General features: G+C 42.1%; 9 protein-coding genes across 22 annotated transcripts in view; 5 read left to right on the top strand and 4 right to left on the bottom strand.

Annotated features, from left to right (window-relative positions):
- The window catches only part of LOC124001651 (zinc finger protein 497-like), a 17423-nt gene extending 15835 nt beyond the window's left edge, over positions 1 to 1588 (bottom strand). For 2 of the 4 annotated variants that reach the window (XM_046308632.1, XM_046308631.1), the window contains exons 1-3: positions 987 to 1585; positions 655 to 785; positions 1 to 505 (exon numbers count right to left, since the gene is read on the bottom strand). The exon at positions 1 to 505 is cut by the window's left edge. In XM_046308632.1, the coding sequence (XP_046164588.1) occupies positions 1 to 505; positions 655 to 785; positions 987 to 1245 (895 nt within the window). In that variant the 5' untranslated portion in view covers positions 1246 to 1585. Of the gene's footprint in view, positions 506 to 654; positions 786 to 986 lie in introns of all 4 variants that reach the window. The other 2 variants (XM_046308634.1, XM_046308633.1) reach the window with 2 other exon arrangements.
- Positions 1589 to 8742: 7154 nt separating this feature from the next.
- Positions 8743 to 24293, top strand: LOC124001654 (zinc finger protein 227-like). Of its 2 annotated transcripts, XM_046308639.1 has the most exons (5): positions 8745 to 9256; positions 9617 to 9744; positions 12981 to 13160; positions 22052 to 22151; positions 23217 to 24293. In XM_046308639.1, the coding sequence occupies exons 1-5, from the start codon at positions 8974 to 8976 to the stop codon at positions 24080 to 24082; spliced, it is 1557 nt and encodes a 518-aa protein (XP_046164595.1). In that variant the 5' UTR covers positions 8745 to 8973; the 3' UTR covers positions 24083 to 24293. The 2 variants fall into 2 exon arrangements, with proteins under 2 accessions (XP_046164594.1, XP_046164595.1); XM_046308638.1 differs by lacking the exons at positions 22052 to 22151; positions 23217 to 24293 and having other exon boundaries at positions 8743 to 9256; positions 12981 to 15133.
- Positions 24294 to 32604: 8311 nt separating this feature from the next.
- Positions 32605 to 37918, top strand: LOC124001630 (C2H2 finger domain transcription factor crzA-like). Its single transcript, XM_046308596.1, has 6 exons — positions 32605 to 33123; positions 33496 to 33626; positions 33845 to 34021; positions 35845 to 35997; positions 36301 to 36412; positions 36542 to 37918. The coding sequence occupies exons 1-6, from the start codon at positions 32841 to 32843 to the stop codon at positions 37504 to 37506; spliced, it is 1821 nt and encodes a 606-aa protein (XP_046164552.1). The 5' UTR covers positions 32605 to 32840; the 3' UTR covers positions 37507 to 37918.
- A 2282-nt stretch (positions 37919 to 40200) lies between these two features.
- On the top strand, positions 40201 to 50040 carry LOC124001622. The gene is made up of 7 exons (XM_046308580.1): positions 40201 to 40706; positions 41045 to 41175; positions 41373 to 41537; positions 44028 to 44189; positions 44565 to 44676; positions 45045 to 45166; positions 48596 to 50040. The coding sequence occupies exons 1-7, from the start codon at positions 40451 to 40453 to the stop codon at positions 49517 to 49519; spliced, it is 1872 nt and encodes a 623-aa protein (XP_046164536.1). The 5' UTR covers positions 40201 to 40450; the 3' UTR covers positions 49520 to 50040.
- Positions 50041 to 54040: 4000 nt separating this feature from the next.
- On the top strand, positions 54041 to 69939 carry LOC124001612. The gene is made up of 8 exons (XM_046308556.1): positions 54041 to 54502; positions 54955 to 55079; positions 55242 to 55415; positions 61853 to 62017; positions 62401 to 62512; positions 62732 to 62859; positions 68371 to 68482; positions 68711 to 69939. Exons 1-8 carry the CDS (start codon positions 54244 to 54246, stop codon positions 69598 to 69600), a joined length of 1965 nt encoding a protein of 654 aa, XP_046164512.1. The 5' UTR covers positions 54041 to 54243; the 3' UTR covers positions 69601 to 69939.
- Positions 69940 to 74544: 4605 nt separating this feature from the next.
- Positions 74545 to 98530, bottom strand: LOC124001625 (zinc finger protein 271-like). 4 transcript variants are annotated; one of them, XM_046308587.1, is made up of 6 exons: positions 98408 to 98530; positions 87003 to 87133; positions 86665 to 86823; positions 84375 to 84518; positions 83863 to 83974; positions 74545 to 79111 (listed from the first exon to the last, which is right to left on the bottom strand). In XM_046308587.1, the coding sequence occupies exons 3-6, from the start codon at positions 86713 to 86715 to the stop codon at positions 78066 to 78068; spliced, it is 1353 nt and encodes a 450-aa protein (XP_046164543.1). In that variant the 5' UTR covers positions 86716 to 86823; positions 87003 to 87133; positions 98408 to 98530; the 3' UTR covers positions 74545 to 78065. The 4 variants fall into 4 exon arrangements, with proteins under 4 accessions (XP_046164543.1, XP_046164539.1, XP_046164540.1 ...); XM_046308583.1 differs by lacking the exon at positions 98408 to 98530 and adding an exon at positions 87471 to 87954; XM_046308584.1 differs by lacking the exon at positions 98408 to 98530 and adding an exon at positions 87471 to 87954 and having other exon boundaries at positions 84375 to 84515.
- On the bottom strand, positions 96988 to 99664 carry LOC124001658 (zinc finger protein 14 homolog). The gene is made up of 3 exons (XM_046308649.1): positions 99177 to 99664; positions 98789 to 98919; positions 96988 to 98590 (listed from the first exon to the last, which is right to left on the bottom strand). The coding sequence occupies exons 1-3, from the start codon at positions 99457 to 99459 to the stop codon at positions 97400 to 97402; spliced, it is 1605 nt and encodes a 534-aa protein (XP_046164605.1). The 5' UTR covers positions 99460 to 99664; the 3' UTR covers positions 96988 to 97399.
- Positions 99665 to 110713: 11049 nt separating this feature from the next.
- LOC124001667 (zinc finger protein 23-like) lies at positions 110714 to 116333 on the bottom strand. Of its 2 annotated transcripts, XM_046308663.1 has the most exons (5): positions 114641 to 115443; positions 113850 to 113980; positions 113498 to 113644; positions 111553 to 111718; positions 110714 to 111011 (listed from the first exon to the last, which is right to left on the bottom strand). In XM_046308663.1, the coding sequence occupies exons 1-4, from the start codon at positions 114897 to 114899 to the stop codon at positions 111584 to 111586; spliced, it is 672 nt and encodes a 223-aa protein (XP_046164619.1). In that variant the 5' UTR covers positions 114900 to 115443; the 3' UTR covers positions 110714 to 111011; positions 111553 to 111583. The 2 variants fall into 2 exon arrangements, with proteins under 2 accessions (XP_046164619.1, XP_046164618.1); XM_046308662.1 differs by lacking the exons at positions 110714 to 111011; positions 111553 to 111718 and having other exon boundaries at positions 112125 to 113644; positions 114641 to 116333.
- LOC124001671 (zinc finger protein 184-like) lies at positions 116234 to 124121 on the top strand. 6 transcript variants are annotated; one of them, XM_046308670.1, is made up of 8 exons: positions 116277 to 116795; positions 117234 to 117364; positions 117564 to 117737; positions 119444 to 119575; positions 119836 to 119947; positions 120172 to 120293; positions 121855 to 121977; positions 122960 to 123090. In XM_046308670.1, exons 1-7 carry the CDS (start codon positions 116537 to 116539, stop codon positions 121960 to 121962), a joined length of 1038 nt encoding a protein of 345 aa, XP_046164626.1. In that variant the 5' UTR covers positions 116277 to 116536; the 3' UTR covers positions 121963 to 121977; positions 122960 to 123090. The 6 variants fall into 6 exon arrangements, 5 of the variants coding, with proteins under 5 accessions (XP_046164622.1, XP_046164623.1, XP_046164626.1 ...); XM_046308669.1 differs by lacking the exon at positions 122960 to 123090 and adding an exon at positions 122385 to 122704; XM_046308667.1 differs by lacking the exon at positions 121855 to 121977 and having other exon boundaries at positions 116271 to 116795; positions 122960 to 124121.
- The last annotated feature ends 19257 nt before the right edge of the window (positions 124122 to 143378 follow it).

Raw genomic sequence — 143378 nt, 5'->3', positions numbered from 1 at the left:
TACTATACCGGTTCCAGTCCCCTCTAGACAGATCAGTCTGTGTCTCTAAACCCAAGGATATGTTGCCAGGGTCAATCTCTGTAGTGTAAGAACAAGACGGATCATCACCACCAGTGTCTAATGTTACACCATCCCCACGGGAATGAACAGGCCTCTGGCTCTGGTTAAATACCGGTAAATACTCTGAGCTGGGAGCAGGGGGACAGTTCAGTGGCCCCAGTCTCTCTGGATCTGATAATTGGTCAGATCCTGTGTGTAAGAGCCTTTGTGTTACAATTATATTCTTAGTGTCTGTCTCTGACTTGAGTACGGTGTCCGGCCTTCCACTGACCTCCGTGATGCTGCACCGGTTCCTTGGCTCGTGAGCAGCGGCAGCGGGGTCCTCTGTGGCTTCATAGGGCACTCCAGCTGCTCCAGTCTGGATGTCTCTGATGTGCCGTGGGTTCTCCTCTCCTTCAGATCTCTCCTGCTCGGCCTCAGAACCTGCAGCCTCTGCATCTCCAGACTGACACAAGAAGGAATTTGATAACAATGTCATAGGGAAGTCTCCCCTATGGCAGATAAATTAGGATGTACATGTAAGCAAGTGAATAGCGAAGGGAAGCATTTCTGAAACTGGTCACTTTGATGTACGGTAATTTTAATGACACATACCTCTATTACGATAACGTGCTGGGTTGATGTTCCACTCCCTTCATCTACAGCTACGGGTTGGTCATTTCTCCATGTATTGTGGCCCACTGGCTTCACAATGTTCCTGTGACCTCCAGTGAGATGTCCTTCACCTGAGAGAGTGATTGGGTATAAAGAGGTGGTTAGCTTGGGTGCTCAACGCTATATTGACTATTGTACACTATTGACATTTTTGACACAGTCTAGAATTCGCAAGGATGTAAGCAACACTTCTCATAACTCCTTGCAAGACAACTAAGCAATTATTGCATACTATCCAAACACATGTGGGAAGGGAACGTGGCAAAATGTACCTCTTGCCATTTCTCTGTATCGGTCGAGGACCTTTACACTACTGGGACGACTGGGGAGGGCGCGCTCCCGTGCCACCTTCAGTTCCAGTAGCTGTAGTTTCCTCCGCAATGTCCCGTTTTCTTTCTGACTTTGAGAAATTTCCAAACGAAACACTGCATAGTCGTCGTCTACGAGTTTACAGATCTCTGACACGGCTGCATTCGCTAGCACCTCCATAATGGAGGCTATTTGAGTGTGAAAAACCATACAGTTAGCCATTGTTAGCAGCTTGCTAGCGTCAGCTAGATAACGTCTATCAACCAAGTCCTGTCTCCAACGCGAACTAAAGACTACTTGGGGGAACGTATCTGATGCTTAGGAGTTCAATTAGTCATATATGTAGTTCCATTATATTAATAAATGTCTAAATAAAAACACTAACGTGAAAGTTGTTCTCGGTCACTGTTTACTTCCCTTTTACAGTGAAGAGAAAGGATTTCATTGGTTGGCGTCATGGGGCGTGATTAAATGAAAAAAAGGAGTGCTCTGAGCTGCACGCTTTGAAATATGCTATTGCTAGCTACGTTACAATTTTTTTTTTTAAAATCACAGCCATATTGTATTCCCCACTGAAATATACATAAATACAAATTAAACACAAATCACGACGTTTCATGATCAGTATCCGTTACAATCAATATATATATATATATATATATATATATATATATATATATATATATATATATATATATATATATATATATAGTGAACACATCAAAACTATGAAATAACACATATGGAATAATTTAGTAACCAAAGAAGTGTTGAACAAATCAAAATAGATTTTACATTTGAGATTCTTCAAAGTTGCCACGCTTTGCCTTGATGACAGCTTTGTTCACTATTATTCTACAATGGTAGAAAATTACAACAAATTAAGAAAACCCCTTGAATGAGTAGGTGTGTCCAAACTTTTGACCGGTACTAAACTTAGAAAGAAAAAAAACTGTCAACTGTGTTTATTTTCAGCAAACATAACATGTGTAAATATTTTTATGAACATAAGATTCAAGAACTGAGACATAAACTGAACAAGTTCCACAGACATGTGACTAACAGAAATTGAATAATGTGTCCCTGAACAAAGGGGGGTTAAAAGTAACAGTCAGTATCTGGTGTGGCCACCACCTGCATTAAGTATTGCAGTGCATCTCCTCCTCATGGACTGTACCAGATTTGCCAGTTCTTGCTGTGAGATGTTACCCCACTCTTCCACCAAGGCACCTGCAAGTTCCCTGACATTTCTTGGGGGAATGGCCCTAGCCCTCACGCTCAGATCAAACAAGTCCCAGACGTGCTCAATGGGATTGAGATCAAGGGCTCTCCGCTGGCCATGGCAGAACACTGACATTCCTGTCTTGCAGGAAATCACGCCAGAACAAGTAGTATAGCTGGTGGCTTTGTCATGCTGGAGGGTCATGTCAGGATGAGCCTGCAGGAAGGGTACCACATGAGGGAGGAGGATGTCTTCCCTGTAACGCACATTGTTGAGATTGCCTGCAATGACAACAAGCTCAGTCTGATGATGCTGTGACACATCGCCCCAGACCATGACGGATCCTCTACCTCCAAATCAATCCCGCTCCAGAGTACAGGCCTCGGTGTAACGCTCATTCCTTCGACGATAAACGAGAATCTGACCATCACCCCTGGTGAGACAAAACCTTGACTCGTCAGTGAAGAGCACTTGCCGCCAGTCCTGTCTGGGCCAGCGAACGTGGGTTTGTGCCCATAGGCGACGTTGTTGCTGGTGAGGACCTGCCTTACAACAGGCCTACAAGTCCTCAGTCCAGCCTCTCTAAAGCCTATAACGGACAGTCTGAGCACTGTCAAGTCTTTGGCTATGCCGGATTCAGTGATGTGACATGCTATTCTATAAAATAATTTATCCGTAATTAATATCACCTGATTCAGCTAATCATGTAAATGTAATTAACTAGAGAGTCAGGCACCACAAAATAATATTTATAGAGCTGTTATCTTCCCGAATAAACTCTGAACGACCTAGTAATATTTTACATCAATAGCCGTCAATATCAATTATCGTCTTAATTCAGTCTCAACTGAAAGTTGTCAATTCTTTTATCTGCACGAACCCTGGCTAACAAGTTGAATCAGCAATAGATAATTGGGTTTAATTATTGATTTACTAAATACCGAACTAATCACACAGAATCACACATACACACAATGAATCATAACTTGATTACAAATTGCGTCATAAAGGAAAACGTCCCTAGCGGGCGGAACAGATATGACAGCTTGTTACACAAAGGAAAAGGGGCTGGGTTGAGTGAAAGAGCGGGAAGACAGGAACAAAGGCGAAGCTGTGCTATCGTAAATACAGTATCTTATGCATTCTAAATTACCGCCCATTTGGAAAAGGAAAATACAATAAATATGTACTCTGAGCTGCGCTTCAGTTGGTTGGTGGTAGATGGAAGGCCGTTTTGCCAAACTGAGTCCTTTGAAGAATGTCTCTGGTGGTCAATTGGATGCGTTGTAGTAACGTCGTTGTGAGGTAGACGGGATACTCTGTCTGTTCCTTCCAAACATGCGTTTGCAGCTGCGGTTGCTAACTCAATGGCTCGGAGGTATCACTTCTGTAGTGAATAAGAGTTCAAAGTTCATACCATTCGCAACCAAAGCTCACGCTGATGTTGGCTTCGTTCTGTAGTTATTATCTGAACCATTCTGACATAGGACCGTCGTCCTCATATCCTCGGAACAGCAAGTTATGTTGTCGTCAAGGCTTTATATAGGATGTGTTTGAAAAGTTTTATAGCCCTTTTCCCTTCACAGGGGAGGGGCACTGATTGAGCAGCCCTATCTTATGAAAAGCCAAATGTCAAATTTTAGGAGCTAAAATCACATTTCATCCCATCACAAATAATTTCATATTCAAACATTTAAATTGAACAACAATTCCATGTGAATCCGATAACTCTAATGTGAAGACTTTCCACTGTAGAGTTTATGTCATCTTATATGACATCATATTCATTAAGTACCATCGCATATGTTAAATTGTTCGTTCGGATGACCAGAATATAGTTAATTTCCCCCCCACCTTCTGATGTTCCCTGAATCTCTATGTTAACCAAGGGTTTTGCAAATGTTACCTCAGTAGGGTAGAGAGAGGAAAAGGGGGGGAAGAGGTATTTATGACTGTCATAAACCTACCCACCAGGCCAACGTCATGACAGCACTGATTGAGGGATTGTGCGTTCCTGGTGTTAGTCGGCAATTGTTGTTGCCATCCTGTACCTGTCTCGCAGACTTTTGGGGAACACAACCAGAGACTTCTGACAAATTACTCTCCACAGAAAATGGACCGAGCAACTTCAACAGAGAAAGACGAAGACATACAAGCGTAAATATGTACATTGCAATTATTTTCGAATGAGCGGCCGTTCATGTGCAAAGTATTAGCATTTCCAAGAGCATAGTTATCAACTGTATGTAGTGGGTCCATTCGCCGCAGCCCGTCTGGTGTTCAACCTTCCCAAGTTCTCTCACGTCACCCCGCTCCTCCGCTCTCTCCACTGGCTTCCAGTTGAAGCTCGCATCCGAGACAAGACCATGGTGCTTGCCTACGGAGCTGTGAGGGGAACGGCACCTCAGTATCTCCAGGCTCCGATCAGGCCCTACACCCAAACAAGGGCACTGCGTTCATCCACCTCTGGCCTGCTCGCCTCCCTACCACTGAGGAAGTACAGTTCCCGCTCAGCCCAGTCAAAACTGTTCGCTGCTCTGGCCCCCCAATGATGGAACAAACTCCCTCACGACGCCAGGACAGCGGAGTCAATCACCACCTTCCGGAGACACCTGAAACCCCACCTCTTTAAAGAATACCTAGGATAGGATAAGTAATCCTTCTCACCCCCCCCCCTTTAAGATTTAGATGCACTATTGTAAAGTTACTGTTCCACTGGATGTCATAAGGTGAATGCACCAATTTGTAAGTCGCTCTGGATAGGAGAGTCTGCTAAATGACTTAAATGTAAATGTAAATGTAAAGGTAACAATAGGTAGTAATGAATGACTGATTGATGACTGAAATGTAAGAGATCTTTATATCTTTAAGAGTTCATTCGTAAAACGATTACTTGTTAAAAACTTTTTCCGTGGTGGCCCAAGATTCCTAATGAGTTAACTGTTACAGGATTAATGCAATCATCATAATAATTTAACATAGTTCATCAATTTGATAAAATAATCGTCATCACATTAATGATAAAGGCATGACAGCAGTCAAGCATCGATTATCATGTAACGAGAATAAGACCTATTCATTGGACAGGAGCATCAAGCTCATACCGTGCATTTTTACCACCCTGTGAAGTTCATCATCATTTATTTTATCTGTAGCCTAATAAACTGCATGTTTTCCCAAGTCGTAGTGGGAGGGCCACACACCATATCATCGCGTGACTCCAAGTTTACTTCGATATGATGGTTATTATATCAATATGTGCTCATAAATGCGTTTCCACCGCAATTTCTCGCATCTTTAATTTTACAGACACAAAAAGATCCCATCATGTCGAAAGAACAAATTATCTGTAGGCATTTATAAAATTGTATCAAAACATCCTGTTTCCATCACAGCTGTCGTAACCTTTTTTTAAATATTGTATGACTTTACTTGCATAAAAACTGTGGTTGGAAACGTTGTTACTGATGAAAAGTGACAGCCTTGTCCTGTTGTTTCACGCATGTGTTTTATAATGATGAAATTAAGATGTCTGTAATGTTATGTTGAACCTTTTCCAAAGTATTCTAAAATAAATGTTACAATAGTGAGGGTTCCAGATTTATAGAATAGCTGAAGGGTTACCATAGTAATCAAAGTTATTCTACTTGTAAAATGTAATGTTTTGTGCAATAAAATTGCTGTACTTTACGTTATGAAATTAAATACACAAAATCGACTCTGTGCTGACTGACTTGGTTATTTTTTATTCATTGCAGGGACTGAGCTTCCCTTATCTCAGTCGAACCATACAACTCTACGCACAAAAATGTTGACCAAAACTAATTTACTTGAAGAACAATGTTCATCAAGTAAATGTGTTTTTGGTCAAATTTTCTGTGTCAATTGTTAAACGTAGTCCTTGTATAGAGTTATCTTTTTTTTAACTTGGCATACATTCTAAAGTGAAAAGTCTGAGTCTCAGCGTTATTATGTTACTGTGGAATTGCCCTTTACAGTCTGCATTCTGAGGACCTGGTAATATCAGGGCTGCGTTCAGCACATTTGAACGTTCTGGAATGTTCAATTGAACAGATGGTGCTGTACTCAACCAGTTACAAAACGGGGAGGGCTCGTTGGTTGGGGAATGCTGTCAGCATGGCAGTATGCCACTAATTGTTTCAAACCACACCCACCAAATGGGAGCAAAGTACCTCAAAGTCTATTCAAGAACTTACAAGAATGTTTTGAGGAAACGTGTTGTTCAGTACAAACCGTTCTGCAACGTAGCAAATGTTCAAGCGAACTGAACGCACCTCAGGAATTGCTGGAGCGAGAGACTGAACCTCTGAAACAGCTGGCCCCGGATCAGGACCCTGAATCAGGAGCCGTCGCTGTTCCTTCCCGAGTCGGAAACAGGAATGATCCACTAGGGATGGAGACTCCACCACAACCACCAAACAGAACACAACCAGTGGACAGGTGGACTGAACAACAGTCCTGGTGGTCATCAGAGAGACAGAGGCTCCAGTCAGGGATCCAGTCGGCAGCCCAGACCCTTCTCTTCACAGTCTCAGTGCAGGGATGGAGCAGGGCCTGGGGATGATAGAGATAGACCCTGCTGTTCCTATGATACAACCACCACAGTATCCATGATCACCCTGGGCTTCAGCCTTCACAGGGAGTGACAGAAGACAACCCTGGTGGTAATCTGTTTTCTCCTTCATGGTCTCATCTAGTGCCTGGTGACTGGGTTCATAGAAGGCCTGGACCTGGGTGTAGCCTTCCTCAGTTTCCTCATGGTTACCCAACCGAAAACAGAAATGGTCACAATGGGGGTTCACCATGAGAGGTACCTAACCTATAAAAAAAAATAAAGGAGAGCCGCACACTCTAGTAGCTCAGATGCAAAAATATTTGTATCCAATGTTTCGACAGGCAAGCTGTCTTCATCAGGGTATCTAGCCTTTAACACAGCACACAATCCCAACAACACCCAAACAATGGCTATAGGTCAAAGAGGGAGCTCAAAGACTAACCACCTGAGGGTTGTCGCTCCTGCTGCTACCACCTCTGTCATTGGGTCACAATGTGGGAGGCTGAGCATTAGGGCTCCTCCCAGAGCGCCAAGAACCTTGGCGTGATCCTGGACAACACCCTGTCGTTCTCAACTAACATCAAGGCGGTGGCCCGTTCCTGTAGGTTCATGCTCTACAACATCCGCAGAGTACGACCCTGCCTCACACAGGAAGCGGCGCAGGTCCTAATCCAGGCACTTGTCATCTCCCGTCTGGATTACTGCAACTCGCTGTTGGCTGGGCTCCCTGCCTGTGCCATTAAACCCCTTCAACTCATCCAGAACGCCGCAGCCCGTCTGGTGTTCAACCTTCCCAAGTTCTCTCACGTCACCCCGCTCCTCCGTTCTCTCCACTGGCTTCCAGTTGAAGCTCGCATCCGCTACAAGACCATGGTGCTTGCCTACGGAGCTGTGAGGGGAACGGCACCTCAGTACCTCCAGGCTCTGATCAGGCCCTACACCCAAACAAGGGCACTGCGTTCATCCACCTCTGGCCTGCTCGCCTCCCTACCACTGAGGAAGTACAGCTCCCGCTCAGCCCAGTCAAAACTGTTCGCTGCCCTGGCCCCCCAATGGTGGAACAAACTCCCTCACGACGCCAGGACAGCGGAGTCAATCACCACCTTCCGGAGACACCTGAAACCCCACCTCTTTAAGGAATACCTAGGATAGGTTAAGTAATCCCTCTCACCCCACCCCCCTAAGTTTTAGATGCACTATTGTTAAGTGACTGTCCCACTGGATGTCATAAGGTGAATGCACCAATTTGTAAGTCGCTCTGGATAAGAGCGTCTGCTAAATGACTTAAATGTAAATGTTAAATGGCTGACGCTGACAAGCCGTACGCCTGCCCTACATGTGGGAAGTGTTTCGCTGAAGCGAACTATGTGAAGGAGCACTAGACCGTTCACACCAAGGAGAGGCCCTTCAAATGTAAACTATGTTACAAGAGCCATTCTGCAATGTAGAACGGCTCTTGTAACAAGCGGTAGATGCAGGAGCCACAACCCTCAGGTGGTTGGTCTTTGAGTTCCATCCTTGACCTCTAGCCATTGTTTGGGTGTTGTTGGGATTGTGTGCTGTGTTATGGGCTTTAAAAGGGTATTTAAAAATATATTTAATTGATATTCATGCTCCACGAGGTGGGGCCAAGAACCCAAATGCCAGCATTTACATGCCCGCCAAAGAAAGTTGGTGGACCAAGATTCAAGGGTCTGATTATGAAGGAAGAGGTGGTGGTTGCGTTTAGGTGAAACAGTAATGCATGTGTTGATGGATTGTTGTAAGTACAGGGCTCTTTTTTATTTTCTTAGTAATACAGGATTCGATAGGAAGGTTTAGTTTCTCTTAATGTTTGTTTCTTTATTCGTTTAGTCTATTCATTTAGCTGTGCTTGACTACACACTCCAGTACAGTAGAGGCGGCATGCACCTCTAACGTTTGAGGACCGACATAATATTATAGAAGAAGTAAACGGAAGTCAAGCGCCCAAATAACAAATTCCACGTTAGCGTTATTGTTTAGACGTGTTACAACACCCTAGACTGAAAAAAAAACGAATTCAACTACACCGCATTAAATACTTACCTCGGATAGTGTTTAATTCGCGTTGGAGACGGGACTTGGTTGATAGATGTTATCTAGGTAACGCTAGCTAGCTGCTTAGCTAACAATGGCTAACTGTATGGTTTTTCACACTCAAATAGCCTCCGTCATGGAGGTGCTAGCGAATGCAGCAGTGGCAGAGATCTGTAAACTCGTAGACGACGACTATGCAGTGTTTCGTTTGGAAATAACTCAAAGCCAGAAAGAAAACGGGGCCTTGCGGAGGAAACTACAGCTACTGGAACTAAAGGTGGCACGGGAGCGCGCAGAGAGGACAATACGAGAGCGCGTCCTCGCCAGTCGTCCCAGTAGTGTCAAGGTCCTCGACCGATACAAAGGAATGACAAGAGGTATATTTTGCATAAGGCTGAGGATGCGCGGCCTGTCGACGTTCATATCTCAGTGCCTGTCGCCCTGTTCCCTTCTGCTCGTGTGTTAGAATTGGGTCTTGTTAAGCAGGATAGTAAACACTTGCGCGAAGACACTATCATATTCTAACAAGATTCTTGATTTACTGCATTTCCTATTATCTACTCAATGAAAGCAATGTGATGCATGTTACATAATAATACATCGATCAGTAAATAGTATATCAAGAATTTGATTATTTATCTTACATCCTTGTAAATCCTAGACCGTGTTTGATATATATACCGTTGAGCATTGACAGTAGCTAACCTACGCCTATTTTCTCCCAATCTCACACTCAGGTGGACATCTCACTGGAGGCCACAGGAGCTTTGTGAAGCCAGCGGGTCACAATACATGGAGCGATGACCAACCAATCACTGTTGACGAGGGCACTCGAACCTCAATTCAGAACATTATTGTGATAGAGGTTAGTGTAATAGAGAGCAATATTAAAGGCGTCTTTTTGTAGGCACTAACGGAGGCTTATAACGCCATGCATGGCTCGTTGGCCAAAGCTTATGGGGAAATTATTATTTGTTTTTTTATAAATGCCGAAAATAAGGTCTGATAAACACAGGCTTAGATCTTATACGTTGTGTAATATGAAAATCATCAGATAACATAACTGTGAATTTTGAAGCATTTATGTAATCAAAACAAGTGAAAAGATGTGCTATCACAAAAATTAAAACTACATCTGCCATTGAAGTCTCGCTAACAGATTTAGCTTACCTTATCAAACGGACCCAAAGTTTATTGATTACAACATCGTTCTCAAAACGGTAACCTTCCCGCTGTAGAGATATGGTTGCAGCCGGAAGCAAGACAATATACCATCCTTGCGTTTTCGTTCGATCTGGTAAAGGCCTCCACAGACTGTATGATTTTAGCCGTCTTATGTGGGCAAATTCTTAGGTCGTAAACGATTTATAGGAAGCCTTGGCTTGTTCAGTGTGTACCACTACGTGCGTTCGTAGACTCTGACTTTGTCAGGTTTAGAAATGTTTAGCCTTTATCGTAGAGTGGCTGGTGTTAAGAGCTGATCCGGTGGACTGGCCCATAAGAACACAATATAATAGTTTGATTTAAACGGTTACATGCTTTGCAAGAATAACTATTTCCCTAATAATCTTTTTCATGACACATCTGAAATCAGGCGATAATGTGCATTTATCAAAATCCCCAATCAAAATAAACATTCTACCACAGCATCCATGTTATTTTGGGTAAAGCCTATTTGATTCTGAGCTCAGACATATAAAGTTTGTATGTGAAAACTATTTCTAAGATGCATAGTTTTCAGTTTTTCCGAACTCACTTCACTTGTACATAAGCATAGAGTGAGACTTGCGCTGCTGGTGCTGGCACATGCGAATATCAGATACACCACGGCAGTCGCAGAATGTGACGACAGAAATGATCCCTATTATACAATCTGGCCATGTTGATAAATATTTTTGTAACATGTAGGTCCGTTTTTGAGTTGCATTCAACAAATTCAACCGCACAGATGTAAGTAGAGCTACGTAGAAAGCTAAAAAAAAAGAAAAAAAAGAAGCTAACTAGAATGTTGGCGGACTGTAGTTTAGACTAGATTACGTAGTCGGCGTAGAGATGTAAAGAAAAAAAAAGAAGCTAACTAGAATGTTGGCGGACTGTAGTTTAGACTAGATTACGTAGTCGGCGTAGAGATGTAAAGAAAAAAAACGGATTTATGTTGTAGTTCAATTAGTATGACCGTTTAGGACTCGTTAGCAACTTACATATTTTGAGCACATAAAGGCGTCATAATATCAGTCAGTTAACATTACATTTATCTCATAGAACAAAACCTATAAGATCTCCGAAGCCTTGTGTGTTAACCTCGGGTCTTACTTTTGGTTTATACCCCTACCTGATGATTCCCCCCCAGAGGAATGCCCAACGAACCAGAGGTAAAGAATGCTAACTCAATTTTTATTTTTGGACTACAAGCTGGCGAGCTCAATAGTATTGCATAAAAAACAGTCTCTAAAGTCACTCTTTAAACAATAATGTTTACTCTCTCGCCCTTACTTTCATGTAGGCTATTTTTGCTTTGATTTCATCAGCAGCTCTATTTTCCCATGTGTGCTGTTATTCATGAATCTGTGTTGGATGCAGTCTCTCACGATCTGCAAATGTGAGTTGCGGTTTCTTGATTATTGTGAGTTGCTATTTGTTGATTATTAGGAGTACAGTAATACTTCTGGCATTTCTGGAAAGCTCATTCTCCCCTTTTTAAGGAGAACACGTATTTATCCTCTTGACAGTTATGATGGGGAGAAAAAATCAGAGCTATAAATTGTTTAACCTGTAGCCAAGGCTTTATAGTATATGGTTAAGTATGGCTGGCATTGGTTACAATCTGCCACAATATCAATGTTGCCAGCTAAGGTATAAGAGGGGATAGTAGAACTAGATGTACAAGGCTATCTGAATGGGCACACGATGGAAGTTAGAGGTCGCCTAAATATTTTATTATTTAATAGAAAATAATGCACTGACTTACGTGACTAAAATACCTGTGAATAAGGAAGTGGAAGCTATTATGTGCATGATGGAAGTTAAGTTGGAGGTTTGTATGAACTCTTCAGTAAAACAAAAATAACTACAATGATTAAAATGATTGTGACTATAACTAGACAAAAATTGTCCAGAGTTGTAGTCAACTGATAATAACTAAAACTAAGAAGGATGAAATTACTAAAATGGGTATTTTAGTCATAAAAACTCAATATAAAATAGGTGAGAAAATGAACACTGCAGCCATCGATCTCTGTGCTCCCCAAAGAGTCACCCTCCAGGCATGTAGGTTAGCCTGGATGTTTGACGAAATCACCATTTCAGTACTTCATCAAAGTAGATAAGCCATACTTTTAAGACTGCTAAATAAAAACATTAAATCAATTAATGTATTGTCATGTAGAGATACCTAAGCAACTGCATCTCTCTATCGCTCTTCCTCTCCATGTCTGTCTGCCAGCCCCACTGGCAAGAACCAATGAGAACAGGCAGATGAAGATGCAATTGATTCTGGTCATTGTAGTTAATTACCACATGTTCTGTGCTTAACTATGATGAGTTGGGCAACATATCCCAGAGAGAGATCTCTCTTGAAAAACGGTGCAAACAACGCGTTGAGAGCAACAACAAACCAACAACAAACTAAATGGAATTCAAATAATTGAGTCCATCAATTAGTTATTTACAAACCAACATTTCGGGTAAATAACTCAGCATCACAACAAGCTCTTATTTAATCTGAATAAATGATGAACAAACTATAACTGAGATTTACCAATTAGAAACCATTTGAATATCAAACTCACAAAAATGATAATTATACAATTACTAATTGTGATGGTAATTGTGATTGTAGCCATTTGGAGAACCAGGAAGAAGGTGTTACCATCACACATAATATAATTGAAAGCCCAGATTGTCTTCTCAAAGGTACAACAGGACCTGACACAGTGGCATGTATGGCTTTAATTAGAGATACGGATCATAAAGGAATGTCCATTAGAGAGGGCAAATGAATTGCTGAGTCTCAGGAGGATACGGGAGCTTGTGAGACTTCTCCACGGCGTTGTTATCCAATTCAAGTCATGTACCAATAATAAGCTCCTCTCTTCTTGTCAGTCTGTAGATGCAGATGCTGGAGGATCGCCTCTGGTCAAGCAGGAGAAGTCTGAAGGAGAGGAGGACCCACGGCACAACCGAGACATCCAAACTGGAGCAGCGGCTGGAGTGCCCCCTATAGCCACAGAGGACAACACCACCGCTCCAGCGCAGCCCAGGACCCAACGCAGCATCACGGAGGTCAGTGGAACGCTGAACGCCGTCCTCAAGTCCGAGACAGACACAAAGACTTTAACTGTAACACGCAGGCTCTTACACACAGGATTTGAGCACAGATCAGACCCAGAGAGACTGGGGCTGGGGAGACTGGGCTGTCCTCCTGCTCCCAGCTCAGAGTACTTACCAGTATTTCACCAGACCCAGAGGACGGTTCATTCCCGTGGAGATGGTGAAGGTGACACATTAGACACTGGCAGTGATGATCTCTCTTCCTCTTACGCTACAGAGATGGAACCTGGCAACATATCCTTGGGTTTAGAGACACAGACTGATCTGTCTAGAGGGTACTGGAACCAGTACAGTAGTAGTGTATACTCTGAAGGGTGTCTAGATAAGAAAAGGGAGGGTCTGGTCATAGATGTGAAAGTGGAGGGCGATGCTCCTCCCACATGGAATGCAGATAGTCACCTAGGAGACCGACACTCACAGGGCAGAGAATTCTTAGATTACAGAGGAAGCTTAGAGACTAATCCAAATGTCGCAACCCACTCCCCTTTACACGCGTTCAGGGATCGCGACCCAGTGTCCGCGTCGATGGGGCTTTCTGATTCACAGGGCCCCGTCCTTTTCGATCAGGTCTTGAACTCAAACGACCAAAGGGCAAAGGCTCGGGGAGGTGGAGAAACATCAGGCAATACTAAAGAGAAACGGTTCCTCTGCATGTTCTGTAACAAAGGCTTCAGCTGCCCCCAAAAGGTGGAGAGGCACCAGAGGATCCACACAGGTGAGAAACCCTACAGCTGCCACCAGTGTGAGAAAAGGTTCTCCCGCCAGGACCACTTGAAGTTGCACCAGAAGGTCCACACAGGGGAGAAACCCTACAGCTGCCCCCAGTGTCACATGCGCTTTACCCAGGCTGGCAACCTGAAGATGCACCTGAAGGTCCACACGGGAGAGAGGCCATTCGCCTGTACGCACTGCGGGAAGAAGTTCTCAGAGAGGAGATACCTCAGGATACACCAGCAGAAAAACCATTCCACTCAATAGCTTCTGGCATTTAGATCAAACCCTGCATTATAGACAAAGACTCATTTACATTGTTGTCAACAGAAATTATGCTTTTGGAATAACAGAGTAACAGATTTCAGTGTTGAATATTCCTGGGCAGAATATTGCATCCAGACATTGTGATATAAAACATTAGGAACACCTTCTCTTTCTATGACATACTGACCAGGTGAATCCAGGTGAAAGCTATGATCCCTTATTGATGTCACCTGTTAAATCAACTTCAGTCTGTAAATGAAGGAGAGGAAGCAGGTTAAAGAAGGATTTTAAAGCCTTGTGACATGGATAGTATGTGTGTGCCATTTAGAGGGTGACTGGACAAGACAGACTAAAGTGCCTTTAAATGGGGTATGATTGTAGGTGCCAGGCGTACTGGTTTGAGTGTGTCAAGAACCGCAATGCTGCTGGGTGTTTTACTCAACATTTTCCTGTGTTTATCAAGAATGGTCCACCACCCAAAGGACATCCAGCCAACTTAACACAACTTTGGAAGCATTGGAGTCAACATGGGCCAGCATCTCTGTGGAACGCTTTCGACATCTTGTTGAGTCCATGTCCTGACGAATTAAGGCTGTTCTGAGGGCAAAGGGGGGTACAACTCAGTATTAGGAAGGTGTTCCTTATGTTTTGTACACTCAGTGTATAAGGCACATTCACACCTGAGAAATCTGTTTCATATTGTGTTTGTGCTGTGTAGGATATATGATGTTCACAAATGAACCCAAAACACTTTTAATGAGAAAATGAATAGTTTATGAAGATCATGCAGATTTCTTTGATGTGTATGTGTGGTTTTCATATGGTATATTTAACACTTGTTTATGTTTAGCCCCTTCCACTTGTGGAAATTGGTCAATATGGATTGAGCCAAATTGAAATTTCTAACAGATTAACTATTAAAAGCATATGCATTACCATGGTAGAAATTGAAGGAGAACACTTTAGAGTTGATGGGGAAATTATTTGACCAAAGGTGAAGACAACAGTTCACCTGACACAAGACTGAATCCAAACATTACACGGTTGATTTTATGTGCATTGGACATTTACTGTACTTTTCATGGCATTTGTCAATAACAAAATCTGAAAATACTCTGGAAACATTCAGTAACAAAATATGAATATTCATTGTAATTTTGGAGTGGGAGCAAGATAGGTAAAAAATGGTTTGAGTCAAATTTATTTATATAGCCCTTCTTACATCAGCTGATATATCAAAGTGCTGTATAGAAACCCAGCCTAAAACCCCAAACAGCAAGCAATGCAGGTGTAGAAGCACGGTGGCAGGAAAAACTCCCTAGGAAGAAACCTAGAGAGGAACCAAGCTATGAGGGGTGGCCAGTCCTCTTCTGGCTGTGCTGGGTGGAGATTATAACAGAACATGGCAAAGATGTTCAAATGTTCATAAATGACCAGCATGGTCAAATAATAATAATCACAGTAGTTGTTGAGGGTGCAACAAGTCAGCACCTCAGGAGTAAATGTCAGTTGGCTTTTCATAGACGATCATTAAGAGTATCTCTACCGCTCCTGCTGTCTCTAGAGAGTTGAAAACAGCAGGTCTGGGACAGGTAGCACGTCCAGCTCAGGGTTCCATAGCCACAGGCAGAACAGTTGAAACTGGAGCAGCAGCACGGCCAGGTGGACTGGGGACAGCAAGGAGTCATCATGCCAGGTAGTCCTGAGGCATGGTCCTAGGGCTCAGGTCCTCAGAGAGAATTAGAGAGAGAGCATACTTAAATTCACACAGGACATGGGATAAGACAGAAGGAATACTCCAGATATAACAGACTGACCCTAGCCCCCCGACACAAACTACTGCAGCATAAATACTGGAGGCTGAGACAGGAGCGGTCAGGAGACACTGCTGCCCCATCCAATGACACCCCCGGACAGGGCCAAACAGGCAGGATATAACCCCACCCACTTTTCCAAAGCACAGTCCCCACACCACTAGAGGGATATCTTCAACCACCAACTTACCATCCCGAGACAAGGCTGAGTATAGCCCACAAAGATCTCCGCCACGGCACAACCCAATGGGGGGCGCCAACCCAGTGAGAGGTCTAACTGGTTAAAGAAGTGTTCATTATTTCGAAGTAATTTCAGTGCACTTTTATGACTTTATGGCTTATTTGAGCTCTGCTTGCATTGCCATTGAGGAACTGAAGCAAGCACACTTGCAGTTTTTTGTTTGGAACACAAACCTGCGTCCCCACCATCACACAATTCGAGCCCTTGGGACGATAAAGGCTCTCACATTTTGGTAAAAAAAATGTGTTATTCACATAGTTGCTCTTTAGTTGGTACTCCACATGTGTGATGTCAGATTTGTGATAAAGACAACGTACGATGGTAGAAGAAAGTGATATCTTCGCAAACATCTTTGAAACCCAGGTTGACATTTCAGAGCCATAAGCCTCTATCTGTGAATGACCCCCCCCCCAAAAAAAAAACTGATTTGCAAATGTCGCAAGATTTTTATACCCTGCACTTCAGGTACCTTTTAAAGTGAGGACCTTATTGGGTTATGAAAGAAGAATTCATTACAAAACAGTTCTGAGATCTGGGATGAGAACTTTGATGCTCAATATGTCAGAACTATGCTTTGCGCAGATAGAACTTTAAACTCCCAAGGTCACAAATTACTGTTGCTGTTTACGTAATCTCACATTTTTCTATTGGAAATCGCAATCTGGGTCAGGTGGCAGCGTATCCATTTGACAGCGTATCCTATTGTCAACATGACTAGCTAATACAGTGGTAGGCTTTCAAAAGCTACTTCAGACAAAGACTGTAATTTTGGTGCACATAGAATGGAGTCATGAGTGTATTCAAGTGCGTGTTCCGCGGCTAAGGTTCTACACAATACGACAAACACAGGCTCATTGTGTTCAGGACAACCCAGGGTTTAACGCATGTCATCCTTGTAACTGTGGATCAAACATAGCGATCATAAACGTTGATACCCTAAATTACATGTTTTCCAATATGGAAATGTGAAGTGCACATTTGGACTCAAAGGTGTGTGGTTTGCTTGTATGACATCAGTGGTAGTTATTATAATCCTCAACATGTCATCTTTCAGAACGCATTGACTCAATTTCCAGCATTCCCCTCACTCAGACAACAACAAATGTGCTAAAGTAACCCAATTAACAGGTGGGATGGGGACATCTTGTTCCGCAGTGCTCAAGTTTATAACGGCTGTCAGTCAAATCTCATACAGTGATGTACAGCCACTGCTTTCCAATTTGGGCGCTTATCAATGACAAAATCTTGTATTTTCAACCCGTACACGGAATGACGGGGTGTGAGTGGAAAGGGTTAATATACACAAAATGGGACTTTTCATTCTAAGACTTTCATTGAGACTCTCTTTAGTATACATCACATCTGATCTCACCCTATTCTGCATAAACCCAAGAGCACTTTATAACCAATATACACTTACTAAATAAACCTACACATACCCACACACTAACAAACACCTACTGTACACATCATTATAGTTTAGTCAGGTATGTCTGATTTTTATTTTATTTTTACTTATCATAACTGACTTGTTTTTACCCACATATTTATGTCCACCATGATGGGTTTAACAACAATGAAGTCATTATATAACTACAGTAGGGATGGGTAAACACACCACGTTGAAAGTCCATGCCTTTCAATCATCAAACCATCAATGCTGCATTATGTACCTTTTTGGGCGACCCCACCAAATTCACATAGAAATGACAGTTGTAGATCTGTCATTCTTATTGAAAGCAAGTCTAATAAGCGGTAGATCTGTTCTATGTGCACTATTTTTATGCTTCGCGTTCGTAAGTTTAATTTTTGCGTCTTTAACTTCCGGTTTTGTACACCAGCTGGAAATACTTTTTGGTTATCGACAAGATATTTCACAGCGGTTTAGATGGTACAACGATTCTCTACACTTAGATAGGGTTGGGCGGTATCCAGATTGTCATACTGTCCTCTCAACCCAGGAAACAAACAAATAAAAGCCCATTGGGTGTCTATTACCAGAATTCTCTCACAAAATTGTCACAATTAATAGCGAATTTCCATGGAGGCTGATAGCTAAATATGTTAACAAGTGCAAACGAAAATAAACAAATTGCAAAGACAGGCAATCCAGCTCATGAAGTTAAACATACAATGGGGCAAAAAAGTATTCAGTCAGCCACCAATTGTGCAAATTCTCCCAGTTAAAAAGATGAGGCCTGTCATTTTCATCATAGGTACACTTCAACTATGACAGACAAAATGAGGAAAAAAACATCCAGAAAATCACATTGTAGGATTTTTAATGAATTTATTTGCAAATTATGGTGGAAAATAAGTATTTGGTCACCTACAAACAAGCAAGTTCTGGCTCTCACAGACCTGTAACTTCTTCTTTAAGAGGCTCCTCTGTCCTCCACTCATTACCTGTATTAATGGCACCTGTTTGAACTTGTTATCAGTATAAAAGACACTTGTCCACAACCTCAAACAGTCACACTCCAAACTCCACTATGGCCAAGACCAAAGATCTGTCAAAGGACACCAGAAACAAAATTGTAGACCTGCACCAGGCTGGGAAGACTGAATCTGCAATAGGTAAGCAGCTTGGTTTGAAGAAATCAACTGTGGGAGCAATTATTAGGAAATGGAAGACATACAAGACCACTGATAATCTCCCTCGATCTGGGGCTCCACGCAAGATCTCACCCCGTGGGGTCAAAATGATCACAAGAACGGTGAGCAAAAATCCCTGCAGAGAGCTGGGACCAAAGTAACAAAGCCTACCATCAGCAAGGGCATTGAAGATGAAACGTGGCTGGGTCTTTCACATGACAATGATCCCAAACACACCGCCGGGGCAACGAAAGAGTGGCTTCGTAAGAAGCATTTCAAGGTCTTGGAGTGGCCTAGCCAGTCTCCAGATCTCAACCCCATAGAAAATCTTTGGAGGGAGTTGAAAGTCTGTGTTGCCCAGCAAACAGCCCCAAAACATCACTGCTCTAGAGGAGATCTGCATGGAAGAATGGGCCAAAATACCAGCAACAGTGTGTGAAGACTTACAGAAAACGTTTGACCTCTGCCATGGTCACCAAAGGGTATATAACAAAGTATTGAAATAAACTTTTGTTATTGACCAAATACTTATTTTCCACCATAATTTGCAAATAGATTCATTAAACATCCTACAATGTGATTTTCTGGATTTTGATTCCTTTTCATTTTGTCTGTCATAGTTGAAGTGTACCTATGATGAAAATTACAGGCCTCTATCATCCTTTTAAGTGGGAGAACTTGCACAATTGGTGGCTGACTAAATACTTTTTTGCCCCACTGTATACATAGGTAGGAGCTACCGAATGTAATATTTTGGTGAGTTTGGACATTTACAAACAAATGTGAATGACAGACATTGTGCAAATGAACAAAGTTTTGATACATACAGTACTGGCTCTCAAGCAGCATGTCTACAACTGTGTATGTGTGGAGTCTGTAGTCGCTAGTGCAACGGGCCTACCTGCTACGAGAAGAGAGAAATACAAGGAAATCAAGATGAGTGGCAGCTGTTCAAATAACTAATCCAAATTGCTTTGACTTCTCAAACACGACAGAAAGTTGACACAATATGATGCCCCACCACCTTATTAAAACAGACACTGAATTAGCAAGTTCAACTAGGGTTCGTGTTAACGCAAAAAATGATTTTATCTTGCTGCGTTTTGTAAACGCAGATCCAAAATGCTTCTTATTGTAAATTCTGCTCGGCATCAGAGCAATTTTGTACTTCAGTTGCAACTCATCTTGAATGAGAATTCACGAACAGGCAGACAGTACTCTGAGTGATGTGTAGCTTTTTTTCTCCGGTACATTTCTTGGTGTAGCCAGCCTATTTTCGATGGTAAAGTGCTAGATTCACTTTAAGCAAAATATTAGGACAAGTAGCCAGCTACCTTCTTTCTATGATAGGTCTAAACATTAGAAAGATATTGGCCATCCATCGTTTTTGGTAGAAAAAAAGACAGCTTTTTCATTGTAAGTTAATTTACTTGTGTGGCTGCCAGCCAAATTGCGTTGCACTTCTGTTGTCATCTTATGACAATTAAGCTATTTTCTGCCTGTGAAGAAAAACTATAATTGCACGTCCTTGATCACTCTATTGAAGAACAAAAACTCCCACTTGACTTTAAATATAAAATGCGACCCCTGTCAATACACAGCTGGATTTAACTGCTCCCGCTTTCCCCTGTAGTGCTATTTACAAACAAACACGTGACTGGCTCAACTGTGCTGGGGACCTAAGTAACCTTCGTGTTGATGCCATGTTTCATGAGCTGAAATAAAAGATCCCTGAAATTGTCCATATGCACAACAAAACGTAATTCTCTCAAATGTTGTCCATACATTTCTTTACATCCCTGTTAGTGAGCATTTCTCCCTTGCCAAGATAATCCATCCACCTAACAGGTGTGGCATATCAAGAAAATGATTAAACAGCATGCTCATTACACAGGTGCACCTTGTGCTGGGGACAAAAGGCCACTCTTAAATGTGATTGCAGGATAGTCCATTAGAGCTGTTGCCAGATAATTGAATGTTCATTCATTCACTATCAGCCACCTCCATTTTAGAAAATTTGGCATTATGTCCAACTGGCCTCACAACCGCAGACCATGTGTAACCACGCCAGCCAAGGACCTACACATCTGTCTTCTTCACCTGAGGGATCGTCTGAGACCAGCCACCTGGACAACTGATGAAACTGGGTTTGCATCAGTGTTTCTGCAAAAACTGTCAAACTGTTTTAGGGAAGCTCATCTGCATGCTCATCGTCCTCACCAGGGTCTTGACCTGACTGCAGTTCGGCATCATAACCAACTTCAGTGGGCAAATACTCAACTTTGATGGCCACTGGCACGCTGGAGAAGTTTGCTCTTCATGCAAGAATCCCGGTTTCCAATGTACTGGGCAGATGGCGTCGTGTGGGCGAGCGGTTTGCTGATGTCAACGTTCTGAACGGAGTGCCTCATGATGGCGATGGGGTTATGGTATGGGCAGGCATAAGCTACATACAATGAACACAATTGCATTTTATCAATGGCAATTTGAATGCACAGAGTTGCCGTGACGAGATCCTGAGGACCATTGTCGTGCCATTCATCCACCTACATCACCTCATGTTTCAGCATGATAATGCACGGCCCCAGGTCTCAAGGATTTGTACACAGTTCCTGTTCTTTCCCAGTTCTTCCATGGCCTGCATACTTACCAGACATGTCACCCATAGAGCATGTTTGTGATGCTCTGGATCGTCGTGTACGAAAGTGTTCCAGTTCCCGCCAATATCCAACAACTTTGCACAGCCATTGAAGAAGAGTGGGACAACATTCCACAGGCCAGTCAACAGCCTGATCAACTCTATGTGAAGGAGATGTGTCGCATTGCACGAGGCAAATGGTGGTCACACCAGATACTGACTGGTTTTCTGATCCACTCCCCTACTTGTTTTTAAGGTATATGTGACCAACAGATGCATATCTGTATTCCCAGTCATGTGAAATCCATAGATTAGGGCCAAATTAATTTATTTCAATTGACTGATTTCCTTATATGAACTGTAACAATGTAAAATCTTTGAAATTGCTCCATGTAGCATTTTTATGTTTTTGTTCAGTGTACATTTGTTATAGTATCAAATCAACTAACATGTTTGCATAGTGTCATATCAACTAGCATGTTTGTATAGTGCTCATAGCAATCCCTCATTGCCCAATCAGAAGATGCTCATATAAGATTTCTTGATCCAACATCCTCTCCCTCTGTATCTCTTACAGCCAGTAGACATGGAGGATGGGAAGCCTGATCTGCTGCTGGTCAAAGAGGAGGCAATAGAAGACGGACCAGAGAGCATTGACCTGCTGATGGGGGAGCAAGGTAAGAGAGAAATACATATAGCCTCCATACAGTAATATATCTTCAATGGGAATAGTGATGCGCCTGGCTATTCTAATTTTGAAAAAATGTTTTTTTCATAAAATTAAGTTAATACAACATGTTTACATACAAAAACACACATCATAATGTATGAACATGACCAGGGCCTGATTTCCCAAAAGCGATGGAACTTAGGCGTACAAGTTTTTTTACAGATGCGTCTTTCTTACAACGTCCTAAAATGTAACATGCGTTTCCCAAAACACCAAGCAGAGAGAACGTTCGCTAAGTGCGTTGTTGAGGCATGTGTCGATACTGATAGGATCGAAAGAACGGCAGCCCTGCTCTCAGATCAGCGTTCTCCCTTTCCAATCTTACCTTTAACATTTGAATTATTCCACGATACTGACGACGGATCAGCTCCTAGACATAGTATCACCTATGGCTACAAATATTGAGGTGGCTTATTCTAATGCTTACCCTATAATAATGCACTAGATCAAGGTTTGGAACATCGTTGCGCACATGTTACACATCATGACATATATTGAGGCCAAAATTACAGACAGTAGCATACAAAGAGCTAAATAAAGCTCCATTGAATTAACATTCAAAATACAGGTCTCTGTAGCCTATAGGCCTACTATATTTATTTTAATACAGTCATCTAGGTTTTCATTTGAAGCATCTTTATATCCTTTGCTTGTTATGCAAAGAAATGAGCAATTTTGTATTTGTAGTCACTGTCACATTCGTTCTGAAGTTGTCAGCTGTCACAGAAAGACCGGTAAAAATCTTGATTTTGTGTTTAGCGGACATCTTGACGTACTTAGCTGTTCTACATGTGGTCTGAGGCAGTCGTTAAACAACAAGCGTTTTCAAGAGCAACTTTAGTAATGATGGTTTTGGGAAACCGATTAACGATGCTCATATGAAGGTTCTAACCATGAACATAGCCTTAAGATGCTTTTGGGAAACCGGCCCAGGTAACTAACTAAAAAAAAGCTCTACATGTAAAGGTCTCTGCCATGTTTTTAAAGTCTGTTTTCTAAATGCATCCTGCAGGTAGTTGGCTGGAGGATAACAGAGAAGACTGGTCGGCCATCTTGGATTCCCAGAACCAGACGGGTGCCAAGGGCCCAGTGGATAACATCACTGAGCAGGCCAGGACCAGAGGCGACATAGTGGAGGTCAGTGGATGGGACAGCATCTTCAACTCTGGACTGGGGAACAACACTGTTTACCACAACCAGAAACAGACAGTCGAACACAAAACAACAACTGAACATAGTCTCCATGACAACAGACTGGCTGAGACCAGGGCGAGGCGTAGATTTTGTCTGCGGGGACGGGGAGGTGTCGGTATGCAGCGGGAGAGAACAGACACAGACTCCTCAAGTGATGCTCCGGCCTGCTCCTATAGTTGTGATTCAGAGAGACTGACGGTGCCTCAGGTTAACCCCCTAACAGGTGCTGCCTTCAGCCTGCCTTCTATAGGATCTATCAACTGGAACATGGACCCTGCGACAACACAGACACTCCCTGGCCTTCATCCTCCTCACACTATCCTAATGTTAAACCAGACCTCAGACAATGCCAAAACACTAAATGGCTACACAAGCCCATTGACAAATGATGATAATAGAGACGGAATCAGTAAAGGTGTCAGCACCAAAGAAAAGCGCTTCCCGTCTTCATTCTGTGGGAAAGTCTTCAGTTTCCCCGAACAGGTGGAGCTCCACCAGAGGATGCACACAGGAGGGAAACCTTTCGGCTGCCACCTGTGCCGGGTCAGTTTTTCAGACTCGTCCAACCTGAAGAGGCACCTGAGGGTCCACACAGGGGAGAAACCGTATAGTTGCCCCCAGTGTGAGAAGAGGTTCTCCCGCCAGCACAATATGAAGATGCACCTGAAGGTCCACACGGGATAGATGTCGTTCGCCTGTACGCACTGCAGGAAGGGGTTCTCAGAGAGGAGCTTCCTGAGGACACAACATAAAATGCACTCAGCCCATGTATAGTAATATGTACAGTGCCTTCACAAGGTTTTCACACCCCTTGATTTTTCCACATTTTGTTGTTACAGCCTGAATTTAAAATGGATTACATTTAGATTTTTTGGTCACTGGCCTACACACAATATCCCACAATTTCAAAGTGTAAATATGTTTTTAGAAATGTTTACAAATTAATAAAAAATGAAAAAATGAAACCCCTTTGTTATAGCAAGCCTAAATAAGGTCAGGAGTAAACATGTGCTTAACAAGTCTCATAATAAGTTTCATGGACTCACTCTGTGTGCAATGATAGTGTTTAACACAAAAAAAAATTATGACTACCTCATCTCTGTAACCCCACACATACAATTATCTTTAAAGTCCTTCAATCGAGCAGTGAATTTCAAACAGATTCAACCACAAAGACCAGGGAGGTTTTCCAATGCTCCGCAAAGAAGGGCACCTATTTGTAGATGGGTACAAAAAAAAGCAGACATTGAATATCCTTCTGAGAATGGTGAAGTTATGAATTACACTTTGAATGAAGTATCAATACACCCAGTCACTACAAAGATACAGGCGTCCTTCCTAACTCAGTTTCCGGAGAGGAATGAAACCACTCGGGGATTTCACCATGAGGACAATGGTGACTTTAAAATAGATTGAGTTTAAAGGTTGTGTTGTGAGAACTGAGGATGGATCAACAACATTGTAGTTACTCCACAATATTAACCTAATTGACAGAGTGAAAAGAAGGAAGCCTAAACATTCCAAAACATACATCCTGTTTTCCAAAAAATTGACAAAGCAATTCACTTTTTTGTCTTGAAAACGAAGTGTTATGTTTGGGGCAAATCCAATAAAACACATTACTGAGTACCACTCTCTATATTTTCCAAGCATAGTGCTGGCTACATCATGTTATGGGTATGCTTGGAATTGTTAAGGAATGGGACATTTTTCAGGATAAAAAAAGAAACGGAATGGAGCTAAGCACAGGCAAAATCCTAGAGGAAAACCTAGTTCAGTCTGCTTTCCACCAGACACTGGGAGATTAATTCACCTTTCACTAGGACAATAACCTAAAACACAAGGCCAAATCTACACGGGAGTTGCTTACCAAGAAGAAAATAAATGTTCTTGAGTGGCCGAGTTACAGTTTTGACTTAAATCTGCTTAAATCTATGGCAAGACCTGAAAATGGTTGTCAGCAATGGTCAACAATCAATTTGACAGAGCTTGAAGAATTTTGATTTAAGAATAATGGGCAAATGTTGAACAATCCAGGTGTGGAAAGCTCTTAGAGACTTACCCAGAAAAACTCACAGCTGTAATCGCTGCCAAAAGTGATTCTAACATGTATTGACTCGGGGGGTTGAATACTTATATGATGTAGAAACAGTATATTAGTGTTTTCTAATTATTTACTTTTATTTACTGATGTTTGATAGTATTTTTAGTAAGATCATTGACAAAAAAATTACAAATCCAATTTATCCCACTTTGTAACACAACAATGTGGAAAAATTCAAGGTATGTGAATACTTTCTGAAGGCACTGTAGTACTATTTAGTTTGTTTGTCGTTAATTCTGCTGGTTTGGGTTGTAGTAGGGAACTGGATGAGGTGAACTGAGGAAAGAATGAGTATGATAAGGCAGAGTAGATGATATGGTGGTGATGATGTCTGTAAAAATGCTTCACTGATGAAAAGTGGCAACCTGTCATGTTGTTTGACGTTGGTGTTTTATGAGGAAATTATAGTGCCTTAATTCATGTTTACTTGACATAAAGTAGTGAAGATGTGTGTAATGTTGAATCTTTTCAAAAACCATTCTAAAATGTTTGTCATCAAAGCGAGATTTACTTAAAAGTTCAAGTGTTACCATACTGAGAAAAGTTACTACCTTGTTATGTATTGTTTTGTACAGGTTACGTGAATGTATGACCATTTTGTTCAAATTAAATACATAATTGACCCTGTGCTGTCTGACTTGGTTATTTTTGTATCATTGCAGATACTGAATTTCCCTTCTCTCAGTCGAACCAAAACATTATACTTCATTCTTGAATCAACACATATGGACATTTTTTACAATAAACTCCAATGACTCCATATTGTTAGGTACTTTAATCACATTGTTAGAGATGGGCTTGACATTTTATAATAGGTCATGTTCAGCAAAGACTTAGAAACCTTTATATGCTCTTCGGTACAATTAGTTTTAAGGGCAGTGACAGGATCTCTGAAGCGGCTGGTGACAAACAATGGATCAGGAGTCGTCGCTGTTCCTTCCGGAGTCGGAACCAGGACCGAACTACGAGATACAGAGACTCTCCATCACCACCACACAGAACACAACCAGTGGACAGGTAGACTGAACATCTTCAGTCTTGGTCGTCATCAGAGAGACAGAGGTTCCAGTCAGGGATCCAGTCTGCAGAACAGACCCTTCTCTTCACAGTCTCAGTGCAGGGATGGAGCAGGTCCCGGAGCTGATAGAGATAGACCCTCCTGTTTCTATGATACAAACACCACCATATCCATGATGATCAGAGCAGGTCATCCTGGCAACCAGTGGCAAACCTTGAAGGCCTTCAGAGAGGATATATATATTGATTTGAATGTTTTTGTGAATAGCCTGCTATTTCTTTGACACTATTTGATGCTGTCTATCTGCCGTGTTTGTGTTTGACCAAAACCGCGCTCTCTTTTAGCCATGGAGTGCTATGTATTACGGTCGCTGTCCTTTCAGCACCACGAGCCTCACCTTTGATGTGTCACTATTGTCACTTTTGGCGATGGTGTGATAGTGGTGTTAGGCTACAGTAGGTTGTGTAAACAGTGGTTTTTATTTTGCTGGTTGCATTATTTTATGCTGTGTGTTACATTTGTGTCTGTGCTGGTTCTGTCTCTGTATAAGCGGCAGCCCGAAGCACGGCCGGGGCTGTTTGATTCATTCATAATGTCACCAAAATGCATTGTTCCTCCTTTGTTATAACTTGAATGGTCCGGCTCCATTTGATACAATGTAGGCTTTTGGAAGATTTTTGGTCCCTCTGAAGGCTTAGGTCCTACAGTAACAGTTCGCTAGAAATAGTCCCTCCCGTTCCTATGATACGAACAAACAAACACCACAGTATCCATGACGAACAGAGCAGGTCACCCTGGGCTTCAGCCTTCAGATCGTGGTGGGAGATCCCCCTGGTGGTAGTCTATCAGGAAGTATGTCTTCTCCTTCAGGGTCTTGTCTAATGCCTGGTGACTGGGTTCATAGAAGGCCTGGACCTAGGTCTAGCCTTCCTCAGTTACCTCAGGGTTACCCCACCAATACAGATGGGTCAGGATGGGTGTCACCACAAGAAGTGGTGAACACAGCACACAATCCAAACAATGGCTAGAGTCCCTCAGTTGTGCATCTAGGTATGCGGTATGCTCACATTCTCACATGATACAGACTTGTATTTTGGTTCCTGAGACTGGAAGACTTCTCAGCGGAGGAGTTGCAGCGAGTATTGTCACGAGCCGTACCACCCTCTCAGGCCCCAGAGCCTAAGAAGGGAGATATGGAGCTTTGAAGGACAGGAGAATTGGGAGTATTGTAAATGTATTATTTTTAGTTGTGTGGATTAAGTTTGTCGACACCACATATGAATTTACTATTTAAATTGTTTTTTTCAACCCTGTCCTGTTGGTGGCGGTAATACACCTTTTTGGGATGTAATCTGTCATAAAACCCACAGTAGAAGAAGAAGTTAAGATGGATGAGGAGGAGGAAACCTGACTGACAACTGTGGCAAGTTTTGGGAGTATGGAGAGGCCAGAGATAAATTGGGATAAGGAACAGAAGGTGGGTATTGGACAAAGGCCATCAGTGTGTCTGCTGCAAGCAGTACAGCAGATTTAGGTGCGGCATGAGCATGGTAAACGGAAAGACTTGGTCATGGATAGCAAGGAAGAAGTAGAAGAGCGAAGTGCGATGGGAAGACGTGTGTTGAGGAAGAATGGCTCCAAGTACAAACCGTATTCTGCTGTCTGATGGCTCAGGAATCTTACCTGACGAGAGTGAGGAGGAATTACCTCTGGTGGCAGGTGTGGTGAAGACCTCCAAGTCCAAGAAAAGGATGATTTGGGTGCAGTGGTGGTGACATTTTTGGAGAAAGTGGATCCCTGCCTTTTCCCTGATTCATAGGCAGTCTCAGGTTGGGTAGAAAATAAATTGGTGTAGGTACATCGAAATGGACTTGTGATGATTTTCTGTGTTTCTTCTGTCTGTGTTTCTTTGTGTTATGTGCCTAGGGAAAAGACCTGTGGCTTGCCTTTGAAAGGAGTGATTACTGGGTTGCTGTTAAGTGTTGAGGTTGTGATAGGTGAGATATGTCTGTGAATTGAATGATTTGAATATTCCGCCCTGAAACATATAATTGTATGGAATTGATTAGAATGTATAAAATCATAATCAATAAATGTGTAGTCCTAGTCAGAATTAGGGTAAAACAATATGTCTTTATGGTATTTTAAACACAAACTGTCTGAGCTTGGTGCCAACCTGACTAGAGCTTTGGGAGAGAACGGGGAGTACGTCTCAAGGACAAGGGCACTATCTCTGTCGGCTGGGTAGTGAGACAGACAGTGTGTATGTAGCAGGACATGTGTGTGCGTCTGTTTGTGTGTGCGCGCGCATATGGCTGTGTGAATGTGTGGGCGTGAGAAGTCAGTATAAAATTCATTGATTTGTATTCTTGACTTTAGAACGTTCAACCCGTGAATAAACCTTTTTGACTATTTTAGCTGGGCCTCCGTCTGTTTCATACGACCAGGATCTTACAAATTCTGGTTGGCAGACTGAGAATAATATCATTAAATTGGGTGATGTACCTGAAGAACATAATTATCTTATCAGGTTGAGAAACTAAAATAGAATATTCCCTGTGTCTGGAGGGCATGGGACAAAGGAATGTGTAGTATAGGTGGAAAAAACACTGTGTAAATTGTGGGGGTACCCATGTTGCTGGGGATCAGAAGTGCCCGGTGCAAGAGACAGGTTGAGGTTGCCAGGGAGAGCAGAGGATGATGGGTCAAGGGCCTTGGCCAAGAGAGTGATACAAATGTTATCTTCAGTAAGATTGGCTTCTTAGCATTCATTGCCATGGTTATCAACTGTACCGCAGAAATAGAATGTAAATCACAGAAAATATATGTTGTGGTGGCAGCTGCTACGGTAAGTACTTGGATTTACCAGGTTTTACTGGAGAGTTTTATTTATTTATTTAGTTATTTCACCTTTATTTAACCAGGTAGGCAAATTGAGAACAAGTTCTCATTTACAATTGCGACCTGGTCAAGATAAAGCAAAGCAGTTCGACACATACAACAACAGAGTTACACATGGAGTAAAACAAACATACAGTCAATAATACAGTGGAAACAAGTCTACATACGATGTGAGCAAATGAGGTGAGATAAGGGAGGTAAAGGCAAAAAAAGGCCATGGTGGCAAAGTAAATACAATATAGCAAGTAAAACACTGGAATGGTAGATTTGCAGTGGAAGAATGTGCAAAGGAAAAAATGGGGTGCAAAGGAGCAAAATAAAAATAAAAATAAATAAATAAATAAATACAGTAGGGAAAGAGGTAGTTGTTTGGTCTAAATTATAGATGGGTTATGTACAGGTGCAGTAATCTGTGAGCTGCTCTGACAGCTGGTGCTTAAAGCTAGTGAGGGAGATGTGTTTCCAGTTTCAGAGATTTTTGTAGTACGTTCCAGTCATTGGCAGCAGAGAACTGGAAGGAGAGGCGGCCAAAAAAATAATTGGTTTTGGGGTGACCAGAGAGATATACCTGCTGGAGCGTGTGCTACAGGTGGGTGATGCTATGGTGACCAGCGAGCTGAGATAAGGGGGGACTTTACCTAGCAGGGTCTTGTAGATGACATGTAGCCAGTGGGTTTGGCGACGAGTATGAAGCGAGGGCCAGCCAACGAGAGTGTACAGGTCGCAATGGTGTGTAGGAAGCCAATTATAGATTTAACTTTGGATTGGAGATGTTTGATGTTGGTCTGGAAGGAGAGTTTACAGTCTAACCAGACACCTAGGTATTTGTAGTTGTCCACGTATTCTAAGTCAGAGCCATCCAGAGTAGTGATGTTGGACAGGCGGGCATGTGCAGGCAGTGATCGGTTGAAGAGCATGCATTTAGTTTTACTTGTATTTAAGAGCAATTGGAGGCCACGGAAGGAGAGTTGTATGGCATTGAAGCTTGCCTGGAGGGTTGTTAACAGTGTCCAAAGAAGGGCCAGAAGTATACAGAATGGTGTCATCTGCGTAGAGATGGATCAGAGACTCACCAGCAGCAAGAGCGACATCTTTGATGCATACAGAGAAGAGAGTCGGTCCAAGAATTGAACCCTGTGGCACCCCCATAGAGACTGCCAGAGGTCCGGACAACAGACCCTCCGATTTGACACTCTGAACTCTATCAGAGAAGTAGTTGGTGAACCAGGTGAGGCAATCATTTGAGAAACCAAGGCTGTCGAGTCTGCCGATGAGGATGTGGTGATTGACAGAGTAGAAAGCCTTGGCCAGATCAATGAATACGGCTGCACAGTAATGTTTCTTATCAATGGCGGTTAAAAAAAGATATCGTTTAGGACTTTGAGCGTGGCTGAGGTGCACCAATGACCAGCTCTGAAACCAGATTGCATAGCAGAGAGGGTATGGTGAGATTCGAAATGGTCGGTAATCTGTTTGTTGACTTGGCTTTCGAAGACCTTAGAAAGGCAGGGTAGGATAGATATAGGTCTGTAGCAGTTTGGGTCAAGAGTGCCCCCCCCCCTTTGAAGAGGGGGATGACCGCAGCTGCTTTCCAATCTTTGGGAATCTCAGACGATACGAAAGGAGGTTGAACAGGCTAGTAATAGGGGTGGCAACAATTTTGGCAGATAATTTTTAGAAAGAAAGGGTCCAGATTTTCTAGCCCGGCTGATTTGTAGGGGTCCAGATTTTGCAGCTTTTTCAGAACATCAGCTGACTGGATTTGGGAGAAGGAGAAATGGGGAAGGCTTGGGCGAGTTCCTGGTTCTAAATTTCTTGAATGGGGCATGCTTATTTAAGATGGTTAGGAAGGCATTTAAAAAAAAAACAGGCATCCTCTACTGACGGGATGAAATCAATATCCTTCCAGGATACCCCGGCCAGGTCGATTAGAAAGGCCTGCTCGCTGAAGTGTTTCAGGGAGCGTTTGACAGTGATGAGTGGAGGTCGTTTGACCGCTGACCCATTACAGATGCAGGCAATGAGGCAGTGATCGCTGAGATCTTGGTTGAAGACAGCAGAGGTGTATTTAGAGGGCAAGTTGGTTAGGATGATATCTATGATGATGCCCGTGTTTACGTCTTTGGGGAGGTACCTGGTAGGTTCATTGATCATTTGTGTGAGATTGAGGGCATCAAGTTTAGATTGTAGAATGGCTGGGGTGTTCCAGTTTAGGTCGCCTAGCAGCACGAGCTCTGAAGATAGATGGGGGGCAATCAGTTCACATATGGTGTCCAGAGCATAGCTGGGGGCAGAGGGTGGTCTATAGCAGGCGGCAACGGTGAGAGACTTGTTTTTAGAGAGGTGGATTTTTAAAAGTAGAAGTTCAAATTGTTTGGGTACAGACCTGGATAGTAGACAGACCTGGATAGTAGGACAGAACTCTGCAGGCTATCTTTGCAGTAGATTGCAACACCGACCCTTTTGGCAGTTCTATCTTGTCTGAAAATGTTGTAGTTAGGGATGAAAATTTCAGAATTTTTGGTGGTCTTCCTAAGCCAGGATTCAGACACAGCTAGAACATCCGGGTTGGCAGAGTGTGATAAAACAGTGATTAAAACAAACTTAGGGAGGAGGCTTCTAATGTTAACATGCATGAAACCAAGGCTATTACGGTTACAGAAGTAATCAAAAGAGAGCACCTGGGGAATAGGAGTGGAGCTAGGCACTGCAGGGCCTGGATTCACCTCTACATCACCAGAGGAAAAGAGGAGGAGTAGGATAAGGGTACGGCTAAAATCAATGAGAATTGGTCGTCTAGAACGTCTGGATCAGAGAGTAAAAGGAGGTTTCTGGGGGCGATGAAATAGCTTCAAGGTATAATGTACAGACAAAGGTATGGTAGGATGTAAATACAGTGGAGGTAAACCTAGGTATTGAGTGATGATGATATATATATTGTTATATAGACATATAGAGATATTGAAGAGTTACAAGGTCTGCTGAACAAAAGAGCCCCATCAACCCAAACAGTTAAAGTAGTGGAATTGGGTGGTGATTTTTATTTGTGTTATGAAATCGTGTTCTATAGGTGTTGGGTTAGATGGTGGTGTTTTTTTCTCCCTTTTGCCCGTTTTTTATTTTTGTAAATGTAACGTGGCCGATCACACAGTAGGTGGCGGCATGAACGAACAAAATGTACGTACACCATGATACCAAAGAAGAAGTAGAAAACGGAAGTGAACAGTAATCGTGCATTTTTTTCAATTTCAACGTTAGCGGTTTTATTGTTGTAATTTAGACGTTTGTTAACACCATGGAACTCAAAATATGACGAATTTAACTGTACAGCATCACATACTTACCGCAAGTGGTCTTTAATTCACGTTGGAGAAAGGACTTGGTTGATAGAGCTACGTAACGCTAGCTAATTGCTAACAATGGCTAACTGTATGGTTTTCCACACACAAATAGCCTCCATTATGGAGGTGCTAGCGAATGCAGCCGTGGCAGAGATATGTAAAGTCGTCGACAACGACTATGCAGTGTTTCGTTTGGAAATTTCTCAAAGCCAGAAAGAAAACAGGGGGTTGCGGAGGAAACTACAACTAATGGACTTGAAGGTGGCACGGGAGCGCGCAGAGAGGACAATACGAGAGCGCGTCCCCGCCAGTCGTCCCAGTAGTGTCAAGATCCTCGACCGATACAGAGGAATGGCAAGAGGTACAGTTTGCAGAAGGCTGAGGCTGCACGAACTGTCGCGGTTAATTTAATAGCTCAGTGCCTGTCACTCCGTTACCTTCTGCACATGTCTTCAGATGTGTTAACCAGAATTGGGTCTTGGTCAATTTTAGGATAGCAAGCACTTGTGCAAAGACACTATCATATTCTAACCAGATTCTTTATTAACTGAATTTCCTATTATCTACTCAATGAAAACAACGTGAATACAAGCCATTTATCAATAAATGGTATATCTACAATTGAATAAGTGTTACCTTACATCTTGCCAATTGTAGACAGTGTCAATAGTGTACAATATAGCATTGATCATAACTTACTTAACCACCACTTTTTCCCCAATCACTCTCTCAGGTGAAGGACATTTCACTGGAGGCCACAGGAACTTTGTGAAGCCAGCGGGACACAATGTGTGGAGAGATGACCAACCCATAGCTGTAGATGAGGGGAGTGGAACCTCAACCCAGCATGTTATTGTGATAGAGGTTAGTGTCATAGTGTAACATTCAAAATGAAAGTATGTAGAATGTGGCTCATTTATTTCAGAAAGGCTCCCCTTAGCCATTATTTTGCTTACATGGTCATCCTTAATTATCTGCCATATGAGAGCTCGTGAGACTTCCCTACGACATTGTTATTATATTCCCTGATTGTTATCCAATTAAACTAATGTACCGATAATAACCTAGTGTCTTCTTGTCAGTCTGCAGATGCAGAGGCAGCAGGTCCTAGAGGATCGTCTCTGGTCAAGCAGGAGAGGACTGAAGGAGACGACCCACAACACAGCAGAAACATCCAGACTGGAGCAGCGGCTGGAGTGGCACTCCCTGTAGCCACAGCCACGGCGCCCCAGCACAGGACCCGACGCAGCATCACGGAGGTCAGTGGAATGTCGAACGCCGTCCTCAAGTCAGAGACTTTAACTGTAACACAAAGGCTCTTACACACAGGATCTGACCATAGGTCAGACCCAGAGAGACTGGGCTGTCCTCCTGCTCCCGGCTCAGAGTATTTTCTTTATGGTAGCCCGAGGACGGTTCATTCCCATCGGGACTCAGGTGACGTGTTAGAGACGGTAAATTTTCCGTCTTGTTCTTACACTACAGAGATGGACCCTGGCAACATTACATTGGATTTAGAGACACAGGCCGATCTGTCTAGAGGGGACTGGAACCAGTACAGTAGTAGTCTATACGCTGAAGGGTGCCTAGATAAGAAAGAGGAGGTTATTGTCGTAGATGAGGTGACTATGAAATTGGAGGGCGATGCTCCTCTGATATGGAATGAAACTCACTTAGGAGAAGGACACTCACAAGGGGGAGATTTCTTAGATTACAGGGAAAGCTTAGAGACTAATCCAGATGTCATGACCCACTCCCCTTTACACACGCTCAGGGATCACGAACCAGTGAACACGTCGATTGGGCCTACCGATCAGGTATTGAACTCAAACGACCAAAGGGCAAAGGTTCAGGGAGGGGGGCCAAAATCAGGCGGTAGTAAAGTGAAAAGGTTCCTCTGCATGTTCTGTAACAAAGGCTTCAGCTGTATCCAGAAGGTGGAGATCCACCAGAGGGTCCACACAGGGGAGAAACCATTCAGCTGCTCCCAGTGTCACATGCGATTCGCTGAGGCTGGCAACCTGAAGAGGCACCAGAGGGTCCACACAGGGGAGAAACCCTACAGCTGCCCACAGTGTCACATGTGTTTCGCCCAGTCTGGCAACCTGAAGATGCACATGAAGGTCCACACGGGAGAGAGGCCGTTCACCTGTACACACTGCAGGAAGAGGTTCTCAGAAAGGAGCCACCTCAGGATACACCTGCAGAAAAACCATTCCACTCTATAACATGGGAAGTAAACATTCCACTCGATCGCTTCTGACGTTTAGACAAACTATGCATTAAAGACAAAGATTAATTTTCATTGTTGTCAGTAGAAAATATCCACAGATGAATTTGGAATAATGAGAGTAACAGATTTCTGTGTTGAATATTCCTGGGTAAAAAAATTCCATCCAGACGTGTGATATATAAGGCATATATAAGCCTAAAGTCTGTTACATATTGTGTTTGTACTGTGTAGGATATATGATGTTCACAAATCCCTATTTCATTACTTCCATTAAACTACTTAACCCCCCCCCACAAGACATTTTTTCCAGAGAATATTATTGCAGTTTATCAAGTTTATGCTGATTTTTAGTTGAGACATGGATGTGTGGTTTTCATATGGAGTATTTAAAACTTGTTTATGTTCAATAAACACCACCATTTTACTTTTCATTCTAAGACTTTCATTGAGACTCTCTTTAGTATACAGCATCTGATTTCACCCTATTCTGCATTCACCTTACAGCATGTTATAACCATTATACACTTACTATATATACGTACACAAACCCACACACTAACAAACACCTACTGTACACGTCATTATATTTTACGTCAAACTAATTTAGTCAGGTTTGTCTGATGACTTGATTTTTTCATAGCTGACACATCTTTTACCCACAACAGTTTTATGTCCGCCATGATGGGTTTTACAACAATGAAGTCATTCTGTAACTACAGTATACGACTCAAACGGAGTGGGGATGGGTAAAGACTCACTTCGTTTGAAGACTTTGAAAGTGTGTTTATCTGTGTGTACATACCCGAGGGAGTATATGTCTGTGGAATCTGTAACATCTCTCTTTTCAAGGAGGAGGAGGGTCTGGAGGTGCAGCTGGTGAAGGAGGAGGAGGGTCTGGGGAACCGTAAGGGGACCATGGTCATGGAGGACATCCAGACTACACCTCCTGAACCCACAGAGGGACCATCTGAGCAGCACAGGACTACACACAGTCTCACTGAGGTGAGCCCACTGTAAACTATTTGTTGAATGGTATTCGGTCAGAGTGCTGATCTAAGATTTATATAATAATGAGACCATGTAGAAGGGTGGGGACCTGATCCTCTATCAGTACTTCTACTCTTTGTGGATACGGGCCCAGGTCTTGATGAATTTTGTCACAAGTGTGGGACCATGCCTTTCAATTATCACACTATTAAATAGTGTATAGTACTCATAGCAATCTCTCATTGCCCAATCAGAAGATTCTCCATAGTAGAGTGCTCATATCAGATCCAACATCCTCTCACTCTGTATCTCTTACAGTCAGTAGACATGGAGGATGGGAAGCCTGATCTGCTGCTAGTCAAAGAGGAGACAATAGAAGATGGACCAGAGAGCATTGATCTGCTGAGTGGACTAAAGATGGGGGAGCAAGGTAAAGGAGCGATACATATAGCCTACAGCAACTTATGTTTACATACAAAAACTTCACCAGGTAATGGACAAAAAAACTCCATATGTAGAGTTTTCTGTCGTGTTTTTAAAGTCTAAAGTCTTCCTGCAGGTTGTTGGCTGGAGGCTAACAGTGGAGACTGGGTGGCCATCTTGGATTCCCAATCCCAGATGGGTGCAGACAAGGGCCCAGGGGACAACATCACTGAGCAGGTCAGAACCAGAGGTGACAGAGTGGAGGTCAGTGGATGGGACAGCGTCCTCAACTCTGGGCTGGGGAACAACAATGTTAACCTCAACCAGAAACAGACAGTGGAACACAAAACAACTGAATTTAGCCTCCAAGACAACAGAATGGCTGAGACCAGGGCGAGGTGTAGATTTGGTCTGCGGGGACGGGGAGGCCAGGTTCGTATGCAGCAGGAACGAACAGGCATAGGCTCGGCTAGCGAGGCTCCATCCTGCTCCTATAGTTGTGATTCAGAGAGACTGATGGCGCCTCAGGTTAACCCCCTAACAGATGCTTCCTTCAGCCTGCCTTCTATAGGATCTATCAACTGGAACATGGACCCTGCGACAACACAGACACTCCCTGGCCTTCATCCTCCTCACACTCTCCTAATGTTAAACCAGACATCAGACAATGCCAGTGCCTCAACACTAAATGGCTACACAAGCCCATTGACAAATGACAGTAGTAGTAACGCTGTCAGTAGCTCCGGTGGCAAAGAGAAGCACTTCCTGTGTTCATTCTGTGGGAAAGCCTTCAGTTTCCCCAAACAGGTGGAGATCCACCAGAGGATACACACGGAGGAGAAACTATTCGGCTGCCACCTGTGCCGGGCCAGTTTCTCACACTCGTCCAAGCTGAAGAGGCACCAGAGGGTCCACACAGGAGAGAAACCCTACAACTGCCCCCAGTGTGAGAAGAGGTTCTCCCACAAGCACCAACTGAAGATGCACCTGAAGATGCACACGGGAGAGAGGCCATTCGCCTGTACACACTGTGGGAAGAGGTTCTCAGAGAGGAGCTACCTCAGGATACACCAGCAGAAAATGCACACGGCACATGCATAGAGTATAGTGACATGTAATGTAGTACTAGTTAGTTTGTAGTTAATTCTGTTGGTTTTGGATGTAAAGGAAACTGACAAAAGAATAAGTATGATGAGGCAGAGTAGATGATATGGTGATGGTTGGTGTGATGGTGTCTGTAAACATGCTTCACTGATGAAGAGTGACCAACTTAGTCCCTTTAGGTTGATGCTGCGGTTTTATAGTGAGGTAAGGATAGTGCCTTGATTCATGTTTACTTGATGTAAAACAGTGAAGCTGTTTTAATGTAATGAACCTTTTCCAAAGTATTCTAAAATAATTTATAAAAGCAAGGGTGTCAGATGTACAGAAAAGGTCAAGTGTTACCAAAGTTATTCTACTTGTCATGTATCATTTTGTGCAATAAAAGTTCAGTACTTCACTATGTGAGTGTTTGACCATTTTATTAAAATTAAATATAAAATTGAGTCTGTGCTGACTGACTTGGTTATTGTTGTTGCAAGGGACTGAGTTTCTCTTATCTCAGTCAAACCAAAACATTATACTTAATTCTTGAATCAACCAACATGGATTTTTTTAAATAATAAATTCCAATGGCTCCATATTATTAGGTACTTGCATTACAGTGTTAGAGATGGGCTTGACTGGTTAACATTTTATAAAGTCATGTTTTTGTGTGAACAGCAAAGCGTTTATGAAATAAACCTTTATGCTTTTCTGAACAATCTTTGCAGTCTGCAGTCCATCAAGGCCTGCTGATATCCAGTGTTACTGGTGGGAGAGACGACCTCTGAGATGGCTGGTCACATATCCTGTCCCGGATCAGGACCATGGATCAGTAGCCATCACTTTTCATTCCCGAATCGGAACCTGGACTGAACCGGGAGGGACAGAGACTCCACCACCACACAGAACACAACCAGTGGACTGAAAACCCTCAGTCCTGGTGGTCATCAGAAAGACAGAGGCTCCAGTCAGTGATCCAGTCTGCAGCCCAGACCCTTCTCTTCACAGTCTCAGTGCAGGGATGAAGCAGAGCCTGGAGCTGATAGAGATAGACCCTCCTATTCCTATGATACAAACACCACAGTATCCATGATGAACAGAGCAGGTCACACTGGGCTTCAGCCTTCATAGAGAGTAGTGGGAGACCCCCCTGGTGGGAGTCTAACAGGAAGTCTGTCTTCTCCCTCAGGGTCTTGTCTAATGCCTGGTGACTGGGTTCATAGAAGGCCTGGACCTAGTTCTAGCCTTCCTCAGTTACCTCATGGTTACCCTACCAATACAGATGGGTCAGGATGGGCTTTCACCAGGGGAGGTGCCTAGCCTATAACACAGCACACAATCCCAACAACGGCTAGAGGTCAAGGAGGGAGCTCAAAGACTAACCACCTGAGGCTGGTGGCTCCTGCTTCTACCTCCTCTAGTGTCATTTGGTCAACGTGGGAGGGCGAGTGTTAGGACGGATGGCGACAAGTCTTACCCTTGCCCTACGTGTGGGAACCGGTTCGCCAACGCAAACAATTTGAAGGAACACCAGACCGTTCATACCAAGGAAAGGCCATTTAAGTCCAAACTATGTTACAAGCTTTTCCTTCCTGAGTAGCCTTAGACATAGGAGTGTCCACAACAGGGAGATATACAAGTTGTCTGTTTCTCTATTTTAAAAGGTTTGTAATCAGGTCACTTTTCCACCAATCAGGTTTGGCGGCGCTTCCGAGAGCGTTCTGACAAGTTGGCGCAGTCATCTAGGCTTCAAGAGAGGCTGCTGGGCGGCCGACGGCACTGTTGCGGTGACCGGGGCTTCCACAGGGGAGCTAGGAGCTTCTTGGACCTGCTCGCCACGCTTGCGGCCACGAGCTGCTGCTCCCAGCCGGCATGAAGAAGGCGGAGGTCGGCTGTTTGGGAGCCGACGCACCACAGGAAAGAGGCAGCTGCTTCTTTTCCTCCCCTAACTTCACAAGATGCCCCGCTGTCTTTCTCATGGTGTCTCCGAATAGAGGCCCTTTTCAGAGATGGGTGCATTGAGCAAAGGTGTCTTGTTTATCTCCTTGATGGAAGTCATGGAGAGCCAGAGGTGTGTCTGCGTCATGACCAACACAGCCATCACTTGGCCGGTGCAGACTGACAACACTTGAGTGATGTGGAGAGCAGCGCTGGTGAAACATGCCTCCTCTTCAATGCCAGTTATCCAAGCAGGCCCAGTTATTCAAACTTAATGGGCGCTCTGCCTTCTCTCTGATCTGAGCGGCTAATCGTTGCGCACCTAGAACCCATGACGCTTCAATAGCCCACGGGCGAGGGATTCGACTGGGAGCCCCTCAAGTGAGTAGGCCTGAAGAGAGAGATCCAGAGAGGATGAGTTTTAATAAGGTTGGATTTCTTGCGTTTATGGCCATGGTGTTCAACTGCACCTATGGAGCAGAAATCACATTAGATAGATGTGATAGTCGCAGCAGCAGATAAATATTTGTGTGTGAGAGATTTTAGTGCTGTAGATCTATGGGGAGTTTTGAGAGAAGGGGTTCAATCCTCACAGGCCTGGTGTAGGATCGTTCAGGGTCAAAGTAGTGGGATGGGGTGGTGGTTTTGGGGGATAGTATATAGGCCCCGGGGTTGGTCCATTACTATTTCACTGTTTTTTTTGTGACCAAAATGTGCAATCCGCATTCCGACCTGTGAAAGGCAGCAATGGGCAACACATCGTCTCGTCTGCCGGAAATTCACAAAGTAGTAAACGGAAGTGAACCGTGACCAATAACAGTTACAACGTTTGCGTTTTATTTATACGTAAATTAAAACCCCGGAACTCAAAATATCACATACTTCCTCCATGTAGTGTTTAATTCGCGTTGGAGACAAGACTTAGTTGGTGGATGTTATCTAGGTAATGCTAACTCGCGTTGGAGACAAGACTTGGATGATATATGTTATCTAGGTAATGCTAACTAGCTAGCCGCTAAGAATGGCTAACTGTAACGTAATGGTTTCTCACACTCAAATAGCCTCCATCATGGAGGTGTTAGCGAATACAGCCGTGGAAGAGATCTGTAAACTCGTAGACGACGACTATGCAGTGTTTCGTTTGGAAATTTCTCAAAGACAGAAAGAAAACAGGGGATTGCGGAGGAAACTACAGCTACTGGAACTGAAGGTATCACGGGAGCGCGCACTCGCCAGTAGTGTCAAGATCCTCGACCGATACAGAGGAATGGCAAGAGGTACATTTTGCAGAAGGCCCGTTCCCCTCTGCGCATGTGTTTAGCACATATTGTATGGTTAACCAGAGTTGGGTCTTGGTCAGTTTTTGGATTGTATGCAATAATTCCCCTGATTACTTAGCAGTCTTGCACAAAGACACTATCATATTCTTGACTTACTACATTTCCTATTACTTACTAATTGAAAACAATATATTTATGAATATTTGTGTGATATGTTACCTTATATCCTTGCCAATTGAAGACAGTGTCAAATACTTTACTTGACAATATAGTGATGAGCATTGACAACACAGTACCTAACCTAACCACCTATTTTCCCCCAACCACTCTCTCAGGTGAAGGACATCTCACTGGAGGCCACAGAGGTTTTGTGAAGCCAGCAGGACACAATACATGGAGAGATGACCAACCAATCACGGTTGTTGAGGGAAGTGGAACCTCATCCCAGCATGTTATGGTGATAGAGGTTAGTGTCATAGTGTAACATATGAATTACAGTACATCTAATGTGGCTTGTTTATTTCAGGAAGTCTCCCCTCAGCTATTTACTTGCTTACTTGTACATCCTTGTGTATCTGCCATAGTGGAACTTGTGAGACTTCCATACAACATTGTTATCCAATTCAACTCATGTACTGATAATAACCTCTCTTCTTGTGTCAGTCTGCAGATGCAGAGGCTGCAGGTCCTGGGGTCAAGCAGGAGAAGTCTGCAGGAGAGGAGGACCCAAGGTACTGCAGAGATATCCAGACTGGAGTGCCCCCTGTATCCACAGAAGACCCCGTCACCACCCCAGCACTGCCCAGAACTCGACACAGCATCACGGAGGTCAGTGGAACGCTGAACGCCGTCCTCAAGACAGAGACTATAACGGGCTGAGGCAACTGGGCTATCCTCCCTTCTCAGAGTATTTACTTTACAGTAGCCCGAGCGCGGTTCTGTCCCATTGGGATTTAGGTGACTCGTTACTGATTGTAAATTATCCGTCCTGTTGATGTGCTACAAAGACGAAGATGTGGTCCTTCTGTAGCTCAGTTGGTAGAGCATGGCGCTTGTAACGCCAGGGTAGTGGGTTCGATCCCCGGGACCACCCATACGTAGAATGTATGCACACATGACTGTAAGTCGCTTTGGATAAAAGCGTCTGCTAAATGGCATATATTTATTTATATTTATATGATACATGGTGACCTGCCTGTGGGTTTAGATACACAGACTAATCCAATGAGAGGGGACTGGAACTGGTACAGTACTAGTGTATATTCTGAAGGGTGCCTAGATAAGAAAGGAGAGGGCCTGGTTGTCGATAAGGTGACTGTGAAAGTGGAGGGCCACGCTCCTCGGACATGGAATGCAGAGTTTAATTTAGGACACTCTCAGGTCAACACCAGGGACTTCTGGGATTACAGGGAAAGCTTAGAGACAAATACAAATGTCACTTTACACATGCTTAGGGATCGCGACACAGTGTCCATGACTATGGCACCTTCCGATTCACACGGCTATATGATGTTCAGAAATGCCTATTTCATTACTTCCATTCAACTACTTAATTTTGTTCCTCAAAACACTTTTTATGAGAAAAGCATTGTACACTGAATAAAATATAAACGCAACATGCAGTCAGGTCAAGACCCTGGTGAGGATGACGAGCATGCAGATGAGCTTCCCGGAGACAGTTTGTGCAGAAATTCTTCAGTTGTGCAAACCAAAAGTTTCATTAGCTGTCCGGTTGGCTGGTCTTAGATGATGCTGAAGGTGAAGAAGCCGGTTGTGGAGGTCCTGGGCTGGCATGGTTACATGTGGTCTGCGGTTATGATGCCGGTTGGACGTACTGCCAAATTCTCTAAAGCGACGTTGGAGGCGGCTTATGGTAGAGAAATTAACATTCAATTATCTGGGAACAGCTCTGGTGGACATGCTTGCAGTCAGCATGCCAATTGCATGCTCCCACAAAACGTGTGGCATTGTGTTGTCTGACAACTGCACATTTTAGAGTGGCCTTTTATTGTCACCAGCACAAGGTGCACCTATGCGATATGCCACACCTGTCAGTTGGATGGATTATCTTGGCAAAGGAGAAATGCTCACTAACAGGGATGAAAACAAATTTGTGCTCAAAATATTTGGGAAATAAGCTGTTTGTGCGTATCGGGGATCCTTTATTTCAGCTCATGAAAAATGGGACCAACACGTTACATGTTGCTTTTATATTTTTGTACAGTGTAGTTTATCATGCACATATTTAGTTGAGACTTACTTTTGGCCATGCAGTGTATGTGGACACCTGCTCGTCGAACATCTCATTCCACAATCATGGGCATTAATATGGAGTTAGTCCCCACTTTGCTGTTCTTCATCTTCTGCTATTCTGGGAAGGCTTTCCACTAGATGTTAGAACATTGCTGCAGGGACTTGCTTCCATTCAGCCACGAGCGTTAGTGAGGTCTTGCACTGATGTTGGTGCGATTAGGCCTGGCTTGCATTCGGCATTCCAATTAATCCCACAGGTGTTCAATGAGGTTGAGGTCAGGGCTCTGTGCAGGCCAGTCAATTTCTTCCACACCAATCTCGACACACCATTTCTGTATGGACCTCGCTTTGTGCACTGGGGCATTGTCATGCTGAAACAGGAAATGTCCTTCCCCAAACTGTTGCCACAAAGTTGGAAGCAAAATAATGTCTATGCTGTAGGGTTTAGATTTCCCTTCACTGGAACTAAGGGGCCTAGCCTGAACCATGAAAAACTGCCCCAGACCATTTCCGCTGCTCCAGAGTCCAATGGCTGCGAGCTTTACACCACTCCAGCCAACGCTTGGCATTGCACATAGTGATCTTAGGCTTGTGTGCGGCTGCTCAGCCATGGAACCCAACCATTGAAGGTCCCCAAGAACAGGCCTGAATGCCAAGCGTCACGCCTGGAGGAAACTTGGCAAACTTTGACTGTGTAAAGGGTCTGAATACTTAAGTAAATGTGATATTTCCAAGAAAAAAAATAATAAACCAAAATCTGTTTAATTTATATTATTATATATACATATACAGTGGGGAGAACAAGTATTTGATACACTGCCGATTTTGCAGGTTTTCCTACTTACAAAGCATGTAGAGGTCTGTCATTTGTATCATAGGTACACTTTAACTGTGAGAGACGGAATCTAAAACGAAAATCACATTGTATGATTTTTAAGTAATTAATTTGCATTTGCAATGATTAAATCATTCTGTAACTACAGTATAGGACTCAAATGTAGTGAGGATGGGTAAACACTCTGAGTGTATGTCTGTGTGATCTGTATCACCTGTCTCTTCCAAGAGGAGGAGGGTCCAGAGGTGCTGCTGGTGAAGGAGGAGGGGTGTGAGGAGAGTCTGGGGAACCCTGAGGGGCCCATGGACATGGAGGACAACCAGACTACACCTCCTCCTGAACTCACAGAGGAACCAGCTGAGCAGCACAGGACCACACACAGTCTCAATGAGGTGAGCCCAATGTAAACTACTGTGGTATTAGGGGCCGTATCCACAAAGCCTCTCTGAGTAGGAGTGCTGATCTAGGATCAGTTTAGCCTTTTAGATCATAATGAATAAGACTATATAGCGATCAGCACTTTTACTCTGAGACTCTTCATGGATACGGGCCCAGGTCTTGGTACATTTTGTATTAAGTGTGGGACCATGCCTTTAAATTATCAAACCATTAAAGTGTCAAGTGTCAATCAAATCAACGAATGTGTGCATAGTATCAAATAACATGTTTGCATAGTACTCATAGCAATACATCAGAAGGTGCGCCATTGCAGTGTGCTCATATCAGATTTCTTGATCCAACATCCTCTCACTGTGTATCTTTTACAGTCAGTAGACATGGAGGATGGGAAGCCTGATCTGCTGCTGGTCAAAGAGGAGATGATAGAAGACGAACCAGAGAGCATTGACCTGCTGAGTGGTCTAAAGATGGGGGAGCAAGGTAAGAGAGAAATGCATATAGCCACCATACAGTAATATATCTTCAATGGGAATAGTAATACATATAGCCTACATACAGTAATACATCTTCAATGGGAATAGTAATACATATAGCCTCCATACAGTAATATATCTTCAAAGGGAATAGTAATCCATATAGCCTACATACAGTAATATCTTCAATGGGAATAGTGATATTCCTGGCTTTTGTTTTATCTTCATTCATAACATTAAAACATTACAACTTGTGTTTACATACAAAAACACACATAATGTATGAACTTCACCAGGTAATAGACAAAAAAATAACTCAATATGGAGAGTTCTCTGCCATGTTTGGAAAGACTATTTTGTAACCTCTTCCTGCAGGTGGCTGGCTAGAGGCTAATAGAGGAGACTGGGCGACCATCTTGGATTCCCAGACGGATGCAACCAAGGCACCAGGGGACATCATCACTGAGCAGGCCACAACCAGAGGTGACTTGGTGGAGGTCAGTGGATGGGAAAGTGTCCTCAACACTGGGGGGGGGCTCTAGTTAGTCGCCGCTCTAGCGACTCCTGTGGCGGGCTGGGAGCAATGCATGTTGAAATGGTCGCCAGGTGTATGGTGTTTCCTCCAATACATTGGTGCTTCTGGGTTAAGCAAGCATTGTGTCAAGAAGCAGTGCGTCTTGGTGGGGTCGTGTTTTGGAGGACGCACGGCTCTCGACCTTCGCCAGATATGGGACAAGACTGTAACTACCAATTTGGATATCACAAAGAAGAGCAAAATATATATATATAAAAAGGTAAAACTCTGGGCTGGGGAACAACACTGTTAACCACAACCAGAAACAGACAGTCAAAACAACATTTCCATGACAACAGACTGGCTGAGACCAGGGCGAGGTGTAGATTTGGTCTACGGGGATGGAAAGAACAGACACAGACTTTTGGCTAGTGATGCTCCTATAGTTTTGATTCACAGAGACTGATGGCGCATCAGGTTAACCCCCTAACAGGTGCTGCCTTTAGCCTGCGTTCTATTAGCCTGATGATTAGCCTGATCTATTGGCCTGATGGTTTTGATTCTTTGTCATTCGCTACATACTTTAGTCTGAGACTGCCATAGTTGAAGTCATTTGTGGTGACGAGGGGCATTGTACAACACAAAGTCATCGGCGATTGTATCGGCTCTAACCAATCAAAGTATTTTGTATTTGTATTTATGAAGGAAATCGTTGTGGAGATCTGTTGCCGCTCAAGTCGGCTACACAATGCAATGCTCTTTCTATTGGCTGGCTGGCTAGCTAGCAAACATAGCTGCACACAATAATACCAAATACAATATCAGTATGTAAAGTAGCTAGTTAGCTGTAAAATCACCAAAACAAACTGCAGTATCAATCTCACCATGTTCAACCTGCAGATTAATGTGCCTCAGAGTGGATTACTGTGCGCCTCCCATACTCTGTTCTTGACTTGGGGATTGTGACGAGACCTGGTGGCATGTCTATTTGCTATTGTCCGAGCTGTTTGTCCGAGCTGTTTGCTATTGGTTTAAATAGACAACTCGGTGCGTTCCACATGTCAACACTTCTTACAAAAACAAGTAGTGATGAAGTTAATCCCTGCTCTACTTTGAGCCATGAGAGATTGACATGCATGTCATTAATGTTAGCTCTCCATGTACATTTAAGGGCCAGCCATGCTGCCCTTTTGTGAGCCAATTGTAATTTTCCTATTTGTGGCACCTGGAACGTAGTCCAGGTGTGACAAAACTATGGCTTGTAGGACCTGCCTTGTTGATAGTGTTGTTAAGAAGGCAGAGCTGCGTTTTATTATGGACAGACTTCTCCCCATCTTAGCTACTGTTGCATCAACATGTTTTGACCATGCCTGTTTACAATCCAGGTTTACTCCAAGCAGTTTATTCACCTCAACTTTCCACATGATTTATTACAATATTTAGTTGAAGTTTAGGGTTTAGAGTATCAAAGCCAATGAATAATTGTCAAACCTCCGCTTTACCCACGTGTGTTCTGGCTCTGGATTACTTAATTGGCAAAGTGGTCAAACAACGAACAAACAGTGAGCCATCGTATTCATGCATCAAAATTTAAAAAAAAACGAATAATAAAAAAAAGCATTGCAAGTTTGAATTTTGTATAGACAGTGTGGGAGAGGTGGAAAAATTATTGTTATCGATCATTAATGACAAACCTCCTGGCATTGACAACTTAGATGTAAAGCTACTGAGCATGGTGGGAGTGGCTATTGAGTCAGCTATCTGTCATATCTTTAAGCCTAGAGGAAAGTCTTTGTCCTCAGGCCTAGAGGGAAGCCAAAGTAATTCCGCTACCCAAGAGTGGTAAAGCGGCCTTTACTGGTTCTAACAGCAGACCTATAAGCTTTCTGCCAGCTTTTAGAAAACTGTTGGAAGACATGTTTGACCAAATACAATGCTATTTCTCTTTAAACAAATTAAAAACAGACTTTCAGCATGCTTATAGAGGAGAGCACTCAACATGTACTGCACTGACACAAATGATGATTGGTTAAAATAAATTGATAATAATACAATTGTGGGAACTGTACTGTTCGATTTCAGTGCAGCCTTTGATATTATTGACCAAAAGCTGTTGTTGAAAAATGTATGTGTTATGGCTTTTCAACCACTGCCATATTGTGGATTCAAAGCTATCTATCTAATAGAAATCAAAGGTTTTTCTTTAATGAAAGCTTCTCTAATGTCAAACATGTAAAGTGTGGTGTACCGCAGGTCAGCTCTCTAGGCCCTCTACTCTTTTTTATTTTTACCAATGATCTGGCATTAAACAAAGCATGTGTGTCCATGTATTCGGATGATTCAACCAGCAACCACAGCTAATGAAACCCATAACAAAGAGATGCAGTTTGTTTTGGATGAGTGGCCAGTAATAAACTGATCCTGAACATCTCTAAAACTAAGAGAATTGTATTAGGTACAAATCATTCCATAAATTATAGTCCTCAGCTGAATCTGGTAATGAATGGTATGGCTGTTGAACAAGTTCAGGAGACTAAATTACTTGGCACCACCTTAGATTTGTAAACTGTCATGATTCAATGGTTGTAAAGATGGGGAGAGGTCTGTCTGTAATAAAGAGATTCTCTGCTTTTTTGACACAATTCAAAAAGCAAGTCCTGCAGGCTCTAGTTTTGTCTTATCTTGATTATTGTCTAGATGTGTGGTCGTGTCCTGCAAGGAAAGACCTAGTTCAGCTGCAGCTGGCCCAGAACAGAGCGGCACTTCTTGCTCTTCATTGTAATCAGAGGACTGATATAACTACTATGCATGTCAGTGGAGGAGAGACTTGACTGCATAACTTTTTGTTTATAAGAAACAATGTGTTAAATCCCAAATAGTTTGCATAGTCAACTTACACACAGCTCTGACACACACACTTACCACACCAGACATGCCAAAAGGGGCTTTTCACAGTCCCCAAATCCAGAACAAATTCAAGAAAGTGTACAGTATTATATAGAGCCATTATTGCATGGAACTCCGTTCCATCTCATATTGCTCAAGTGAACAGCAAACCTGGTTCCAAAAAACCGATAAAGCAACACCTCGTGGCACAACGCCTCTCCCGTATTTGACCTAGATAGTTTGTGTTTCTGTATTGATATGTAGGGTTATATGTGCCTTTTTTACATGTTTTGTGTGGACCCCAGGAAGAGTAGCTGCTGCATTTGCAACAGCTAATGGGGATACTAATAAAATACCAAATACCAAATCAACACATAATAAACTCCATATTGTTAGGTACTTGAATCACAGTGTTAAAGATGGGCTTGACTGTGGTTAGCATATTATAGATGTCATGTTTCTGTGTGTACAGCAAGGAGTTTGTTATACGTCTTTATATGCTCTTCTGTTCAATGTGTGTTTACAGTCTGCAGTCCATGAGGACCTGCTGATGTCCGGTGTTGCTGGAAAGAGAGACTGGATATCTGAGGTGGCTGGTCACAAACCCTGGCCGCGGATCAGGACACTGGATCAGGAGCCGTCACGGTTCCTTCTTGAATCAGAACCAGGTCCCAACCGCGAGGGACAGAGACTCCACCATCACACAGAACACAACCAGTGGACAGGTGGACTGAACAACCTCAATCCTGGTGGTCATCAGAGAGACAGAGGCTCCAGTCAGCAGCCCAGACCCTTCTCTTCACAGTCTCAGTGCAGGGATGGAGCAGGACCTGGGCCTGATAGAGATGGACCCTCCTGTTCCTATGAAACAAACTCCACTGTATCCATGATGAACAGAGCAGGCTACCCTGGGCTTCAGCCTTCACAGAGAGTGGTGGCAGACCCCCCTGGTGGTAGTCTATCAGCAAGTCTGTCTTCTCCTTCAGGGTCTCGTCTAATGCCTGGTGACTGGGTTCATAGACAGCCTGGACCTGGGTCTAGCCTTCCTGGTGATGGTTACCCCACAAATACAGACAGGGTCAGGATGGGTGTACCTCACAAGAGGTACCTACCCTATAACATGGCAAACAATCCCAACAACACCCAAACAATGGCTAGAGGTCAAGGAGGGAGCTCAAAGACTAACCACCTGAGGACGGTGGCTCCTGCTTCTATCTCCTCTGGTGTCATTGGGTCACAACGTGAGAGGCCGAGCATTAGTACCGACGCCGACAAGCCCTACTCCTGCCCCACATGTGGGAAGTGCTTCGCTAGGGCAAACTATTTGAAGGAGCACCAGACCGTTCACACCAAGGAGAAGCCCTTCAAGTGCAAACTATGTTACAAGAGCTTCTCCTTCCTGACTAACCTTACCAGACACAAGAGTGTCCACAACGGGAAAAATTTGTAGCAGTGTGGTTTGAGATGTACACAGAGGATGTCTGGGAATTATTCTTCACCTGACATATTATAGTTATCATGTGAAGTGTCTTGGGATAAGAAGGTAATTAACCACATACCCCTCATTAACCCTTTATTAACATGTCATGTTCTGGAGCAACGTGTTGAAGGTGCCTGAAGTCGACTCTGAAAGACTAGCAGGAAGTGTTAGTTGCATGCATGAGAGGACCAATGGGCAGGCTCGGGAGGAGATCGTTGATGTCACTCGCTCTCGGAGCTGGAGACGAGGGCCAGCTGAGGGGGACCTATTGGGTTGTTGCTCACCCCTGCCCCTCCGTGTCCAGAGTCTCTGTTCTTAGGGGACGGTCCAGCCTCTTGGGGTTCTTCTTGGAACATAGGACATATCCAGGCTGTTTCACATCCGGCCGTGATTGGGAGTCCCATAGGGCGGCGCACAATTGGCCCAGCGTTGGCTGGGGTAGGCCGTCATTGTAAATAATAATTTGTTCTTAACTGACTTGCCTAGTTCAATAAATTATCATTTTAAAAATATGAAACGTGTAAATATCTGTTTTTAGTGACTGTAAACCTAGGCTAGAACAAGGACAGTTACATATTTACCTTAGTGAGGTGATGTAGATGGAATAGTCATTCTACTCTATTCTTGCTAACACACTGTTTGTTCTAAACAAATCTGCTCTCAGCTTCAAAGATACTGATCATAGGAGATTTTGTGTGTAATCAGTGGTGGAAAAAGTACCCAAAAATCATACTTGAGTAAAATTAAAGATGCCTTAATAGAAAATGACTCAAGTAAAGGGTACACAGTTCAATTCTACTTGAGTGAAAGTATAAAGGTATTTGGTTTAAAATATAGTTAAGTATAAATAATTTAAAATTCCTTATATTAAGCTAAACAGATGGCACAATTTTTTTTGCTTTTTTAATTTACAGAAAGCCATGGGAACACTAGTTTACAAACGAACCATGTGTGTTTAGTGAGTCCGCCAGATCAGAGGCAGTAGGGATGTTCAGTTGATAAGTGCGTGAATTTGACCGACTATGTTCCTGTCCTGCTAAGCATTCAAAAGGTAACGAGTACTTTTGGGTGTCAAGGAAAATGTATGGAGTAAAAAGTGCCTTTGTTGCATTTAATCACAATTTTATTTCAGTGGGCTATCTCTTTGAAATAACTTCTCAGCCTATTCACAATAATATTGGGCTGAATGCTGATGGAGGAAACTTGCTGAATGATCAGAGAAAGGATAGTCAAAGCTTTTTTTTGGGACTATTTACAGAAAAATAAGTCCTGGATGCTTTGCTGGCAATCGACAACAATAAATCCACAGGGGCCAACCAATTGGATCCAGGTCTACTTAGGTTTGCAGCACCCATCATTGTTGGCTCGATAACTCACCGCTTTTATTTATCATTTATCAGGAAATATTACACAATTATGGAAATCAGCTCTTGTACTGCCTCTCCATAAGGCCAGGATAGTAGTTATCTTAATATCACCCCATTTCAAGCTTCTTGAATCGTTGGTAAATGTACAACTTTGCTATTTTCTATCTGAGAAATGTATTTTGAATGTAAACCAATCAGGTTTAGGGCCTGGGCAGAGCACTATTACAGCAACCACTTTAGTTATGGATCTTGTCAATGCTTTAGACACATTAATGTGTTGCTTTGTGGACCTGTCAAACGCTTTTGATACTGTTGATCATGTCATTTTATTTAATAAGTTGTCATCGATAGGCCTGATTTCTGACGCCTGGTTATCTTAGTGACAGAACTCAGGCCATCGTGATTGATGGGGTTAAGTCTGAATTTCTTGAGGTACATAAGGTACCACAGGAGTCGATTCTGGGACCTGTATTCATCACTATTTATATAAACACCATTGGTTAATCTGTTTAAAAATGGTCAACTTCATCTACATGCAAATGATACTGTTTATGCTATTGCCACAACTGTCGATCTGGCTGTGTCAAAACTACGGTCAAACTTTATAGCTATGCAGGAATCCCTTGCTGATTTAAAATATGTGCTTAAAATGGGCAAATTCAGTGCATTTGGAAAGTATTCAGACCCTTTGACTTTTTCCACATTTTGTTACGTTACAGCCTTATTCTAAAATAGATTAAATAAAACAAATTCCTCAGCAATCTACACACAATACCCAATAATGACGAAGCGAAAACGGGTATTTGGACATTTTTGCTAATTTATTACAAATAAAAAACAACTTATTTACATAAGTATTCCTATGGGACTAGAAATTGAGCTCAGATAAATCCTGTTTCAATTGATCATCCTTGATATTTCTACAAAGGCACCTAAAGACTCTCAGACCATGAGAAACAAAATGGTGTCTGGTCTGATGAAACCAAGATTGAACTCTTTAGCCTGAATACCACATGTCACATCTGGAGGAAACTTCACCTACAGTGAAGAGTGGTGGCAGCAGCATGCTGCTGCTGTTTTTCAACGGCAGGGACTGGGAGACTAGTCAGGATCGAGGTAAAGATGAACGAAGCAAAGTACGGTGAAATCCTGCTCCAGATGGCGCAGGACCTCAGACTGGGGTGAAGATTCACCTTCCAACAGGACAATGACCCTAAGCACAGAGCCAAGACAATGACCAAAGGCTCGTATTTTTGTGTGTTTATTATATTATAATTAAGTCTGATTTAATATTTGATAGAGCAGTCTGACCGAGCAGTGGTAGGCAGCAGCAGGCTTGTAAGCATTCATTCCAACAGCACTTTACTCGGTTTGCCAACGGCTCTTAGCAATGCTTGAAGCACAGCGCTGTTTGACTTCAAGCCTATCAACTCCCGAGATTAGGCTGGCAATACTAAAGTGCCTATAAGAACATCCATTCATTTCCAAGGTATGTGAAATACAAATGGTATAGAGTGAAATAGTTGATGCGTCATAATGCCGATAATAATGACAACCTAAAACTTCTTAACTGGGAATATTGAAGACTCATGTTAAAAGGAACCACCAGCTTTCATATGTTCTCTTGTTCTGAGCAAGGAACTTAAACTTAGCTTTTTTTACATGGCACATATTGCACTTTTATTTTTGTTCACTATATTTTAAGGCAGACTGACAAACCTTAGTTGATTTCCAAACTGTATCAAGGGTTGATATTGGTTTTTCCCGATGACACAAAATATGTAAACAACAATGTGAGGAAGACCTGCGAGACTATTGAGGATGAGTGGATACAGATATGTTAGAATGCCCAGTCATGTTCAGATAATCCCAGACAAACTTCTGCAGTTTAAGACCTTCCATAGAACGTTCTATATGCCAGAGAAACTGAATATCATGCACTCAGACATGTAAAACACAAAAGGGGACATATTTGCATATGTTATGATCTTGTGAATGCCGGCTGAATTCTGGCAAGGAGTGTTCTTTTATCTCAGCATGCCTACAGATTCTCCCTTTTTCCTCTTTTGTAGATACTAGAGACTTATCATAAACCGTGTAACCTAGCATTTATGGCGGCTAAGAAATCCATTGCCAATATTTGGAAGGTTGGTTATCCTCACACAATGTCACAATGATGGCAGAAATGTCAAGTTATACATCGCTTGATTTGATTTATTAGAAGTTTAAAGGTATACTGCAACTTTTATAGTGTCTGGATGCCTTATATGGAAAACTGCACAATAAAAGGAGTCTGTATTGAAAACATGCCCAAGTCAGGGGAGATACATATTTATGCAATACCTAATCCCTCAGCAGCTGGGCTGCTCAGTCCTGGCTGGCCCTGGGGGTCTGCCTTACTGTTGTTAGTCACTCTGGCGTTTGCCTAACACCTGAAACCAATAATTAATGTTTCACTAAGATCCTAAAGCTGAGTGGGGTGTGTTGGGTTCTGGACCCTTAGGGGCAGGATGGGGAGATCCAACCTTATTGTGTGCAAGTAAAGAGAGGTCTACCGTACTATTATGCCTATGATATGAATTACAGTGACCTCCATAATTATTTTGACAGTGAAGCATTTTTTCTTCTTTTGGCTCTGTACTCACTGTGGATTTGAAATCAAACAATGATTGATCAAGTCAAAGTGCAGACTGTCAGCTTTAATTTAAGTGTATTTTCATTCATACTGGGTAAACCATTTAGAAATTACAGCACTTTTTGTACATAGTCGATTCAGTCAGGATTATCCGTAATCATGGTAGCATCCACATTCATATAGAAGTGTTTAGAAACAGTATTCTTATTTACAATAAGTGGCACCAAAAGGGTCATATTAGATTGTGTAGGAATGTAGCAATTTTGGGGTAATCTAAAGCGAAGACCGTTGACCATTTACCTTACTGAGGTGATGTAGATGGAATTGTATTGTATTTGATTCTACTCTGTTCTTGCTATCACACTTATTTCTAAACAAGTCTGCTCTCAGATTTAAAAAAATACTGACTGATAGTACCGTATTTAAAAAAAAACAGCGCACATAGTTTATTTAACCACAACCTATGACTCCACCCAATAACATCCTTTCTCTTCAGTGTTAACGGAAATGAAAAGTGACCTAGAACAATTACCACGTTAGCGTTATTTAGACGTTTATTAAAACCCTGGAACTCAAACTATGACTAATTTAACTGCACAGCATCACATACTTACAAGGTAGTGTTTAATTCGCGTTGAAGACCGGGCATGTTTGATAGATGTTATCTACGTAGCGCTAGCTAGTTGCTAACAATGGCTAACTGTATGGTTTTTCACTCTCAAATAGCCTCCATTATGGAGGTGCTAGCGAATGCAGCAGTGGCAGACATCTGTAAACTCGTAGACGACGACTATGCAGTGTTTCGTTTGGAAATTTCTCAAAGCCAGAAAGAAAACAGGGCATTGCGAAGGAAACTACAGCTATTCGAACTGAAGATGGCACGGGAGCGCGTCCTCACCAGTCGTCCCAGTAGTGTCAAGATCCTCGACCGATACAGAGGAATGACAAGAGGTACATTTAGCAGAAGTCCGAGGCTGAGCGGCCTGTCATATATAGCTGTTATATATGACATATATGGCTGTTCATATATAGCTAAGTGCCTGTCGCCCCTTCTGCACATGTGTTCTGATGTGTTACCCAGAATTGGGTCATGGTCAGTTTTTGGATAATATTCAATAATTCCCCTAATTACTTAGCTATATTGCACAATGACACTATCATATTCTAACCATGTTCTTGATTTACTGCATGTCCTATTATTTACTCAGTAAAAACAATGTGATTCCCGGAACATAATCAATCAGTCTGTAAATAGTATATCAAGAAGTTATGCAAATTGTTACCTTACATCCTTGTCAATTCTATACTTTTTTCCAACTGTCAATAGTGTACAGTATAGCTTTGAGCATTCACAGTAGCTAACATAAACACCTCTTTTACCCCAATTACTCTCTCGGGTGAAGGACAGCTCACTGGAGGCAATAGGAGCTTTGTGAAGCCAGTGGGACACAATACATGGAGAGATGACCAACCAGATACTGTTGATGAGGGGAATGGAGAGTCAACCCAGCATGTTATCGTGATAGAGGTTAGTGTAATAGTGTTACATTAAAATTACAGTACATCAAATGTGACCAGTTTATTTCAGAAAGGCTCCCCTCCGCTATTAATTTGCATAAATCCTAATTGATCTGCTGTAGGGGAGCTTGTGAGACTTCCCTACAACATTGTTATCCAATTCTTGTGTCAGTCTGCAGATGCAGAGGCTGCAGGTCTTGGGGTCAAGCAGCACAGGTCTGAAGGAGAGGAGGGCCCGAGGCAAAGCGGAGACATCCAGACTGGAGTGGCTGGAGCGCCCTATGAAGCCATGGAGGACCCCACCACCTCTGCACCCCAGACAAGGACCCGACGTAGCGTCACGGAGGTCAGTGGAAGGCCCGACTCCGACCTCAAGTCAGAGACAGACACCAAGACTTTAACTTTAACACACAGGCTCTTACACACAGGATCAGACCCCAGATCAGACCCAGAGAGACTAGTGCTGGGAAGACTGGTCTGTCCTCCTGCTCCTGGCTCAGAGTATTTACCGGTATTTCACCAGAGCCAGAGGATGGTTCATTCCGGTGGGGATGGCTATGGTGACGCGTTAGACGCTGGCGGTGATGAGCCATCTTGCTCTTACACTACAGAGATGGACCCTGGCAACATGCCCTTGGGTTTAGAGACACAGACTGATCTGTCTAAAGGGGACTGGAACCGGTACAGTAGTAGTCTATACGCTGAAGGGTCCCTAGATAAGAAAGGGGAGGTTATAGTCGTAGATGAGGTGACTGTGAAAGTGGAGAGCGACGCTCCTCTGACATGGGATGCAGACGAGACTCCCGTAGGGGAAGGACACTCTCAGGGCAACACCAGTGACTTTTTAGACTACAGGGAAAGCATAGAGACAAATGTAAATGTTGCGACCCACTCCCCTTTGCACGTGTTCAGGGATCTTGACCCAGTGTCCACATCAATGGCACCTTCCGATTCACACGGCCGCGTCCTTTTCAGTCCGGTATTGAATTCAAACGACAGGGCTAGAGCCCAGTCTCAGGGAGGGGGAGCCACATCAGGTGGTAGTAAAGATAAATGGTTCTTCTGCATGTTCTGTAACAAAGGCTTCAGCTGCCCACAGAAGGTGGAGATCCACCAGAGGGTCCACACAGGGGTGAAACCCTTCAGCTGTACCCAGTGTCATATGCGCTTTGCTCAGGCTCGTGACCTGAAGAGGCACCAGAGGGTCCACACAGGGGTGAAACCCTACAGCTGCCCCCAGTGTGAGAAGAGGTTCTCCCGCCAGGACCATCTGAAAATGCACCTGAAGGTCCATACAGGAGAGAGGCCGTTCGCCTGTACGCACTGCGGGAAGAGGTTCTCAGAGAGGAGATACCTCAGGATACACCAGCAGAAAAACCATTCCACTCTATAACATAGAAATGAACCATTCCACTGGATAGCTTATAGAACAAAACCCTGCATTAAAGACAAAGATTGTTTTTCTATTGTTGTTAGCAGAAAAGATCCACAGATGCATTTGAAATAACGAGAGTTAAGCCCAATTCAGATACAACAGCCGTCATGAGACAAGATAAGACATGTTTTAGAATGTTATGTTGTACAACAGCTGACCAAAGACTGGGTATTCAGATCAAGAAGATGAGACGTGCAGCTGAGACCATTTCCACGTGGCAGCATCATTTTGTGGGGGTGCTTTGCTGCAGGAGGGACTGGTGCACTTCACAAAATGGATGGAAAATTGTGGATATATTGAAGCAACATCTCAAGACATCAGTCAGGAAGTTAAAGCTTGGTCACAAATGGGTCTTCCAAATGGACAATGACCCCAAGCATACTTCCAAAGTTGTGGCAAAATGGCTTCAGGACAACAGACTCAAGGTATTGGAGTGGCCATGACAAAGCCCTGACCTCAATCCTATAGAAAATTTGTGAGCAAAACTGAAAGTGTGTGTGAGCAAGGAGGCCTACAAACCTGACTCAGTTACACCAGCTCTGTCAGGAGGAATGGCCCAAAAATCACCCAACTTATTGTGGGAAGCTTGTGGAAGGTTACCTGAAACGTTTGACCCAGGTTAAACCATTTAAAGGCAATGCAACCAAATACTAATTGAGTGTATGTAAACTTCTGACCCACTGGGAATGTGATGAAAGAAATAAAAGCTGAAATAAATAATTCTGACATTTCACATTCTTAAAATAAAGTGATCCTAACTGACCTCTTTTTTTACTAGGATTAAATGGCAGGAATTGTGAAAAACTGAGTTTAAATGTATTTGGATAAGGTGTATGTAAACCTCAGACTTCAACTGTACATGCACCAGTAACAGGGTACATTTTGGGCCTGATCCCGACTTAGGAATGTATGCCTTTCCGACGCACTTCTCAGTATTTGGTATTCAGACTTACCTTATTCAGTCGCATAATGCTCTCTGCAGGCGTGGCTACCTTGCACGCTCTGAATAAATTTAATTCAACTGCTGAAAACCTTCCCACCTGCTGCCCAATACATTTTCTCGTGGGAGTTTTCATTCAATGGTGTTTTCAAAACATGAATCTTACCTGTCATTTAGCAGACACTCTTACCCAGAGCGACTTGCAGTGAGTAGTGAGTGCATACATTTTGATACTTTTTCTTACTGGTCCCCCACGGGAATCGAATTCACAAGTCTGGCGTTGCAAGTGCCATGCTCTACCAACTGAGCCACACAGGACTTTATTCCGCGTAAACCATCCATTTAAATACGGTGCACCTTTTGAATTATTATTATGTCGACAGACTCAATAGAATATATCGAGAGAACGGGGTCAGAATATAGGGATCATTGAAAGACAGCCATCTATGGCTATTCGTTTCTGTTTAAAAATACTCGTGTAGATTATTTAGGCACATTTTTGGGTTAGGAAAGTATGTATAAATAAAAACTAAACGTTTTGGACAGCCTTCACGCGCAAAATATATTGATAAATAAAAAAACGGTGGTTCGATTCATCCTGAAAGTTGTCATATTCAGGTTCAATCTATAAAATATTGGAAGGTGAGGAAAAAAAGTGTACAATAGGGATTGAACAGTAATCCTATAAATGTACCCAAATGTTTTACTAATCGTGGAGCTGTATGACAACAGTCCAGTTGCTACGTGGGGCCTGAGTTCCATAATGATTCAATTAGGCTACATGTCCCAAATTATTGCACCACGTTAGGCTGTTATGAGCCACTAATGCTAGCGACCCTCAGGAACAATTTATAAATCAAATCAACATTTATTTGTCACGTGCGCCGAATACAACAAGTGTGTGACAGATCTGAGAGGAAAGAAAGGTAAACAGAATGGAATGATGCAAAATAAATGTATGTGGGTATTACTGACGTTGGCTCTCGATATTGACTAATATTTAACACGATAAATTGTCAAATAAAATGTATAAAAGCCCCGGCATATAATCAAAACATTCTAAAGCACATCAACTCGGTAGGTTCAGCCCCACATAAACCTATAGTTTGGGTCTCAATTTCATCCACGCAAATTATGAGGGCACACAATTAAAATTCGGAATAACGGCAGAGCTATCTTATTTCACTGTGGAAAAGTGGCCGCATGTCATGTTGATATAATTTTCAGTTCGCTTCCATATGGCTGGTTTCACATTTGCCTCCAGGGATCCTAAGGGAAAAATAATCTAAAACAATTGCCATGTGTATTTACAATCCCCTTTTCCAAACGGATGACTAATTTACATAGCTCTTATCAATTTATAAATCACAGTGCAGGGAGAATGCTGTGATTTCGATCAGTAAAAATAAAGTAGATCCTTTTTCCACTTGGAATATGGCAGGTTGGCTCGACCTTGTGCATGGTTTCCTCGACCTTGTGCATGGTTTCCTTGTGCGTAAAGGTGTTGGAATTATGATGGGAATTAAGTCAAGGTTAGAATACGGCGTGTCTGGACACCGCTCCGCCACACCTTCATTTATTCTGTTCAATCTCAAACAAATAGTGGGTGAATAGTATGCTATTCAAATGCTTGTTCAAGGTCAGCTTACGAATAGAGAGAAAAGTGCATAACTTCCATTTACGCACGCTTAAATCGCGGCCTTAGAAACTTGCAGATGAACATCAGCAAAATAGCTGATATGACCATCATGTCTCATCTTATGTATGTGAACTGAGTTTAACAGATTTCATTGTTGAATATTCCTGGGTGGAATATTGCATCCAGACATTGTGAGATATGCAGTCTCTAATGAAAGTCTACACACCCCTTGCACAGTCTTCACATTTTGCTGCCTTCAAATTAAATCTAAAAAGGGATTAAATGAGTTTCTTTCCTACCTATCTACACAACCTACTCCACATTTTCAAAGTGAAAGAAAAATTATAGATCAAAAAATGTCTTGATTGCCTTCACAAACCAGAGTTTATTTTTATTTAACTAGGCAAGTCAGTTAAGAACAAATTCTTATTTTCAATGATGGGTTCAGGGGCAGAACGACAGATTTGTACCTTGTCAGCTGGGGGGTTTGAACTTGCAACCTTCCGGTTACTAGTCCAACGCTCTAACCACTAGGCTACCCTGCCGCCCCATACTTGGCAGAAGCACTTTTGGCAGCCAGTACAGCTGTGAATAATTTTGAATAAGATTCTACCAAATTTGCACAACTCTTAGGGTAACACATATCCATTGTTTTTGTCAAAATTGCTCTAGCTCAGTAAATTTGGTTGGGAATCATTGATGGTGAGCAATATTCAAACCTTGTCTCTGATTTTCAAGACTGGACTACTCAAATACTCAACACCTCTTGGAAAGCTGTTCTGGTGTGTCTTTGGCATTACATGTGTGTAATTGTAATGCTGAAAAATAAAACACTATCCCAGCGTTTTTAGAAGACTGAGGGGAGATTTCCTTTAACTTTTTAGCTGGGCTTTACTCCTTTCATATTTATTTTGATCCTGACAAAGTCCCTGCCAGTGACAAGCATACCCATAACATAACGCTGTCACACTATGATCTATAATCTTTCATTCACTTTGAAAATGAGAAGTAGCTTGTGTAGATCACTAGGGAAAATGTTCAATTTAATACTGTGTGTATACACTGTGCAAGAGGTGTGGAGACTTTCAGCAGGCACTTTATATATAAGCCTAATAATACTGTTACCTATTGTGTTTGTACTGTGTAAACTATATGATGTTCCCAAATGCCTATTTTCATTACTTCCGTTCAACTGCTTAACATTTTTTCTAAGACACTTTTAAAAATAAAGTTAATGCAGTTGATCAAGTTCATGCAGATTTTTGTATTTGTGGTTTTCATATGGTGTGTTTTAAAGATGCAATATGCAGAAATCACTCTGCCATTTCCTGGTTGCTAAAATTATATTTTAAAAGCCTATTTTCAGTTTGTGACAAAACAAGCAGTCATTGTGTAGAGAATCATTGTACCATCTAAACCGCTGTGAAATATGTTTTACAAATGTCGTATTTTCAGCTGTTTAAACTGGTGTACAAAACCGAAAGTAAAAGAGGCAAAAATTAAACTTAAGAAGGGGAAGCATGGAACAGATCTACCACACATTGAGCAGATCTACCACTTTTTAGACTTATAGGCAGACCTATAACTCACATTTCTATGGGTATTTGGTCAGGTTGCCCAAAAAGTTACATATTGCAGCTTTAAAACTTCTTTATGTTTAACAGAACAAAAAGTCCCTTTTTGTTTTTAAGACTTTCATTGAGACTTTCTTTAGTTCACATTACATCTGATATCACCCTGTTCTGCATACACACAACAGTGCTTTATAACCATTATAAACATACTAAATATACCTACACAAACCCACACACTCATAAACACCTACTGTACAAGTCAAAACACACTGAACAAAAATATAATATAAAGTGTTGGTCCCATGTTTCATGAGCTGAAAAAAAATCCCAGATGTTTTCCATATGCACAAATTTGTTTACATCCCTGTTCGTGAACATTTCTCATTTGCCAAAATAATCCATCCACCTGAAAGGTGTGGCATATCAAGAAGGTGAATAAACAGCACGGTCATTACACAGGTGCACCTTGTGCTTGGGACAATAAAAGGCCACTATAAAATGTGCTGTTTTGTCACAACACAATGCGACAGATGACTCAAGTTTTGAGGGAGCGTGCAATTGGCATGCTGACTGCAGGAATGTCCACCATAGCTGATGCTAGAGAATCTAATGTTAATTTCTTTACCATAAACCGACTCCAACTTCGTTTTAGAGAACTTGGTAGTATGTCCAATTGGCCTTACAACTATAGACCACGTCAGCCCAGGAGTGTTTCTGTCTGTAATAAAGCACTTTTGTGGGGAAAAAACTCATTATGATTGGATGGGCCTGGCTGCCAAGTGGGTGGGCCTATGCCCTCCAAGGCCCACCCATGGCTCCACCCCTGTCCAGTCATTTGAAATCTGTAGATTAGGGCCTAATGAATTTATTTTAATTGATTGATTTCCTTAAATGAACTGTAGCTCTGTGAAATCTTTGAAAATGTTGCGTGTTGCGTTTATTTTTGTTTAGTATAGTTTAGCTGGGTTTGGCTGATGATGACTTTTGAATTATAATAGGCGACTCATATTTACCAACAACATATTTATGTCCACCATGATGGGCTTAACAACAACAGTAATTCTGTAACTACAGTACAGGCCTCAAACATAGTGGGGATGGGTAAACACTCCATGTTGAAAGTGTGTTTATTATCTGTGTGTACGTAAATGAGGGAGTGTATGTCTGTGTAATCTGTATCACCTGTCTCTTCCAGGAGGAGGAGGGGCCAGAGGTGCTGCTGGTGAAGGAGGAGGGGTGTGAGGAGGGTTTAGGGAAACCGGAGGGGACCATGTTCATGGAGGACAACCAGACTACACCTCCTCCTGAATCCACAGAGGAACCAGCTGAGCAGCACAGGACCACACACAGTCTCATTGAGGTGAGCCCACTGTAAACTACTGTCTGTATAGTATTAGATCATGGTCTATATCCACAAAACTTCAGAGTAGGAGTGTTGATTTAGGATCAGTTTTCCTTTTAGATAATAATGAATGACTATGCAGACATATGGGGACCTGATCTTTGATCAGCACTTCAACTCTAATATTCTTTGTGGATACAGGTCCAGGTCTTGATTAATTTTGTGTGGGACCATGCCTTTGAATTATCAAACCATTAAATAGTATGAAGTGATCAAATCAACTAACATGTTTGCATAGTACTCATAGCAATCCCTCATTGCCCAATCAGAAGATGCTCCATAGCAGGATGCTCATATCAGATTTCTTGATCCAACATCCTCTCACTCTGTATCTCTTACAGTCAGTAGACATGGAGGATGGGAAGCCTGATCTGCTGCTGGTAAAAGAGGAGACAATAGAAGACGGACCAGAGAGCATTGACCTGCTGACTGGATTAAAGATGGCGGAGCAAGGTAAGGTAGAAATACATATAGCCTCCATACAGTAGTAGATCTTCAATGGGAATAGTAATAAATACAGCACATTGAAGTGATGTGCCTATTTTTTTTTCTTCATTCAATACATCAAATGAAATCAATAGAACTTATGTTTGCATAGAAAAACAGACATTATAATGTCTGAACTTGACTCCAAAACGTTTTTAACGTTTATTTTCTAACCTCTTCCTGCAGTTAGTTGGCTGGAGGCTAACAGAGAAGACTGGGCGACCATCTTGGATTACCAGACCCAGACGGGTGCAGCCAAGGGCCTAAGGGACAACATCACTGAGCAGATCAGGACCAGAGGTGACATAGTGGAGGTCAGTGGATGGGACAGCGTCCTCAACTCTGGGCCGGGGAACAACACTGTTAACCACAACCAGAAACAGACAGTTGAACCCAAAACATCATCTGAACATAGTCTCCATGGCAACAGACTGGCTACGACCAGGGCGAGGCATAGCTTTGGTCTGCGGGGACGGGGAGGTGTCGGTATGCCACGGGAGAGAACACACACAGACTCGGCTAGTGATGCTCCGTCCTGCTCCTATAGTTGTGATTCAGAGAGACTGATGGCGCCTCAGGTTACCCCCCTAACAGATGCTGCCTTCAGCCTGCCTTCTATAGGATCTATCAACTGGAACATTGACCCTGTGACATCACAAACCCTCCCTGGCCTTCGTCCTCCTCACAATCTCCTTATGTTAAACCAAACATCAGACAATGCCAGTTCATCAACACTAAATGGCTACACAAGACCATTGACAAATGACAGAATCAGTAAAGGTGGCAGCGCCATAGAGAAGCGCTTCACGTGTTCCTTCTGTGGGAAAGCATTCAGTTTCCCCCAACAGGTGGAGATCCACCAGAGGATGCACACGGGGGAGAAACCATACAGCTGCCACCTGTGCCGGGCCACTTTCTCCCAATCGTCCAGCCTGAATAGGCACCAAAGAGTCCACACAGGGGAGAAACCCTTCACCTGTACCCAGTGTAACATGCGCTTTGCCCATGCTGGCAACCTGAAGAGACACCAGAGGGTCCACACAGGGGAGAAATAATACAGCTGACCCCAGAGTGAGAAAAGATTCTCCTGCTAGAACCAGCTGAAGGTCCACACTGGAGAGAGGTGGTTCGCACTGCAGGAGGAGGTTCTCAGAAAGGAGCTACCTCAGGATACACCTGCAGAAAAAACATTCCACGCTATAACATAGAAAGTAACCATTCCACTTAATAGCGTCTGCGGTTTAGATTAAACCCTGCATTAAAGACAAACATGAATGGTCATTATTGTCAGCAGAAAATACATTTTTGATTGGACTTTTATTTAAACAGGGAGTTAACAATGAGACCAGGGTCTCTTTCACAAGGGAGCTCTGCATATACAATGAATAGGACAATGTAAAACAAAGAAATACAGCACAACACAAATATCCAAGATATACAGTTACATTCCTCAGTAAGAATTGCACAAACGGCACCAGAACATCCAATTGTAATGTATTATGTAGTTGGTTCCAGCAATGAGGTGCATTTATAACTAAAAGTGGATTTACCTAGTTTGGTGGAGACCCGAGGAACAAACAACAAAGTTAGGTAAGTTGGAAACTTGTGTAGTAAAGCTTTGTAAACAAAAAGGGACGTTAATGAGGACCAGCCAACATTTTTATGCAGTGGTAAGTGTTACACAGATGCATTTGGCATTACGAGAGTAACAGATGTGTTGAATATTCCTGAATAGTCTATATTGTATCCAGACATTTAGTAAGATGTCAGGCATATACAGTGCCTTCAGAAAGTATACACACCTCTTGACTTTTTCCCAATTTTGTTGTGTTCCTGACTGAATTTAACATTTCTTTTTTTTGTCACTGGCCTACACACAATGCCCCATAATGTCAAAGTGGAATAATGTTTTTAGAAATGTTTTCAAAAAAATTAAAAGCAGTCAATAACTATTCAAGCCCTAAATACATTCAGGAGTAAAAATGAGCTTAACAAGTCACATAATAAGTTGCATGGACTCACTCTGTGTGGCACAATAGTGTTTAACATGATTTATGAATGAATACCCCCCACAAACAATTATCCGTAAGAGTCCCGCATGTGAGCGATGAATTTCAACCACAAAGACCAGGGAGGTTTTCCAATGCCTCGTAAAGAAGGGCACCTGTTGGTAGATGGGTAAAAAAAGCAGACATTGAATATCCCTTTGAGCATGGTGAAGTTATGAAATTACACTTTGGATGGTGTATCAATACACTAAAGTAATACTGCAAGAAATGTAGCAACGCAATTAACTTTTTGTCCAGAATATAAAGTGTTATGTTTGGAGCAAAATTAATACAAGATATTACTGAGTACAACTCTCCACATTTTCAAGCATAGTGGTGGCTGCATCATGTCATGGGTATGCTTGTAATCGTTAAGGATTGCAGTGTTTTTTAGGATAAAAAAGAAACGGAATGGAGCTAAGCAAAATCCTAGCATAAAACCTGGTTCAGTCTGCTTTCCACCAGACACTGGGAGATGAATTCACCTTTGCAGGACAGTAACCTAAAACACAAGGCCAAATCTACACTAGAGTTCCTTACCAAGAAGACAGTGCATTTTCCTGAGTGGCCGAGTTACAGTTTTGACCTACATCTACTTGAGAATCTATGGCAAGACCTGAAAATGGTTATCTAGCATTGATTAACAAACAATTTGACCAAGCTTGATGCAGTTTACATGCAGGTTTAGAAAGCTCTTGGAGACTTACCCAGAAACATTCACAGGTTTAATCACTGCCAAAAGTGTTTCTACAAAGTATTGTCTTGGGTGTGAATACCTTTGTAAATAAGACAGTTCTGTACTTTATTTTCAATAAAAAATAAAAATAAACATGTTTTCACTTTATCATTATGGGGTATTGCGTGTAGATGGGTAAGCATTTATGTTTTATACATTTTGAATTCAGGTAGTAACACAACAACATGTGGAATAAGTCAAGGAGTATGAATACTTACTGAAGGCACTGTAGTCTAATCCATTGAGAGGGGACTGGAACCGGTACAGTAGTAGTGTATACTCTGGTGGGGAAAGAAAGGGCCCTGGTCGTAGGGAGGGTCTGGTCGTAGATGAGGTGACTGTGAAAGTGGAGGGTGACGTTTCTCTGACATGGAATTCAGACGAGACTCACTTAGGAAAAGGACACTCGCAGGGCAACACTAGTGACTTCTTAGACTACAGGGAAGCTTAGAGACATCCAAATGTCGCAACCCACTTCCATTTACATGGCTCTTTCCATTAAATAGACTAACCAGGTGAATTCTATGATCCCTTATTGATGTCACTTATTAAATCCACTTCAATCATTGTAGATGAAGGGGAGGAGACAGGTTAAAGAAGGATTTTTAAGCCTTGAGAAAAATGAGACATGGATACTGTATGTGTGCCATTTGGAGGGTGACTGGGCAAGACAAAATATTTAAGTGCCTTTGAAAGGGGTATGATAGTAGGTGCCAGGCGCACAGGATTGTGTGTATCAAGAACTGCAATGCTGCTGGGTTTTTCACGCTCAACATTTTCCTGTGTGTATGAAGAATGGCCCTCACCCAAATTACATCCAGCCAACTTGACACAACTGTGGGAAGCCTTGGAGTCAACATGGGCCAGCATCCCTGTGGAATGCTTTCGAAACCCTGTAGAGTCCATGCCCCGACGAATTGAGGCTGTTCTTTTTATTTTTTTATTTTACCTTTATTTAACTAGGCAAGTCAGTTAAGAACAAATTCTTATTTTCAATGATGGCCTAGGAACAGTGGGTTAACTGCCTGTTCAGGGGCAGAACGACAGATTTGTACCTTGTCAGCTCGGGAATATGTTGGTGACAGATACCTTTTTTTAAAAAGTAAGCGTGTGGATGAGAACCACCATTTGCTCATGCAGTACGACACATCTTCGTATAGAGTTGATCAGGCTGTTGATTGTGGCCTGTGGAATTTTGTCCCACTCCTCTTCAATGGCTGTGCAAAGTTTCTGGATATTGGCGGGAACTGTAACACGCGGTCTTACACATCAATCCAGAGCATCCCAAACATGCTCAATGGTGTCTGGTGAGTATGCAGGCCATGGAAGAAGTGGGAAATGTTCAGCTTCCAGGAATCGTGTACAGATCCTTGTGACATGGGGCTATGCATTATCATGCTGAAACATGAGGTGATGGTGGCGGATGAATGGCACAACAATGGGACCCAGGATCTCGTCACGGTATCTTTGTGCATTCAAATTGCCATCAATAAAATGCAATTCTGTTCGTTATCTATAGCTTATGCCTGCCCATACCATAACTCCACAACGTTGACATCAGCAAACCGCTTGCAGACAAGACTCCGTACACACGGTCTGCCATCTGCCCGGTACAGTTGAAACTGGAATTAATTTGTGAAGAGCACACTTCCCAAGCGGGCCAGTGGCCATCCAAGGTTAGCATTTGCCCACTGAAGTTGGTTACAACGACAAACTGCAGGCAGGTCAAGACCCTGTTGAGGGCGACAAGGTGGTTTCTGACAGTTTGTGCAGAAATTCTTTGGTTGTGCAAACCCCCAGTTTCATCAGCTGTCTGGGTGGTTCAGACGATCCGGCAGGTGAAGAAGCCGGATGTGGAGGTCCTGGGCTGGCGTGGTTACACATGGTCTGCATTTGTGAGGCCGGTTGGACGTTGTGTGACAAAACTGCACATTTTAGAGAAATAAACATTTTGTGTGAATGGAGCATTTCTGGTAACTTTTATAACAGCTCATGAAACAAGGGACATTCTGATATATATATTTTAATTTGTTTTCCTTTTTTTTAAATAAAAATGTTTTACTGCCGTGAAAAAGTATGTCCCCCTTTTTGGATTTTCTATTTCCACATATGTTTGATATTTAATGTCATCAGATCTTCAACCAAAACTAATATTAGATAAAGGGAACCTGGGTTTACAAATAACCCCCCAAAATATATATTTTATTTAATGAACAAAGTTATGCAACACCCAATTCCACTGTGTGAAAAAGTAATTGCCCCCTTACACTCAATAACTGGTTGTGCCACCTTTAGCTGCAATGACTGCAACCAAATGGTTCCTGTAGTTGTTGATCAGTCTCTCATGTCGCTGTGAAGGAATTTTGGCCCACTCTTGCATGCAGAACTGCTTTTACTCAGCAACATTTGTGGGTTTTCAAACATGTACTGCTCGTTTCAAGTCCGACCACAACATCTCAATTGGGATTAGGTCTGGACTTTGACTAGGCCATTCCAAAACTTCATATTTGTTGCTTTTTAAACATTTTCATCGAGGCTTGATTGTGTGTTTTGGATCACTGTCTTGCTGCATGACCCAGCTGTTCTTCAGCTTCAGCTCACAGACGGATAGCCTGACATTCTCCTGTAGAATTCTGTGATACAGAGCAGAATTCATGGTGCCTTTCTATTAAGGCAAGCCATCCAGGTCCTGAGGCGGCAAAACATCCCCAAACCATCACACTGTTTTCCGGATTCTGACATTACATGTTCTGATCCTTCTTAATTTTTTTATTTTTCTTGTGTGTATTGTTAGGTATTAGGTAAACATAAGCATTTCGCTGCACCTGCGATAACATCTGCAAAATAGGTGTACTCAACCAATAAAATTTGATTCGAAGGTCTTGATTGATTTTTTAAGTGTGGGAACATGTATTTGAATGATCAAATCAACTAATAATACTCATTGCAATCCTTCATTGCCCAATCAGAAGATGCTCCATAGCAGGATGCTCATATCAGATTTCTTGATCCAACATCCTCTCACTCTGTATCTCTTACAGTCAGTAGACATGGAGGATGGGAAGCCTGATCTGCTGCTGGTAAAAGAGGAGACAGTAGATGACGGACCAGAGAGCATTGATCTGCTGAGTGGACTAAAGATGGGGGAGCAAAGTAAGGGATAAATACATATAGCCTCCATACAGTAATATATTTTCAATGGGAATAGTGATGTGCCTGGCTATACATTTTTCTTCATTCATCAAATGAAACAACTTGTGTTTACATACAAAAAAACGCACAAACATAATGTATTAACTTCAGCAGGTAATTGACCAAATACTTCAAATGTCGAGTTCTCTGCCATTGTTTGTAAAGTATTTTTCTAAACTCTTCCTGCAGGTGGTTGGCTGGAGGCTAACAGAGGAGACTGGGGAGCCATCTTGGATTCCCAGACCCAGACGGGTGCAGCCAAGGGCCCAGTGGACAACATCACTGTGCAGGCAAGGACCAGAGGTGACATAGTGGAGGTCAGCGGATGGGACAGCGTCCTCAACTCTGGGCTGGGGAACAACATTGTTGACCACTACCAGAAACAGACAGTTGAACACAAAACAACATCCAAACTCAGTCTCCATGACAACAGACTGGCTGAGACGAGGGCGAGACTTAGATTTGGTCTGCGGGGAAGTGTTCGTATGCAGCTGGAGAGAACAGACACAGACTCAGCTGGCGATGATCCATCCTGCTCCTATAGTCGTGATTCAGAGAGACTGATGGCACCACAGGTTAACCCCCTAACAGATGCTGCCTTCAGCCTGCCTTCTATAGGATCTATCAATTGGAACATGGACCCTGCAACAACACAGACACTCCCTGGTCTTCATCCTCCTCACACTCTCCTTATGTTAAACCAAACCTCAGACAATGCCAGTGCCTCAACACTAAATGGCTACACAAGCCTATTGACAAATGACAGTAGTAGTAACGCTATCAACAGATCTTGTGACAAAGAGAAACACTTCCTGTGTTCGTTCTGTGGGAAAGCATTCAGTTTCCCCCAACAGGTGGAGATCCACCAGATAATGCACAAAGGGGATAAACCTTTCGGCTGCCACCTGTGTCGGTCCAGTTTCTCCCACTCCTCCAAGCTGAAGAGGCACCAGAGAGTCCACACAGGGGAGAAACCATACAGCTGCCCCCAGTGTGATAAGAGGTTCTCCCACCAGCACCACCTGAAGAGGCACCAGAAGGTCCACACGAGAGAGAGGCCGTTTGCCTATACGCACTGAAAATGCAGAAAATACACACAGTGCGTGTATAATGTAGAACTAGTTAGATTGTAATGAATTCTGTTGGATTTGGATGTATAGGAAAGTGGATGAGGTGAACTGAGGATGATGAGGCAGAGTAGATGATTATGGTGATGGTTGGTGTGATGGTGTCTGTAAAAATGCTTTGTCCCTTTAGGTTGATACTGTTTTATAGTGAGATAATGACAGTGCCTTAATTAATGTTTACTTAACGTGATGTCTTGAAGCTGTGTGTAATGTAATGTTGAACCTTTTCCAAAGTATTCTAAAATGAATGTTTTCATTTATTGTTTTGTGCAATAAAAGTAATGTAGTTCACAGTTGACTCTTTGACCATTTTGTTTAAATTAAATACAAAATTGACTACTAACTGACTAGTTTTTTGTTTGTCTTTGCAGGGACTGAGTTTGACTTATTACAGTCGAAACAAAACATTATACTTAATTCGTGAATCAAAACTTAAAAATAGGTCTCCTGAGTGGCACAGTGGTCTAAGAGATCCTGGTTATGGCGCAGTGTGCCACTGGAGATCCTGGTTCAAGTCCAGGCTCTGTCGCAGCTGTCCGCGACCGGGAGACCCATGGGGCAGCGCACAATTGGCCCAGCGCCGTCCGTGTTAGGGGAGGGTTTGGCCGGCAGGGACGTTCTTGTCCCATCGCGCACTAGTGACTCCTGTGGCGGGCCGGGTGCATGCACGCTGACATGCGCCCGGCCCGCCACAGGTGCGCCCAGCCCGCCAGGTGTACGGTGTTTCCTCGGACACATTGGTGCGACTAGTTAAGCGGGCATTGTGTCAAGAAGCAGTGTGGCTTGGCTGGGTTGTGTTTCAGAGGACGAATGACCTTCGCCTCTCCCGAGTTTAAAAATACTAACTTGAAAATAAACTCCAATGGCTCCATAATGTTAGGTACTTAAATCACTGTGATAGATTGGCTTGACTGTGGTCATGTTTCTGTGTTTACCAGCAAAGAATTTCTTATAAAAACCTTCATATTCTTTCTGTGCAATTTGTGTTTACAGTCTGCAGTCCATGAGGATTTGCTGATATCCGGTGATAGATGGCGGGGCCCGAAATTCAACGGCTCAGACACGAGACATATGTGACAGGTTCTACAGACAATCACGGATTACAAAGGGAAAACCAGCCACGTCGCGGACACCAATGTCTTGCTCCCAGACAAGCTAAACACTTTCTGGTGGGGATCATATTTCCGAATTCCCTGAGTGCCCTGTTAGGGTGAAAGAGGTTGAGGTGTCAAGGATCAGGGCTGTACAGCAAATCTCCTATGTGGAGGCGGTGAAGAAAGTTGAAGGGGAAAAGAGGCCACAGTTCTGAAGAAGATATGGCAGTGGATGCAAATGTTATACGTCAATCAAGTGATCTGGATACACTTATTGTGAATAAGGTGTATTTTGTAGCATTTATAGCTACAGTTATTAACTGTACTGCACACGTGTCCAATAAGCTGGACATCATTATATCTGTAGCCAAGAAGATTTTGGGCCTCCAAGACTTAACAGCAGAAGCACTGCAAGGACAACTGCAGCCAGGAAATGTTGTTGTGTTACAACCTGAATTTAAAATGGACTAAATTTACAGATTTTTGTCACTGATCTACACACAATACACCCTACCGTTCAAAAGTCTGGGGTCTCTTAGAAATGTCCTTGTTATTGAAAGAAAAGCACATTTTTGTCCATTAAAATAACACCAAATTGATCTGAAATACAGTGTAGACATTGTTCATGTTGTAAATTAATATTGTAGCTGGAAATGGCAGATTTTTAATGGAATATCTACATAGGCGTACAGAGGCCCATTATCAGCAACCATCACTCCTGTGTTCCGATGGAAGGTTGTTAGCTAATCCAAGTTATGATCAATTTGATGTTATTTTAATGGACAGAAAATGTTTTTTTCTTTCAAAACAAGGTTTTTTCTAAGGGACCCCAAACTTTTGAACAGTAGTGTATTTTTAATAAATTAGCAAAAAAAAATTGAAACCTGTTTTTGCTTTGTCATTATGGGGTATTGTGTGTAGATTGAGGGGGAAAACATTTAATCAATTTTAGAATAAGGCTGTAACGTAACAGAATGTGGAAAATTGAACCCAGAGACTATACGTTACGATCACCTTTGGCAGTGATTACAGCTGTGAGTCTTTCTGGGTAAGTCTCTAAGAGTTTTCCACACCTGGATTGTGCAACATTTGCCCATTATTCTTCTCAAAATTCTTCAAGCTCTGTCAAATTGGTTGTTGATCATTGCTTGACAACCATTTTCAGGTCTTGCCATAGATTTTCAAGCAAAAATTAAAACTGTAACTCGGCCACTCAGGAACATTCAGTCTTCTTGGTAAGTAACTCCAGTGTAGATTTGGCCTTGTGTTTCAGGTTATTGTCCTGCTGAAAGGTGGGATGGGGGTCTCCCAGTCTCCCATCTCCCAGTGTCTGGTGGAAAGCAGACTGAACCAGGTTTTTCCCTCTAGGATTTTGCCTGTGCTTAGCTCCATTCCACTCACCAGTCCTTAACGATTACAAGCATACCCATAACATGATGAAGTTACCACGATGACTAAAAATATGGAAAGTGGTACTCAGTAATGTGTTGTATTTGCCCCAAACATGACACTTTGTATTTAGGACAAAAAGTGTTTTTGCAACATTTTTGTAGAATTACTTTAGTGCCTTGTTGCAAACAGGATAAATGTTTTAGGATATTTGTATTCCAGTGTTAAATTCTGTCTTTTCACTCTGTCAATTAGGTTTGTATTTTGGAATAACTATAATGGTGTTGATCCATCCTCAGTTTTCTATCACAGCCATTAAACTCTTTCAAAGTCATCATTGGCCTCATGGTGAAATCCCTGAGCGGTTCCTTCCTCTCTGGCAACTGAGTTAAGAAGGTTGACTGGGTGTATTGATACACCATCAAAAGTATAATTAATAACTTTACCATGCTAAAAGGGATATTTAATGTCAGCTTTAATTTATATGATTACCTATCTACCAATAGATGGGTAAAATAGGTGCCCTTCTTTACGAGGCATTGGAAAACCTCCCTGGTTTTTATGGTTGAATCTGTGTTTGAAAATTGAGGGAACTTACAGATAATTGTATTTGTGGGATACAGAGATGAGGCAGTCATAAAAAACACGTTAAATAGTATTATTGCACAGAGTCCATGCGATGTATTGTTACTCAAGCACATTTTTTACTCCTGAACATATTTAGGCTTGCCATAAAGGGTTTGAATACATATTGACTCAACATTTTAGCTTTTCATTTTTTAATTAATTTTTAACATTTAAAAAAACATAACATTATGGCATATTGTGTGTGTAGGCCAGTGACAAAAACATCTCAATGTAATCCATTTTTAATTCATGCTTTAACACAATAAAAATGTGGGAAAAGTCAAGGGGTGTGAATATTTTGAGGGTAGTGTATATTTGTGTATTTTCCCCAACACCAAATACAAACATACACATATTAACAACTTACAGACGCACCCAAAAATGACTACAGCTCATCTGCCGAGACGCACATGCTCACACCCCCATCCCTAGTACCTGCATTGTCGTTTGCTACATTGGCCTTAAATTGTACCAATTTGTTTTTCTAGGTCACCCATACTATTTCAATGTGTAATGATGGTGGATTGATTGATTTCCAGGTTTTTTTTTCGTATATATTTTTTCAAGATGAGTCATGAGAGGAGAATCGTCCAGCCCATTGGGTATCTCACTACACCCCCATATCCCATGTTTGAAATTTGACAGAAAAAAAATTAAATTACATTCTAACTCAGCCCATAACTTTTGGTCGTCATAGCATTCCCAGAAAGCATGGATTATTGAGTCATTTGTGAATTTTGTCTCTTGCATAGTACATTTTATCCATTAGTTTATACTGGATTAAGTGTACATTTGTTAACTGTAATGTCATTAGTTATGCACCAACATTCCCTCCATCTTGTGCCAACATCAGTTATTTTTAAGTCTTGGTTCCCATAGTTTATATTTGTTTCTAAGAGATTGTCAGCTGGATATGCTCTCTGCAAGGTTTTGTGTATCTTATCATATGAACACCCTTTTCTCACTCAAATAAGATTTCCCCAAGGTTTCTCTGATGTCCCAAACATTATTGTGATATATAACTTAAGTTTCTTTTTAATTCCGTCAACAGGATGGGGGAGATATTGTGCCCCTTTCTTTTTTTCTTCTTTTTTATATATTTTCTTTTTGCATTTTCCAATTAAAAGAACATTCAAAACAAAAGTGAAAAGATATTAGACAACGATAGGACAAAGTGACAGTAACAGACGAGCGTAATTTTATATATATATATATATATATATATATATATACAAACATACAATAAGAAAATAATAATAATGAGACATTGATCACCTGCCGTAGGTTACATATTATACATTACGTGTGAAACATTATGTGAGGATTATATAGAGATTCAATCAATGAAATGTGGGGGGAGATTCTCCATATAGTCAAAAAAAGGTTGCCAAATTCTGTAAAATGTCTTCAACTTATTCCTCAAGCAGTATGTGATTTTCTCCAAAGGCATATAACTATTAACTTCAGATAGCCACATTGCAACTGCCAGGGAGGAATCCAATTTCCATTTCTTGGCAATACATTTCTTGGCAATCGCTAGCAATATTTCTGTTAGCTTTATAGTATGGCTTTGCCTAAGATTTGTGTTAGTAAAGTTACCCAGTAGACAGACCTCCGGGTCTAAAGGGAATACAACCCCGTGAATTGAGGATATGGTATCGCATACCCCCTGCCAGAAACCGTGTCGTTTTGAACACTGCCAAGTGGAATGGAGGAATGTTCCTTCATCTGAGCCACATCTAAAACATAGGGAGGAGATATCTGGGTTGAACTTGTGCAGTCTAGATGGGGTGATATAGAGCTGATGGAGGAAATTAAACTGGATCAGTCTGTATCTGGAGTTCAATGTGGATGTAACACCATCCCTGCATAGGTCACTCCATAGACCCTCATCAAGATCAATACCCAGATCTTTTTCCCATCTAAGTCAGGGTTTATCTAGCCCAGGCAGTGTTAGTCCTAACATAAGAGCATCGTATACACGGGAAATGTTCTTGAACAGTGGTTGGTCTGCGTGGCAGAGTTGTTCAATAGGTGACATCTTAGGTAGGTTCCATTGTCCCTTGAGTCACCCTAATAATGTTTCGTAGTTCTAGGTAGCTAAAGAAGTCCCTGTTAGGCAAGTGGTATTTCTGTTTCAGCTGATCAAAAGACATAAGAACTCCCTCCTCGTAACAATGTTCCAGAAAGAGTGATCCCCTTATCAGACCATGGTCTAAGTTACTATTCTGGAAAAACATCGGAATCAATCTATTGTTCCATAAAGGGGTTTTTAGGGAAAAGGAATCCCCCTCGTCCGAACAGCTCATGCAGTTTGCACCATGCCAGGACAGAATGTATGATTAAAGGGTTGTCTGTGATGGTTTTTATAGATTTTCTGTCCCATTAGTAAAACAATTCTGCCCCAGTGTCATCATTTACCTCAATCTTTTCAATGTTCACCCATTGTCAAACCTCTGAGCCAGAAACCTAGACTGTGCAGCCCAGTAGTACATTCTAAAATTGGGGAGGTTTAAGCCCCCTTGACTGTAATTAAGGGTCAGTTTATCCAGGCCAACCCTAGGGGTTTTGCCGAGCCAGAAAAACCGCCTGGTCAGCTTGTCGAGAGAGGAAAAAAATGCTGCGGGAACAGAGATAGGGAGAGATTGAAACAGATATAGAAATTTGGGCAGGACATTCATTTGAATTACATTGATTCTACCCAGTAGTGAGAGGTAAGTCCATTTACAAATGTTACCCTCCACCTTTTGCAACAAACTGGCCAGATTGAGTTCATAGAGGTTGTTCAGATTACCATCCACCATTATGCCCAAATATGTGAAGCCCATAGACGACCATCTAAAAGGAAACTTATGCTTGATTGTATGATGGTCAAAGACAGACAATGGTAAGATTTTGCTTTTATCGAAATTGACCTTATATCCAGAGAAATAACTATAACACTGTAGTAGGATCTGCAAGTGAGAGAGGGAGTGTTCTGGGTTTGTTAGAAATAAGATAAGGTTGTCCGCAAAGAGTGATAATGTATGTGTATGGGGGCCCACCTCAAAGCCATGTATATCAGGGCACGTTCTAATTGCCTCAGCGAACTGTTCGATGACCAGGGCAAAGAGGTGGGGGCTAATTGGGCAACCTTGTCTGTTCCCCCTATAAAGAGGGAAAGAGGAGGAAGTAAATCCCATTGGTAGCAATCCTAGCTTTAGGAGATTTGTAGAGTGATTTTATCAAATTTACAAACACGGTACCTAAACCAAACTTTTCCAAGACGCGAAAGAGGTATGGCCATTCAACCAAATCAAAGGCCTTTTCAGCGTCGAAGGAGACTGCGACACTAGGTATTTTGTTTTTGTTAGCAAGGTGAATTATATCAAAGAACCTTCTGAGATTATTGGAGGACAATCTATTAATTATGAAGCCAGTCTGATCTGGGTATTGTGCCCCTTTCTAAAGCAATTTCATCAGGTAATGTATTTTTGATTCATGACATTGATATAATTTATTTAAATGTATTATCTCAGCTGGAAAATTGAAAGCTTCCAAAGTTTTGAATAGAATATGCAATTTAAGACGGTCGAAAGCCTTTTCGGCTTCAACAGCCATTATTGATAAATATTTATCTATTTTTTTGCGTATTGCATTAAACATGTCCTTGTATTTGTTTGTCTATTTTTAATAAACCCTGTTTGATATGTATCAAGTCTGGTAAGACTTTTGCCATGCTAATGCTTATAAGCATTTGCACTTATTGTATTGTCACAATTTATTAAGCTTTTGGGTCTATAATCAGCAGGGGACTCTCCAGATTTTCCTGGTTTTATTATATCTGAAATAACAGTTTGGTACATGGAACTAGGACGTACTGAGCGACGAGTGTTGTCATTTGTGTAAATAGGTGTACTTTGCCCTAAAATTGTGCTTTTCTCCATGCTAATGTTTTAATAGTATCCAATATTTATTTTTGGGTGATCTGTTTTTAGTGATTGTTTTGAGTGCTGATAATTGCTTCAGGGTTCTTGAGTCTAAGGCTGGAGAATCCATCCAACTATTTTTTAATTCGGATTTATATACATTTTCATAGAAGCTTTTAAAATTGTCATTAATCGCACTGTTTCTAATTACCGCATTTGTATCTATTAAAACATAAATGTAGTGTTTTGTGAGAGCTGCCAGATAGGTAGCATATTTATTTGCCATTAAGTAGTGTGCTATATTTGAGTTTAACCTGTAGTTGTTGGCTCTCTTCAAAAGTAAAAGATCATATTCCTAATTAAGTTCAGAAATGTCTTTCTTGTTTAACTTAGAAGTCTTTACACTGGCTTTTTCTAAGATAGAAATTAAAATTAAAGAAAAATAAGTCACGAAATCAGATTGAACTTTTGCCGAGTATGAGATTATCATTCCCCTAATGTACGCCTTAAAGGCATCCCAAATTATATTGGGGGTCGGCTTTTCTTTGTCTGCTATTTCTAAATTGGTAATGTTTTTTAATGGTTTCAGGTATTTAATACATTCCGGGTCCAGAAGATGCACTCTGTTCATTCTACAGATTCTGTCGCTAAGTGTATTTTCTGTTGATGTAATTAGGCATGATACCGGACAACGATCCAATATCACTATATCGTGCATTTTTGGGAATAAAAATGGTCAATTCTTGAATAGCTTTTCTTACTTTGAGAAAAAAAAGTAAGTCTTAGTTGGGAATAGTAATCTCTAGGTGTACTGTAAATTATTTGCAGCGATGACTCATTCTAGCCTCTTTATTACTATGTCTGTCAATCTTATCGAACTTGTAATGTGAGTCACCTGCCCTAAAAAAGTTCCTGGCTGGATTTGATCTAATATAGCTTGCATTCTATCTAAAAGCACCAGATTTGCCCCGGATACAAACAAAATCACGAGCCTTGGTTCTATCTGAATGTTTTTTCAAATTGTGTTATTGATATAGCCTTGTTCTGTTCTCTACCTATTTAGTACTCTTAATAACCCAATTCATGTTTAGTTAAAAAGAATACAAGATAAAAATAGATGACACCATTCAAACCAATGAGGTTTCAGAAATATAAAGCCAATTATCTCAGAATCATCTTTTTGCAGACAGAACCTTATAGTCCTAAACTCTCAATATGTAACATACTTTTTAGACTTAAGGCATATATGTCACACAATGTCTGGATGAAATATTCTACCCAGGAATATTAAACACTGAAATCTGTGGGTCCTTTCTGCTGACAACAATGAAAATGTGTATTTGTCTTTAATACTGGGTTTGATCTAAATGTCAGAAGCTATCCAGGGGAATGGTTACTATTATGTTAGAGTAGAATGTTTTTTCTGCTGGTGCATCCTGAGGTAGCTCCTCTCTGATAACCTCTTCCCACAGTGAGTACTGGCGAAGGGCCGTTCTCCTGTGTGGATTTTCAGGTGCATCTTCAGCTGGTCCTGGCGGGAGAACCGCTTCTCACACTGCGTACAGCTGTAGGGTTTCTCCCCTGTGTGGACCCTCTGGTGCCTCTTCAGGTGACCAGCCTGGGCGAAGCGCATGTGACACTGGGTACAGCTGAAGGGTTTCACCCCTGTGTGGACTCTCAGGTGCCTCTTCAGGCTGAAGGAGTGAGAGAAACTAGCCTGGCACAGGTGGCAGCTGAATTGTTTCTCCCCCGTGTGCATCCTCTGGTGTATCTCCACCTGTTGGGGGAAACTGAAGGCTTTCCCACAGAACGAACACGGGAAGCGCTTCTCTTTGGCGCCACCACCTTTACTGATTCTATCTCCACTACTGTCATTTGTCAATGGGCTTGTGTAGCTATTTAGTGTTGAGGCACTGTCATTGTCTGAGGTCTGGTTTAACATAAGGAGAGTGTGAGGAGGATTAAGGCCAGGGAGTGTCTGTGTTATCGCAAGATCCATATTACAGTTGATAGATCCTATAGAAGGCAGGCTGAAGGAAGCACCTGTTAGGGGGTCAACATGAGGCGCGATCAGTCTCTCCGAATCACAATTATAGGAGCAGGACGGAGCATCGTAAGCCAAGTCTGTACTCTCCCGCCGCATACGTTCCCTTTCCTGTCCCCGCAGACCAAATCTACGCCTCGTCCTGGTCTCAGCCAGTCTGTTGTCATGGAGACTATGTTCAGATGTTGTTTTGGGTTCGACTGTCTGTTTCTGGTTGTGGTTAACAGTGTTGTTCCCCAGCCCAGAGTTGAGGACGCTGTCCCATCCCCTGACCTCCACTATGTCACCTCTGGGCCAGGCCTGCTCGGTGATGTTGTTCACTGGGCCCTTGGCAGCACCCGTCTGGGTCTGGGAATCCAAAATGGCCACCCATTCTCCTTGGTTAGCCTCCAGCCAACCACCTGCAGGAAGAGATTAGAAAATAGACTTTACAAACACGGCAGAGAGAACTCTACATATGGAGTTGTTGTTGTATGTAAACATAAGTTATATTGATTTCATTAAAGAAAAACCAATAGCCACTATTCCCATTGAAGATATAATACTGTTTGTAGGCTATATGTGGGTCTTTCTATTAACTACTTGTTACAGCTGTTGATAAGTCCCTGCTAATAATCAGACCATGTCATTACATTAAGATAAGGGGGGTACATAGCTCTATATTCAATACATTTCACAAGTTCATTTAAAACCTGTTTAACCATTCTCATGGTGGGTGTCTTAATGGATTTGTCCAAAATCGGGTGACATTACTTTTCTGTCCTTGCATTTATGGCTGTGTAAGTTGTGGTATCATATAATAAGCATTAATCAGTTCAATTATACTTTAAACTTGAACCCTGTAAGATCTACCTTGATCTAGCTGTCGGACAGTTTTTTTGTACAGAGATCTCAGAAATTCAGTGTAACTACGTAACATTTTGTGCCTCCTTACACTGAGTATAGTGTTAGGAACATTGCTCTTTCCATGACAGACTGACCAGGTGAAAGACCTATGATCCCTTGTTGATGTCACTTGCTAAATCCACTTCAATCAGTGTAGATGAAAAAGAGGAGAGGATTTTTAAACCTAGAGACAATTGGGACATGGATTGTGTATGTGTGCAATTGAGATGGTGAATGGGCAAGTCAAAAGATTGAAGTGCCTTTGAACAGGGTATAGTAGTAGGTGCCAGGCCTAGGGCTGTGTCGGTCATGAAATTTTGTCAGCCTGCGATTGTCATGCAAATAACTGCCGGTCTCACGGCAATTGACCGTTAAGTAACAAACACCTTTAGCATCTCCTGGCTTCCACTGATCCATTTAATATAGCCTACACCACAATACATCCATTATTTATTTTAGTCGGGTCTAAATAAACATGATGTGAAGAAAACTATTCAAAAGAGGATCCCAGCTTTCTTGTGCTGCTATATTTATTGCTAAATTCTTAAAGTTAAGCACATTAATCCTCTTTACAACTGGTGTAGCCTACCTAGCACACAAAGGCGGTGCATGAGTGTCAAGTTTGGGGAAGCTAATTTTCACCATAAAAATGCAATCCATGCATCATCGCATTTGCAGACTTATGTGAGAGAGCCTACTATTCGTTATGTGATGAGTAGATTGGATAGTCATAATTTAGGTTAACAATATAACTCAAACACTGTTCTCAAAAAAAGGCCGCTCAATGCATGGCTGAGTAAGGAGAGTAGGACTAGACTATATGCTATATCAGATACGTTTCTTTCTTTGCACGGGAAACAAAGCTTGATACTGACAAACAGATCAAAAAACAAAGAATTGTCCATATAATAGGCATACGAGAAGGGGAGACTCAAAGGAGGAAATTATTGTCCAAAAACAAACTTAAGTAGCACTGACCCAACAATGATAAATGGTGAATATGCGCAGTGAGCACTCACCAGGGATATTGCCGATTCTATCGGTTGGTGCCAATAAGATATACTGTTGTTCGTTCAATGAAATTGAGAATTTTGATAACTGAAAGACAGATTAGTCTTTTCATTGTCTTCTCTTTACAGCAATAACCATTTGCTTTCCAAACTATTTTTTCCCGCGATTGTATTTTGAAATATTGAGATATGCCTGGCGTGGCCTCTACTCTTCACAGACTCGACAATATATGTAAAGACCAGATTAAATTAAGAATAGTCTGATGGGTGAGAATATGATCAAGTGCTTGTCAAATAGTGAATGAGAGATGATGAAGTGTACAACCTGCGCAAGAAACGGAGCAGAGCTCATGCCTTTTCATGAAACTTTTTTCAAATCGTCATAAGTCACATCATGCGGTTAGAAATGTATAAAATATGTTAACGTATAGCCTAATTTTTGTATCACCACTAAAGTTGCATAAATGTCTCTAAATTAAGCAGATGGGAGGACCTATTTCTTTGTTAACCACTCAACACAGAAGCCGCATGTGCGCACTCCCTCTGAAATCGTTTGGGGAAAATATCCTTTCTATTTTATTCAGCTATGTTCAATTGTATTCTTCATACTATTAAATGATATGAAATAATGCCATGGAATTCTAAGCAAATCTTGTCTGCTAAATTAACTAGTGTAGCCCACAGCCATATGGCATAGACCTAACATAAAGACAACTCAGAATATGTTCTTCTGAAATAGGCTACATTTTCTTCACATCATGTTTATTTAGACCTGATTAAAAAAAATAATGGATGTATTGTGGTGTAGGCTATATTAAATGGATCAGTGGAAGCCAGGAGATGCTAAAGGTGTTTGTTACTTAACATGATGTGCACGACTTTGAGACTGCACACATTGAGCCTCATTCACAAGTGATAATATATAATTCACAAGTTATAATATTGTAACCCATTGGACTATTCTCAATTTAACCTCGTCTTTACATATACTAAATAATATATATGTGTGAAATTAGTTTTTTTATTTAGAATGGACCACTATCATGCACCTGTTGGAACAAGGGTAGAAAGAAATACATGTCATCGTATTCACTTAAATAGAAAATGGAAGACTCTTTTCCTGTGGTTCATTTTTATGCCAGCCAGGTAGGCTACTCCTGTTGTAAAGCAAATTAATGTGCTTAATATTATGAAAGTTGACAAATAAATATGGTAGGTCTAACCTTTAGAAAAGCTGATGGGATCCTCTTTTTAATAGAGGCCATCAAAACTCTTGATTTTTGATTGCATTGATGTCAGAATGATTAGAGCAGGGCACCCCAACCCTGTTCCTGGAGAGCCACTGTCCTGTAGATTTTCACTCCAACCCTAATCTACCACAACTGATTCTAATAATTAGCTGGTTGATAAACTGAACCAGTTTAGTTAACTGGGGTTGGCGCAAAAACCTACAGGACGGTAGCTCTCCAGGAACAGGGTTGGAGACCCCTTGGAATAGAGTGACAATAGAGCGCTAAGTACCAGGCGACTGGCAGTTAGCAAGTTTGGTATACTACTAATGACCATCAGCGACAAAGCTCAGTTTTGGAGAAGCCTAGTTACCGTCACATGGAATTTGACTGTGGTCATGACTCGGTAATACGGTCACCGTAACAGCCCTAGCCAGGCACACTGGTTTGAGTGTGTCAAGAACTGCAAGTTTCCCGTGTGTATCAACAATGATCCCACGACCCAAAGGACATCCAGCTAACTTGACACAACTGTGGGAAGCATTGGAGTCAACATGGGCCAGCATCCCTGTGGAACGCTTTCAACACCTTGTAGAGTCCATGCCCTCCCAAATTGAGGCAAAAAGGGGTGCAACTCAATATTAGGATGGTGTTCCTAATGTTTTGTACACAGTGTATGTTACGGGGTGAAACCCGTTTTAATGGACACATAAATCCCCAAAAATGGATGCTATTGCAAAATCGAATGCTTCCAACCGAATGAGTCACCGTGATACTTAAAACCTAAGTCGATACAGTCATTAACGTGGTTCTTCAATAATTACATAATACTTGTTGGATGTGCCTTTGGTGTCGAGTTGTTTAATTACACTGTGATATTTTCACACATCATCATCTGATCCAGAGAGAAATTTTCTGAATGACAAGTCGAGTGAGAAACAGCTGTTGTAATAGCACATGCGATGCAACAACAAAACAAGTGCTGGAAAAAAGGTGTTTGCGAAGAATGTCTCATTCAATACGCCGGGGAATACAGTTGTGCCTGGATCCAAGTTGGATCCAATATCCTTGTCAAATTGATGTTGATCATAAGTTGTTTTCTGCTTTATTTGCAGCAAGGTCAAGTTAGATTTAACAGAGAACCCATCTAGGTAATGAGTTCATTTTTTCATTCCTCGGATTCGACACCGAGTCTACTGTGAAGGATAGACTATTGCGCAAAACCCAATGCTATTCCTATGAATTATTCTGGAAGTTTAGCCTACTTGGAATTGGCCTACCTTGAAAATCAGACATTTCCTGAATTTGGTGCTACATCTTGGCAATAATGTCCTTGTAATTATTGTAACCAATCTATAAGTTCACCTGCTCCCTTATATTTATCCCTGATTTGTTTTTTGACCCGTTTCTGTGAGAAATGTGGCCACTTTCATTTGTTTCTCGCTGCTTCAATTGAAGGGTGTTGTGCTACTCTGTTTCTGTAAAACCACGTGTGGTTATTATGAGGACGACAACATCTAATGTTTGCTTCAACCTGTCTTTCCATACAAATCCTTCCAGTACAAAAGGAACCTGGTTTTTAGTGGCTTCCTCTTCATAAAAACAGAGCTGGTGAGATACAAATGGTGAGATTAATGCTACTGCTATTCATTGATTTATTATGTGTGGCTCCATCAGAAGTTAATAATAATTTGTATATCAATGCATTGACAAGGTCTAAAAATCCATTATTCTTAAAGTGGTAATGGGGTCCTTGAAAATTACAATTACGTGCATGAAAATATCCCTGAAAGTCCTTCAATTTGGCTTGCCAATGTCTGTATGAACCCTGCTTAAAGGATGTATAGTCTCGGGCCTATGTTGTATAGGTGGTGTTAAGGGAAAATTTGCATATATTCCTCTAAGTACAGGTATGTGGAACTGCATGAAAATTATTTTCATTTTGCTTCAAACCATTTAGAAATGTTGATCCTAATGTCACACATTGGCCCCATTATTTATAGAAAGACCCATGTATGTATCCCTTACCTTGTTCCCCCACCTTTAGTCCACTCAGCAGATCAATGCTCTCTGGTTCATCTTCTATTGTTTCTTCTTTGACTAGCAGCAGATCAGGCTTCCCATCCTCCATGTCTACTGACTGTAAGAGATACAGAGTGAGAGGATGTTGGATCCAGAAATCTGATATGAGCACCCTGCTATGGAGCATCTTCTGATTGGCCAATGAGGGATTGCTATGAGTACTATGCAAACATATTAGTTGATTTGATACTATGCAAACATGTCACTTAATTTGACATACTTACACTCTTTAATAGTTTTATCATTCAAATGCATGGTCAAGACCTGGGCCCGTATCCACAAAGCGTAAAATAGTAAGATTGCTGATCGTGTATCAGGTCCCCACCTGTCTATATAGTCTTATTCATTATTATCTAAAAGGCAAAACTGATCTTAGATAAGCACTCCTACTCTGAGGGGATTTGTGGATACAGGCCCCGACCTAATACCATTCAGACAGCAGTTCACAGTGGGTTTACCTCAGTGAGACTGTGTGTGGTCCTGTGCTGCTCAGCTGGTTCCTCTGTGAGTTCAGGAGGTATAGTCTGGTTGTCCTCCATGACCATGTTCTCCTCAGGGTTCACCAGACCCTCCTCCCTCCCCAGCAGCACCTCTAGACCCTCCTCGGGAAGAGAGAGGTGATACAGATTGCACAGACATACACTCCCTCGGGTACATACACACAGATAATAACCACACTTTCAACATGGAGTGTTTACCCATCCCCACTATTTTTGGGTTCTATATTGTAGTTACAGAATGACTTAATTGTTGTTAAACCCATCATGGTGGACATTAAAATTATGTGGGTAAAAACAAGTCATCTATGATAAGTCAAAAGTCAGACAAACTTGACTAAACTATTTTTAGGTGTACAGTAGGTATACTTTAGTGTGAGGGTATGTGTAGGTATATTTAGTAAGTGTAAATTGGTTATAAAGCCTCGTCGGGTGTATGCAGAATAGGGTGAGATCAGATATTAAAGAGTGTCTCCGTAGCCATGTTTCCATCCAACTGAAGACACATTTTCATGCGAATATTCAAAAACAAAATGCGCATTTTCCCACCAGAGATGCGTTTCCATCAAATTGACTTGTTGCGGATGAAAGCTGTATGTGATGATGTAGCGCACATAAAAATACCTTTTACAGTTAAATTCCATGTACCGAATAAAAAATACAAGTTAAATGGGTTTCCATCACATTTTCAACTCTATTGATGTTTTTCTCAAAAAAGAATGTAGGCAGTATGCCCACTCTGGTATTGGCAGTGCGCTCTAGCCAACAGTGCTATCTGCACACTGTTGGCTAGATCGCTCATATAGCCTACATGATGAGATTATTATTACGGACAAAAGAGCGATATTATTTGTATTTGTCAAACGGCAGCCAAGCATCCATCATCATGTCACCAGAATAAGGCCCTCAATATTTATCGGAAAGGACCATCTAGTTCATCACCATGAACTTTCACCACCCTGTGAAATCCCTCATTATTTATTTCATATTTTGCCTAAACTGTTTCTGACAAGTTGTAGCGGGAGGACCACACAACATTAATGTTTCCACCGACATTTCTCGCATAATTGACTTTAATCAGTCACAAAAAGATCACATCTCGTCTAGCGTACTTTGTTTTGTCGACATTTGGAAAGTTTACCGAAAATGTGTCCATCAGGCCCGTCGTTACATTTTTTTTATATTCCGACATGTACTTTTCTCACATAAAAAGATTGGATTGAAATCTTGTTAATTTCAGTCTTGGAATGAAAAGTCCCATTTTATGTTTATTAAACATAAACAAGTGTTAAATAAACCATATGACAACATAATATATCCTACACAGTAACAAACACAATATGTAACAGACTTTTTAGGCTTATATATGCCTTATAAATCACACAATGTCTGGATGCAATTTCTACCCCGGAATATTCAACACTGAAATTTTTTACTCTCGTTATTCCAAATGCATCTGTGGATCTTCTCTACTGACAATGAAAATGAATCTTTGTCTCAGGGTTATATCTAAGCTGTCGAGTGGAATGGTTACTTTCTATGTTATAGAGTGGAATGGTTTTTCTGCTGGTGTATCCTGAGATATCTCCTCTCAGAGAACCTTTTTCCGCAGTGCGTACAGGCGAACGGCCTTTCTCCTGTGTGGACCTTCATGTGGTCCTGGCGGGAGAACCTCTTCTCACACTGTGTACAGCTGTAGGATTTCTCCCCTGTGTGTACCCTCTGGTGCTTTTTCATGTCGCCAGCCTGGGCAAAGCACATATGCCACTGGGTACAACTAAAGGGTTTCACCCCTGTGTGAACCCTCTGGTGAATCTCCACCTTTTTGGGTCAGCTGAAGCCTTTGTTACAGAACACGAGGAGGAACTTTTTCTCTTTACTATTGCCTGATGTGGCTCCCCCTCCCCGAGCCTGAGCTCTAGCCATGTCGTTTGAGTTCAATACCCGATTGAAAAGGACGCGGCCGTGTGAATCGGAAGTCCCCATCGACGTGGACCCTGATCCCTGAGCGTGTATAAAGGGAAGAGGGTAGTGACATTTGGATTTGTCTCTAAGCTTCCCCTGTAATCTAAGAAATCTGTGCCCTGTGACTGTCTCCTCTGTGACTATCTGCATTCCATGCAGGAGGAGCGTCACCCTCCACTTTCACATCATTATAACCTCCTGTGTGTAAGAGTCTGTGTCTGTGTGTTACAGTTAATGTCTTGGTGTCTGTCTGTGACTTGAGGATGGCATTCAGCGTTCCACTGACCTCCGTGATACTGCGCCGGGTCCTGGGCTGCGCTGGGGCGGTGTCCTCCATGGCTACAGCCGCCTCTCCAGCCTGGATGTCTCTGCTGTGCCGTAGGTCATCCTCTCCTTCAGACCTCTCCTGCTTAACCCCAGGACCTGCAGCCTCTGCATCTGTAGACTGACACAAGAAGAGAAGAGGTTATTACTGGTACAGGAGTTTAATTGGATAACAATGTTGTCAGGAAGTCTCACAAGCTCCCATGGCATATAAATAAAGATGTTCATGAATAGGGGAGCCATTGTGAAATAAAGAGGCTACATTGGATGTACATTTGATCTAAATACTATTATACGAACCTCTATCACGATAACATGTTGGGTTGTGGTTCTACTCCCCTCATCAACAGTGATTGGTTGGTCATCTCCCCGTGTATTGTGTCCCACTGGCTTCACAAAGCTCCTGTGGCCTCCAGTGAAATGTCCTTCACCTGCGAGAGTACATTTTTTTGGGGGGGTGTTTAGGTTAGGGACTGTCAATGCTCAACTATATATTGTACACTATTGACAGGTCTAGAATTGGCAAGGATGTAAAGTAACACTTCGCATAACTTCATATATCATGCCTCATTGTATTAAATTATTAAATCATAGGAAATGCATTAAACATGAATCTAGTTCGAATATGATATTGTGTCTTTGTGCAAGAAATTATTGCATACATACACATCTACAGTCACACATGTGCAGAGGGGAATGGGGCGAGAGGCACTGAGCCATCTATGAACCGCGGCAGGCCGCGCACCTCGGGCCTACTGCAAAATGTACCTCTTGCCATTCCTCTGTATCGGTCGAGAATCTTGACACTACTGGGACGACTGGCAACGACGCGGTCCCGTGCCACCTTCAGTTCCAGTAGTTGTAGTTTCCTCCGCAATCCCCTGTTTTCTTTCTGGCTTTGAGTGATTTCCAATCCAAACACTGCATAGTCGTCGTCTACGAGTTTACAGATTTCTGCCACGGCTGCATTCGCTAGCACCTCCATGATGGAGGCTATTTGAGTGTGAAAAACCATACAGTTAGAGTTGGCCATTGTAGCTAACGTTAGCAGCTAACTAGCATTACCTAGATAACGTATATCAACAAAGACTGGAATCCAACGCGAATTAAATACTACGTGGGGTAAATTTGTGATGCTGTGCAGTTAAATTAATCATAATCTCATATCCATGGTGTTAATAAACGTCTAAATAAAAACGCTAACGTGAAAATTGTTCTTGGTCGTTTACTTCCGTTTACATGGATGATTGGCATCATAGTTCAAAGGTTGTGGCTAAATTAAAAGAGGTTGCGCTGGTGACGCTCATGAAACAAGAGGAGCGTTCAGTATGCTGCACGTTTGCTACGTTGCAGAAGGGTTTGTACTGAACAACACGTTTCCCCAAAACGTTCGTGAACAGACTTTGAGATACGTTTGCTCCGGTTTGGTGGGAGTGACAAGGTGTGCCTTAAAGCAATAAGCGAGGTACTGTATTTAAAGGGCAGTGGCCATGCTGACAGTGTTCACCAAACCACAACCTCACCCCCTCCACGTTTTCAATTGGTCATTCTGTACAGCAATTATCCATCAAAAATACTGAACGCAGCCCAGTTTTAATCATGGTAGCAAATTGAGTTACAAAACCATAATGCGTCTGCAAAAATCATCTGTCATTCTGAAGTCTAAGATGCCTAGTTTATGGCACTGTGTCTACATTTTCATCAGAATGTTGTACATTTTCACCCAAAATTCTTATCTTAATGCGTTAGAATTAAGTCGTTTTATACAATGTTACTTGAAAAAAAACATGGGGCATCATACAAACTGCGACAGTTTAACCTTTCAGTATTCAGTACCCAGATCCAGTTACCTTGCAAAAAAAAATAAAAAAATCAAGAGTGATAGGAATGCTCAAGGAGACCCCAAATAACATATTTATGTGGGGTTTGGTTTGCATCACTTAAACCCCGGTGTTACATATAGGTAACACACTTTCAAGTGGCTTTACTTTCCTAAAAATTTACATTATTCTTAGAAAGTGTACTCAGCCGTCTCTGGACATTGTATAAGCATTTTGCATGCATTGGATTTCAGAAACTCAACTTTTTGACAAAACGTTCGTGGACAGACTTTTTTGATTTTACTACTGAAAATCAGAATGGTCTCGGGACCATTCGGAGGAGGATTTGGGATTTTCAGTAGTAGTGTAATTACAACGATTGGCCACCAGCGGGTGCCAAAGGTGTTTATGGGGATGTCTTCTTGAAGATAGTGGTTTCCTTTTATGTATTAATCATGTACAGACGCGTAACCAGGTGTTTAAAGACAATGTTACAGATATATAACATTGGGCTTTAAAGGGTTAATCCTGAAGAATATTTATTGTTCTGACAAATGAAAATTAAAACTAATGTGCACGTTGAAGCAGATCCCTTTGGTCAAGTCAGGTATCTTCTAGCATGCTAGCAGATACCCATAGACTTCCAGTCGTTGCACTAATGCTAGTTGGCTTGTGAAACTACTATCAACTTCCTTCATACTGGACACAGAGAGATAAAAAAAAATGGCATCCACGAGTTCATCTGACTCTGGGGAAATAGATTAAGGGTCTCAGTGCCAAAATCCTGAAGTATCACTTTGAGGTTATAAAACTGTCATAAATAATGCACCGTGCAAAATCATGTATTATAGTGCATACTATGTACTGATACATCAAAATAAATAAAAGTTGCAATATTATATTTCAATTGAGTAATTCAGTCATGTTTTTAGTTGTCCTGCTTTACCAACTGTAGCTAGCTAAAGTAGTACAGCAAGGAGTAGTTAAAGTGGGACAGTCTTTATAGGCTTTTCCAATGGAGGAAAGACATCCAGTTTACATTAGAAACCTGTACTTTGGTTTAGGCAGGGCTCTGGTTCTTGTAGTACTGGTTGTACTGTTATCCTGTTCATTTTTGGCACCAAGTAGAACTATCGCTGGTTAAATTCTGAAAAAGTGGGACACTTTTTTCATACCCGGCCTCTGTCACCTCTTTTGATAGATTTCTGAAGATAGATTTCTGAAATCATCAAGATGTTTCCTATTCACACAAAATTGAAATTAATTGTAATTTGGATACAATTAACAACTATCCCAGTTTATCTAACCTGCTGTCCTAGTTTACCAAATGCAAACTGAAAATATGGTTTTGGCTCAGTGTACACAAATTTGTCATTTTTGTGTGATTAGAAAACATCTTGATGATTTCAGAAATGTATCATGTGTTGGGCTAATATGTTGGATAGATGTCGAAAGAGGTTACAAAAGATGGAAATGCAAAAAGTGTCCAACTTATTATGAATTCACCCTAAATCATAAAAATTATATATTATTTGAAGTTGACATAAAACCATTATATTTATCACGGAAAAACACATTTCTCATTACTGTAAAAATGTTTCAAGTTCCTGTAAAATCTCCAATCAGTTTTTAAATAAAGTTTATTCACCCATGATGCATCAGTAGTTCCTATAGGGTCCAATCTGTCAAAATGTGGTTCACACCTTGTGATTTATGAGGGGGGTGGCAGGAAGTAATACAATTAAGTTGTTAAATTAGATAACCTCATGGTTTCACCCATGGTTGTAAAAAATGATGTAATGGCTCAATTTAGTTCTTTAACACTTAGATAAACTTAAGTGGAATTTTTATTCCTGGTTTAATGTTGGTAGATGTTATTTACAATAATATTTAAGGGTGCCATTAATTGTGAAACTTTGATTTGGAGGACAGTGATTTTTAATTAAATCAATAAATGATTTTGTTGGGTTCCATTGAAACATTAATAAAGTATAGTATTTTTCACGTTGTTACTTTGAGTTTCTCTCTATAATTATATTGTTTATATTTTTTAAAATATTGTTTGTGTATTGCCAGTAATTTTGGAGCCCACTGTGTGTGTGTGTGTGTGTGTGTGTGTGTGTGTGTGTGTGTGTGTGTGTGTGTGTGTGTGTGTGTGTGTGTGTGTGTGTGTGTGTGTGTGTGTGTGTGTGTGTGTGTGTGTGTGTGTGTGTGTGTGTGTGTGTGTGTGTGTGTGTGTGTGTGTGTGTGTGTGTGTGTGTGTATATAGTTATATAATAAGTATATATAAGTTAGAGATGCACAATATATCGGTGAGCATGTCAGAATCAGCCGATATTAGCTAAAAATGCCAACATCGGCATCGGGCCCGATATCTAGTTTAAAGCCGATGTGCAAAACCGATGTCAAAGCTGACGTGCATACCTAGATGATGTAATGACGCCGCGAAAAATACAGCGCTACACAGAACAAAAGCAGAAAAAAACTAAGCGCACACTTCCAACAACTAAACAAGTTCAAGTCAAACAGTCATTTGAAAGAGTAAGAACATTTCAGCGAGATAACTCAAAGGTGAAATCCATTAAAATCAAGATAATGGAATTCCTTGCCCTTGACAATCAACCGTTCTCTGTTGTGGATGATGTTAGCTTTCGCCGACTGGTCGAGCCCCGGTACACACTATTTTTCAGATGTTGCCCTATCGGAGTTACACAGTATTGTTGAAACGTACATCTATGAGCTACTTGCTATGGGCATCACTGCTATTAGCTTCACGACTGACATTTGGACCAGTAATGTCAGCCCCATAGGCATGCGGAGTCTGACAGCACAGTGGGTCGACGAGGATTTCGTACTGAGGAAAGCTGTATTGCATGCTCAAGAATGTGCCAGTTCACATACCGCTGCTGCCATTTCAATGGCATTTGAGAACATGTTTGAAACACACTAGCTAGCTCCATTCGAACTGACTCAAGAAATAAGCTCATCAACTGCGTCTGCAGCAGACGTGATACCCTCTGTCATGGCACTGAAACGCCTGCTCAACAAAACTGCCGACACAGACCGTGGGGTTAAAACTTACAAAAGTACTCGAGGCTGTGAACAAGTGATTCGGTGGCATTATCTCTGAGCCTCTTTACGGTGTCATCACCATGCTAGGTACAAAGGCCGCTACTTCGATGCAGACAAGAAACAGGGTTTACGTGAAATGTTACATACACAGCTGGCCAAGATGGAAACGGACAGAGTGACAGTGTGCACCGATGAAGAGATGCCATGGACAGACAGGGCTGAAACGTCACTGCTTGACATGTATGATGAAATACTGGTTGAGAATGAAACGACTGAACAAATGAACAACGAAACAGCACAGCAAGTAAGTGAAAGAAATAGGTTTTGATTATGTTTCACTGGTAATGGGGACACGTAAATTAGAGGTCGACCGATTATGATTTTTCAACGCCGATACCGATACAGATTATTGGAGGACCAAAAAAAAGCCGATACTGATTCATCAGCCGATTCCTTTTATTTATTTGTAATAATGACAATTACAACAATACTGATGAACACTTATTTTAACTTAATATAATACACCAATAAAATCAATTTAGCCTCAAATAAATAATAAAACATGTTCAATTTGGTTTAAATAATGCAAAAACAAAGTGTTGGGGAAAAAAGTAAAAGTACAATATGTGCCATGTAAGAAAGCTAACATTTAAGTTCCTTGCTCGGTGGTTCCTTTTAACATGAGTCTTCAATATTCCCAGGTAAGAAGTTTTAGGTTGTAGTTATTATAGGACTATTTCTCTCTATACGATTTGTATTTCATATACCTTTGACTATTGGATGTTCTTATAGGCACTTTAGTATTGCCAGTGTAACAGTATTGCTTCCATCCCTCTCCTCGCTCCTACCTGGGCTCGGACCAGGAACACATCGACAAGCCACCCTTGAAGCAGCGTTACCCATGCAGAGCAAGGGGAACAACTACTCCAAGTCTCAGAGCGAGTGAAGTTTGAAACACTATTAGCGCACACCCCGCTAACTAGCTAGCCATTTCACATCGGTTACACCAGCCTAATCTCTGGGGTTGATAGGCTTGAAGTCATAAACAGCGCAATGCTTGAAGCATTGCGGAGAGCTGCTGGCAAAACGCACGCAAGTGCTGTTTGAATGAATGCTTACAAGCCTGCTGGTGCCTACCATCGCTCAGTCAGACTGCTCTCTCGAATCATAGACTTAATTATAACATAATGACACACAGAAATACGAGCCTTAGGTCATTAATATGGTCGAATCGCGAAACTATCTCGAAAACAAAACGTTTATTTTTTCAGTGAAATACAGAACTGTTCAGTAATTTATCTAATGGGTGGCATCCGTAAGTCTAAATATTCCTGTTACATTGCACAACTTTCAATGTTATGTCATAATTACGTAAAATTCTGGCAAATTATTTCGCAAAGAGCCAGGCGGCCCAAACTGTTGCATATAATACCCTGACTCTGCGTGCAATGAACGCAAGAGAAGTGACACAATTTCACCTGGTTAATATTGCCTGCTAACCTGGATTTCTTTTAGCTAAATATGCAGGTTTAAAAATATATACTTCTGTTTATTGATTTTAAGAAAGGCATTGATGTTTATGGTTAGGTACACGTTGGAAAAACGACAGTCCTTTTTCACGAATGCGCACCGCATCGATTATATGCAACGCAGGACACGCTAGATAAACTAGTAATATCATCAACCATGTGTAGTTATAACTAGTGATTATGAATGATTGATTGTTTTTTTTTATAAGATAAGTTTAATGCTAGCTAGCAACTTACCTTGGCTTCTTACTGCATTTGTGTAACAGGCAGGCTCCTCATGAGGCAGGTGGTTAGAGCGTTGGACTAGTTAACTGTAAGGTTGCAAGATTGAATCCCCGAGCTGACAAGGTAAAAATCTGTTGTTCTGCCCCTGAACAAGGCAGTTAACCCACCGTTCCTAGGCCGTCACTGAAAATAAGAATGTGTATTTAACCGACTTGCCTAAAAGGTGTAAAAATATATATTTTTTATTGAAAAAAATTAAATAAAAAAAATTGGCTAAAATCGGCATCCAAAAATACCGATTTCTGATTGTTATGAAAACTTGAAATCGGCCCTAATTAAATCGGCCCTAATTAATCAGGCATTTCGATTTATCGGTCGACCTCTAATGTAAATACCAACAAAATAACTTTTTGGTCAGAGTGGTGTTGTGTGTGTGTGTGTGTGTGTATCCTTTACTTAACTAGGCAATTCAGTTAAGATCAAATGCTTATGTACAATGACGGCCTAACCCAACTAAACCTGGAAGACACTGGGCCAATTATGCGCCGCCCTATGGGACTCCCAATCACGGCCGGATGTTATACAGCCTGGATTCGAACCAGGGATGTAGAGACACCTCTTGCACTGAGATGCAGTGCCTTAGACCGCTGGGTCCATGTGTGTGTTAACTATTTAATTGTACTATAATGCTTAAAAAATATTGGTTATAGGTATTGTTTTTTTGGGCACGGAAAATATTGGATATCGGCCCAAAATGTCATATCGGGACATCCCTAATATTAGTGTTTTATTTTTCATTAATGTTGTCCACTTTGACATTGCGCATGTTGTATCTCTATCACTGATCCATCCACAACTATAGCAACACATCAACAATACATAGGCCAATATCCAGCTATATCCCTCTTATTACAAATGAGACTCATTATAAATGGGAGTTGAGTGGCACAGAATGAAAGTGCAATTTAGCTGACAAATGCATGCCGTAAGAGATAATAATATTGGCTCCTGGCTGTCAGTCGGGTGGTAAGGGTAGGCAACAACATATCTGCCACACTGATCCTCTACAAACTATCATGGTCTAAACACACCAAGAAAGTTGTGAAGAGGGCACGACAACACCTTTTCCCCCCTCAGGAGACTAATAAGATTTGGCATGGGTCCCCAGATCCTCAAAAGGTTCTACAGCTGCACCATCAAGAGCATCCTGACCGGTTGCATCACCGCCTGGTATGGCAACTGCTCAGCATCAGACCGTAAGGTACTACAGAGGGTAGTGCGTACAGCCCAGTACATCACTGGGCCAAGCTTCCTGCCATCCAGGAAATATATACCAGGTGGTGTCAGAGGAAGGCCCCAAAAATGGTCAAATACTCCAGTTATCCAAGTCATAGACTGTTCACTCTGCCACCGTACAGCAAGCTGTACAGGATCAACAAGTCTAGGTCCAAAGGGCTCCTTAACAGCTTCTACCCTCAAGCCATAAGACTGCTGAACAATTCATCAAATGGCCACCTGGACTATTTGCATTGACACCCCCCTGCCGTTTATTTACACTGCTGCTACTCGCTGTTTATTATCTATGCATAGTCACTTGACCTCTACCTACATGTACAAATTACCTTGACTAACCTGTAACCCGCACATGGACTTGGTACCCCCCTGAATATAGCCTCATTATTGTTATTTTATTGTGTTATTTTAAACAAAAATGTTAGTTTATTTAGTAAATATTTTCTTAACTCTATTTACTTAAAACTGCATTGTTGTTTAAGGGCTTGTAAATAAGCATGTGACATTTTATTTTATTTGATAACATCAGATAGATAGATGCATGTGCACACACGTGTAGTATGTGACAACAGCAGGATCATATCAAGGACAGCGTCACAAATGAATACATAAATACCCATTGAAGCTTGACGATGAGTTGCTCATTTGAATCAGCTGTGTAGTGCTTCTTCTGTGTGGGGAACGACCAATAGGTGAGTTTCCCTGTCGATCCTGCTTTTTTGTTACACATCCATGGACTTATCAACACTAAAGAACCATTTTATCATCAATAAAACATTCCTTTCTGAAAAACAAATGTCAACGCTAGCTATTCTTTCATGGAATTTGAAACGGATACATTTTCCTATCAAATGGTCTCGCCGTCTTGATATTCTAGCAAGAAACCATATTGATATAGCAATGCTCCCAGAAACACACCTGCTCTATAAGGACTCACATTGAATGCAGAACCATTTGTACAAACTGTCTGCTTTTTCCATCAGCCCCAAACAAATCTAAAGGTGTAATCATAATGATGCAAAATCAAAATCACCATCTTAGGTAAAGACCCGGACTTAAGAAGGCAGAATCACTTTCCATAAATGTATCCATAATGGAAAGAAACTATTTATTAATGTGTACCCTCCCCCATAAAAAAAATATGAATGTGTACGCTCCAAATTCATATGATCAAACGTTATTTGATTGCCTGAACAGCATATTGTTAGATATAACTGAATTCCATCTGTTTATCCTACATTCTGTGATCAATTTGAAATTGAACCAAATTCATTCATAATGATCAATACAAATTCACTTGGTGACCACCGATTCTATGGGATGCCATCATTTTTTAAAGAACACCTTTGATGCAGCTGCATTTGCATCTGGGTTGAATAAATCACAATGAAAAAAAACATCAGAATTTGAAATGTTAACTGCATTAGAGCGTTCTCAACACAAACTATTTTCAGACCAGGTAGCGATGACTATTTCCAAAGTCAAGACTGAACTTCATTTAATGATAAAAGTGGGTTTGTTAAAAATCGTTTAACCTCGGATAACCTCCGTCGACTATTACAGAGCCTTCAGAAAGTATTCACACCCCTTGACTTATTACACATTTTGTTGTTACAGCCTGAATTTAAAAGGAATTAAATTTAGATTTTGTTTCACTGGCCTACACACAATTCCCAATAATGTCAAAATGGAATTATGTTATTTGACATTTTTACAACTTATTTAAACATGAAACGCTGAAATGTCTTGGTAAAATAAGTATTTTGTTATGGCAATCCTAAATAACTTCAAGAGTACAAATGGGCTTAACAAGTCACATAATAAGTTGCATGGACTCACTCTGTGTGCAATAACGGTGTTTCACATGATTGTACCCCACACATACAGTTATCTGTAAGGTCTCTCAGTCAAACAGTGATTTTCAAAAACAGATTCACTGGGCATTCCCAAAACATACGGTATGTATATAGATCCCGACTGATCCAAGAGGGCAACCGTTTACAAAGATTATCGCCAGAGAGTTTCATCTGGAAGCGGCGATATGGTGTAGAAAAACATTTGTGAATACATTTTAAATTAATCAACTGGTGAGATGTTTTATGAGAAAACATTGTTCCATATCACCTTCCAGTTCAACTGTTCTCCAAAACCTATTAGTTCTCTGCTCCAGATGGAAGTGACCGCAGGTGAACACTTGTCGATCGAGTTAAGTTTGGAGTAGAAAGTGGAGACCAGGCCAACAGATTTGGGAGTATTCAAAAGAGTCTCAACTACGGGATGGGTGGCAATAAGGGAATCACAGGATACTCCGTATTCTTTGAAAGCCAAGCGGAGCATAAGGGGGGGGAGTCCCTGGGAGATTATATGATTCTTTGAAGTCTTGAAAAGTATGAAGACCTGAATTGTCAAAGATGTCACTGAGGATGAAAATATTTCTACTAGACAATTGATGAAAAACAAAGGGTTTTGAGCCCGATAAGTTTAGGTTATTGTCCATAATGGAGAATGGCTCTGAAAAGGGAATGAGGTCATGAGATGTCTGTTGGCCTGTCCCCACACTTTAACTGCATTATCAATTATTGGACCCATTCGGAGACGTATAGATTTTTGCATAGAGCCAGAGAATAAGAGGCATTGTAGCCTAATGGGTTTCATTAATCTATGGGTATTTTATGTTGAAAACAATTCCTATTTGTCTTTGATGCAGGGTTTGATCTAAAATGTCAGAAACTATCAAGTGGAATGGTTACTTTCTACGTTACAGAGTGGAATGGTTTTTCTGCTGGTGTATCCTGAGGTAGCAGCTCTCCGAGAACCTTTTTCCGCAGTGCGTACAGGTGAATGACCTTTCTTCCGTGTGGGCCTTCAGGTGCATCTTCAGCTGGTGCTGCCGGGAAAACCTCTTCTCACACTGGGGGCAGCTGTAGGGTTTCTCCCCTGTGTGGACCCTCTGATGCCTCTTCAGGTTGCAAGCCTGAGCGAAGCGCATGTGACACTGGGTACAGCTGAAGGGTTTCACCCCTGTGTGGATCCTCTGATGGATCTCCACCTTCTGGGAGCAGCTGAAGCCTTTGTTACAGAACATGCAGAGGAACGGTTTGTCTTTATTTTTGCCCGATGTGGCTGCCCCTCCCTGCGTCTTGGCACTTTGGTCTTTTGAGTTCAATACCTGATCGAAAAGGACGGAGCCATGTGAATCGAAAGGTCCCAATGACGTGGACACTGGGTCACGATCCCTGAACACGTGTAAAGGGGAGTGAGTGTCGACATTTAGATTTGTCTCTAAGCTTTCCCTGCAATCTAAGAAATCTCTGCCATGTGACTGTCCATCTCCTAGGTGACTATCTGCATTCCATGTAGGAGGAGTATCGCCCTCCACTTTCACAGTCACCTCATCTACCACTATAACCTCCCCTTTCTTATCTAGGCACCCTTCAGAGTATACACTACTACTGTACCGGTTCCAGTCCCCTCTAAACAGATCAGACTGTGTCTCTAAACCCAAGGATATGTGGTCAGGGTCCATCTCTGTGGCGTAAGAACAAGACAGATCATCAATGCCAGTGTAGAACGCATCACCATCTCCATGGGAATTAACCGTCCTCTGGCTCTGGTGAAATACTGGTAAGTACTCTGTGCCAGGAGCAGCCAGTGGCCCCAACCCCAGTCTCTCTGGGTCTGATCTGTGGTCAGATCCTGTGTGTAAGAGCCTCTGTGTTACAGTTAACGTCTCTGACTTGAGGACGTCGTTCAGCGTTCCACTGACCTCCGTGATGCTGCGTCCGGTCCTGGCCTGGGGCGCAGCGTAAGCGGCAAGGTCCTCCGTGACTACAGGGTGCACCACTCCAGCCGCTGGTCCAGACTGGATGTCTCTGCTGTGCTGTGGGTCCACCTCTCCTTCATTCCTCTCCTGCTTGACCCCAGGACCTGCAGCTTCTGCATTTGCAGACTGATAAGCAGAGAGGAGGTTATTACCGGTACTTGAGTTGAATTGGATAACAATATTGTAGAGAATTCTCACAAGCTCCCCTATGGCAGATCAATACGGATGTACATGTAAGCAAATTAATAGATGGGGGAGCCTTTCTGAAATAAACGTGTCACATTTCACATACTGTAATTTTTTATGTTACACTATGACACTAACCTCTATCACGATAACATGCTGGGTTGAGGTTCCACTCCTCTCATCTATAGCTATGGGTTGGTCATCTCTCCACACGTTGTGTCCCGCTGGCTTCACAAAGCTCCTGTGGCCTCCAGTGAGATGTCCTTCACCTAAGAAAGTGATTGGGGCAAAAGGGGTGGTAAAAGTCAGGTACTTTCAATGCTCAACAATATATTGTACACTCTTGACACTGTCTAGAATAAAATAAAGGTCAAATAATGGTCAAATAACACCTAATTAATGAGGTAAAGTATTGTATTCTATCTAAAAAACTGACCAAGACTCAACTCTGGATAACACATCTGAACACATGCGCAACGGGAACGGGTCGACAGGCCCCGCAGTCTCTGCCTTCTGCTAAATGTACCTCTTGCCATTCCTCTGTATCGGTCGAGGATCTTGACACTACTGGGACGACTGGCGACGACGTGCTGTCGCAAAGTTCTCTCTGCGCGCTCCCGTGCCACCTTCAATTCCAGTAGTTGTAGTTTCCTCCGCAATCCCCTGTTGTCTTTCTGGCTTTGAGTCATTTCCAAACGAAACACTGCATAGTCGTCGTCTACGAGTTTACAGATCTCTGCCACGGCTGAATTCGCTAGCACCTCCATAATGGAGGCTATTTGATTGTGAAAAACCATACAGTTAGCCATTGTTAGCTAACTATACCTAGATAACGTCTATCAACCAAGTCCCGTCTCCAATTCGTATGTGATGCTGTTAAGTTAATAAGTCATATTTAGAGTTACATCGTGTTAATAAACGTATAAATAACAGCAATAGAAAAAGCTAACGTAGAAATGTTTTTTTGGTCATTGCTAACTTCCGTTTACACTGAAGAGAAAGGACGTTTTTGGCGTCATAGCTCATAGGGTGTGGCTAAATGAAAAGGAAACGGGTAATGCTACATCAAACCAACGAGTCATGATTTGTCGTTGTTATCTGGAATCCTTGGGACGTCAGCCACCCTTCCCTTACCCATTTTAATTTTCAACTTCAATGGGGAAGGGACGTTCCAAAGATTCTAGATAGCAATGACCATTCATGTTCATTTTCTTGGAAGCTCAGCCTTGTTAAGAAAAATTATCTGAAAAGAATGTCTCGCTCTATCCCATCGGTGGCAAGGAACCTATAGGTTTCAAGGAAGCCAAAGAAACGAAGACCGATTTTAATTCTAAATAATAAACAAGCAAATACATGTAAACATATCAAACGGACAGCACCATTTAACAGATTTGATCACCGTAGTAAAGGAACAGGTACCACTGTTTAAAGGGTGTTATAAAAAGAGGGGGACATATTTCTTATGAATAGAACACAAGCAAAACCAAATTCGGAGAAATGTTGTGTTACACTTCAATTACAGTGTTTTGGCCATGCCAACACACCAAACAACAGGTCTGTGTATCATGTGAGAACGTAAGCGTACCTTGAGCCCTTACTAGATGGTTTGAGGAGTTAGCGAGGTAACTGGTCAACTTGAGTTCCATTCGGGATAACGGGTACAACGAAAGTGGCTCACCTTTTAGTCATGTACATTTCTATGCAACGACTCCTTCAGAATTAACCTGTTCCCGGGCAGGCTAACTCAGGGCTAACTCCATTTGTGATGAATGGGCTGCGAGTTGAGCACCAATTCACTTTTATTTCCTACATCTCACAAAGATTGCGTCAGCATCCCCTTCATTTGAGGAATATGACAGATTAAATATTTTATTAATAAAAACATGTTATGTTATAATACCAATCATATTACACATATAGTAATGACAATGTATTTTAAACTTTACGCACAGTAAAACGTGTGTTTGATTTAATACAATTATTTGTATTGATAGAAGTGAATAGGTCGCAGTTGTAAATGAGAACTTGTTCTCAACTGGCCTACTGGTTCAATAAAGGTGAAATATACATGTTTTTTTAAATGAACGATTAAGTAATAAAATAAAGACGGCACATCAACAAGCCTATTTCGCACCGTGGCCTGCTGAATTTGCAAGATAACTTTTCTTTCATTTTGATTTAGGCACACATGAAAATGTGCGACATGCACGCGCAGTTGCAAGTCTGCTAGAGTCAGCCGCAGGCGGACGAGCAATATCAACTGTCATAGTATGTATGAAGCCTGAGCTGAAGTGTGAAGCTAACTGAAGCAGGCTAGCTTTAGAAAACCTTGAGTAGATCTAGCTTCAATCATAGTGTACCCCCCCCCCATGCACAACTGAGGGACTTATTAATACAAAAAAAAACTCTTGCCCCCAATACACTTCACATGATAACTATAATAATGTTCCCAGATATCCACTGTGTATATCTCAAGCCACACTGCTACGATTTCTCCCCGTTTTGGACACAGTCTGATAAGGATAGTCAGGAAGAAGCTATGTTAACATAGTTTGCACTTGAAGGGCCTTTCCTCGGTGTGAACGCCTCTTCACATACTTCGCCTCAGTGAAGGATTCCCACGTGCACGGCTTGTCGACGTCAATCCCAATAATTGGCCTCCCACGTTGTGAGGTGATAGAAGCAGGAGCCAGTGTTTGAGCTCCCTCATTGAACTCAAGCCATTGTTATTGGGATTGTGTGATGGAAATTTGTCTTCTGCTTTTATCCACCACCTGATATATATCACACACACACACACACACACACACACACACACACACACACACACACACACACACACACACACACACACACACACACACACACACACACACACACACACACACACACACACACACACACACACACACACACACACACACACACACACACACACACACACACACACACAAAGTTGTAGAGCACATATGTCAGAGTCAAGGCCCGCGGCCACATCCGGCCCGCGAGAAGGTTTTTTACGGCCCCTGGGATGATCTTGATTTATTATTAGAACCGGCCCGCAGACCGCAGCAAGCCGGCAGCCCGCAGATCTTTTACACGCACCAATACTACATTTCCCACAATGCAACGGTGACGCACCGAGCAGTAGGCTGCTTCATTTCAATATTTATTGGCACAGCAGTTGTCAGCATCACAGTAAAATTAACTTTCAGATACCCATCAAAAATGGCAAAACGGAAGGTGGACCACTGAGAACCGGGGGTTTCAAACAAGGTGGGAGTCGGAGTATTTGTTCACGGAGGTAGCTGGAAAACCTGTGTGTCTTCTGTGTGGAGAAAGTGTGGCGGTACTGAAAGAGTATAATCTGAGACGACATTATGAAACAAAACACGCGGACAAAAACAAGAATATGGACATGGAACAAAGGCTACAAAAGGCAGAGGAATTAAAACGAGGCCTCAAATCTCGACAGGCTCTGTTCAAAAAAGCCAAATCACAAGGCCAGGCTGCTGTCAAGGCCAGTTTTATTTTGGCAGAAGAGATCGCTAAATCAGCCCGGCCATTTACGGAGGGGGATTTCATCAAAAACTGCATGATTAAAGTTTGTGACGAAGTTTGCCCAGAAAAAGGCAACTCTTTTTAAATGTGAGTCTGAGCAGAAACACCATTGCCGAGAGAGTAGACCAGTTGTCCATCAATCTAAAAGAGCAGCTTGTGAAAAAGGAAAAGATTTCATTGCATATTCCTTGGCTGTGGATGAGAGCACCGACATTTCTGACATTGCCCAGTTGTCAATTTTCATCCGCGGAGTGGACTCCAGCCTAAGCGTGACAGAGGAGTTTTTGGCTTTACGTCCTATGCATGGCACAACTACGGGGCATGATTTGTATGAAGAGGTGTCAAGATGTGTAAATGAGATGGAGCTGCCTTGGGAAAAACTCGTGGGTTTGACAACCGACGGAGCACCTGCGATGTGTGGACACAGGAGCGGACTGGTGGCGAAGATACGGGAAAAGATGCAAGAGGAAAACGCGACAGGTGAGCTGACAGCTTATCATTGTATCATACACCAGGAAGCGTTGTGCGGTAAAGCCTTGAAAATGGAGCATGTAATGAGCATCATCACGCGCACAGTTAACTTTATCAGAGCCAAAGGTTTGAATCACCGCCAGTTCAAGGCATTTCTGACGGAGTTAGAAACGGAGCATGGTGATTTGCCTTATCACACAGAGGTGCGATGGCTAAGCCAGGGAAAGGTGCTTCAAAGATGTTTCGAGCTTCAGGAGATTTGTCTGTTCTTGGACAGCAAAGGGAAAGACACAACACAACTCCGAGACGAAATGTTTCTGTGTGAAATGGCTTTTCTGTGTGACATTACGAGTCATCTGAATGCAATGAACTTGCAGCTGCAGGGTCGGGATCGTGTCATCTCTGATATGTACAGTACAGTGAAGGCATTTAAAACCAAACTGACTCTGTGGGAGACGCAGATGCGGAAAGAAAATTTGAGCCACTTTCCCAGCTGCCAGACCATGAAAGAGAAGCTCTCTACCAGTGCGTTCCCGAGCGCACAGTTGGTTGATAAAATAGGTATGCTTGCCGCTGACTTTCGACGCCGATTTGCTGACTTTGAAGCACAAAAAAGCAGGTTGGAACTGCTCAACCCATTTGCTGTTGACGTGGAAAGCTCACCACCAAACCTCCAAATGGAGTTGATTGACCTCCAATGCAATGATGCACTGAGGGCAAAATATGCGGCAGTGGGTGCTGCGGAGTTCACAATGCCACAGCTGCGCATCCAGGCTGCTCAAACGTTGTCTATGTTTGGCAGCACATACCTGTGTGAACAACTGTTTTCTTTGATGAACAAAACATCACACAGAAGTCGACTTACTGCTGAACACCTCCACTCAATTCTGAGGATTTCCTCAGCTCAGAGCCTTACCCCGAACATTGATGAACTTGTGGAAAAGATGGGACACCACCAAGTATCACCCTCAACCTCAAACAAGTGAACATTACTGTGCAATCACATATTTAGAGTTTTTACTCAGTTCAAGTTTAAAAGTTAAAGTTTAATATTTGTTTTCACTGCATGTTACTTCTCCTTAAACAAAGTGTTGTTTTTGATTAATAGATTTTTGCACTTTATTTTATTGTATTTCAATCCAATTATATTTTAAAAATATTTCAGTTGAGTGGATGATAGAAAATTGCTATTATTGTTTTTTTTTGAAGTAAATTTAGCCCACTTTTGCTAAAATAGAAAATATAGGCTACTGATGGTGCCTTGAATACCGGTTTCTTTCATTTAATGTTCATGTTATGGGGATTTTTATATAAAGGAAATTTGTCTTTTGTGTCTGTTGAAAATTAAAGATTACTGACAGAGCCATAAGAAAATATTGCTTTATTTATCTGATCATATTGGAATATATTTGTTAGGTTTTCAGTAGGTTCAATTAGGTTCACTAGACTATATGCGTCATTTAAAAAATTTTCAATGAACATTCGAACAGTCCGGCCCTCGGCTTGTAGCTAAATTTTTTATTTGGCCCTCCGTCCATTTGACTTTGACACCCCTGTTGTAGAGGCTGGAGCAGAGAGCAGCCGCAGTGCACCATCCAATGAGCAGTTTAGGGGGTTAAGTTCCTTGCTCAAGGGAACATCAGTGGTAGGTGGCACCTGAGATGTTGATGCCGGCAACCGGACTCCCCGCCACATGTGTTCTGTGTGGCTCGGTCCTGGTTCTGACTCTGGAAGGAAGAGTGATGGCTTCTGATCCATGTTAGTGATCTGGGGAAAGTCTTTGTGACCAGCCATCTCAGAGGTCCACTCTCTCCCACCAGTAACACTGGATATCAGCAGCTCTTCATGGACTGCAGACTGCAAACAAAGATCGTGCAGAAAAGTATAAAGGTTTATTACATTTGCGCTTTAGTAATTTAGCAGACGCTCTGATACAGAAGCGACTAGGGTTAAGTGTCTTGCTCATGGGCACATCAACAGGTTTTTCCCACCTAGTCAGCTCGGGTATTCAAACCAGCGACCTTTCGGTTACTGGCCCAACTCTCTTAACCGCTAGGCTACCTGAAAAAACTATTTGCTGTACACACAGAAACATTACGTAATATTATAAAATGTTAATCACAGTCAAGCCCATCTCTAACACTGTGATTCATGTACCTAACAATATGGAGCCATTGGAGTTTATTTTTATTTTTAAATGGCCATAAGTGTTTTCAAGAATTATTACATACAAACATGTTTTGTACATCTCATTTCGGCCTTACAATATAACAAAAACAAGATGCAAAAAGAATCAGGCAATGTTGTAGAATAACTATGGTTATTTAATCATGTAATCAGTGATTACTTTGTAAATCGGGAGGTGCCGGAACAAAAAATATGCACGAGGTGGGTGACCTGGTGAGCTCTGAGTTACCAGAATGCATTAAACGCTAACTGGAGTAAGTATGTGATGCTGTGCAGTTAAATTATATATATTATATTATTATATTATATTTTGAGTTCCAGGGTGTTCATAAATAACAACGCTAATGTGGAAATTGTTCTTGGTCACTTTTCAATGAAAAACGTACTCACGCTGTTCTTTGAAATAAGATACTGCATATAACATTACACATCAAATTATGTGTTATCACTGTCTTTAAAGCTGAGAGCACACTCGTTTAGAAAGAAAAGTGTGTTAGCAACTCTCATAAAAATAGGTATTCACAATCCAATTTCAAATAACAAGTTAACAAAGGGTCAATGAGAGGTATGTGGTTAATTACCCTCTTACCCCAAGACACTTAACATGCCACACTGCTACGATTTCTCCCCGTTGTGGACACCTATGTCTGATCAGGTTAGTCAGGAAGGAGAATCTCTTGTAACATAATTTGCACTTGAAGGGCCTCTCCTTGGTGGGAACGGCCTGGTGCCTCTTCACATAGTTTGCATGAGCGAAGCGCTTCTCACAGGTGGGGCAGGCGTACGGCATGTCGGCATCCGTTCTAATGCTCGGCCTCACACGCTCTGACCCAGTGGCACTAGAGGTAGAAACAGGAGCCACCGCCCACAGGTGTTTAGTTTTGAGCTCTCTCCTTGACTCCTAGTCATTGTTTGGGTGTTGTTGGGATTGTGTGCTGTGTTATAGGCTGGGTACCTCTTGTGACGAACGCCCATCCTGACCCTGTCTGTATTTGTGGCGTAACCATGAGGTAACTGAGGAAGGCTAGACCCAGGACCAGGCTTTCTATGAACCCAGTCACCAGGCAGGATCCTGAAGGAGAAGACAGACTTCCTATTAGACTCCCACCAGGGGGTCTCCCACTACTCTCTGTGAAGGCTGAAGCCCAGGGTGACCTGCTCTGTTCATCATGGATACTGTGGTGTTTGTATCATAAGAACAGGAGGGTCTATCTCTATCAGCTCCAGGCTCTGCTTCATCCCTGCACTGAGACTGTAAAGAGAAGAGTCTGGGCTGCAGACTGGATCCCTGACTGGAGCCTCTGGTCTCTCTGATGACCACCAGGACTGAGGTTGTTCAGTCCACCTGTCCACTGGTTGTGTTCTGTGTAGTGGTTGTTGTGGAGTCTCTGTCCCTCACGATTGGGCCCTGGTTCCGACTTGGGAAGGAAGAGAAACGGCTCCTGACCCAGGGTCCAGTCCGGGACCAGGATTTGTGATCAGCAGCTTCAGAAGTCCAGTCTCTCCCGCCAGCAACACCGGATATCAGCAGGTCTTCATGGACTGCAGACTGCAAATAAAGATGATACTTTTCTGTACAAAGGTTTATATAATAAACTCTTTGCTGTACACACAGAAACATGACACTATATTATAAAATGTTAACCACAGTCAAGCCAAACTATAACACTGTGATTAAAGTACCTAACAATATGGAGCCATTGGAAATTATTAAAAAATCAAATGCACCATACAGTGAATCTGGAAAGTATTCAGACCCCTTAACTTTTTCCACAGTTACGTTACAGCCTTATTCTAAAATTGATTACGTTTTTTTTTCTTCCACAGCAATCTACACACAGTACCCCATAAAGACAGAGCAAAGACATTTGTTTTATTTTTTAAATAAAAAACACAACTGAAATACACATTTACATAAGCATTCAGACTAGTTTGTTGAAGCTCCTTTGGCAGCGATTACAGCCTTGAGTTTTCTTGGGTATGAGGCTACAAGCTTGACACACCTGTATTTGGAAAGTTTCTCCCATTCTTCTCTGCAGATCCTCTCACGCTCTGTCATATTGGATGGAGAGGGTCCCTGCACAGCTATTTTCAGGTCTCTCCAAAGATGTTAGATCAGGTTCAAATACGGGCTCTGGCTGGGCCACTCAACGACATTGAGACTTGTCCCGAAGCGACTCCTGCATGGTCTTGGCTGTGTGCTTAGGATCGTTGTCCTGTTGGAAGGTGAACCTTCACCCCAGTCTGAGGTCCTGAGCACTCTGGAGCAGGTTTTCATCAAGGATCTCTCTGTACTTTGCTCCATTCATCTTTCCCTCGATCCTGACTAGTCTCCCACTCCCTGCCACTGAAAAACATCCCCACAGCATGATGCTGCCACCACCATGCTTCGCCGTAGGGATGGTGCCAGATTTCCTCCAGACGTGACACTTGGCATTCAGGCCAAAGAGTTCAATCTGGTTTCATCAGACCAGAGAATCTTCTTTCTCATGGTCTGAGAGTCCTTTAGGTGCCTTTTGGCAAACTCCAAGCGGGCTGTCATGTGCCTTTTACTGAGGACTGGCTTCTGTCTGGCCACTACCATAACGGCCTGATTGGTGGAGTGCTGCAGAGATGGCTGTCCTTCTGGAAGGTTCTCCCATCTCCACAGAGGTACTCTGCAGCTCTCTCAGAGTGACCATTGGGTTCTTGGTCACCTCCCTGACCACGGCTCTTCTCCCCTGATTGCTCAGTTTGGCCAGGTGGCCAGCTCTAGGAAGTCTTGGTGGTTCCAAACTTCTTCCATTTAAAAATTATCGAGGCCACTGTGTTCTTGGTTCCCTTCAATGCTGCAGATATTTTTTGGTACCCTTCCTCAGATCTGTGCCTTGACACAATTCTGTCTCTGAGCTCTACGGACAATTCCTTCGACCTCATAGCTTGAATCTTACGCTGACATGCACTGTCAATTGTGGGACCTTATATAGACAGGTGTGTGCCTTTCCAAATCATGTCCAATCAATTGAATTTACCACAGGTGGAAGTTGTAGAAACATCAAGGATGATCAATGGAAACAGGATGCACCTGACCTCGATTTCGAGTCGAACAGCAAATGGTCTGAATACTTATGTAAATAAGGTAATTCTGTTTTGAATATTATTTTATAAATGTGCAAAAATGACTAAAAACCTGTTTTTGCTTTGTCATTATGGGGTATTGTGTGTAGATTGATAAGGGAAAAAAACAACTTCATTCATTTTAGAATAAGGCTTAAAATGTGGAAAAAGTTAAGTGGTCTGAATACTTTCTGAATGCACTGTATGATGTTTTGGTTCGACTGAGATGAGGGAAACTCAGTCACAGATTTTTTTTTTTTACAAATCAGTCAGACAGTCAATTTAGTCTTTAATTTGAGCAAAACTGTTATGCACTCTCACACGGACATCTACTACATAAATAATTTAGAATACTTTGGAAAAGGTTCAACACTACACACATCTTCACTACTTCATGTCAAGTAAACATGAAATAAGGCACTGTCTTTATCTCACTATGAAACACCATCAAACTAAAAGGGAATTAGTTGTCACTTCATCAGTGAAGCATTTTTACAGACACCATCACAACAACCATCACCTTATCACACTAATTCTTTCCTCATGTCACCTCAACATGTTCCCTACGATATCAAAAACCAAAATAATTAACTACCAACAAACTATACTGAACAAAAATATAAAGTGTTGGTCCCATGTTTCATGAGCTGAAATAAAAGATCCCAGAAATGTTCCATATGCACAAAAAGTTTATTTCTCTCAAATGTTGTGCACAAATTTGTTTACATCCCTGTTAGTGAGCATTCCTGCTTTGCCAACATAATCCATCCATCTGACAGGTGTGGCATTTCAAGAAGCTGATTAAACAGCATGATCATTACACAGGTACACCTTTTGCTGGGGACAATAAAAGGCCACTCTAAAATGTGCAGTTTTGTCTCACAACACAAAGCCACAGATATCTCACGTTTTGAGGGAAGATACAATTGGCATGCTGACTGCAGGAATGTCCACCAGAGATATTGCAAGAGAATTTAATGTTAATTTCTCTACCATAAGCTGCTTCTAATGTTGTTTTAGAGAATTTGGCTGTATCCAACTGTCCTCAACCAGACCACGTGTAACCACGCCAGCCCTCCACATCCAGCTTCTCCACCTGCGGGATCGTCTGAGACGAGCCTCCCGGACAGCTGATGAAACAGAGTATTACTGTCTGTAATAAAACCCTTTTGTGAGGATAAACTCCTTCTGATTGGCTGGGCCTGGCACCCCAGAGGATTAGCCTGGCTCCCAGGTGGGGAGGCCTATGCCCTCCCAGGCCCACCCATGGCTGCACCCCTGCCCAGTCATGTGAAATTCATAGATTAGGGCCTGATGAATTCATTTCAATTGACTGATTTCCTTATATAAACTGTAACTCACCCAATTGTTGCATGATGCATTTATATTTTTGTTCAGTATAAGTAGTACTACATTACATTTCACTATACATGGGCCATGTGCATTTTCTGCTAGTGTATCTTGAGGTAGCTCCTCTCTGAGAACACAGGCAAATGGCCTCTCTCCTGTGTAGATCTTCAGGTGGGGAAGCTGGGGAAGGTGTAGGATTTCTCCCCTGGGTGGACCCTCTTCAGTTTGGTTGAGTCTGAGAAACTAGCCTGGCACAGGTGGCAGCTGAACGATTTATCCCCTGTGTGCATCCTCTGGTGGATCTCCACTTGTTTGGGGAAACTGAAGGCTTTCCCACAGAATGAAAACGGTAAGAGCTTCTCTTTGGCGCCACCACCTTTACTTATTCCATCTGTATTACTGTAATTTGTCAATGGGCTTGTCTAACCATTTAGTGTTGATGCACTGGCATTTTTTGAGGTCTGGTTAAACATTAGGAGAGTGTGAGGAGGTCGAAGGCCAGGGAGTGTCTGTGTTGTCACAGGGTCCATGTTCCAGTTGATAGATCCTATAGATGGCAGGCTGAAGGCAGCACCTGTTAGGGGGTCAACCTCATGCGCCATCACTCTGTCTGAAACACAATTATAGGAGCAGGACGGAGCATCGCTAGCCGAGTCTGTGTCTGTTCTCACCCGCTGCATACGGACACTTCCTTGTCCCCGCAGACCAAATCTACGCCTCGCCCTGGTCTCAGCCAGTCTGTTATCATGGAGAGTAAGTTCGGATGTTGATTTCTGTTCGATTGTCTGTTTCTGGTTGTGGTTGTGGTTAACAGTGTTGTTCCCCGGCCCAGAGTTGATTACACTGTCCCATCCACTGACCTCCACTATGTCGCCTCTGGTCCTGGCCTGCTCGGTTATGTTGTCCCCTGGGCCATTGGCTGCACCTGTCTGGGAATCCAAGATGGCCTCCCAGTCTCCTCTGTTAGCTTCCAGCCAACCATCTACAGGAAAATGTTACTGTCAAGACTTAACCAACATGACGCATTGATAGATTTTTAGACATGGATTTTTTGTGTTTTATTTTCCTGGTGATGTCTGACTTATGTTAAGATACACGGAGTGTACAAAACATTAGGAATATCTTCCTAATATTGAGTGACACTCCCATTTCCTTTCAGAACAGCCACAATTTGTTGAGGCATGGACTCTACAAGGTGTCGAAAGCGTTCCACAGGGATGCTGGCCCATGTTGACGCCAATGTTGTGTCAAGTTGGCTGGATGTCCTGTGGGTGGTGGACCATTCTTGATACGCTCAGGAAACCGTTGAGCATGAAAAACCCAGCAGCGTTGCAGTTCTTGACACACTCAAACCGGTGCGCCTGGCACCTACGACCATAACCTGTTCAAAGGCACTTACAAAATTTGGTCTTACCCACCCTCTGAATGGCACACATACACAATTCATGGCTCAATTGTCTCAAGGCTTAAAGAACCCTTCTTTAACCTGTCTCCTCCCTTTTCTACAAGGATTACATTGGATATAACAGGTGACATCAATAAGGGATCCTAATTTTCACATGGTCAGTCTATATCATGGATAGAGCAGGTGTTCCATCTTTAGTCCACTCAGCAGATCAATGCTCTCTGGTTCATCTTCTATCGTCTCCTCTTGGACTAGCAGAAGATCAGGCTTCCCATCCTCCATGTTTACTGACTGTAAGAGATAAAGAGTGAGAGGATGTTAGATCAATAAATCTGATATGAGCACTGTGCTATGGAGCACCTTCTGATTGGACAATGAGGGATTGCTATTAATACTATGCAAACGTGTTAGTTGATTTGATTACTTGACACTCTTTAAAGGGATAGTTTGTGATTTTGGCAATTATCCACTTCTTCAGTCAGATTAACCTGTGGATACCATTTTTACGTCTCTGCATCCAGTATGCAAGAAGTTAGAGGCAATTTCTCGAGCCAGCTTAGCTCAAAGACTGTAAGTCTTCAGGTACAGCTAGCATGTAACTTTAAGAGTGTCAAGTAATAAAATCAACGAATAATCCAAAGGCATCGTCTCACACTTAAAACAAAAATAATCAAGACCTGGGCACCTAGTCTCAGAGTACAAGTGATAATCTAGGATCTTTCCAAATAGAAAAGGCAAAATTGCTCCTAGATCTGCAAACCTACTCTGACAGATTTTGTGGATATGGGTCCTGACCTAATACCATACAGAGAGTAGTTCACAGTGGGCTCACCTCCGTGAGACGGTATGTGGTCCTGAGCTGCTCAGCTAGTTCCTCTGTGGGGGTCAGGAGGAGGTGTAGTTTGGTTGTCCTCCATGACCATGTTCCCCTCAGGGTTCCACAGACCCTCCTCACACCCCTCCTCCTTCATCCACAGCTCCTCTGGACCCTCCTCCTCCTGGAAGAGAGACGTGATGCAGATCACACAGACATACACTCTCTCGGGTATATACACACAGATAATAAACACACTTTCAACATGGAGTGTTTACCCATCCCCACTATTTTTGAGTCCTATACTGTAGTTATATAATGGCTTCATTGTTGTTAAACCCATCATGGTGGACATAAATATGATAATGTGGGTAAAAACAAGTCAGCTATGATCAGCTAAGTCAAAAGTCATCAGACAATCCTGACTAAACTATGATGACGTGTACAGTAGGTGTTTGTTAGTGTGTGGGTATGTGTAGGTATATTTAGTAAGTGTATATTGGTTATAAAGCACTGTTGTATGTATGCAGAATAGGGTGAGATCAGATGTGATGTATACTAAAGAGAGTCTCAATGAAAGTCTTAGAATGAAGTCACATTTTGTGTTTATTAAACATAAAAAAGTGTTAAATATATCATATGAAAACCACACATACACATCAACAAAAACAACTGCATTCATTCAAGTGTCTTGGGGGGAAAAAAATATGTTGTTGAATGGAAGCAATGAAAAAGGCATTTGTGAAAATCATATATCCTACACAATACAAACACAATATGTATCAGACTTTAGGCTTATATATCACACAATGTCTGGATGCAATATTCTACCCAGTAATATTGAACACTGAAATCTGTTACTCTGATTATTCCAAATTCATCTGTGGATCTTTTCTGCTGACAACAATGACAATAAATCTTTGTCTTTAATGTAGGGTTTGATCTAAAAGTCAGAAGCTGTTGGGTGGAATTTTTACTTTCTATGTTATACAGTGGAATGGTTTTTCTGCTGGTGTGTCCTGAGGCAACTCCTCTCTGAGAACCTCATCCTGCAGTGCATACAGGCGAAGGGCCTCTCTCCCGTGTGGACCCTCTGGTGCCTCTTCAGGTCACCAGCCTGGGCGAAGCGCATGTGACACTGGGTACAGCTGAATGGTTTCTCCCCTGTGTGTACCCTATGATGCCTCTTCAGGGTGCCAGCTTGGCTGAAGCACATGTGACACTGGGTACAGCTGAAGGGTTTCACCCCAGTGTGGATCCTCTGGTGAACCTCCACCTTCTGGAGGCAGCTGAAGCCTTTGTTACAGAACATGCAGAGGAAACGTTTCTCTTTACTATTGCCTGATGTGGCTCCCCCTCGCTGAGCCTGAGCTCGAGCCCTGTTGTTTGAGTTCAATACCTGATCGAAAAGGATGCGGCCGTGTGAATCGGAAGGTGCCATCGACTTAGACACTGGGTCGCGATCCCTGAACGCATGTAAAGGGGAGTTGGTTGCGACATTTAGATTTGACTCTAAGCTTTCCCTGTTGTTTAAGAAGTCACTAGTGTTGCCCTGCGAGTGTCCTAACTGAGTCTCATCTGCATTCCATGTCAGAGGAGTGTCACCCTCCACTTTTACCTCATCTACGACCAGACCCTCCCCTTTCTTATCTAGGCACCCTTCAGAATATACACTACTACTGTACTGGTTCCAGCTCCCTCTCATTGGATTAGTCTGTGTATCTAAGCCCACAGACATGTCACCAGGTATCATCTCTGTCCCTGTAGAGTATGAACAGGATAGATCATTGCCAGTCTGTAACGAGTCACTTGGGTCCTGATGAGACAAAACTGTCCTCGGGCTCGTGTTACCATAAAGTAAATGCTCTGAGTGGGGAGCAGGAGTACAGCCCAGTCGGTCCAGCACCGTTAAAGTCTCGATATCTGTTTCTGACTTGAGGAAGACGTTCTGCGTTCCACTGACCTCCGTGATGCTGTGTTGGGTCCTGGGCTGCACTGTGGCTACAGGGTGCACGCCAGCCGTTCCAGTCTGGATGTTTCTACTGTGCCATGGGTCCTCTTCTCCTTCAGACCTCTCCAGCTTGACCGCAGGACCTGCTGCCTCTGCAGACTGACAAGAAGAAAGGAAGTTATTACTGGTACATGAGTTGAATTGGATAACAATGTCATAGGGAAGTCTAACAAACTCCCCGATGGCAGTTAAATTACGATGTAAATGGAAACTAGTGAATAGCTGAGGGGAGCCTTTCTGAAATAAACAGACCACATTTTATTCACAAAGTAACTAATTTTTAATGCAACACTATTACACTAACCTCTATCATGATAACGTGCTGGGTTGAGGTTCCACTTCCCTCGTCAACAGTGATTGGTTGGTCATCTCTCCATGTACTGTGTCCCGCTGGCTTCACAAAGTTCCTGTGGCCTCCAGTGAGATGTCCTTCACCTGAGAGAATTATTAGGGGTTATAAGCTGGGTGGTTCGAGCCCTGAATGCTGACAGGCTGACAGCCACGTCAGACTGTATACCACAGGTATGGCAAAACATTTACTTTTACTTCTGTAATTACATTTGTAACCAGCTTATAATTGCAATAAGGCACCTCTGGGGGTTTGTGGTATATGGCCAATATACCACGGCGACGGGCTGTATCCAGACACTCCGTGTTGCATTGTCCATAAGAACAGCCCAGGCACCATGGTATATTGGCCATATACCACATCCCCTCGGGCTTATTGCTTAATTAAATAAGTGGTTAGGTTAGCTACTGTCAATGCTCAACGGTATATTATAACCTATTGACACGGTCTAGAATTGGCAAGGATGTAAAGTAACACTTTGCATAACTTCTTGATATACTATTTATAGATTAATTGATGTTCTAGGCATCATAGTGTTTTCAATGCATAAATAATTGGAAATGCAGTAAATCAAGAACCTGGTTAGAATATGATATGGTGTGTTTGTGCAAGATAGCTAAGTAATCAGAGGAAGTATTGCATACTATCCAAAAACTGACCAAGACCCAATTCTGGTTAACACATCTAAAGTTACACAAGTGCAGTGGGGAGACAGGCCGCGCAACTCGACCTTCTGCTAAATGTACCTCTTGTCATTCCTCTGTATCGGTCGAGGATCTTGACACTACTGGGACGACTGGCGAGGACGCGCTCCCGTGCCACCTTCAGTTCCAGTTGCTGTAGTTTCCTCCGCAATCCCCTGTTTTCTTTCTGGCTTTGGGAAATTTCCAAACGAAACACTGCATAGTCGTCGTCTACGAGTTTACAGATCTCTGCCACGGCTGCATTCGCTAGTACCTCCATGATGGAGGCTATTTGAGTGTGAAAAACCATACCGTTATCCATTGTTAACAGCTAGCTAGCGTTACCTAACATCTATCAACCAAGTCTTGTCTCCAACGCAAATTAAATACTACCTATTGCAAATATGTGATTGTGTGCAGTTAAATTAGTCATAGTTTGAGTTCCATTTCTGTTAATGAATCTAACAAAAACGCTAACGTGAAAATTGTTCTTGGTCAACGCTTACTTCCGTTAACTTCTTCTTCTGTGAGGTTTTATGGCGAACTACACGCAAATGGTGTACTGCCGCCACCAACTGGACGGGGGTGGGGGGAAAAAAATCATAAAATAAATGTGAATTCCAGTATGGGGATGGGAAAATAACATTTTACAAAACTACATTCCCATTTCCTTCAGTCATGAAAAACAAAATACCCTGTTCAGGCTCTGGGGCCTGAGAGGGTGGGACTTCATGAGACAGTACTCCATGTAGAGCCTCGTCAAATATTTTAATCATAGAAAGTGTTCCGTTGCAGAAGTGAAGTCTATCTTTAGGTAGGTAGGAGCAAGCCCATGTAATGCTTTGTAGGTTAGCATTAAAGCCAGTGTAGGGAGGCTAGCACTGGAGTAATATGATAATTTTTTTTGGTTCTAGTCAGGATTCTAGCAGCCGTATTTAACACTTACTGAAGTTTATTTAGTGCTTTATCCGGGTAGCCGGAAAGTAGAGCATTGCAGTAGTCTAACCTAGAAGTAACAAAAGCATGGATACATTTTTCTGCATAGTGATATTACGTCTGATATCGCAATGTAATGTATGTTTAGATAGGTGTAATCTAGAGCTAAGCATGTTGATTTTTAACTCGCTCGTTGAATTATGCAAGAGAACGTGACAACAACAGTAATTATTGAGTCAGTCTAGACTCTAGACAGTCTAGGTGAGTACAGGTTGGGTAGACGGAGCAAGTGATTGGTGGTTGCAGCCTTGTTCCTCCCTTTGATGTTAATATATTAATATATTCAAGAACAATGTTTATTTATGCCAAAAAATACATAACATTTGCTTTATTTTAACACAAAATATATTTAAAAAAATACCCGATACAATAATAAAATCTATATATGAGTACATTGTAAGAAAAACAAGTGAAATGTAATAATACTTTAATGACCTAAATTCCCACAATAAATCCCTGATCTCCATTCATGTTGAACAGAATCATCTCATTGTCTTAATTGCACTGCACAGATGGAGCAGAAATTCCAGAAGATTGATTTGGTAGTAGTAGCAGATAACTTTTAGGGACAAAATAGTGGGAAGAGGTGGTGGGTTTGTTGGGAATAGTGGCGTGTATGTAGGGTAAGATGGTGGTGCAATTAAATCCCCCCAATCTACTTTTCTGTGAACAAAATGTGAAATTCACACTACGACCTGTGAAAGATAGCAATATACGTCTCGTCTGCCGGGAAAGCCACACGAAGAAGAGTCGAAACGGAAGTGAACACTAAGAACATTTTCCACGTTAGCGTTTTTGTTGTTATTTAGATTTTATTCATTATTAACACACTGGAATACAAAATATGAATAATTTAACTGCACAGCATCACATACTTACGACATGTAGTCTTTAATTCGCTTTGGAGACATGACTTGGTTGATAGGTGTTATCTAGGTAACGCTAGCTAGCTAGCTGCTAACAATGGCTAACTGTATGGTTTTTCAAACTCAAATAGCCTCCATCATGGAGGTGCTAGCGAATGCAGCCGTGGCAGAGATCTGTAAACTTGTCGACGACGACTATGCAGTGTTTCGTTTGGAAATAACTCAAAGCCAGAAAGAAAACAGGGGATTGCGGAGGAAACTACAGCTACTGGAACTGAAGGTGGCACGGGAGCGCGTCCTCGCCATTCGACCCAGTAGTGTCAAGATCCTCGACAAATACAGAGGAATGTCAAGAGGTAACGTTACATTTTGCAGAAGACATGGGTTGTCGCCCCGTTCTCAGCTGCACATGTGTTCATAGGTGTTACCCAGAATTGAGTCTTGGTCCGTTTTTGGATAGTATGCAATAATTCCCCAGATTATTTAGTAAAGAAACAATATATTCTAACATGATTATTAATTTACAGCATTGCCTATGATTTAATCAATGGAAACAATGTAATACATGGAACATAATACATAGATAGTAAAAACCCTGTTGGCTTGGGTATTCAAACCAGCAACCATCTGGTTACTGGCCCAACGCTCTAACCGCTAGGCTACCTACCGCCCTGTATATCAAGATAAATGACCTTATGTCCTTGCCATTTCTAGACATTGTCAATAATGTACAATATACTGTTGAACATTGACAGTAGCTAACCTAACCACCTCTTTCCCCCAAACGCTCTCAGGTGAAGGACATCTCACTGGAGGCCACAGGAGCTTTGTGAAGCCTGTGGGACACAATACATGGAGAGATGACCAACCAATCACTGTTGATGAGGGGAGTGGAACCTTAACCCAGCACATTATCATGATAGAGGTTAGTGTAATAGTGTTGCATAAAAATTGTATTATTTGTAAATCAAACGTGGCCTGTTCAGAAAGGCTCCCCTCAGCTACTCACTTTCTTACATGAACATCCTAATTAATCTGCCATAGAGGCATTGTTATCTTCCCTACGACATTGTTATCCAACTCAACTCATGTATCGGTAATAACCTCCTCTCTTCTTACGTCAGTCTGCAGATGCAGAGGCTGCAGGTCCTGGGGTCAAGCAGGAGAGGTCTGAAGGAGAGGAGGACCCACAGCATAGCAGAGACATCCAGACTGGTGCGGCTAGAGAGCCCCCTGTAGCCACGGATGAACCCACCACTGCCTCAGTGCAGCCCAGGACCCAACGAAGCGGCACGGAGGTCAGTGGAACGCCGAACGCCGTCCTCAAGTCAGACACAAAGACTTTAACGGGCCTGGGGCGATTGGGCTGTCCCCCTGCTCCCTGCACAGAGTATATACTTTACAGTAGCTTGAGGACGGTTTTGTCCCATCAGGACTCAGGTAACTCGTCCTGTTCATATGCTACAGGGACACAGATGATGTCTGGTGACTTGCCTGTGGGTTTAGATACACAGCCTAATCCAATGAGAGGGGACTGGAACCAGTACAGTAGTAGTGTAAACTCTGAAGGGTTCCTAGATAAGAAAGGGGAGGGTCTGGTCGTAGATGAGGTGACTGTGAAAGTGGAGGATGACGCTCCTCTGACATGTAATGCAGACGAGACTCACTTAGGAAAAGGACACTCGCAGGGCAACACTAGTGACTTCTTAGACTACAGTGAAAGCTTAGAGACCAATCTAAATGTCGCAACCCACTCCCCTTTACACCGAGTGACCATGTTGATGGCACCTTCCAATTCACAAGGCAGCGTCCTTTTCGAACAGGTATCGAACTCAAATGATCAAAAGGCCAAGGAGCGGGAAGGGGCAACAACAACGGGTGGTAAAGAGAAGCGGTTTCTCTGCATGTTCTGTAACAAAGGCTTCAGCTGTTCCCAGAAGGTGGAGATCCATCAGAGGGTCCACACAGGGGTGAAACCCTTCACATGTATCCAGTGTCACATGCGCTTTGCCCACGCGGGCAACCTGAAGAGGCACCAGAGGGTCCACACAGGGGTGAAACCCTTCAGCTGTACCCAGTGTCACATGTGCTTTGCCCAGGCTGGTGACCTGAAGCGGCACCAAAGGGTGCACACAGGGGAGAAACCCTACAGCTGTACCCAGTGTCCCATGCGCTTCGCCCAGGCAGGTGACCTGAAAAGGCACCTGAAGGTCCACACGTGAGGAGGCCATTTGCCTGTACGCACTGCAGGAAGAGGTTCTCGGAAAGGAGCTACCTCAGAATACACCAGAAGAAAAAACCACTCCACTCCATATCTTCTGACATTTAGATCAAACCCTGCATTAAAGACTAAGATTCATTTAGATTGTTGTCAACAGAAAAGATCCCCAGATGCAGTTGGAATAACGAGAGTAACCGATTTCAGTGTTTAATATTCCTGGGTATAATATTGCATCCAGACATTGTATGATATATGTATATATACGCCTAAAAAGTCTGTTACATATTGTGTTTGTACTGTGTAAGGATATATGATGTCCGCAAATGCATGTTTCATTACTTCCATCCTCAATACATTTTTTTCCCAAGACACTTTTAATAAAAAAAGTTAATGCAGATTTGACACTTGTTCATGTTTAATAAACATAAAATTGGACTTTTCATTCTTAGACTTTCAATAAGGAAGCGCTTTATAATCAATATAGACTTAAATATAATAAATATGCGTACACATATCCACACACTAACAAACACCTACTGTACATGGCAAAATAGTTTAGTCAGGTTTGTCTGATGATGACATAGCTGACTTATATTTACCCACATCATCATATTTACATCAACCATGATGGGTTTAATAACAATGAAGTCATTCTGTGACTACAGTATAGGACTCAAACGTAGTGGGGATGGGTAAACACTCCCAATTGTGTTATTATCCGTGTGTGTGTACGTACCTGAGGGAGTGTATGTCTGTGTAATCTGTATCACCTGTCTCTTCCAGGAGGAGGGGTGTGAGGAGGGTCTGGGGAACCCTGAGGGGACCATGGACATGGAGGACAACCAGCCTACACCTCCTCCTGAACCCACAGAGGACCCAGCTGCGCAACACAGGACCACACACAGTCTCACTGAGGTGAGCCCACTGAACTACTGTCTGAATGATATTAGGTGGGGACCTGATCCTTAGACTTTGTGGATACGGGCCCAGGTCTTGATATATTTTGTCAAAAGTGTGGGACAATGTCTTTGAGTTATCTAACCAGTAGCAAATTAACTTACATGTTACATAGTACTCATAGCAATCCTTCATTGCCCAATCAGAAGATGCTCCATAGCAGGGTGCTGATATCAGATGTCTTGATCTAACATCCTCTCACTCTGTATCTCTTACAGTCAGTAGACATGGAGGATGGGAAGCCTCATCTGCTGCAGGTCAAAGAGGAGACAATAGAAGACGGACCAGAGAGCATTGATCTGCTGAGTGGACTAAAGATGGGGGAGCAAGGTAAGGGAGAAATACATATAGCCTCCATACAGTAAAAGATCTTCAATGGGAAAACTGATGCGCCTGACAATTTTCTTGTCTGAATTTTCTTCATTCATTCAATTAAATCAATACAACTTATGTTTACATACACATAATGTATGAACTTGACCAGGTAATTGACAAAAAAACTCCAGAGTTTTCTCTGCCATGTTTTTAGTAAAATTTCTGACCTCTTCTTGTAGGTGGGTGGCTGGAGGCTAACAGAGGAGACTGGGCAGTCATCTTGGATTCCCAGACCGGTGCAGCCAAGGACCCAGGGGACAACATCACTGAGCAAGACAGGACCAGCGGCGATATAGTGGAGGTCAGTGGATGGAACAGCGTCCTCAACTCTGGGCTGGGGAACAACACTGTTAACCAGAAACAGACAGTTGATCACAAAACAACATCCAAACTCAGTCTCCATGACAACAGACTGGCTGAGACCAGGACAAGGCGTAGATTCCATCCAGGACAGGGAGGTGTCCGTATGCGGCGGGAGAGAACAGGCGCTGCTCCTATAGTTGTGATTCAGAGAGACTGATGGAGCCTCTGGTTAACCCACTAACACAGTGGTCACTAACCTTTTCTGAGTAAAGATCACTTTCTGAGTCAAAATGCAAGCTTATGCAAAATGAACCTATTAAAAACTGTACTGTAGCAATGAGGTTTGTGAAGTAGGCTATAGGCCCAATACATTATCACCGCATATTGGCTTTTCTTGACTTTCCCTGCCAATACATTGTTTGAAAAATGTGTAAAAAATTATATTTCAACATTTGAGATAGGCTATATGATCACACCGGTAATAGATCAGTTGTTGTATTACTTGTGAGGCACAGCTGAGTGAGCATACATTAAAATAGTTTATTTTTATTTTACTGGGCTGATGGTGCCTGCATCTGATGGTCAGTCTCAGCTGAGGGACAGAGCAGCTAATGGGCTCTGCCTCCCAGTGTCCTGCCACTCACTCTTTCCGCTGCTGTCACTGACTAAAAAGGTCTGGAGTCGCACCCCATTATGTCTGCCTCATGCAGATGTTGTTACTCCTATGAACAGAGAAGGTGAAATATTCTTCGATAAAACAAAAACAACAACGCAATAACAACAACAACGCAAGCCTACCACACTTTCCTACTCCTTCATTACAACTACAGTGCTGGTTGTAGTGCCAGTGGAAGTAGGACGAATGTGCATTTTATGGCTTATAAAAGTGTTGAATACAAAGTGTTGACAGTTCTGAGTAAGAACTTAAACATGAATTCACTCATATAAACAGCAGCTCTTTGCTGTATTCGTTGACAGTCTTTCTCTAGTCATGGTTTTAAACGTTTTGAAATCTCACAGTATCAACTTGGCTGTAGCTTTCTTTTAAAGCTTGCTACGTTACAGTAGACACAGTAATCTGAGCCGTCCGATTGGCTGGAGGTAGGCCTATAGTGCTCTGGATTTGCTCTCCGGGCCTGCCGGGATAGCAGAGTTGACCCATTTCATGTGTCTGAAGGTACAGTGGGAACACAGCTGAATCAGTTGCACCTACCACCAACAGCGCGAGACGAATACAAATAAATAGGAACGCAAAGCTTTATCATTGGGTTTTTTACAGAAATGTTTGCCGATCGACCAGTTGGTGACCACTGCCCTAACAGGTGCCGCCTTCAGCCTGCCTTTATATAGGATCTATCAACTGGAACATGGACCCTGCGACAACACAGACACTCCCTGGCCTTCATCCTCCTCACACTCTCCTAATGTTAAACCAGACCTCAGACAATGCCAGTGCCTCAACACTAAATGGCTACACAAACCTATTGACAATAGTAGTAACGCTATCAGTAGATCCAGTGGCCATAATAAGCACTTCCTGTGTTTGTTCTGTGGGAAAGCCTTCAGTTTCCCCAAACAGGTGGAGATCTACCAGAAGATACACACGGGGGGAAATCTGTTTGGTTGCCATCTGTCCCAAGCAAGTTTCTCTCACTCGTCCAAGCTGAACAGGCACCACACAGGTGAGAAACCCTACAGTGAGAAGAGCTTCTCCCACCAGCACCAACTGAAGATGTGCCTGTATGCACTGCAGGAAGAGGTTCTCAGAGAGGAGCTACCTTAGTCTTTGTAGTTAATTCTGTTGGTTTCGGATGTAGTGGGGAACTAGATGAGGTGAACTGAGGAAAGAATAAGTATGATGAGGCAGATAATATTATATGGTGATGGTTGGTGTTATGCTGTCTGTAAAAATGCTTTACTGATGAAAAGTGTCAACTATATCCCTTTAGCTCAGGGGTGGGCAATTACAGTCCTCGAGGACCTGTTTGGTTTCTCAGTTTTGCCCCAGCTAACACACCTGACTCCAATAATCACCTAATCATGATCTTCATTTTAGAATGCAATTTGATTAATCATCTGTGTTTGCTAGTGATGGAGAAAAAGTGTGACACCAATCAGGCCCTCGAGGACTGGAGTTGCCCATCCCTGCTTTAGCTTTTATAGTGAGGTAAGGATAGTGTCTTAATTAATGTTTACTTAACATGAAGTCCAAAGTATTCTAAAATGTATTTTTATCAAAGTGAGGGTACCAGATTTACAATAAAAGGTCAAGTGTTACCATAGTGAGAAGTTATTCTACTTGTCACATTGTTTTGTTCAATAAAAGTACTGTACTTCAAAGTTATGTTAGTGTATGACTATTTTGTTGAAATTAAATACATATTCAACTCTGTGCTGACTGACTTGGTTATTTTTGCATCATTGCAGGGAATGAGTTTCCCTTAACTCAGTCGAACCAAAACATTATACTTAATTCTTGAATCAACACAAATTGACATTTTTTTTTATCATAAACTCCAATGGCTCCATATTGTTACGTACTTGAATCACAATGTTAGAGATGGGCTTGACTGGTTAACATTTTATAATATCATGTTTCTGTGTGTACAGCAAGGAGTTACTTATATAAACCTTTATGCTCTTCTGTGCAATTTGTGTTTACAGTCTGCAGTCCATGAAGACCTGCTGATATCAGGTGTTGCTGGCGGGAGAGACTGGAACTTTGAGGCGGCTTGTCACAAACCCTGGCCCTGGATCAGAACCCTGGATCAGGAACCATCGCGCTTCCTTCCTGATTTGGAACTAGGACCGAACCATGAGGGACAGAGACTCCACCACACAGAACACAACCAGTGGACAGGTGGACTGAACAACCTCAGCCCTGGTGGTCATCAGAGAGACAGAGGCTCCAGTCAGGGATCCAGTCTGCAGCCCAGACCCTTCTCTTCACAGTCTCAGTGCAGGGATGAAGCAGGGCCTGGAGCTGATAGAGATAGAGATAGACCCTCCTGTTCCTATGATACAAACATCACAGTATCCATGATGAACAGAGCAGGTCACCCTGGGCTTCAGCCTTCACAGAGAGTGGTGGGAGACCCCCTGGTGGTAGTCTAATAGGAAGTCTCTCCTCCCCTTCAGGATCTCATCATAGAAGACCTGGGTCTAGCCTTCCTCAGCTACCTCATGTTTACCACACCAATACAGACATGGCCAGGATGGGCGTTCACCACAAGAGGTACCTAGCCCATAACACAGAACACAATCCCAACAACACCCAAACAATGGCTAGAGGTCAAGGAAGGAGCTCAAAGACTAACCAACTGAAGGTGGTGGCTCCTGCTCCTACCTCCGGTGTCATTGACTCACAACGTGGGAGGCCAAGCGTTAGGTCGGACGCAGACAAGCCGCACGCATGCCCCACATGTGGGAAGCATTTCACTGAGGCGAACTATGTGAAGAGGCACCAGACTGTTCACACCAAGGAGAGGCCCTTCAAGTGTAAATTGTGTTACAAGAGCTTTGCCTTCTTGAGTAACCTTATCAGACATAAGAGTGTCCACAATGGGAATAAACTGTAGCATTGTGGCTTGAGATGTACAAAAGGGGATATCTGAGAACCATTTTTTAGCTGACATAATATAATTATCATGTGAAATGTCTTGGGGCAAGAGGTTAATTAATCACATACCTCTCCTTAAAACCCTTTGTTAACTTTGTAAATACCTGTTTTTAGAGAGACAATAGCCTAAACCTAGTCTAGAACATGGACAGTTGAATATTTACCGTACTGATGTTGACGTAGATGGAATAAAGTAATTGTATTGTATTATTTTCTACTGTATTCTTGCTAACGGAAAGAGGAGTCATTTCCTGACAGGCTGCAGGAGTGCTCCACGGTAGATGTGGCATTTGATATAAATATGAGGATGGTTCTTCTAGCCCACAAACTTGGACTTGGTTATGCAGCTCCAAAGAAAATAAGCAAAGTCCTAGGAATTCCTTCCTTGCTTCTCAGCTCATATCGGAGACATGACAGGTAAATAAAAAGGGAGAGTATTGTCAGGTGACTTCCTGTGTATACATAATATTTATTTCCTTGCTCCAGCAAATGTATTCAAAGTTAAGAAAACAGAGTAATAGGAAGACATAACTATCCAACGAGACTGTCACATAGGCCTACAGTGTCATAGGGCTGTAGCCTAATGTGATTGGTGAGAAATTAGCTTAACATAAAGTAAATACATGCTGATATGCTAATATTTACATAGGGTAACATGCTGATATTTAGTCCTGCAGTTCTGTCTGTAATGTCGACAGATATAATAAGTAATTTCCCCCCTACTTTAGTTGCAGAGATTCACAGAGGGCTACTAGTCAATGGAGAGTGCTACAAAGATAATTAGAAGAGCATACCCAGATATAGGACATAGCAAAAGTTTCTGAATGAGGATGCCATCATAGACATTAATGTATCCTTCGATGGCACTTGGAACAAGAGATGATTCACTTCTAACTATGAGATAGGTGTGTGCATTGGTGCTGGTACCAGCGAGCCATAGAAAATGGTGAAGATCGACCCTGTCAAAAAAAACCTTGGAGGCCATACATTTTTAATAGAGATGTTGCGCAGAAAATGGCACCTGTATATCATATGATTTCAAATGATAACGTCCTCAAAAGAATGTAGCACGGAGGAACCCAGAATGCAAATGAATGTCTGAACTCTGTAAATATGGTCGCGATGCCCCAAAACTGTCTTGGTGGGCAAAAGCCGCATTGACGGAACAGCCAGTACAGCAATACCCACGTTCAATGAGGGAGCCACTGCTATAACAAAGTTGATGAACAAATTGTGGCTTGAAAGCACTTTGGTGACCCTGGAGCAATCAGAGAGGAGTTGTGAGAGCTAATGCTGTTTCAATGGAGTGTGCCAAGAGTAGGCGTAGGTCCCATGACACAGTCAAAAAAGTAAAGTGTCACCAGCAATAACTCAAAGAGGACCTTAGATATGGGGCAGGCATAGCTGATTTAAGTGTCATTTTACGTGTAAATATATGCAAAATATGCATCCGTCATACTGAAGTGTATTTTAAATAATTCCATGAATTGGCAATATTTTTTGAATAAACTGTGGTAGGGAGGCGAGCTGTAAAATTTGACCTGACAGAGCCTGGATTGAGTGTCTTAACACAATAAAACAAAACAAAAATAACAAGGTTCTGCCTTGAAGCAATGTGTTTAAAAAGGGAGCAAAATTTTATGATTCTCAAAATAATATACAAATTATGAATTGCATATTTAATAAACTGGAAAAGACTGACCATTGAGTGTCTTAACACAATTAAAACAAAAAAAAACATTCTGCCTTGAAGCAATGTGTTAAAAAACAGCATATTTAAAATGTTAAATAAATAAAACTTGTAATATAATATATTGTATTTATGTATACTTTCAACTGTTAAAGTTTCAGTCTGATAAGAGTAAATACAAAATATCCTTATTAGCCTGTGGTCCCTGGCCTTAAAATTATTATTAACCTTTCTAGGGCAGGCATTCCGCTAGCGGAACCCCTTGACAACATTCTGCTGAAAAGGCAGTGCGCGAAATTCAAAAATATTCTTTTTGAAACTTGTAACTTTCACACATTAAGTCCAATACAGCAACTGAAAGATAAACTTCTTGTTAATCTACCCATCGTGTCCGATTTCAAAAATGCTTTGCAGCGAAAGCACAACATCTGATTATGTTAGATCACCGACAAGTCAAAAAAACACACCAACATTTTTCCAACCAAAGATAGGAGTCACAAAAAGCTGAAATATAGATCAAATTAATCACTAACCTTTGATGATCTTTAATCAGATGACCCTCATAGGACATCATGTTAAACAATACATTTATGTTTTGTTCGATAATGTGCATATTTATATCCAAAACTCTCAGTTTACATTGGCGCGTTACGCGCAGTAATGTTTTGATTCCAAAACATCCGGTGATTTTGCAGAAATACTCATAATAAACATTGATAAAAGATACTAGTGTTATTCACAGAATTAAAGATAGACTTCTTGTTAAAGCAACCACTGTGTCAGATTTCAAAGAAACTTCACGGAAAAAGCATAATCTGAGAACGGCGCTCAGAGCCCAATCTAGCCAGAGAAACATCTGCCATTTTGGAGTCAACAGAAGTTAGAAATAACACTATAAATATTCACTTACTTTTGATGATCTTCATCAGAAGGCACTCCCAGGAATCCCAATTCAACAATAAATGACTGATTTGTTCTATATAAAGTCCATCATTTATGTCCAAATAGCCACTTGTTGTTAGCGTGTTCAGCCCAGTAATCCATCTTCATGAGGGGCGAGCACTTCGTCCTGACAAAAACTCAAAAAGTTCTGTTACAGGTCGTAGAAACAAGTCAAACGATGTATGGAATCAATCTTTAGGATGTTTTTAACATAAAACATCAATAATGTTCCAACCAGAGAATTCCTATGTCTGAAGAAAAGCCATGGAACGAGAGGTAACTCTGTCGGGAGCAAGCGTCACGAGCCTGAGACACAGGACCACTGACTCAAACAGGTCTCATGAGCCAGCCCCTCCTTTATAGTAGAATCCTCATTGAAGTTTCTAAAGACGGTTGACATCTAGTGGAAGCCGTAGGAAGTGCAACTTGACTCCATAGACTCTGTGTATTTGGTAGGCCAAGGTTTGAAAAACTACAAACCTCAGATTTCTCATTTCCTGGTTGGATTTTTCTCAGGTTTTAGCCTGCCATATGAGTTCTGTTATGCTCACAGACATCATTCAAACAGTTTTAGAAACTTCAGAGTGTTTTCTATCCAATACTAATAATAATATGCATATATTAGCAGAGTAGGGACAGAGTAGGAGGCAGTTCACTCTGGGCACACTATTCATCCAAAAGTGAAAATGCTGCCCCTTATCCCAAAAGAGTTTAAACAGTAACATGCAAAACACAAAAAAACAGAACAGCCAGAAGGATTACACAAATAAATAATAATACAAATCCACATTATATCAAATCAAATACAGACATGTACCTATTACATTGACATTTTGTTTGGCATACGTTTGAATGATTCTAAATATTGGTCCAAATCCGATTTTGAAAAAGGGGTCTTTTTCTTCATACATTTTTATTTAATTTTGAGATTTATGACATACTGACATTCAATTGTGGAATTAGTGTAGTAAAATAATATGTCAAACTTAGACATTTCAATGGTTATATGCATTTCTTTGCCAATATATCGTTTTACATCAGTCCAGAACACCTCACCATGTAAACAATTACTAAATAAGTGTTCAATAGATTCAGTTTATTGATACAAAAACTACATTCACTGGTAACATCAGGTATATATTACGATTATTATATATATTATTTAAACTAGGCATGTCAGTTAAGAACACATTTTATTTACAATGACCGACTCCGGCCTGACAGGTCTCCTACCAGGTGGCGTGGCGACTGTCTCCTCACCACGCGCTCTCACCACTGGTGTCCCCCAGGGCTCTGTTCTTGGCCCTCTCCTATTCTGGCTATGCAGACGACACACAATTAATCTTCTCCTTTCCCCCTTCTGATGACCAGGTTAACTGCCTTGTTCAGGGGCAGAAAGACAAATGTTTACATTGTCAGCTCGGGGATTCGATCCAGCAACTTTTCGGTTACTGTCCCAACGCTCTAACCACTAGGCTACCTGCTGAAATCAAGATATTACATGGGTAGAATCTATTGATAATCTTAAAGGAGATCACCTTTACTTTATTGGTCACCATTTGTGTGGAGTGAGCCAAGCACAGCACCAGTTTACATCAAACGATGAAACACAACAAAATATAGCAAGAAGGAATATAAATTCCTGTAGAAAATATCCCTTAATAAATGAATTTCTTATCTAGTAAACTTGTGCCATTCACCTGGATATCGCTTACAAAATGTTCATAGATTCCAATTTGATCTTTATCTGTCTGATACCCAGAGGTTGTAAAGTTCTGGTCTTAAATAAAACAGACAGAATTCCCAGCTCACAATTGATCAGATCCAGATTTATTTGCGAGAGCTCTCTCGTGCATACACAAATACATCTCTTTTATACCATCCTAACCTACGCACATACATATACACCAACATAGGGATTTTCTCATGAGTCTCACCACAGTTTATAACCACTCAGCTGACAGTTCCAGGCTCACCCAGATACTGGAGCTCTGGAGGGGCTCTCCCTGTCCTATCTTATCTCTCCAGAGTTACAGCCAGGTCGGTTCAAACATAGGTTCATGCTTGTCTTCATTCTCTTTCTACACCCACAAACATTCCTTTATTCTTAGATCTATGCCCAGTAAACCCTTCCTAATGAACAAACATTATTTAACACTACTAGAAAGACAGGGTAAAATTATGTTAGTTATAATTCTACATTGAATGTATACATCATTTAGTCATTATTAATAAAAATCCCATAACACTGCCCTACTGATTTGACAAAAATGGAACTGTTTGCCTATAATGACCATTGTTATGTTTGGAGGAAAAAGGGGGAGGCTTGCAAGCCGAAGGACACCATCCCAACCGTGAAGCAGCATCATATTGTGGGGGTTCTTTGCTGCAGGAGGGACTGGTGCACTTCGGCAAAATAGATGGCGTCATGAGGATGGAAAATTATGTGGATATATTGAAGCAACATCTCGAGACACCAGTCAGGAAGTTAAAGCTTGGTCGCAAATGGGTCTTCCACAATGACCACAAATATACTTCCTAAGTTGTGGCAAAATGGCTTGAGGACAACAAAGTCAAGGTATTGGAGTCACCATCACAAAGCCCTGATCTCAACCCTATAGAACATTTGTGGGCAGAACTGAAAAAGCGTGTGTGAGCAAGGAGGCATACAAACCTGACTCAGTTACACCAGCTCTGTCAGGAGGAATGGGCCACAATTCCACCAACCTATTGTGGGAAGCTTGTGGAAGGCTACGTAAAACGTTTGACCAAGTTAAACAATTGAAAGGCAATGCTACCAAATACTAATTGAGTGTATGTCAACTTCTGGCCCACTGGGAATGTGATGAAAGAAATCAAAGCTGAAAGAAATACTTCTCTCTACTATTATTCTGACATCACAAATAAAGTGGTGATCCTAACTGATTTAAGACAGGGAATTTCTACTAGGATTAAATGACAGAAATGGTGAAAAACTGAGTTTAAATGTATTTGGCTAAGTAGGATGTAAACTTCCGACTTCAACTGTAACTAGTCAGACCCTTTGCTTTGAGACTTGAATTTGAGCTCAGGAGCATCCTGTTTCCACCGATCATCCTTAAGATGTTTCTACAACTTGATTGGAGTCCACCCATTAAATTCAATTGATTGGGCATGATTTGGAAAGGCACACACCTGTCTAAGTATTCAGACCCTTTACTCAGTACTTTGATGAAGCACCTTTGGCAGAGATTACAGCCTCGAGTCTTCATGGGTCTGATGTAACAAGCTTGACACACCTCTATTTGGGGAGTTTCTCCCATTCTTTTCTGCAGATCCTCTCAAGCTCTGTCATGTTGGATGATGAATGTTGCTGCATAGCTATTTCACGGTCTCTCCAGAGATGTTTGATCGTGTTCAAGTCCGGGCTCTTGCTGGGCCGCTCAAGGACATTCAGAGACTTGTCTCGAAGCCACTTAAGCATGGTCTTGGCTGTGTGCTTAGGTTGATTGTCCTGTTGGAAGGTGAACCTTCGCCCCAGTCTGACCCTGGGTCTCGACCCCACCCTGTGCAACTAGGCACTGGACTTCCTGACGGGTCGCCCCCAGGTGGTGAGGGTAGGTAACAACATCTCCATCACGCTGATCCTCAACACTGGGGCCCCACAAGGGTGCGTTCTGAGCCCTCTCCTGTACTCCCTGTTCACCCACAACTGCGTGGACACGAACGCCTCCAACTCAATCGTCAAGTTTGCGGACGACACTACAGTGGTAGGCTTGATTACCAACAATGACCAGACGGCCTACAGGGAGGCGGTGAGGGCCCTCGGAGTGTGGTGTAAGGAAAATAACCTCACACTCAGCGTCAACAAAACAAAGGAGATGATTGTGGACTTCAGGAAACAGCAGAGGGAGCACCCCCTATCCACATCGACAGGACAGTAGTGGAGAGGGTAGTAAGTTTTAAGTTCCTCGGCGTACACATCACGGACAAACTGAATTGGTCCACCCACACAGACAGCGTCAGAAAAAGGCACAGCAGCGCCTCTTCAACCTCAGGAGGCTGAAGAAATTTGGCTTGTCACCAAAAGCACTCACAAACTTCTACAGATGCACAATCGAGAGCATCCTGTCGGGCTGTATCACCGCCTGGTACGGCAGCTGCTCCGCCCACAACCGTAAGGCTCTCCAGAGCGTAGTGAGGTCTGCACAACGCATCACCGGGGGCAAACTACCTGCCCTCCAGGACACCTACACCACCCGATGTTACAGGAAGGCCATAAAGATCATCAAGGACAACAACCACCTGAGCCACTGCCTGTTCACCCCGCTATCATCCAGAAGACGAGGTCAGTACAGGTGCATCAAAGTAGGGACCGAGAGACTGAAAAACAGCTTCTATCTCAAGGCCATCAGACTGTTAAACAGCCACCACTAACATTGAGTAGCTGCTGCCAACACGCTGACTCAACTCCAGCCACTTTAATCATGGAAATTGATGTAAAATATATCACTAGCCACTTTAAACAATGCTACTTAATACAATGTTTACATACCCTACATTACTCATCTCATATGTATATGTATATACTGTACTCTATATCATCTACTGCATCTTTATGTAATACATGTATCACTAGCCACTTTAACTATGCCACTTTGTTTACATACCCTACATTACTCATCTCATATGTATATACTGTACTTGATACCATCTACTGCATCTTGCCTATGCCGCTCTGTACCATCACTCATTCATATCTTTATGTACATATTCTTTATCCCTTTACACTTGTGTGTATAAGGTAGTAGTTTTGGAATTGTTAAGTTAGATTACTAGTTGGTTATTACTGCATTGTCAGAACTAGAAGCACAAGCATTTCGCTATACTCGCATTAACATCTGCTAACCATGTGTATGTGACAAATACATTTGATTGTATTTGAGGTCCTGAACACTCTGGAACAGGATCTCTCTGTCCTTTGCTCCGTTCATCTTTCCCTCAATCCTTGCTAGTCTCCCAGTCCCTGCCGCTGAAAAACACTCCCACAGCATGATGCTGCCACCACCATGCTTCACCGTAGGGATGGTGCAGGGTTCCTCCAGACATGACACTTGGCATTCAGTTCAAAGTGTTCTATCTTGGTTTCATCAGACCGGACCAATTAAGAATGATGAAGGCCACTATGTTCTTGGGGACCCTCAATGCTGCAAACATTTTTTGGTACCCTTCCGCAGATCTGTGCCTCAACACAATCCTGTCTCAGAGCTCAACGGACAATTCCTTTGACCTCATAGCTTGGTTTTTGCTCTGACATGTACTGTCAACTGTGGTACCTTATGTAGACAGACGTGCACCTTTCCAAACCATGTCCAATCAACTGAATTTACTACAGGTGGACTCCAATAAAATTGTAAAAAACATCTCAAGGATAATCAATGGTCTCAGGATGCACCTGAGCTCAATTTCGAGTCTCATAGCAAAGGGTCTGAATACTTATTTAAATAAGGTATGTTTTTTTAATATATTTTTTTTAAAATTCAATTTGCAAACATTTCTAAAAACCTGTTTTCGCTCTGTCATTATGGGGTATTGTGTGTAGATAAAACATATTTTAATCCACTTTAGTATAAGGCTGTAACGTAACAAAATTTGAAAAGGGGGATGGGGTCTGAATACTTTCTGAATGCACACTGCACAATATACATTTTCCTATGCATTGTGTCACATTAAAAGAAGGGGTCCATTCTACTCAGGAGCACTTGTACTTTCATAATTGACACATGTATATTGCGCATAAAATAATTTCCTGTACATTGTGTCGCAGTAACCGGGGGGGGGGGGGGGGGCATACTACTCAGGAGCACTCCTAGTTTCCACATTTTTTAATAGGAGAACACAATAGCTCGAACTGCAACCAGGATCCATGCAATTGTCACGCCGAGTCGGATGCAAGCTCATTCACAGATAGAGACGATAGCTTCAAATCATTCCAAGCAAACAGTTTAAAGCACACATTTTCAATCTTCCAGAATGAAAATGATTCCATAATCGTTTATTTCATTTTCGTGCCTTATAAAAAATAACTTTGATATCTCAGTTGTAACGCCAGGGTAGTGGGTTCGATTCCCGGGACCACCCATACGTAGAATGTATGCACACATGACTGTAAGTCGCTTTGGATAAAAGCGTCTGCTAAATGGCATATATTATTATTATTATTATATCGTAGGTAGAGAGAGGCTGCAGTAGCATAATGGTGGTGCTGTTGAGCAAATGTTCAATTGTTTAAGCAAGATGTGTTTCCAGTCATGACAGAAGAACACAGTACATACAGACACACACAGCTTCACAGCAAGATCTAATGAGCTTGATGTTTTTGTTTCTATTTCATTAAAGAGAGATTATAAACATTTTCTTTGTCTATCCCCACATTTTTAAAGTTTATATTATAGTGAACTTTGACCCCTATGTAATAAATAAACCTGTAAAAATAGCTGGTAGATTTGTACTTTTTTTAATGTGTACCACTAGTAGATCAATAATCCATTGTTATTAACATTGCAAAGCATAACATGCCCATACTGTGCCAGCTCCAAGATTGGAAAAATACTTATTTACTGTATATTAGGGTGCCTAATTCAATTTTAACAATCAAATTTGATGTTAAACATTTTGTCACGTGCTAGATCAGATCACATTGTCATTAACAATGCAACGCACAACATCGCCATATTATGACAGCTACAAGGTATGAAAAACACTAGTTTATTGTATATTATAAACTGGGTGGTTCTTAAAGGCTGATTGGCTGACAGCCGTGGTATATCAGACCATATGTATGTCACAGGTATGACAAAACATTTATTTTTACTGCTCTAATTACGATGGTAACCAGTTTATAATAGTAATAAGGCACCTCGGGGGTTTATGGTATATGGCCAATATACCAAGTCTAAGGGCTGTATCTAGGCACTCCACGTTGCGTCGTACGTAGGAACAGCCCTTAGCCGTGGAATTTTGGCCATGTACCACACCCCCTCGTGCCTTATAGCTTAATTACAGGAAACGTTGAGGGATTATAATTCAATTTCAACATTTTGTCACATGACACCAGTTGATCAATAATAGAGTGATTAACAAGACACACCGTTGCTTCCTTGTGATATTGAGGAAGAAGATGAGAGGAGGATGTACACCATTGAAGCCAACGAACATAAGAGGAGCAGAAGAGACTCCAACCTGACTGCTGGAAGACAGAACCAACTCAGTGAGGAAAGGACACACCAATTCTATGTAGCCTCTTGCATGGTGTTCGTTTCCATTCTTGCCTCTTGGAACTGTCCCTAAGATGAACCTCTCCTGTCTCTCCATTTCCTTCTCCCTTACAGGTTTCCTAGGGGAACTATGAGGTGCAGACACAGGAGAAGCATCAGGCAGATGACAGGAGAAAAAAGAGGGAGGGGATGGAAGGGAGGAAAAAGAGAGCTGAAAACACATGCCCAAACCAGCTGATCTGAGGATACACATGTTAGTTATTTTTCTTTGTATAGTTTTTTTCTTTGTATAGTGTAGTAGAGCTCTTAAGCTATCTAAAATGGTATCATGTCAGGGGTTAATGACCAGAGCAATGAATGCCAAGTAGCCAACCTTACTAAATCACAAAATGTTTGGATCACTCTGTACTGGCCTACTACTCAGATGGATCCTCTGACTCCCTCACCCTTTGCACATCATCATCTACTTTCCTCACTGCCTCAGCATGAAACTTTCTGCACTGCTTGAACCCTGGCAACCTCAAACTGTCTCCCTCACACCAGACACTTCTGATCCCCAGCAATTGACACAGCTTTTTCCGCTGAAACACTTTTTTGTCACATGCCCTCCTGCACACTTCTCACATCTCAGAATATTCTTCCTACACACTGCTGCAACATGACCATAAGTTTGACAACTAAAACACTGTAGGTGGTTCGGAAAACAAAAGCTCTCAACTCATAACTTATATATTCTAACATTACTTTATCGTCTAAACACTGAAAAAAAGTACAGACAGGGTCACTTCAGTCTTTCGCTCTTTACCGGTTCTGCATCACACCAAACGGCAAGCCCCGTTTACACTGAAGAAAAGCGATGATATTGGTTGGCATCATAGCTCAAAGTGTGTGGTTAAATAATAAAGCTATGCGTGCTGGTCTTTGAAATATGGTACTGCCAGTGGTGGGGAAAGTACCCAATTGTTGTTCTTGAGTAAAAGTAAAGATAACTGAATAGAAAATGACTCAAGTAAAAGTGAAAGTCACGTAATAATTTTACATTCCAGACTGCACAATTTTCTTGTTTTAAAATGTATGGATAGCCAGGGACACACTCCAACACTCAGACGTCATTTATAAACAAAGCATTCATGAGTCCGCCAGATCAGAGGCGGTAGGGATGACCAGGGGTTGGAACTGGTTCAGAGAACAGAACTGTAAAAAAATGTTTTTAGAGGAACAGAACCGGAACAGAGAAAGTAAGTGATACAGTTGAAGTCGGAAGTTTACATACACCTTAGCCAAATACATTTAAACTCAGTTTTTCACAATTCCTGACATTTAATCCTAATAAAAATTCCCTGTCTTAGGTCAGTTAGGATCACCACTTTATTTTAAGAATGTGAATTGTCAGAATAATAGTAGAGAGGATGATTTATTTCAGGTTTATTTCTTTCATCACATTCCCAGTGGGTCAGAAGTTTACATACACTCAATTAGTATTTGGTTGCATTGCCTTTAAATTGTTTAACTTGGGTCAAATGTTCCAGGTAGCCTTCCACAAGCTTCCCACAATAGGTTGGGTACATTTTGGCATGTTTGTAGATGACCTTGCTCGTGCACACTTTTTCAGTTCTTCCCACACATTTTCTATAGAATTGAGGTCAGGGCTTTGTGATGGCCACTCCAATACTTTGACTTTGTTGTCCTTAAGCCATTTTGCCACAACTTTGGAAGTATGCTTGGGGTCATTGTCCACTTGGAAGACCCATTTGCGACCAAGCTTTAACTTCCTTACTGATGTCTTGAGATGTTGCTTCAATATATCCACATAATTTTCCTGCCTCATGATGCCATCTATTTTGTGAAGTGCACCAGTCCCTCCTGCAGCAAAGCACCCCCACAACATGATTCTGCCATCCCCATGCTTCACAGTTGGGATGGTGTTCTTCGGCTTGCAAGCATTCCCCTTTTTCTTCCAAACATAACAATGGTCATTATGGCCAAACAGTTATATTTTTTTACATCAGACCAAAGGACATTTCTCCAAAAAGTATGATCTTTGTTCCCATGTGCAGTTGCAAACCGTAGTCTGGCTTTTGGAGCAGTGGCTTTTTCATTGCTGAGCGGCCTTTCAGGTTATGTCGATATAGGACTCGTTTTTGCTGTGGATATAGATACTTTTGTACCTGTTTCCTCCAGCATCTTCACAAGGTCCTTTGCTGTTGTTCTGTGATTGATTTGTACTTTTTGCACCAAAGTACGTTCATCTCTAGGAGACAGAATGCGTCTCCTTCCTGAGTGGTATGACGGCTGTGTGGTCCCATGGTGTTTATACTGGCATACTATTGTCTGTACAGATGAATGTGGTACATTCAGGCGTTTGGAAATTGCTCCCAAGGCTGAACCAGACATGTGGAGGTCTACAATTGTTTTTCTGAGGTCTTGGCTGATATATTTTTTTCTAACCGACTTGCCAAAACTATAGTTTGTTAACAAGAAATTTGTGGATTGGTTGAAAAACGAGTTTTAATGACTCCAACCTAAGTGTACGTAATCTTCTGACTTCAACTGTATCTTTGACTGAATTGTTTAAAAGGGGCGTGTTATTCTGCCAGGGGAATAAATAGGGAGGTTACATTTTCTAGAGCCAAGTCAGGGTAAGCAATACAGGAGATAGTGGCTAAATCAGAATAGAGCATGTCATGTAAAAACCCTTCTGGAGAAAAGCTCTTGCTGTGGTGTATTCATGCATGTCAATAAACTGTAACCTAAACGCATTATTACCTCCAACTTGATCCAATTCACATTTCCCATTGCCCACCCTGGCATACCAAGCTAGAATGGGCCCTGCATCTCAACCAATAGCCAATGTAGGCTAAGTATCCCAATCAAGGCTACAGCAACTTCCAGGGAGGGTCAGGCTCCTTGGGGTTGGCAGGGGCCTGGCAGGATTTGGCCAGGGTTCTTCCGGTTTTTGGTCACTAGATGCCCCCATTGTGCCTTTTGACCTTTTGTTTTCCCTTGATCCCCATTATTATTTGCACCTGTGTCTCGTTTCCCCTGATTGTATTTAAACCCTTTGTTTTCCTCTGTTCTTTGCTCTGTGTTTGTATGTTAGCACCCAGCCCTAGTACTCTGTGAACTCTTGTTGATCCCGGTGGACTCTCTTGTGGAATTCTGTTTTTTGTTCTTGTTTGTTTGTTTGTTTTTGAGTATCTTTTGAGGCTTTTTGTGCTATACCTTCCACCTTGTGGATTTACCTTTTTGTCTTGGAGGATTACCTTTGTTCTTGTGGAATTCCTTTTGAGGTTGTGGAGTTACATGTTTTCCTGAAGAACTTCACTTTTTACTTCATTAAATACACCGTCTCAAGTACTGCTGTGTCTGCCTCATCTTCTGGGTTCTGCCGACTATTCGTGGCTCAGTTGGTTAAGTGACTGTTTCTCACTCCGGAGACCCGGAGAAACGGTGTTGCGGTAACCAAGTGGTCACATATCATTCTGGGTTCCACTGCGCAAGAGGGAGTCGTGGAATTTTATGAACATCAAGGCAGACACACAGTAAATGAGGAATTGGCCAAAGTGCAAGCCTCTGAGGGGCCTCCGCAGTGTACACACATACCCTATAGTTCTTCTTCATTCTCACCACACCCAGAGAGAAGACAAGGAAGAAACCACTATTTCCCTATCTCTAGGCTGCTATACATATCAAATTGGTATGCCATTCTATAATTGTTCATGTAATTTTAGTGGTAATTAAATACAATGTATTTAGAATTGATCAGAATTAATTTTCCAGAAATAGTGTATTCTCAAATTGAAAAAACGGAGTGCCACTCCTCCACGCTCTTACAGCACTACACCCCTGAACGCTAGCTGAGTCTGTTATCTTTAGCCACATATGAACCTACCCGTCCCCGCGAGAAGAGGGTAGCTGCATCCCAATATGGGTGACTGGGTGTCAAAAGGATAGTAGTGGGCATTTGGAAAGGGGTGGGTGTGTCGAAAGGAAAGTAGTGGGAAAAGTGCTCTGTGTGGGAAAAGTGCTCTGCTATAGATTAGATGGTGTTGATTGGGCAGTTTTTTTTCCCTTCCGCTTCCTACCATGCAACTGGCTTACATTGAGCTAAAGTATGTTAGCACATATTGTATACATAAATACAGTTACAAATCAAACATAATGTATAAACCTATTACAATTGGAGCAGGCCAACCCTGTTGGATGTCTGCTGGGTGTGCAAGGGTTCTGTTTCAGCCCAGCAATAACACACCTGATTCAACTTATCAAATCTAATGAGTTGATAATCAAGTGTGCTATTGCTCAGCTGGAATAGAAGTCTGCTCACCCAGTAGATCAGGGATCAGTGGAGCAAGGTTTTTTTTGTTCACCTAAAATGATTCTTTAGTAATAATAGCCCACTTCTTGTTACTACTCAATCATCTAGGGCGGCAAGTAGCCTAGCGTTTAAGAGCTGGTTAGAAAAGGTCGCTGTTTCAAATCCCCAAGCTGACTAGGTGAAAAATCTGTCTGTGCCTTTGAGCAAGGCCCGTAACCCTAATTTCTCTGGAGTGTCGGCTAAATGACAATTTAGTGCAAATCCATTGTTGTTTAGACTATGCTGTCTAATCTTTACATATGAGTTAGCTTATTTGTACATTTTGTTGTGATGAAGTGTTGCTTCTTTGAAGTGAAGTGTTTAAACTTGTTTTAAGTGTTAAACTATTATTTAAAATGAACTAGTGTCAATGTTGGTTAATCACAATCCTGCAATAAAGAAGGGAAGGGGTTCTGTCTGTAAAGTTTCTGTGTATTCTCAAATTAACATTTCCTTTTTGTATTGTTTAAGATCCCCAATCTGTTTTATTTGATTGTCACTCTGCCTCAGTATATAAGCTATCTAAATCCATTTAGCATGCATCACCAGTGCAACCACAGGCCTACTGTATGATGGCATTACTGGCCTTATGGGCATCTGTCATCTGAATCAGAGAATAGCTCAACTCACACATTGTTTACATGTTGAGCTGTATGTTCTCAATTCAAAATGAGTCGACAATGAGGCAAAACATATACCAGATTTTGTACATGCCATTTAAGTGCTAAGATATATTTGTTAGTGCAAAAACAACCCTTTGTCATGACTTTCCCTCCTGGGTTAGGATCAAAGAGAGCCCCTCCGCTCTCTCTCCCATCAGAGTGGAAGGGGGGGGGGCCAGTTCTAGGACTTTAATGACCGGTCGTAAACTTCCTCTCTCGTGCATTGCAGTATGGAAAGGTCAAAAATCCTTTGTGTGTAGAGAGAGACTGCCCCACAACTTTAACATCAAAAGGTTGGACATTGAAACAATATTTCTACACAAAGAATGTGGGAAACGGTGGGAGGGGGAGGGAGGGGGGCTTAAAGAACAATCATGTCAGATCATTTATTGTTTGGTGATGTCATTAAAGACGTCATAATGGAAACATTGTAACTTTAAGAGCTTTCACAATGTATATGTCAGAGTTCAAATCAAAACAAATGTATTTATATAGCCCTTACATCAGCTGATATCTCAAAGTGCTGTACAGAAACCTAGCCTAAAACCCCAAACAGCAAGCAATGCAGGTGTAGAAGCACGGTGGCTAGGAAAAACTCCCTAGAAAGGCCAAAACCTAGGAAGAAACCTAGAGAGGAACCAGGCTATAAGGGGTGGCCAGTCCTCTTCTGGCTGTGCCGGGTGGAGATTATAACAGAACATGGCCAAGATGTTCAAATGTTCATAAATGACCAGCATGGTCAAATAATAATAATCACAGTAGTTGTCGAGGGTGCAGCAAGTCCTGCTGTCTCTAGAGAGTTGAACACAGCAGGTCTGTGACAGGTAGCACATCCGGTGAACAGGTCAGGGTTCCATAGCCGCAGGCAGAACAGTTGAAACTGGAGCAGCAGCACGGCCAGGTGCTGCTATTCACACCATTGTGTCAATACTTCATAGAAGCACATTTGGCAGTGATTACAGCTGAGAGTCTTTCTTGGTGAGTCTCTAAGAGCTTTACACACCTGGATTGTGCAACATTTGCCCATTATTCTTAAAATAAAATCTTCAAGTTCTGTCAAATTGGTTGTGATCATTGCTAGACAACCATTTTCAGGTTTTGTCACAGATTTTCAAGTAGATTAAAGTCAAAACTGCAGCTCGGCCATTTAATAACATCCACTGTCGTCTTGGTAAGCAACTCCAGTGTAGATTTGGCTTTGTGAATTAGGTTATTGTCCTGCTGAAAGGTGAATGAATCTCCCAATGTCTGGTGGAAACCAGACCGAATCAGGTTTTCCTCTAGGATTTTACTTGTGCTTAGCTCTATTCCATTTATTTTTTATCCTGAAAAACTCCCCAGTCCTTAACAATTAAAAGCATACCATGATGCAGCCACCACTATGCTTGAAAATATGGAGGTTTCAGTAATGTGTTGTATTGGATTTGCCCCTGTTGGGGTAGGTTCCTTGTTAATCATTTGCTTATTGTTGAAATCAGCAATCAGACAATATCTTTAAGTAAATCAATCAAAAACCTTTATTAATGCAATTGCAGACAGAAGTGAACCTGCCAATTGGTGGTGGGAAATGCTTCCACCCACCTGGTGAACCTGCCAATTATCACCAGGCAGTATCTCTTTCTTTCTTTTCGCTCTACCATGTCTATGAAATCCATAGCAAGGTGGACAAATGGTCCTTTTGGAGTGGAGAACTTCCCTGGTTGCAGTGGAGTTCCCTTGTCTATGTTATATAACAAACATGTTGCGCAACGATAAATGAACTGTTTTTTACGTAAATGTAAGTTGACAATGGGAACATAGCACGCATGTTTCCGAGTAAGTTCTGCAAAATAGGAAAGGGTCCAAGTTGCTTTAATACTCTTACAGTCAACCCCTAGTGATGTAACTGCCTACGTCAACACCTTCTACTCATGAGACCAAGCCCATGCATATACAGTTATACAAACCTGCAGGAGAGACAGTAGTTCCAGTGTTTTCTAAGGGCTCAGCAGTAATTTTCCACTCCCCAAGTTGCTTTATAGTGGTATGTCTGACTAGTCTCTTATCTCATTCATTACCCTGCAGGGTTCTGCATCTATGAATCTCTTTTAGTCTTGAGGCGCTTTCTCACAGACACCCTGTTTTGACTGCAATAACTCACACATCTCTCAGACTGTTTCTTATAAGAAGCAGAGACTAGAAAAGAACCGTGGAACAATATTAAACCTTATAATGCATATATATTGCTAATCTGTATTCCACGACCCTATAAATGTAGTGGGGGAGGGGTCTTATAGCCCTCCCCTTCTATTAATACAACATAATCAATTATTGTAATACATCAATCATTTGGTGCAGCCCCTATCATGACCCCAAGGTGAACCCCATAATTTCCCCCTTTTGAGACTAATTAGTCTCACAGCTTCAATCATAATATTCTCCTCTGAAATCAAACAGATTAGGCAAATCCCCTGGATCCATTTGATCCCAGGGATGGCCTGCTAAAGGGAGGAAACTACTCCTGAGGTTCCTGGAATGCTGGTGGGGTGGGGTGAGTCTGTCTATACTCCCATTCCTCCTGAGAAGAGATAGACAATGGGATTAAGAGAAACCAGAAATGCACCAATCTCGGGGCCCTGCTCTCCCTCCCTCTAGTCGCTCATCAATGGCATCCAGCTTGGGAGATGCTTGCAGTGGGAGAGATGATGCCAGCCAGACCTATCCGCTACCCGAATTGCTGTTGGTGTTGCCATGGTCACCTGGAAGGGTCCCATCCATCTTGGCTGGTTCCATTTTCTTTTTTCACCCAGTTTCCTACGGAGATGGTCAGAGCATCTGGATCCTCACCTGTGATTGGTTCTGCTGCCTTCATAGTGTGAGAGTGGAGAAAACTGACAATAGAAGTTAGTTATTTTATGTACTCAATGTGATCACACTGTGCCTCAGTTATGTCTATCTGTCGGTCAGTCATAGGTCTCGCACACCTGGTGTGTTCATGGGTCATCTTATTAACATCTCGTAAGGTGTACACTCAACGCCTTTGTTAAGGCTGCTGTGCATTTTCATGAGGACAAGGTGCAAACCCTCTACCCATGTCATTCCTGTGGAATGGCTGTTTGGCAAGGGAGCCTTTCAGGGTCTAATTAGCCCTCTCAGTAACTCCCGATACTCCGCGAGTGATAGACACAAACTTCTGGTCAACAGCCATCATTTTGGCCACTTGGGCAACCATATTTCCTATGAGATGGGTCCCATTGTTTGCAGACAAAACCTCAGGCACGCCGAACCGGAGTATAATTTCCCTGACTAGCAATTTTGCAACTGTTCACGCATCGCAGTTGGTGGTGGGAAATGCTTCCACCCACCTGGTGAACCTGCCAATTATCACCGGGCAGTATTTCTTTCTTTTCGCTCTACCATGTCTATGAAATCCATAGCAAGGTGGACAAATGGTCCTTTTGGAGTGGAGAACTTCCCTGGTTGCAGTGGAGTTCCCTTGTCTATGTTATATAACAAACATGTTGCGCAACGATAAATGAACTGTTTTTTACGTGCGGATTCAAATTTTGACAAAACCATTGGGCCGAAATCTTCTCCTCCTCCATATCCGAAATCTTCTCCTCCATATCCCCCCTTGATGAATGGCTCACTCCATGAGCCAATCAGCAAATAGTAGAGATCATGGTTGATGGTAAACAGGGCATGCCAGACAAAAGATGTAGCCATAAGCCAGACCTAGGACAGAGAGCACACCCTCTCTCCCTCCACACATGGTGATTAAGAATATCAGCCTGCTGCTGTTTCTCAAGATCCGTAGCTTCAGATGACACAAACGACTAAAAATAGAATGCGTGTGTGTGACAACAAACGACTAAAAATAGAATGCGTGTGTGTGACAACAAACGACTAAAAATAGAATGCGTGTGTGTGACAACTGGAAGCAGCCAATTTGGCCGCCTCATTAGCTATGCTGTTACCAATACTAGCATAATCACTCCTCAACCTTAACAATAGCCAATTTGTGAGGTTTTCACACAGTTTCAATCAACTGTTCAACATAAGGTCTGTTTTTAATCGGTGTGCCTGTGGCATAAGTAAACCCTCCTGCTCTCCAAACCCCACACCAGGACAGACAAACCCCAATAGCATATGCTGAGTCTGAGTAGACAGTAAGGGCCAACCCTAATTCACCAGCTGTGTTCAGAGCTAATAAATCTGCCTGTTGTGCTGATAAATGTTCTGGTAGGGGCTGTATAACTTCAATATCACCTTCCACATCTACTACAGCAAATCCTACATGTTTATTCCCTGTGCGTTGATCTATGTAAGCAGAACCATCATCGAACAGCACCATGTCAGAGTCAAGCAGAGGTTCATCAAACAAGTCTTTGTCCAGTACACATTCCTGAGCTGTCCCAATGTCCCTGTTATTGTTACTGATGATTTGCTCAGGGAAGCCCCAACAACTTGTCCAGGTTTGCCTAAACAGGAACAGTGAGCTCTAGTGTCTATTAGAAATGGTAGGTCATATCCATTATTAACATTAAGAGTAACCATTGGCTCTTCCATCATTGAATT

Source organism: Oncorhynchus gorbuscha, linkage group LG17 (assembly GCF_021184085.1).
Source record: "Oncorhynchus gorbuscha isolate QuinsamMale2020 ecotype Even-year linkage group LG17, OgorEven_v1.0, whole genome shotgun sequence".
NCBI lineage: Eukaryota > Metazoa > Chordata > Actinopteri > Salmoniformes > Salmonidae > Oncorhynchus > Oncorhynchus gorbuscha.
Note: the sequence above shows the minus strand (reverse complement) of the source record. Positions and strands in the feature narration are given on the sequence as shown.

Excerpts from the sequence above, each read along its gene's own strand:
- LOC124001654 (XM_046308638.1), top strand. The coding sequence starts at position 8,974 with ATGGCTAACTGTATGGTTTTTCACACTCAAATAGCCTCCGTCATGGAG. Across the intron at positions 9,257-9,616 it reads ATACAAAGGAATGACAAGAG|GTGGACATCTCACTGGAGGC; the intron begins GTATATTTTGCA and ends TCTCACACTCAG. Across the intron at positions 9,745-12,980 it reads AGAACATTATTGTGATAGAG|TCTGTAGATGCAGATGCTGG; the intron begins GTTAGTGTAATA and ends TCTTCTTGTCAG.
- LOC124001630 (XM_046308596.1), top strand. The coding sequence starts at position 32,841 with ATGGCTAACTGTATGGTTTTCCACACACAAATAGCCTCCATTATGGAG. Across the intron at positions 34,022-35,844 it reads CCCGACGCAGCATCACGGAG|GAGGAGGAGGGTCTGGAGGT; the intron begins GTCAGTGGAATG and ends TCTCTTTTCAAG. Across the intron at positions 36,413-36,541 it reads ACTAAAGATGGGGGAGCAAG|GTTGTTGGCTGGAGGCTAAC; the intron begins GTAAAGGAGCGA and ends GTCTTCCTGCAG.
- LOC124001622 (XM_046308580.1), top strand. The coding sequence starts at position 40,451 with ATGGCTAACTGTAACGTAATGGTTTCTCACACTCAAATAGCCTCCATC. Across the intron at positions 44,677-45,044 it reads TCTAAAGATGGGGGAGCAAG|GTGGCTGGCTAGAGGCTAAT; the intron begins GTAAGAGAGAAA and ends CTCTTCCTGCAG. Across the intron at positions 45,167-48,595 it reads CCAGAGGTGACTTGGTGGAG|TCTGCAGTCCATGAGGACCT; the intron begins GTCAGTGGATGG and ends GTGTGTTTACAG.
- LOC124001612 (XM_046308556.1), top strand. The coding sequence starts at position 54,244 with ATGGCTAACTGTATGGTTTTTCACTCTCAAATAGCCTCCATTATGGAG. Across the intron at positions 54,503-54,954 it reads ATACAGAGGAATGACAAGAG|GACAGCTCACTGGAGGCAAT; the intron begins GTACATTTAGCA and ends TCTCGGGTGAAG. Across the intron at positions 62,018-62,400 it reads CCACACACAGTCTCATTGAG|TCAGTAGACATGGAGGATGG; the intron begins GTGAGCCCACTG and ends TATCTCTTACAG.
- LOC124001625 (XM_046308583.1), bottom strand. The coding sequence starts at position 87,735 with ATGGCCAACTCTAACTGTATGGTTTTTCACACTCAAATAGCCTCCATC. Across the intron at positions 84,519-86,664 it reads CCCGGCGCAGTATCACGGAG|GAGGGTCTAGAGGTGCTGCT; the intron begins GTCAGTGGAACG and ends TCTCTTCCCGAG. Across the intron at positions 83,975-84,374 it reads CCACACACAGTCTCACTGAG|TCAGTAGACATGGAGGATGG; the intron begins GTAAACCCACTG and ends TATCTCTTACAG.
- LOC124001658 (XM_046308649.1), bottom strand. The coding sequence starts at position 99,459 with ATGGCTAACTGTATGGTTTTTCACAATCAAATAGCCTCCATTATGGAG. Across the intron at positions 98,920-99,176 it reads ATACAGAGGAATGGCAAGAG|GTGAAGGACATCTCACTGGA; the intron begins GTACATTTAGCA and ends TCACTTTCTTAG. Across the intron at positions 98,591-98,788 it reads AGCATGTTATCGTGATAGAG|TCTGCAAATGCAGAAGCTGC; the intron begins GTTAGTGTCATA and ends TCTGCTTATCAG.
- LOC124001667 (XM_046308662.1), bottom strand. The coding sequence starts at position 114,899 with ATGGATAACGGTATGGTTTTTCACACTCAAATAGCCTCCATCATGGAG. Across the intron at positions 113,981-114,640 it reads ATACAGAGGAATGACAAGAG|GTGAAGGACATCTCACTGGA; the intron begins GTACATTTAGCA and ends TAATTCTCTCAG. Across the intron at positions 113,645-113,849 it reads AGCACGTTATCATGATAGAG|TCTGCAGAGGCAGCAGGTCC; the intron begins GTTAGTGTAATA and ends TCTTCTTGTCAG.
- LOC124001671 (XM_046308666.1), top strand. The coding sequence starts at position 116,537 with ATGGCTAACTGTATGGTTTTTCAAACTCAAATAGCCTCCATCATGGAG. Across the intron at positions 116,796-117,233 it reads ATACAGAGGAATGTCAAGAG|GTGAAGGACATCTCACTGGA; the intron begins GTAACGTTACAT and ends AAACGCTCTCAG. Across the intron at positions 117,365-117,563 it reads AGCACATTATCATGATAGAG|TCTGCAGATGCAGAGGCTGC; the intron begins GTTAGTGTAATA and ends TTCTTACGTCAG.